At 44.2% G+C, this 138,870-nt stretch overlaps 20 protein-coding genes across 23 annotated transcripts; 11 read left to right on the plus strand and 9 right to left on the minus strand.

Annotated features, from left to right (window-relative positions):
• Window positions 1-417: 417 nt before the first annotated feature.
• LOC128720284 (60S ribosome subunit biogenesis protein NIP7 homolog) lies at window positions 418-1,117 on the minus strand. The gene is made up of 2 exons (XM_053813945.1): window positions 1,062-1,117; window positions 418-989 (listed from the first exon to the last, which is right to left on the minus strand). The coding sequence occupies exons 1-2, from the start codon at window positions 1,115-1,117 to the stop codon at window positions 503-505; spliced, it is 543 nt and encodes a 180-aa protein (XP_053669920.1). The 3' UTR covers window positions 418-502.
• Window positions 1,118-1,836: 719 nt separating this feature from the next.
• Window positions 1,837-7,410, minus strand: LOC128724133 (sodium-independent sulfate anion transporter). The gene is made up of 9 exons (XM_053817901.1): window positions 7,371-7,410; window positions 4,719-4,889; window positions 4,507-4,642; window positions 4,313-4,421; window positions 3,810-4,223; window positions 3,394-3,748; window positions 3,024-3,326; window positions 2,802-2,947; window positions 1,837-2,734 (listed from the first exon to the last, which is right to left on the minus strand). Exons 1-9 carry the CDS (start codon window positions 7,408-7,410, stop codon window positions 2,378-2,380), a joined length of 2,031 nt encoding a protein of 676 aa, XP_053673876.1. The 3' UTR covers window positions 1,837-2,377.
• An 8,738-nt stretch (window positions 7,411-16,148) lies between these two features.
• Window positions 16,149-16,769, plus strand: LOC128731739 (39S ribosomal protein L11, mitochondrial). Its single transcript, XM_053824872.1, has one exon. It carries the CDS (start codon window positions 16,149-16,151, stop codon window positions 16,737-16,739), a length of 591 nt encoding a protein of 196 aa, XP_053680847.1. The 3' UTR covers window positions 16,740-16,769.
• LOC128731738 (ribosomal RNA processing protein 36 homolog) lies at window positions 16,735-17,687 on the minus strand. Its single transcript, XM_053824871.1, has 2 exons — window positions 17,568-17,687; window positions 16,735-17,495 (listed from the first exon to the last, which is right to left on the minus strand). Exons 1-2 carry the CDS (start codon window positions 17,685-17,687, stop codon window positions 16,785-16,787), a joined length of 831 nt encoding a protein of 276 aa, XP_053680846.1. The 3' UTR covers window positions 16,735-16,784.
• Window positions 17,688-18,989: 1,302 nt separating this feature from the next.
• Window positions 18,990-30,308, plus strand: LOC128731780 (spastin). The gene is made up of 7 exons (XM_053824920.1): window positions 18,990-19,367; window positions 19,491-19,716; window positions 26,667-26,837; window positions 28,869-28,988; window positions 29,058-29,119; window positions 29,223-30,063; window positions 30,145-30,308. The coding sequence occupies exons 1-7, from the start codon at window positions 18,990-18,992 to the stop codon at window positions 30,306-30,308; spliced, it is 1,962 nt and encodes a 653-aa protein (XP_053680895.1).
• An 8,501-nt stretch (window positions 30,309-38,809) lies between these two features.
• On the minus strand, window positions 38,810-40,757 carry LOC128731199 (nucleolysin TIAR). The gene is made up of 4 exons (XM_053824303.1): window positions 40,205-40,757; window positions 39,533-40,089; window positions 39,362-39,461; window positions 38,810-38,976 (listed from the first exon to the last, which is right to left on the minus strand). Exons 1-4 carry the CDS (start codon window positions 40,755-40,757, stop codon window positions 38,810-38,812), a joined length of 1,377 nt encoding a protein of 458 aa, XP_053680278.1.
• Window positions 40,758-44,176: 3,419 nt separating this feature from the next.
• On the plus strand, window positions 44,177-46,513 carry LOC128721015 (DNA polymerase iota). The gene has a single exon (XM_053814718.1). It carries the CDS (start codon window positions 44,177-44,179, stop codon window positions 46,475-46,477), a length of 2,301 nt encoding a protein of 766 aa, XP_053670693.1. The 3' UTR covers window positions 46,478-46,513.
• Window positions 46,514-46,985: 472 nt separating this feature from the next.
• Window positions 46,986-50,206, minus strand: LOC128724144 (isoleucine--tRNA ligase, mitochondrial). Its single transcript, XM_053817912.1, has 4 exons — window positions 50,027-50,206; window positions 47,637-49,935; window positions 47,084-47,565; window positions 46,986-47,009 (listed from the first exon to the last, which is right to left on the minus strand). The coding sequence occupies exons 1-3, from the start codon at window positions 50,204-50,206 to the stop codon at window positions 47,126-47,128; spliced, it is 2,919 nt and encodes a 972-aa protein (XP_053673887.1). The 3' UTR covers window positions 46,986-47,009; window positions 47,084-47,125.
• Window positions 50,207-50,431: 225 nt separating this feature from the next.
• LOC128730243 (esterase AGAP003155) lies at window positions 50,432-51,275 on the plus strand. Its single transcript, XM_053823278.1, has 2 exons — window positions 50,432-50,963; window positions 51,028-51,275. Exons 1-2 carry the CDS (start codon window positions 50,432-50,434, stop codon window positions 51,273-51,275), a joined length of 780 nt encoding a protein of 259 aa, XP_053679253.1.
• Window positions 50,997-53,223, minus strand: LOC128730244 (elongin-B). 2 transcript variants are annotated; one of them, XM_053823279.1, is made up of 3 exons: window positions 53,100-53,223; window positions 52,686-52,942; window positions 50,997-52,244 (listed from the first exon to the last, which is right to left on the minus strand). In XM_053823279.1, the coding sequence occupies exons 2-3, from the start codon at window positions 52,686-52,688 to the stop codon at window positions 51,894-51,896; spliced, it is 354 nt and encodes a 117-aa protein (XP_053679254.1). In that variant the 5' UTR covers window positions 52,689-52,942; window positions 53,100-53,223; the 3' UTR covers window positions 50,997-51,893. The 2 variants fall into 2 exon arrangements, with proteins under 2 accessions (XP_053679254.1, XP_053679255.1); XM_053823280.1 differs by having other exon boundaries at window positions 53,063-53,117.
• An 8,420-nt stretch (window positions 53,224-61,643) lies between these two features.
• LOC128721506 (lethal(2) giant larvae protein) lies at window positions 61,644-72,223 on the plus strand. Of its 2 annotated transcripts, XM_053815262.1 has the most exons (8): window positions 61,650-61,702; window positions 64,203-64,209; window positions 66,833-68,681; window positions 68,767-69,242; window positions 69,326-69,780; window positions 69,875-70,353; window positions 70,420-70,528; window positions 70,659-72,223. In XM_053815262.1, exons 1-8 carry the CDS (start codon window positions 61,650-61,652, stop codon window positions 70,885-70,887), a joined length of 3,657 nt encoding a protein of 1,218 aa, XP_053671237.1. In that variant the 3' UTR covers window positions 70,888-72,223. The 2 variants fall into 2 exon arrangements, with proteins under 2 accessions (XP_053671238.1, XP_053671237.1); XM_053815263.1 differs by lacking the exon at window positions 64,203-64,209 and having other exon boundaries at window positions 61,644-61,733.
• Window positions 72,224-77,441: 5,218 nt separating this feature from the next.
• LOC128731257 (CDGSH iron-sulfur domain-containing protein 2 homolog) lies at window positions 77,442-78,920 on the plus strand. Its single transcript, XM_053824364.1, has 3 exons — window positions 77,442-77,593; window positions 78,122-78,333; window positions 78,413-78,920. Exons 1-3 carry the CDS (start codon window positions 77,497-77,499, stop codon window positions 78,500-78,502), a joined length of 399 nt encoding a protein of 132 aa, XP_053680339.1. The 5' UTR covers window positions 77,442-77,496; the 3' UTR covers window positions 78,503-78,920.
• A 1,102-nt stretch (window positions 78,921-80,022) lies between these two features.
• LOC128731836 (leucine-rich repeat protein soc-2 homolog) lies at window positions 80,023-81,789 on the minus strand. 2 transcript variants are annotated; one of them, XM_053824984.1, is made up of 2 exons: window positions 81,690-81,789; window positions 80,023-81,623 (listed from the first exon to the last, which is right to left on the minus strand). In XM_053824984.1, exons 1-2 carry the CDS (start codon window positions 81,787-81,789, stop codon window positions 80,023-80,025), a joined length of 1,701 nt encoding a protein of 566 aa, XP_053680959.1. The 2 variants fall into 2 exon arrangements, with proteins under 2 accessions (XP_053680959.1, XP_053680958.1); XM_053824983.1 differs by having other exon boundaries at window positions 80,023-81,789.
• Window positions 81,790-85,349: 3,560 nt separating this feature from the next.
• On the plus strand, window positions 85,350-89,367 carry LOC128720410 (adiponectin receptor protein). The gene is made up of 5 exons (XM_053814079.1): window positions 85,350-85,461; window positions 86,931-87,703; window positions 87,786-87,973; window positions 88,073-88,266; window positions 88,355-89,367. Exons 2-5 carry the CDS (start codon window positions 86,946-86,948, stop codon window positions 88,493-88,495), a joined length of 1,281 nt encoding a protein of 426 aa, XP_053670054.1. The 5' UTR covers window positions 85,350-85,461; window positions 86,931-86,945; the 3' UTR covers window positions 88,496-89,367.
• Window positions 89,368-89,909: 542 nt separating this feature from the next.
• LOC128724155 (sorting nexin-6) lies at window positions 89,910-92,844 on the minus strand. The gene is made up of 7 exons (XM_053817923.1): window positions 92,839-92,844; window positions 92,579-92,722; window positions 91,757-92,494; window positions 91,507-91,689; window positions 91,299-91,316; window positions 91,091-91,200; window positions 89,910-91,030 (listed from the first exon to the last, which is right to left on the minus strand). Exons 1-7 carry the CDS (start codon window positions 92,842-92,844, stop codon window positions 90,937-90,939), a joined length of 1,293 nt encoding a protein of 430 aa, XP_053673898.1. The 3' UTR covers window positions 89,910-90,936.
• Window positions 92,845-93,617: 773 nt separating this feature from the next.
• On the plus strand, window positions 93,618-95,579 carry LOC128724166 (actin-related protein 5). The gene has a single exon (XM_053817934.1). The coding sequence runs from the start codon at window positions 93,618-93,620 to the stop codon at window positions 95,577-95,579; it is 1,962 nt and encodes a 653-aa protein (XP_053673909.1).
• Window positions 95,580-97,360: 1,781 nt separating this feature from the next.
• Window positions 97,361-104,082, plus strand: LOC128731296 (acyl-CoA-binding domain-containing protein 5). The gene is made up of 4 exons (XM_053824404.1): window positions 97,361-97,421; window positions 101,851-101,962; window positions 102,026-102,107; window positions 102,185-104,082. The coding sequence occupies exons 1-4, from the start codon at window positions 97,361-97,363 to the stop codon at window positions 103,061-103,063; spliced, it is 1,134 nt and encodes a 377-aa protein (XP_053680379.1). The 3' UTR covers window positions 103,064-104,082.
• Window positions 104,083-104,564: 482 nt separating this feature from the next.
• On the plus strand, window positions 104,565-106,477 carry LOC128731798 (G patch domain-containing protein 4). Its single transcript, XM_053824939.1, has 3 exons — window positions 104,565-104,610; window positions 104,685-105,147; window positions 105,324-106,477. The coding sequence occupies exons 1-3, from the start codon at window positions 104,565-104,567 to the stop codon at window positions 106,291-106,293; spliced, it is 1,479 nt and encodes a 492-aa protein (XP_053680914.1). The 3' UTR covers window positions 106,294-106,477.
• Window positions 106,478-107,516: 1,039 nt separating this feature from the next.
• LOC128720464 (exonuclease 1) lies at window positions 107,517-110,046 on the plus strand. Its single transcript, XM_053814133.1, has 2 exons — window positions 107,517-109,934; window positions 110,020-110,046. Exons 1-2 carry the CDS (start codon window positions 107,517-107,519, stop codon window positions 110,044-110,046), a joined length of 2,445 nt encoding a protein of 814 aa, XP_053670108.1.
• A 418-nt stretch (window positions 110,047-110,464) lies between these two features.
• LOC128730881 (nucleolin) lies at window positions 110,465-112,135 on the minus strand. The gene is made up of 2 exons (XM_053823968.1): window positions 112,090-112,135; window positions 110,465-111,975 (listed from the first exon to the last, which is right to left on the minus strand). Exons 1-2 carry the CDS (start codon window positions 112,133-112,135, stop codon window positions 111,188-111,190), a joined length of 834 nt encoding a protein of 277 aa, XP_053679943.1. The 3' UTR covers window positions 110,465-111,187.
• Window positions 112,136-138,870: the final 26,735 nt, after the last annotated feature.

Raw genomic sequence — 138,870 nt, forward strand, 5'->3', positions numbered from 1 at the left:
TTATTACATATCGGAATTCATATCTACTATTTAACAAATTTCATGTTTCTGTTTTAAAAGAACTCATTAAACTTTACTCTTCATTTTAGAATTACACAAATCTACCGACCAAAACAAGCACAAACACACAAATTTACTTTCTCACAACATGTGTCACATTGACATCAACCATTTGTGTTTACATTTTTGCCTTTGACAATGGTTTGCCGTTACAAATAATGAAAACTTGTTCATTCATTTAAAATAATATTGCTTTATCTAAATAATCTCCCTCATCTTTGTGATATGTTAGATGGTTTATGAGTTTGTACAATATATCTGGATGATAGATCTGGTACAGACACGTACCAATTGACCCGATTAACGTGTATTATCTGGAGCTAATGATTCTTCGAACCGTCCGAGGATTTCGGTGGAGTATTCATGCCGAATGACCACAAACTTTCAGTATAATTTGCTTAGAAAAATGCAACCAATAGATTGATAGTTTTATTTTACGACCCTATATTAGATTATCTTCCGATCGAATATATTCGCCAATATCTGCTTGATGGAAACAAACGGTTACCAATGGATCGGCCAATTTGCAATCATTCGTTGATTTAGCCGTCACACCAAAACCGAGAGGAACATCGCTCATCGACATAACTACGACACCTTGGTACACGGGAGTATTTTCCGTGATTCGTCCCATGCCTGACTTTGCTACGTTGTTGCCGTATAAAAACTGCTGTTCCGCAGCTGGCTTCAGCCAGATCTTGTACTGTGCATATGGGGCGAGAAATGCGAGCGCCGTGATATGTAATATAAACTTGTTTCCCTTTGTGAACTTCCCGAAGCACGTTCCAATCGACACCATGTTTTCCTTTGGTACCGTTTCCGCCTGCTTCAGTATCTTCTCCGACATGTAATAGACTCGTGATTTCATTTCTCGAAAACAGTAGGTACCATCAGAGCGATCTATTAACAATTTTACGTTTGTTCCGATACTGCAAATGAACAGAAAATATACGCATGAAAACTGGCATGCCGGTAGTTACGCTAAGACTAAGGATACTCACTATTTTGATAGCTTTTCAAACAAAATTTTGGTCTGCAGATCTGATAGACGTTTCATTGTTAATCTGTGTACTGTTTGGCTGTTTGTTCTACCGTAAATAATCACGGTACTAGTTTAAAAAGTTAACAAGTAACTTGCTAAGAGGCACACACGAAGTCCGCACGTTGCACGTTGTTTACGACGGTGTCAATTTTGACATTTGGTCAAACAGTCAACCTTAAATGTGTGCGTGTTTACTGACTTTCTGATGATGAAGCGGCTACACTGCATCAGATTTGCTGCATGGTGACTCAAAGAATTACAAACCTTTACTTCAAGTAAATTTCAAATCTCTTCCTATACGATATAATGTGCATTTTGAATGTCATACTTGCTTCCCAGTAAAAGTTTCATGAGGGGTTCTACTAAGAAAACAAATATTCCGATTATTTCCGATGGGAAAGAAATATAACTTAACAAGAACCCAGTGAAACAAGTGTTTTTGCACCATTTATCTTTATTCATAGCAATCGAATAATTAGTCGTTATATGACACTTTTGCCACTATAGTTGGATATTTTTTATCTTTCACGTCGCATTTATTTCACGTTGAAATATATCATGAATGAAATATTTCATTTAAAAAACATAGCGTGGTTGGTTCGACACGTGCACTTCTTGCATTTCAACACGTGCTCCGCCATGATATTTTCCGTTTAGATAGTTTAACTTTTGTACAAAAACCAAGACACCAACAGCGAAGACAATTTGTTTCTAGTTTGTAATCGTATGTAACACATTTCGTTTTTATTCTTTTCCATTTGTTCCTTTTCGCTGGACGATACAAATAAAATTACTCGAAGTACTTATGCTCTTCAGACGCCGATTCTTCCTTATGTTAGTAGGCCATACTAAAACATGTGTGCCCTTATAATACTACACTCTAACCGATTTTGGAACGTGTTGTGACATTTAAATAATATTGATATAATCGATTTCATACGTCTAAACACCTGCTACTTTGCTGCTCGTTTGATGCAGTAAGTGTTTTCAGGCTAGCTGCAAAAATATTTTAAGATTCAAACAATACTTTTGAGTCTTTCAACAATTTGTTTGCTGTGTCAAATCGTCACACTCAATACAGCTCATTATCGCGACGGAACGTAGCTCACGGAATGTACATGAATGGTTAGGAATCGTACGGAATGATGCAATCCAGCGACTGACTGCTAATCTGGCACTTGCTATTGTTTCGTGTTCGCTTAATACTGTTCGCAATAGTTGACGATAAGGGATGTCACTGAATCCGCCGTTGTTTCCATGCCGTGACTCCCGGCATTAGACGCTAATGACTTCCTTTGGTTTGTAGGCACGCTGCCTCAGAAGATCATCCAAATGCTCCTCACGATAGTACACAACGAAATCGGCGGGAGACAGGCCCTCGAAAATAGCACACACGCTCGGTTTGAGATTGTAGAAGAACAGCGGCTGGTCACGTTTGGCAAAGTCTTGCGTTATGCTATCGATCACGGTAGCGGCAGTAAAATCGGCACCGTATACGTGTGAACAGTCGATTACTACCGGCAGTGACTGTCGAATGGATTGCTTCGTCACCAGATTGCGGACGTAATCAACGGACGGAAAGATCAGGCACCGATCGGGCGTAATGATCAAGTATTCCGTACCAGCCGGGCTCTGAAACAAATGATGGTTATGAAGAATGAGTACTTAAACTGAAGCGTAAAATGAGCTGAATGCTTACCGTCAACCGTTCGACTGAAATCTTTGGTCGAGCGGCGTGATAAAGAATAAACACCACATTCAACCCAACACCAAACAAGATGCCCATTTCCAGCGGAAGAGCTAAGCACGCGATGAACGTTCCTAGTCCGGGAATCAGGTCACTTTCTGCAACGTGCAAAAAGACGGGAATGTCAAGCGTTTTTGTCAGAACAGCCAAAGCTGGGCTTTAGGTTTTACTTACTTTTAGTCCTCCACATTGGCTTTACCACTTTCACCTCGACCATGAATACGACTGCGGCAATGATAACGGCAGCTAGGGATGCTTTCGGGATGTACGAAAAGTATGGCGTGAAGAAGAGCAACGACAGCACCACAAGAGCCATGGTGTACACGTTGCCCATGGGAGTTCGCACACCGGAAGCATTGTTAACCGCACTGCGACTCAGCGAGCCCGTTCCGGGAAAACCCTGCACGAACGAGTTAGCGATGTTGGCAAGACCGATGGCAATCAGTTCCTGTGTTGCGTCCACGGGTTTTCCGTTTGCTGTGGATAAAACACATGGCTCGTCAGTCGCGATCAGACGCTCATGATCGTGATCAGATATACTTACAGAACGCCTTACAGATGGCGATGTTTTCCATCAACGCGATCAGCGGAACAACGATCAACCCCGAGCCGAGACTGGAAACCATCTCCGAAAAGGACTCCTCATGACCGGTCATGCTTTCGTTGGCCGTGAGCGAAAACGGAGGAGCCTTAAACGATGGCAAACCCGGTGGAATATCACCGATCAGCTTGAAGGGCGCCGTCGCTGACGATTGGAACGTGTATCCGATGGCACCACACACCACGACAAGGATCGCATTTCGCGAAGTTCCCACCAACCACATAATTTTGTTGATGATCCGATGGTTCTTCGATTTTAGCTCATCGTCGGCGGGACCAACTTTGAGACCAGCGACAATCTGCGCGAAAGTACCAGTGTTTGTTCAGTATCTGCACTGTGTGGAAAATGTGCATGCTTACCCTCATAATCAGCAGCACAGCGATGCAGGTCAGCCCCAGGAAGGTGTCCCACACCTGCACGTTGTGGATGTCGTTGAAGATGTTGCGCCAAATTTCGATGAACGTTGTGCCCTTGGCGGAAATGCCGAGCACGTCCTTCACCTGCGAGGTGACGATGATCAACGAAACGGCTGAGGTGAATCCAGAGGACACCGGTCCGGAGACGAAATCGACCAAAAACCCGAGACCTAGAATTCCCATCAGCAGCTCCACGATGCCGGACAGGAAGCACAGCAAGATGGCTTTTCCCACGTTTCCTCCGGCCGTTTGGAACGTCAGCAACGACGCAATGGCGGTGGGACCCATTGGGACATCCTTGCAGCTGCCAAACACTATATACACAATGCAGCCTAGGAACGATCCGTACAGACCGTACTGGAGAGAGAGAGAGAGAGAACCAATTAGGTTGGGTGATTTTGAGCAGCTTCGCGTACACAATCGCCTGTCACAAATCGCATACTAACCGCGGCGGGAAGCCCAGCGATACCGGCATAAGCGAGTGCCTGTGGAATGACCGTCAATCCGACGGTTATTCCTGCCACCAAATCCCCGATCGCGTCCGTAGAGTTATACCTGCAAAAGGTAGTACGGTCATTAAAGATCCAGGTGCCGGTTCCACAGGACCGGTTCCGGTTGGGATTCACAACACCAGACTTACTGTGGTAACCATCGGAGAATGGGTAGCCGCTTTTTTATCATCTTCTCGGAAAATGCACTCTTCGCCTTGCGCTGCAGCCACAGGTTGATCTGTCCCGTTTGGTCATCGTTCGTCACCTTTTTCCCGCTCTCAGACACTGCACAAAGAACGTCGAGTGAGATTTCGCCGGTTCACTTAAGATCGGTTTCACAGCGCTCAAAAGGATCACTTACGGATGAACTCGTTCGAACCACGCAGACCACCGTGTGGTTCGCCATTGTGCGTCGAAATGTCGAGTGTCGAGCAGCTGAGTGCCTCGTTGTCGTACGAACCATCGCCCGGGACGCTGATCGTGTGGATTTGCGTCTTCATCCTTACCAGCCGGCAGTTGGTGCTGTCGTCACCTGCGAAACAAAAGACAGACGCCCGGCCGAGTGTTCGAGAGATGAGTTCTTCTGTCCAAGCAAACGATCGTTCGTACGCGTCCCAACGTGCCTAGACGAATGAAACGGTTGACGATCGACGACGCGGGTTTTATGGTGCCGATCGCTACGAGGATACGAATTCGTTACGCAAATCCCGACTACGGGTCGCTTTGAAAGCCCGGTTTCTTTTTTTTTCTTTATTGTCCCCCCAACCCCCCCCCCCCCCACCCACCCAAACCCACACCCACAGTAGGAGGCGTCAACATCGAACGAGTTTCGTGTGTTTGCGTCCCATTGTTCAGCAACACATTTCGCCTGCGATGGTTGACGCTGGGCGTATGATCGTGTTTTTTTCGTGTGGGTTTATTTTTTGCACACCCAATTCCGCCGTAAGGATGCACTGATAGGCCCATCACGATCTTACAGCCGCGCAAACAGTCCGATCTGTTGCAGATAAACATCGTCCTCCACCTGCTACATCGAGCGGCATTTTCACACCCCAAAAAAAAAAAACTCTCCCAATCCCGGTTGCGATATCATTAGCCACGGTTCGATGGAGCGTTTATCGGCCGACACGATCTTTGATAGAGACATCAAAAATGCTATCACCCGGTGGGAACAGCACCTCTCTCTCTCTCTCTCTCTTCTCACCGGTAAGTCCACAAAGCGATGTCACGCACAGTTTACTCGGTCAATTTTCGATTAACATCGCAAAACCCCATTATGGTTGTGTTTTTAGCGTCCACGCGCTAACACGTTAACTACACGCGTTACACACATGGTCGGGTATTCTCACCCAGCGTTTAACACCCTGAACGAATGATGAATGACGCACCTAGCATTCGGAACGGTGTGAGGTGGTTTGTCCAAATTCAATCACAAAGCGCCGCTGGAGCGGTAATTGGCAGGTTTGGACCACAAAATTACATTGATCCCGAGCAGGATCTCGGTGACGCAAATATGCACTGCACACGTGGTTGAGGAAAATTGATTTGCTCTCGACGTACCCACGTCGGCCCTGTTCGCAATGGCGGCGAAAATGCTTCTGAACGAAGCGATCGTTCCTGGCGGAGCTTAAATCAATGGCGGCCATGTTTGTTGTTGCGCTCGTTCCCCTAAAATCCCACTGATTCATTCCGGAGCGCTCGTCGCTCACTTACACACGTGTCACCGTCCCTATTGTCGGAGGTGGTTTGAGAACGTTTTTAAAAAATGAAAGTTTTCCGATCGTTTTCGACTGACGGAAGGCGTTTGTTTTTTCCTTTCCGGCTTTCTCTCGTTTACGAGCGATCGCTCAGAGGTTCAGAGAGAAGCGTTTCTTGAGCATGAGACAGCAAAATGTAACCCCCAAATGTGTTAAATGCGTTGTTATCTTCAACAAACACACCTGCTTGGTATACGCACGATATCGCGAAAAAAGGGGGCTCAATTGGATTTGCGCATAAATCTAATCGCTGGGAATGCCTCAACAAGCGAGGGAAAAAGGCGCCCTTCGGAGTTGATCGATCGCGATCGTTCCGTGAGATTGCCCGATAAAAGCTAATCCACATATTAGCTACCCAACCGCCTACACAGCGTGAAGCATATTGTGTTTTGATTTAGCGCGATTATACGCGGAAAGATTTGATCGAGCGAAATGCACGAATGCTGATTCAATTCAATTACGGCCCGTGTTTTCCCGCCCATAAAGGGAGGAAGAAAAAATTACTACACCCAGACAAGGCGCTCACGGAGCTTTTGAGCTTTAACCGCAATGATAAGGTTGCATAATGCAATCAGAGGTTCGATTGTTCTGGAAGCCGCCTTTTCCTTGAAACTTATTGCCTTTCTATTCTTTTGTCATTGCATTTTTTTTAAATTTCATTTCAATCTACGTGATTCCCACTGATTACACATAGTTGCAAGGTTATCTTAAACTAGAGTACTTTTAAAAAGTGGCAAACATTTACTTTTACAAAACACCAACTAACCCCCGACAGTCATCAGCTTCATTTGTAGCTACAAATGGATGAAAAAAAAATTGACTATAGCGGCCACAAAAGCCACGAAACGAAACGAAAAGAAAAAAAGGGAAACCGACAAATTAATCTTCACCAGGCGGCTCCATTAGTGACGTCACCCAAACCGGGAAGAAGGGTTAAAAACAACGTGCTGCAGCTGGGCTCAATTAAAATCTGTGTCGCAGATCGCCGTTTTGTTCGATGTTTTATCTAACCATTGTGCCCTTGAACGAAGAATCGCGTGTTTCTGTACTACCCTAACCTTGACGGCATCTCTTGGGCAGGTCATCAGCGACGTTTCATCCCTTGTTATTCTGAACGCGAGCCTGACCGAGCTGAACTAAATGGTGAGCAATAGTCGGGCTCGCTTTCTTGCCAACTCGCATCACCACCCACCGAAGACGAGTTTGTTCCGAAAAGTGTTGGAAAGATCCAGTTAATTCCGGTTCCCCTTCCCTACCGGGCAGTGCGATCGTTAAGCTATCACGCGACTTCTTCATGCTTCTTGCGGTCCTTTGCCCCTAACAACCGGTTTCGCACGCACTAACGCCACCACAAACAACTACGTGCGCTACATGCGATTTCTGCCACATTTCTAGACGATCGTGGGGCTCTTTGGTGCTGACCCAAACCCCTTTTAGGACGAAGTTTTTACCCGACACACACACGCAGGAATTTCCCGCCAGCAGTCGGACAACGGATTGCCACATTTATTGAGCACATTATTTGTCGCGTGCGCTTTTGCAAAAACCACCCACACCCGGGCTGGTTGATACACATTTTATGCAAATCGATTTTCAAACCGGACACGCTTCCATCACTCGGTCATGATCGTGACCGGACCTACGTTGAAGGGCCAGCCCTGCTGTCGACCACGATCGCGCCCATAAATCAATACCACACACACGGAGTGTTGATCGTGGGTGGTGGCGAAATAATCATTTGCATATCGCTCCCGCAGCCGGAACCACTCAACTCTGCGCTTTGTGGGTTTCCTCGTGGGAACGTTTGTTTTAAATTTCCCATTAGGCAAGGAGTGCGCTGAAATCCTGCACTCGATCCTGCGCCCAGAAACCCCACAGTCAAGCGTCAAGGGCAGGAATGTCCCCCGAGTGCCACTCCCAAGCGAGGGTTTCGCCACGGGATCGAGCCCTACACCCGTCGCTGCGGATAAAATTGATTATTAATGACTGCGAGCACGGAGCTGGGAACACTCTTTTTTTCCTGTTTTTTTTTTGCCCTTACTCTCCCACCCCCAACCCACTGGGACCAGTTAAACGGGACAAGGTAAACGTGTCGGTTTCCCCACACCTCGTGTGCTCGTGTGTCTATCAATACCGCATTGCTAATAAGTCACACGTGTGAACGTTGCCCCTGTACGCCAGCAACTCGGAAGTGAAACCTTCTGGAGCTGTTCTGTATCGCTAAAAGTGGCCACGGAATATTTCGCGAAGCAAAACAAAAAGAGGAGGACCCCAAACAACATTTTCGCAGGTTCCAAATTTATGCATTTATGCAAATGACCATCTAACGGAGCAAAACAAACGGTGAACCGAAGCTTGTCCACTTCCGGACACACACGAAACTCCTGTCGAAATAACGGGGAGCATAATGTGACACCGAAACTGGTTCCAAAACCTCGATCATTCTAGCGTCCAAAAGGCGATCTCTCTCGCCCCCTTGGTGAAGGATCTTCCGGGTCGATTTACGAGATCCTATCCGTGGCGAAAAAACGGGAAAGCGATAACGGATCCGATCGTACGGTTCGATCACGCTACAGTGACGGATGGCCTTTTCTCTGCACTCCTTGCGGAGGTCTCACGTGAGAGCGGAAGAAAAAAAAAAGGAGATGCTCCTGCGCGAGAATCGAAGCCGGTTTGGGCCGGTTTCGGAAGTGATCCATTTTGTCAGTCATTCCGATCGGCGTTAAGGAAGTGAAGGAAGTTAGCGATCGCGAAGCCCTTGCGCACGTTGTGTCGTGGAATGTGGCCATCTCGGAGTGGCCGGAACCGGAGCCATTGTACACGCGAAGGTTAGCTTTGCGCGAGATATACGCACCGGCACCAAGAAAGGGGAAAACGTGCAGTCGCAAAACGCATAATGCATCGTCGGATGTGTGTCTGGGATGTGCGCGATCGTTCGTGCGTGTTTAACAACAAAACATGTTGAGGTGGAGTGTGCGAGGTTTTTTTTTCAGCTGCTCTTGCTGCTGTTGCTGTTGTTTTTTGCACCCCACTTGACATTGTTGAGGTGCCCCAGACCACCTTCGGAGGTGGATGAACAGTTCACCTTTCAGCCTACCCCCGACTGACCTTTGGAAGGGCCGCGTAACGGCATTACCTCGGAAGGGTCTACTGAGCTAGGGTTTGTTGCTCGAGTGCGTGCAAAAAATGCAACTTTGGCGATGAATATAATTATGCTTAATGTGCGAATGTGCGCTCGATTTGGAAGTGGCCCGACGAAGGTGATCTGGTGTTCTGGGCCGTGATGATGCAACTCCATCTGATTCGATGCACCTGAGCCGCGATATCGATCGTGTTGTGATCGCATTTGAGCAGGCTTTGGATGAACGACGATCACAAGGAACGGAGCACATTTGGACGGTATCATTCCACGAGCAACGGATGAATCAGGGCTCTCAGTTAACGAGCCTCCACAGCGAGCAGCTCGACCCAATCTCGACAGTTTAACCCGACCAGAACGCATGACGCCAGTTGTCCCCCCAAAAAAGGCACATTTCGTGATGAGCACGGCTTGACGGAGCCTGACCGTGGAGTGACACGAGAACAGGTATTATTTTTTTTTTTGCACTATTCGATCCCCATCATCGCGAGATGTACCGCTGCACCGCACCGGTTGCAACTAGTTCCATCCGGGCAGATGGTAACGTAAAGAAGTAACAAAAAAAAAGGCCACTCACACGGCCACTCGGTCGACGGCCCGTTAATCCTTCGTTTTGAATGGGCTGCTTTAGAGAATGAAAACAAGACCTGAGAGCTGAAGCTGATCACGCCGTGGGTGGAGCACGAGTTTGCGCCCGTGGAAAAATGGGCAGGGAAGGTTCTAATTAATCGCTGTCCAAGCGCACCTTTTCCTTCCGGACGTGATTTGAGCTGGCGATGGCGTGGCTTACAGTAGTTGCACGGTAACGGTGATTAATTACCGGCTATCACTAATAGGCAGATCCGTCGATCGAACGTCGACTTCCCATCCATCAGGGCTAATGATCGCGATCAAGTTTGTCTCTGTCGCGGTGGGGATTTATCGAAACGCTTACGTGAGCGATCGCGTGCAGTGGTGCTGCTTTAAAGATGTGGTGCTGCTTTTTTTTGCAACATTCGGTCATTGGGGCATTAGGGGCTTTTCGAGTGCACTGCGAGCTTGTGCCAGGCGCTCTGGAATCACCATCTCCATCATTTCAGGTAGCACAAAGGGCGGCATTGTGTTGCAATGTTCACAAATTGGCGCCAACCACCTCCGGGAGTCGCTAAAACTTGCCGTCAAACGCGATTAGTGATCGTATCTCTGACACGGCATCGGCAACAAATTGCAAACATTCCGGTGGCATGAATCACGGGCAGTAAAGCGCACACCCTCCGGGAATGGTCACCACCTGTTTACCTTCGCCTGCTTGCGATTCTAATGCCACAAGCCACAGCAATCACTGTCAGGGTCATCCGACCTGCTTGGAGCTGTAAACCGCTTGCCTTGGCCTTGAAGTGAAGTTTCCCAAATCCACGGAAGCTTCAGGCGAAAAACCGTTCGGTTGTGGTCGGAAAAACCGGGACAGCCCACTAAGGTGGGGTTTTTTTTTCCCCCCCATCACACATTGCCGGTTTCATTTTACACTCCACCACGTTCACGGAATCCCCAATTGCGACCCCACGCCCCCAGTTCGTTAGGAGGATTAAAATCCGATCCTCGATTCTCGCTGGCCAAACGTTGGGAAACGCGCTGGAAACGGTGGGAAAACCCCAACACGCACGGGTGAAATGCCACGCATGTCGATCAGTCGATCGGTCGTCGAGTTGTTTACACTTTTCTGAACGCCAATCTCCGGTCGGAACCGGTGAAGACCGGTTGATCGGTGGTTCTTTTTTTTTATTTTGATTTTTTTTTTCACCTCTCCACGCAACAAAGCGACGGTAAAGGGGAAATTTGCGTATCCATAAACGGGCCCTCACAACGGGTCTATCATAAATCCCACCACCATTCACCACACGGCCCTGGCCACCAACGAGCGTGGGTTAGCGGTGGTCAACGAACCGATGCGCATCACCGAGCTGCGTATGGACTGGCGTAAAAGCACGTGGCGCAAGGGAATCCTTTGTGCTGGAATGGAGCCGTGCGTGGGGAATTTCGCGAACTTTCAGTTTTACAAGCCTTTCACGAGTGAGTGTGTGTGTTTTTTTTTTTTGCTATTTCTCTCCCCCATTTGGACGACTATTTTGCCGCGGGAACGATCGGAACGGAAAGGACACAAGCAAGGTTCTATTAATTGTTGCCCTCCACGCAGTGGCCCTCTAACGTGGGGAGTGGAGTGCCATTTTCAAAATGCTGTTGCAATACAACAAAATGGCCCCCCCACCCCGCACGGTGTGTGTGTGTGCTTTTTTTTTGTTCGAGGGCGAAATGGAACGCTTCATTAACGGACCGGTTGCACCAACTGCAGCGCATGTAGCCTTGCACGATCGCACAGTGCAGCTTCGCCTTCGGGGGGTTTTTACAAAAGTTTAAACATCATCAAACGCGCCCCGGGCTGACGAGACGCTCGTCTCATGCGAGAGACCAAGAGAGAGAGAGAGAGAGAGAGAGAGAGAGAGAGAGAGACAGCGAGCAAAGAGTTTGAGAAAGTAATTACGGTGCGTCGAAGGTCGGTCACATTACGGTTGCCTTTTGGGCGCCTTCGATCCGTCGATGATCGATCCATCATCAGTGCGTCAATGCGTTAATGCATCGATGCGTCAATTGCTCACCCTATGAGGCATCACCGAACCCCCAGCAGGGTGCATTTGGCAACACAAACTGAAGGGTGAAATGAACTTACACCCCGGCACGTGTCGCTGCTAGCCTCATTCGAAAGCAAGCATTTATTAAAATCACGCGAAGCAAAGCACACCTGGCTGCTCATCTCGAGCGATCATACTCCCCCGCCATTGGGAGTAATTATTCAATTCTATTGTGTTGTTCTCGCACGCCTTCACCAAGAATGCGAAGGGTGGCCTCATCGCCTAAACTCGACAAAATCGGCGAGAAAAGATGCCTTTTTGCAAACTGAAGGCCCACGCTTATCTCGCAACGGGCTGCTGACGAGGAAGCGCTTGGGGTGGGATTCCTGGTTCTGAGATTTGTTGCAGAAAATGCACCGCCAGCGATCGCGTTCGGTGTGATTGAAGGTGTCGTGTCGTGAATGAAACCGCATCCGAGCGCCGGGTCCGAAACCTGCAACCGATCATTTGATACGCCGTTCCGTCTGATCGCGAAACCAGTTTCGTTGCGGTGGGATTTCGGACGCGAAACTCCCTTTAAACCTGCCACCGAGAGGGCGGGAATTCCCCAGACAAACCATGGGTCACGGATTCGATGGCGTGCCAGGCCACGTGCCGAGTGGGTTTTGATTATTGACGATCGGGTTTAGATCGAATATTGAAATGAGCCCCTCGCGACACGCGTTGTTTGTGCTTACATCGCGGCTGTTCGCTGAAAATTAAATCACAAAAAAAAAGCCATAAGAGCCACATCGGGCTTCGCGAACAACGATGGATCAGGAAGATGATTCAACCGAAGGTCAAACGATCATCCGCGGTCTAACGGCAAATCAAGCCTAATGATGCAATTCGAGCTTGTTTGCACAAAAGCGAAACAAAAAAAAACAGCCCACAAAACAACAAACAACAGAAAAAAAAACCCACCTCACATTAACTCGCCCATTCTAGTGGCCCGCGGTACCAGCGAGGTTCCATTTACTGTACGAATTGAAGCCTCGGCGATTCGTGGAGTCCAGTCAAAGCCAGTTCAAGGCTGCGTATGGTCGTAATTTTATGGATTTATTTTTTTTTGTTCCTGGTGGCACAATTCATTATTACGCCATTCGCCGGAGGGGAGTTTGTAAAATGACTACGCTTGTCGATAGCACAGAAAAGGATATTGTGCTGAAATAAATTAGTACAGTTAGTAGTCGAACCAGTCCCCGTCCCGAGAGCGACCTCCACGATCAGTCGGTGTGTTCGATAACACATGCCAAAATTCGACGCACCCCCGTCGTGGGTGGCATACATTTTGCATCCCAAGGTGTTCTCTGCCTTTCATTCTGCCGACGGAATGGCATCCGCGATGACATGGTTTCGGAATTGTTCGTTAAGCAACACCAATCTCTCCCACGGTTCACTGCAGAATTGCGTACGTATGCGTGCAGTGGGCGGCGTGAAACGACACACAAAAAAACAACAAATTGATCCACGCCACCCACCGCCAAAGCAAAGTGGACCAAACAACGCGCGTTATGCTGACAATTTCCTGATGCCACAGTCGATCCGCTGGCCGGAATAACAAGAGGCGCGCTACACGCGAAAGGGTCAGGATGTGAGTTCGAGCCACCGAATTCCATGCTGCTGCAGCAAAACCAGCAGGAAGCACCTGTTGTGCTGTTTGCGCAGCAAACAAACGTGCTGCGGCACCACACACTCAAGGAAGCCTCGTGGTCTGCGCAACAACGTGTGATACGCGTGTGCGCGCGTGCCCACACGCGGAACGCCATTTCACTTTCGATTTCACGCGTGTTGCTGCATCAACTTTGCACTGCCAACCGAGACCTCCGCATCGCGCTATCCCGCCCGAAATCGATGACTAAGTCGATGATGATGATGATGATTCAACCTGCGGCTTCATCACGCGTGCCCATCTCGTGCACTCACTTCACTGGGATTCCACCGTTGGTGTCGCAGGTAGCGTTGTAGGTGCTTGTGTGTTTGTCTTTTTTTTCGGGCTTCTCTGCACTCTGCACTGCTTTGTGGCACTCTTCACGCGAGTCTAGGCTTCACGCGGAAACACAAACACTCTCTCGGCTGCGAGGCGAAAAAACAAACAATCTGCAGAAAAACCGATGCAACAATGCCCGCGCGGGCGGATTTTGCAAAGTCGCGTCGACGTTGTGAAAGCGCGCTGCGCGTTTTGCGTGCTGCTCTATCGCGATCTTCCAGACAAGTGAGCGTCCGTTCGTCCAAGGCGCGCTTGGTGCACCGTTTTCGCCTATGAATTTCCCGACCATGCACAACTACCAACTACCAGCGCTGTGTGTAGCAACGATCGACCGATCACTCACGCGGACTTCGTTTGCGCTCGGTCGGCGTTTGTGCTGCAGCCAGCCGATGGAGTCTGTGCCGGCGGTCACTTTGCAGCCGTTACATGACGTAAATAGTTCCAATGGTTTTTAAATTTTATCACCTTACCTTACGATGGCGTGCGTTCACGCAGCCGCTGCAAAGTGCGTTGGAGAGAGTGCCACGGGGACCGAAAGCAAGGAAAAAAAGGACTGCAGCCAATTGATGCCGAATGGCGCGTAAATATGCGCGTTCACGCACCGCAGGGGCGCGTAATTAAAAGCTCGTCTCGTGCCACGCAAAAAGTCCTCCGGAATGGCACGCAACGTGCTTTTGTGTGTACGCACGCGCGATCGTTTTGCTTAATGCGCTAGAAATTTGACCATAAGTGTGCCATGCTTCCGTACCGCGTCAGCATTTCGGAAGGCGCGTGCAATAAAGTTTGTCGCCGCAAAATGATCCCACTTTGGCGTGCATTCCAGTCCACCGGAAATTAGTCAGACCGCTCGGTTTGTGGTGGCGCTAGTAATGACCCGAAATGTGTCTCCGGCTTTCGGCGAATTTGGGCAGGAAGTAGAAGGAGTTTGCTGGCGCCATGTATTTTACACCTGGCCCGGGAGCGTCGTACGTGGATTTTTGGACGTAAATGAAATCGACCCCTTGTACACATACACACACGCACACGCACACACGAGTGCCCGGAGTCGATCATCCTGCACGTGCTTGTCTCGCTTTTGCTTGGCATGCGGCAAACACCTCGTATCAAGCTGCCAGTCGGTGGTAATGACCGTCTTAAATGCTTACCACACTCTGGTACTCCACCATTCCGTTTGGTGTTGCAATTTACTCACTCTAGAGCCCACTAATGGAGAGCCATCATCTGAGAGAATTAATCAAACACAGCGCATCCGATCAAATCGAATAAATAACGTAACTAGGCCGTGTTAGAATGGAAAGGCGGTTTAATTATCCGCGGTTCTGTTTCCGGTAGCCAATGGTGAAGGATGATGTGTAATGCGGTAGAGAAGGTACGCTTCATTTCCGGATTTTGAGATGTGGTTAGGTGATGAAACGTCACGTGATCGCCAACTGTATCCATTTCTGTTTCAATTTCCAGCACAATCTTATTTAAACAACATGTGTTAAAATTGTAAAGAGAAAGTAAGTATTTTATGAATATGAGGTGATATTATACGTTCTCAATATGATTATTAATTCTGGATCTACATTTACGTACATAAAACATACTCATGAAATTGGATATATGCCATTCCTGCGTCATACACAAAACGGTCAGAAGTTTTTAGATTTGGCTTAAATATGATTTTTATTTAATCAATTCCTCCCATAAACTATTCGTAAAGTGCTGTTCTTATTTCATTAGCTATTGTAAAGAAAGGAGTTTTACAAGCAAATAAAGTTTTTTTTAGCATATTGCATATTGCATATTCCTTGTATTTCAAATTCAACACTTAAAATACTTTGAAATGGAGACTTTAAAACGCTCATCGTTTTCAATAAATATAATAAAGTTAAAAATACATCCATGACACTGGATGCGACTGATCCTCAGGTGATCTTTCTCTTCTCATTACTCATTTAATACAAATTGCAACTTCAAATGATCTCAAAATTATGCTAACAAAAATTGTTGTTCTAAAACGTGTAGTAATTCGTCTCAACATCGAATAGGCATCGAATAGCTCATATCATGCTAGTTGACGTTTGATTGAATTTCCAATGTTTGTGTTGCACAACAATTTTGACAGTTTACGCTGCTCTTTCATAACACGCACGAACCGCTTAAATTTTACAGCTACTATTAATTGCATTTCTCTACAAAACCAAACGTAAGCTGTAATTTAAACCACTTGTTAGGTACGTGTTAATAGAGAAGGCTTTTGCTTGTTTTAGACAAAATGTCAAAGGCGGCAGGGAGACTGAAAACCATGAAGAAAACATTCGACAAAATCAACCATACCAGCAAGCTGCGTACAAACATCCCTGCCGGTATGGCAGTTGCGGGACCTCCTCTCGGTCCAATGCTGGGTCAGCGAGGTATCAACATAGCGGCGTTTTGCAAAGATTTCAACGAACGCACGAAAGACATCAAAGAAGGAATTCCATTGCCATGCCGTGTTGCAGTTACATCTGACCGCGCATATGAGTTGACGATACACTCGCCTCCGTCTACTTTTCTCTTAAAACAAGCCGCCGGCATCCAGCGGGGTGCAATGAATCCCGGAAAAGAAATTGCTGGCAAAATCACACGAAAGCATTTGTACGAAATAGCTAAAATTAAGCTGCAAGATCCTCCCAATGCCCTACTAACACTAGAGCATATGTGCAAAGCATTGGTGGGGGCAGCTCGTACCTGTGGAATAGAAATCGTGTCTGAACTGGACCCCGAGGAGTATAAGCAATTCCTCGAGGAACGACGACAAGTAGTCGAGGATCAACGCAAAGAGCTCCAAGAAAAGCGAGAGGCACGAATGCTACGCGTCGGATAGATTAGAAATTTATTGTATGCGATAGTATAATACACGACCGTGACGTTACGTAGCGAAATCCAGTTTTTTACGGTCTTTTGCAGATATCTTTTTCCTTCGTTTTTCGAGATGTCTATCGAGTTTTCCAGCTTCCTTGAGCTTGTCATACTGTTCAACCAGAGCTCGAGCCTGTTTAGTGCTTTTTCGTTCATAGAATGGTCGCTTTCCTTCTTGTATGGCTTCCCGAGCCGAGCGTTTGTTCCGTTGTTTTTCCTCGTCGAGCGCTCTTTGTTTAGCGTACTCACGCATTTGATTCTCGGTCCTCTGAATGACGAACTTAAGCTTCTGCGCATCTTCGGGATCGGTTGCCGCCTCTAGCTTATTTTTCAATTTATTCAGCTCCTTCTTCCGCAGATCATTTAAAAAGCTGAAGTTTTCACGAAACTGTCGTCCGCTGAAATAACCTTGACGAGGATCGAAACGAGGATCCCTTGGCCGTTGAATTGATGCTGCCTTACTTTGTTTGCCCATTCCTAGAGCTGGCACTTTTCTTTTGGACGAAACCTCTTCTGGACCGCTATCATCATCCGATTTATTCGCCGATATGCTGGTGGCTTTTTTCAACTTCTTGATTGATTTTTTAGGCTGAGTGGTTTGTTTTCTTTCGATCATTTTGCCAAAAATAGCCTCATTGTACATGCGAGATCCCAGTTTTTTCTTCAATCTAAGCAAATCTTCAAACGGCATATCTTTGTACTCGTCATCGGCTAGTTTAGGCTAAAAGAACAATCCACGGTACCACACAATTAACGCTGTACTACATTTAATCAGCTTCTAATTTCGGCTTACCACATCTTCGTCAGAAGATTCTTCCATCGACTCATTGCTACTCTCTTCTTCGGCAGACGAAGCGAAATCTTCGTTGCCTTCAGAACGTTCATTATCGGAATCAGTTTCTGATGAATTCATCTTACTTTCTCGCTAATCTATAGGATATTATATCAATGTTGTGCTCTGTAGAGCCACCGAAAACACGAAGTAAACAATTGCACGTTGAACATGTGTTGTGACGTTCGCGGGAACTGATTTCTTCATCTGACATTTCAGAACATCTCTAAAACAAACATTTCAAAAACATTGTAAAGGTAAAGAAACCAGCATTTATGGAAAGTATTAGCACCGACCGTTGGCTACCAATGACCCAGAACCATTTGTTCAATTTATTCATTTACACATCATCGTGAGGTTATCGGAGAAGAAATTGAATTCCCCTAAATGTTCGTTAGAAAAATCCCAATATTTGAATGTTACCTCATCATCTTGCACGCAAGACTCATTTGTTTGCTGCCTGCTTTTACCCAAATGTCAAGTACATTTTTTTGTACTTTTCTTTTCTTCAAATGTCAAAACGGTCTTTACGACACCTTCTCCCCGATCACTTTGTGTAGAGCATAGAAGTTATTATTTGTGTATTCCTGCAACCGCGAGTGCAATGCGCAGGCAGAAAGAAGCTTCGTGCATCAACAGCAACAAACGGGAACAGAAGTCCTCTCTTTGTTTCGGCCCGAGTCTGTCGCGCTGTAGGAAGATCCATTCGTATGTTCCCATGTAGGGCCAATTGTGTCATCGTTTTCGAGCATCCCCTGTGTGTCTTTTGAGTCGTTGAGACACACGTTGAAGCAGTGCCAAGGGATGCAGTGTAGTGATAGCTTATCGAAAGGCCCCTGGTAGTGTTTATGGTAGAAGTAAACGTAGCTGAAGTTAGTTGTCGAAGTAGTACTACTATCGTTACTCTGCCTTTCTTGGCCTTCCTCATCAACGCAGAGGGCGAGCGTACGTAATAGTGCGTATGGCGTTTAGCGTACATGCGTGTGTGTAGTGTATGGTGAATTGTTCTTCGGTTCAACGCCAACTTCCTTTCTCGGGCACGGATATCACAAGTAGAAAAAAAATCGCTTATTCGCTATGGTAACCATCCTCATCAGTGTCTGCCTTCGAGTTCACATTAAAGTACGTAGTGTGTAGTGATTTCTACGCGAATACGGAAGAAAACGGCCGTTCTATTTTCATGGATACCGAGCGAACAGTTTTGAATTCTGGTTTTTACGTCGTCGTCAGCAGCAGCAACATCAGATAGGATAGATAAAACCCTTCGTCACCTGCATCTGTTCATCAAAGAGCAATTGTCAGATCTCTCGTCGAGGATTGCGAAAATAGAACGAAAAGAAAATCAGCAAGTCGTGGTTCGAAATCAGCCTGCTTGTGTGACCGATGGTGCGAAATAAATACACGCTGACCACCGCTGGCAAATCGCCGAGTAAAAAATCCCGCACCGGCAGCATTAGCAAGCAGCACGACGCCAGCGACGACGGCGAGTCCAGCACTCTGGACGGAAACGGTAGTGGCGGTAGCGGCGGAACCGGTCCTGTAGGAGACGCAGCAGACAATTCGAGCGCCAAGCGATGTGACAGCGGCTCGGTGCACAAGCAAAACCTTTACATTATTTCATTTCCGGTTATCTTTGTGTTTAACGTTCTTCGTTCGCTGCTGTATCAGTTGTTTATAGTTTTTCGTTACGTGTACAACTTCACCACCAAGGTTGTGTACAAACCGGTGAAGAAAGAGTGCGGCCTCGAAATCGTCATCAACACCGATCACGGGCATCATCATCATCATCACCATCATCGCCACAGCAGCCACAGCATCCATTCGGCGACCACACATTACCCACAGCAACAGCAGCACCAGCAGTACAGCCTACTGCATCAGCAAGAGCAGCAGCAAAGTGGAGCAGAACCTCAGCAGCAAGCTCATCCGCTGCAATCATCGCACAGTGGCGTTTTAGTAAACGGAGAAGGCCGCGAAATGTCCATCCAGCGTTCGGCCAGCGGGAGCCAGGTAGGTCCTGGCGATCCGTTGCTGGCCAAGCAGAAGCATCACCACCGGCGCGCTTTTGAGTACATTTCCAAAGCACTCAAGATCGACGAGGACAACGAAGGTAACTTATCGCGTAACATATTTTAGAACACTTTGTCTTACGATAGTTGATAGTCATCTGGCGAATTTGTACAAGCTCGGTGCAGTTCAAACACTTTTCTCTTATAGGACTTACATTATAACATTTTGTGGAATTTCCATTCTAAAGCCTATAGCACCGGTAACGTTGAACATGGTTATGCAAATTCTTTTCTCGTTCTCTGGATCGTGTTTGTGTGTCCAAAATACCAGACTAGTCTTAAAATGCACGAACAATTTAAGGCTCCCTTTCTGAATACTCGAAGCATAAGGATGGCTGAGTAAGACTCGCATTGCTTCTTTCGGTCAACTTTGGAACTTGCCTGCTTGAGCAAGGTCTAGAGACGGCACGGGCCATCCGAGAACTTGAATTTAGCCTTACATGGCTTTCGTTCCAGACGGTGCCATTCGTTGCGATTCAGGTGTGTCAAAGTTATAAAATTTATTTTTATTATTTTCGCTTCAAATGTCACCCCAGTCGTCCGTCAGTGGCGAGTGAGGTATTCGCACACCGTAGACGAGCTGGGCACTTTGTGCTTTGTGCTGCCGAGCATGTTACCTTGGAACGAACTTGGCGGCAAAAGTCTCATTCGTTGGTCATCAAGCTTAAAAAAGAAAAGACAAAATGCTTTCCATTGAGTCTTAAAGGATGTGATTAATCTTGTTTCCATGTAGCTTTTTTTTCTCCTGCAACTTGCACTACGAACTTATTCTTCCTGAAAAGAAAACTGTTGGAGGAATGGTGCCTTTTGTCGTCTGGCTTTCCACAGCGAACGATTACAGGGACTGGTAGCGAGGATTTGGGATTCAACTTGCAAAGCACGTAGCTGCCAGGAAAATATGTGCCTTTCTTCGTTTTCCCCGGAATATCTGTGGTCGTGGTGGGTTGCTTCCATTGCACTTTTGCACGTTGATTAAAGTGCAAAGTGCAGCATAAAGAATTGGCTGCAGCAGCGACGCCTTATCCAACAATATGAAATGAAAGCTTTTTAGGTGCCCCACTGTCGCTGTGAAATGTTGTGCATAGTCTTCTGGGAACCACAAGTAAATGTCGAAAACTATGATTTCTTTTTTGTCGGTAAATTTCTCACCAAAACACTACTCTAACTGATGGACGTAAATCAACAACCACTTTGCCAAACGCTCCGTCGAGCTCTCAAGGTAAACTTGATCAGCAGTCCTTGTGTTCCACGCCCAGCCCAATCATCGGCTGGAGCTGAGGTCGTTCACTTTGAATACTTTTTTGGCCACCTTGCCATTTCGTCCTGAAAGCAACGATGACTCACGCAATGAAACGAATTTTTTCCCCAAGTTCACCTTGATTTTGCAAACCGGCAAAGCAAGAGCGTAAGTAAATGTCTTCTACAGCTACAGTAGTCCTTGAGTGAACAGCTCACGGGAAGGTTAAAGCGATTACTAAATGAGCCATAGTTGTGTCCTCGAAAAATTTCTAATCATTTTTGTTTCACGCAACGTCTCTCATACACGGTGTGTTGGTTATTATGATCACGAATGCCCATGAAAGTCCGATGGAACAGCATGCATATTCGCGCTGCATCGTGAGCACATAATATCGGGGTGGTAGCACATGCCTTGCTCTATCCCAACAATGACGAAAGACGGCTGTATGAATGAAATACTTTATGGGGAGAAATGACGGTTTAAATAGCACAGCAGGACAAAAAACAAGTGGGACATAAAAAAATCAATACCTCCAGACGCGCCCTGATGAAAAATTAATCTTGTTACTTGTAATAACATACTCATACCGTGCACTGTGTTTTCCGTGAGTTTGGTTTTATCTATTTATTTACTTTCTCACCCGAACGGAACGAAATATTTTTTAAATTTAAATTACAAACTTTCCTCATCTCGCTTTATGGGGTTTTATTTTTTGCAATATAAAAAAATTCAATGAGATCAGAAATCCTATGATTTATAATCGAAAAAAAAGGATTTCCTAAAACTGGCCATAACGTTGTTGAAATAAACAAGAGCAATCAATTCAATTGATCGTTCTATCAGCAACTAGTTCATGCTAGATCGTATCGTATTTTACGCCTCAACACGTTCGGCATCGATTTGTGCAATTTACGGAAGAAGCACATTGCGTTTACAACTGACGACGCCATGAGCATAAAGCCGATACTACTTCATGAATGTGCTATGTGCAGGTGTGTCTCGGCATGTATAACGTTCCGTCGATATAGGGGTTCGTTGCACCGTTGGACTTAGCAAAAAGCCCATAGATTCACGAACAACGATTGCGGAAATAACAGCAAAAACTACGGCACAGGGCGCTGCTTTGGAAGTGCTAATGAATCACGCTTCACTGCGCGATCGATTGCGTTGATCGAGTTTCAATTTATTTTTATTTTTCCTCCTTAACGGATGCACCGCTGTTAGGGCACTAGAACGCTGCATATATAATGCCACTGTGAACACGTTTATGTCCTCATGATATGTTAAGATAAAAAAAGTTTTCTTTGTGTGTAGAATGCCATGTATGATATTTCAATATTTTATTCTGAATATTCTAACTAGTAATCAAACCACAACTATCATTTGGTGAGTTTTTGATTCACATTTCCTCGGTATTTTCTGGGGTTTATGGGTTTCTGTATCAATTGTTGGTAGCCTTGGAAAGAAAGGAATACGCATGTAAATAGCTGGTTTTATTTACGCACATCATGCCGTCAGTCTAGATATCATTATGAACATGCCATTCAGGCGCTCCACGTGGCCCTTGCTCTAAGGGTACCGCAATCGATATCCTTTCAAACGCCACATTGTCCGGCGAATAGCATAGATTCGTTGCCGGTGCTGTACATTTTTCTTCAGCATTCACCTAACGAGCTTTGCAGCTACTGTTTTTGGTGGTATTTTTTATATTTTACTCAAAATGAAATTCAAAGAGAATTGAATAATGTTTCATTGAACATCGCCATCATCGAATACTATTCTAGTTTTGCTATTGTATTTTATTTAGTCTTGTTCTCATAACTGATCGTTTCGGTAAGATACGTTTAGTCCATAATAGTATATGAATCTATATAGGGTGTAAGCATATCAAAAATATTTGAAGCTATTAATTTTACTATCCATAGTATGAACATAACACTTAGATAATCGCCTACAGGGTAACATCAAAATGCTATATGGTATGTTTAATCAATTTTTATGCGCAGAATAGATTCGCTTTGCGCTTGTTCCTTTAGCTATCTATTCATTATTCAAGAGGAGCGTAAAGAACCAAACAGTTGAAACAAAGACGCACAAAACCATGGTTCGACCATTTTTCCTTCTCCCTCGGGGCAAAACGAACCATGGCGTTTGCGAGTGAAGCTAGACACTAGAACTAAGGAAAATTCTTCATGACCAAGTTGCCTTGGCGTGTGTGCCTCTAGGTGCAAAAACGATTTCACTCCAACATCATCCTGGTGGGGTTACGCTGTTTGTGCTATTTCATGCGACTCATTTTTTTGTGTCTCGAAGGAGTATGCTCTTGATGAAACATAGTGTGCCCTCTTCCTGGAAGCCTTTCATGCACTTTACTAGTCTGAGCCCCTCATGTCCCTACTTCACACGATGGCCAGCAAGTGGGGGGAAAGTTCATGAGGTCGACGTAGTGTCGCGACTATTTTAATGGGTCTGGAAAAATAGCACCCTGTGGGTGGTGGCACGCCACCAGCACCGCAAACAATCCTTTCAATAATGATGTACCAAGCAATGTGGCTGTTTGAATGTCCTGTGCTGTTTTTTTGTTTCTACCCACGGACCAATAATTTTCATAACCTCAAATGAGCCGTGCAATTGACCCGTTTTTAGCTCCCCTTGTCAAGGTTGGGCTGCGGCATAAAATCAAGTGCAACACGACAGTTTGATGCACACATCTGTAAGGTGTACGTTTCTAGCATAATGCATTCGCTGTACGGACGCTAATCACATTAAATAGCCTTGTTACCGTTATCCAGGTCCCAAGGCATCGTTCACCTGCTGATAATCTATTTATAACACTCCGCCATCCAATCCGCACTTCATTGACTTTGGCATGGTTAGGCTTTGCGCTTGTGAGAACAGGAATCAGATATAAAAAGGATATTCGTATGCTTATCATAACCGCAGAGCGTGAGCCCTTTTTCCCTGGCTATACATTTTTTTTTCATGGGTTAACCAACGTAATAACAAACAGCTTCAACTTTGTGGAGCCGCATGTCCTTTTTTCGTCATTGTCTTTATATCAGATTTGTCAACCTTTCGGGGTCTGTTCCGATGATCATTTTATATGCGATATTTATTCGAGGAGTATGCTGTGTGAGGGTTTCCCTCTAATCCTTGTCATGTGTTACTGGTGTAAAATACAGCATCGATTAATAACGTCAATCTAAGCATCTAGTATGTTCCATTTCTCTGTTGGAATTTTTTGACATGGTTGTTTTTTAGTAAACAATGTGATTTTTTTAATGTCATGTGTTTATTCATGAGGATATGTGGAAATATACCACTATGATATTTTTCACAACTGTTTTTCAGTATGTTTATAGAATTTGCCAACATTAACCGGATGTCGCAAAATAATACGAAAGGCTTTTCTCTCCCACTTGCCTAAGCACATGTACCGGAGTAAGAAACATATTCTCGATTCTGCGCATAATTCAGCCACCCTCACCGTATACTGCGTGGTTATAGCCAGCTCCCTGCAAATTCGACATATCCCACGCTGGTAATGGACTTGAATAAAAGGCAAACAGAAGCTTAAACGGAACCGTAGCAGGTTGTTAGGCAGGGTAGGAGCATCGTGGCGGTGTAATATTTGATTATTGATATTACGCAAGCAAACATGACGATGATGCTGCTAAAAGTTGCGGAATTCACACGACAAACTCTAAACGCCGATAAGTGGCAACTGAGGGAAGGAAAACTTACGAGTCCGGTGAAGCGTGAAGCGCGATGAATTTTGATTGGCGATGGAACATTCGTAGTCATTAGTTTGAAAATTCATTTACCATGGTCAATTTGGGAGCTGACAAAAAAAAGATAAATTTTAATTGATGAATTAATATGTAACGCGCTGTGCGCATACATGTTTTTTTTTGCTACAACTTACCGTACCTCCCACAGTTTGTACATCAAGAAAAAAGTTGACAAAATCATGCCTTTTTGTTCAGACATTGCACCATATCGTCTCAAAACCGATCAATCAATAAATATTCGATCCAACAGTGAATGACCGGGCCTTTTTTCAGCCAGCCAGCCGGTATAACAAGCAGCAATGCCGCAGTCGAACGAAATATCGAAACTTACACATTTCCTTCCGCACGCAAGCAGCCTCGTTAGGATGAATAACGGGGATTTACAACGCAGAACCAAAAAGGATTCAACTCTTGCTGTGCTCTGTAAGCTTGTAAGGCAAACATATTTATGAATGTGTTTAGGGTGGACAACTTTTTTCTGAAGTTCGTATTGGGGATGTTTGCTTTTTGATGCTTTATAGGAGGTTGTTTCACGTGGATAGACAAGAAGAAACATTTGTGGAGCTCTTGAATTATTTTGCTGTTATTTCAATATTTGTTTAACGGCTTATTGAAATATAACACACACGTTATATGTATCGTTAAGAGTCGCTAATAAATGCATGTTCTAGCGCTGCTGTTGATCATAGCCGACGAAGGTCTCCTTTAAATTTAAAATTCCCCCAGGGCTTTCGACTGGTTGCAGATTTTCTGGCATCGTGTATGCCCGCTGGTCTGTGAGGCTTGAGAAATGGTTTTGTGTGCAAAAATGACACATCATGCGCCTCTTTAGTTGCCGCCTCGTCTCCATTGTGTCGACAAATTGTCAGACACTCTTGCACTCGACAAACACGCTGACAGCACACATCTTGCCAACGGTAGCACATACACCACAGGTGTGATACTGAAAGGATGCTCGTATCTTTGCGACATCCTTGCGTATTCTTGCCTGTTAACGGATGAAACACTTGACACACTTTTGATGTGTTTAGTGAGCCATCCTGATAAGCAGCTACACGAATTTCTGGCATCTTCAAAACAATAAAACTTAAACTTAAGTTAAATTGATGTGCATCTTATCATTCGTGTGATTATCTAATTCTTCATTTCGTATTTAACTCACAATCGTTGGAGTTGTATGTAAAGCTTTTTATAAAAAAATTCCATTCAAAATGTTTCATTCATTGTTTTCAGCGCGATAATGAAATGCGGTCCTTGTGCTAGCGCCTGCTGCTAACGAAATGATAAACCAATATCCTCCCACAAGGCTGGAGGCCAAAAATTTTCATATGCATTTTTTTTCGCCACAAAATATTTGCTTCTCTTTGGGAAAACGAATGCGGCCTGAGCTATGAATTTCACGTTGGCATGCATGTTGTCGGCAAAGATTGGTTTCGTATCATGATGCGTATTCTTCCTTTTTTCAATTTCTCGATGTGTAAATAGATAAGAAATATGCCAAGTGCCGTATGTATTCTTTTGTCGTTATCTTATTTTTGTAACCTAGTCGTATTCTCGTCGGTATTTCGTTTCAACGAAATCACAAATTTATGCAACTTCTGGAGTAATAATGCTCTTATAATATCGAATTAAAGAGTTCAATAAATTTGAATATGAATTCAAGACACCATGACCATGACCATCGACTTTAGTGAATGTTGATCATATTCGAAGTTTATAAAGTTTATGGCGTGTTAAATAAAACGAATAATAAACTTGTCCACTTAACCTAAGTGCATTTTAGGTAGCTATAGTATATATTACAAAAAAAATCGATTCCAATTATAGTTGATTGAAATTATACATTATACGACATAATTATCGAAATTGTTTTTTTTTATTTACATCACTACAAAACGATTTTAAATGTTTTTTATCAAATCAGATCCTAACCCTTATTCTTATCTCCTCTTATTTGCAGATCAAAAGGAATTAGCCATCGAGCTCTATCGTAAAGGCATATTGGAATTGGAACGTGGCATTGCCGTCGAATGTTGGGGTGGCCGTGGAGAGGTTTGGGAGCGTGCACAGCGATTGCATGATAAAATGCAAACCAATCTTTCAATGGCACGCGATCGTTTGCAGTTCCTGGGTACGTATGAGCTCCAGTAAATAGGAAGGATGTGCATTAAAGCGCGCTCACTAGCACGTATGACCATGTATCTCGGTTTGTTTAATTTGTTATGGGTAATTCTTCACAGTAGGACCGAGAAAAAAAAGATAGTTAAGATTCGCACACGATTGTTCACACGTAGCAGCATTATGTGTAGTTCCATTTGACTGAGTTGTTAGTTACTTTTTCGCGCGCACTTATTATAACGACTTGACGATTTTATATGTTCACTTTATTTGTGTCTGTTGTTTTAAGTTATCCTCGGCTATGTGTCTTATTTTCGCTTCCCATTCCCTCTCCTGCTAGAACTTATGTTGGAAGCTAAAAGGCTTGAGTTGATCGAAAACAAACATAATGAAAAAAATCACAACCAATCACCATTACGACGCCAGAACACATTCACGCTAAGTACGGACGAACAGAGCGGCAACACCCCCACAACAACATCTGCCGTTTACAATGCATCAACTACCTCCTCTTCGTCCTCGCATTCCCCAAAAAGTGTAACCAGCACCAATGGTGGGCAAACATGTCACAAAAAGTTTAAACTGCCTATGTTCATCCCATCCTATCTGAGATCCACGGGCGATCTCACGAGTCCTGATGGAAGTGACAGTTCCTATCGGGAGCCCAAATCCAAGTTGTACAATACTGAGAACAAAATATTATCGTTGCATGAAAATAGCGTTTCTTCCCACCGCCCAGCTACGATGGCATCTTCGAAAGGCTCGGCACGAACGGCGATTGCATCGTCTGATGCACCAAACACGCCGACCATTAAACAGACGAACAACGAAGGTAAGCCCTCCCACAACACAACGACCGTCCATAGAGCAATAATCTGTGCGGGTATGTTCTGCGACCAACCGGTGTTATTCGTGCTCATCGACGGAAAATTTGCGGCGGTTCTTTTTGCCTCTTGTACACCGAGACAACAATGCAGAATATTATACACAAGAGTCTCTCGACACACTTTATCGTTTAAGACTTGGTAATAACACCTTAGCCGCTAAACATTCGCACCTATCGTAGAAAAGGCTCATATTAAGGAAACCAAAGGAAGAAGCATCGTATACAAATTGAAACAAAGGCTTGAGTTTTTATGACGAAACCATTTTTTGTTTGCAGTATTGCGATATAAACACTGGCTCGAGAAAAATCGAACAATATCATTCTATTTTTGATTTGTAATACGAAATATTATGTTCGTAAAGTCTTGTTTCTATTAATCATTTTAATCTGCTGTTAGGCAAAGTAATACGATATCACTGCCTTATGCATTTGTGTTTCTTTTAAGCGCTTGTAGGCCATAGATGTAACATCATTCTTACAACACCTTCATCCAATGTCAACACGTCGGAAGTTAATGGTTAAAGAAGTGGCCCCACTTTTTAATCCATGCTATTCTGGGGTGAAAAAAGGTTCCTTGTTGACAAACCTTTTAAACCGGCCGTTAAATGTTTTATCTATGGCTTCTTTCTATTGGGTTTAAGCTGACCAACTCCAAATCCTTTAACCGCATGCAGCTTGTTTTCTACGATTCTCATTATGTTTTTGTTTACTATACTTTGAACAAATCACTTTTTTTGTAAGCAAAACATCCCAAGCAACACGTATTTAAAGTAGATAATAGCAAGCTGAAGCATAAAAAGTATTAGTGGTCAGAAAATGTATTACTAATCAGTAGAAAGAGACGACAAAAGTATATTTTTTCACGCTTGGCAAACCCGTAGTCTTCCAATTAACAAACCGACCAAATACACGGAACATTTGATTTCCGTTTTAAAATGAATTTAAAATTGCACCCCTTTACCCTCACAGACTGATAAGTAATGGGTGTTCAAAGGAAAATTTTGACCCCAGTCTCAGAGCACCAAGTCTGTAATTTATCTCCCGAAATGCCCTCGTCTAACACATATCAACTTATCCCATCGTTGTGTTTCTCTTTTCCTTACTTTTCGGGACACCATTGGACATGAATCTATCGCCACTGGCGTAATGCATACATAGCATCCGGACGGAAATTAACAGTTGGCTACAAGCGTCCGGGTAATCTGGGGGTGATGAATAAATCGCAAACCCTGCCGCGAAGCATGGGCGGCACCAGGACAACTCCCACTGGCGTTGGCAGTGGCGGAATCGCCGGAGGGCTCGGTAATGGAACGGCATACGGAAGCAACACCGCTGGCGGTGGTGCAGGCATGCCAAAGATTGTGCCAAAACCGGCCGCAACGCCACCCGCCATCAGACGGCAGTTTTCCGTGAGTACTCGCAAATTTCTCCTGCGACTCTTCCGATAAATGACGCTTTTTTTGCTGCAATTCGTTTTTTTTACAGATTCCTGGAAGTTCGCCAATACGAAAGGCTAGCAACGGTTACGGTACCAAAAATACGCCACCACCACGTTCCAAAACTCCACTCGCCGGTCAGCAGCAACCGCAGCAGCAACAGCCACAAATCTCCGTAAAGGGAGTAGAACCGAAGCTGGTGCAGATCATTATGGACGAGATCGTGGAAGGAGGTGCTAAGGTGCAATGGCTGGACATCGCAGGGCAGGAAGTAGCGAAGCAGGCTCTCCAGGAAATGGTCATCCTGCCTTCCGTACGTCCTGAGCTCTTTACCGGGTTGCGGACACCCGCCAAAGGTTTGCTTCTGTTCGGTCCCCCGGGGAACGGGAAAACTCTGCTCGCTCGAGCAGTCGCCACGGAGTGTTCTGCCACGTTTTTCAGCATATCAGCAGCCACGCTGACGAGCAAGTACGTGGGCGATGGTGAGAAGCTAGTACGGGCCCTGTTTGCGGTCGCACGTGAGCTGCAGCCATCGATCATCTTTATCGACGAAGTCGATTCGGTGCTATCCGAGCGCAGTAGCAACGAACATGAAGCCACACGCCGGCTGAAGACGGAATTTCTCGTGCAGTTCGATGGTCTCCCGGCCAACTCTGAGGCAGACAAAATTGTCGTGATGGCTGCCACGAATCGGCCACAGGAGCTGGACGAGGCGGCTTTGCGTCGTTTTCCAAAGCGCGTTTACGTTACTTTGCCCGATCGCGATACTCGCGAGTTGCTGCTAAGGCGATTGCTTCAGAAACAAGGAAGCCCTTTGAGTGATGCGGATCTGTCCCGCTTGGCACTTCTCACCGAAGGATATTCCGGTTCCGACCTAACAGCACTCGCACGTGATGCTGCATTGGAACCAATAAGAGGTAGGAAGCTGACTGAACCGTAACAGCATATGTTTTTCATTGCACTCACCCAACACGATTTGGTGTTTTTTGTTTTTGCAGAACTAAACGTCGAGGAAGTGAAAAATATGGACCCAACAAAGCTTCGCAGCATTCGGGAGAGCGATTTTCACAACTCCCTCAAGCGCATCCGCCGCTCGGTTGCACCACAAAGTTTGGTTGCCTACGAGAAGTGGCTGCAGGATTTTGGTGACGTTACGCTGTAAACGGCACGGTAGATAATCAACTTCACATCATCGCCATCCATCAATACGCACAAACTGCTTTGGGGCCGTATTGCCGCTGTTTCCAGTAATTAGACATACGCCAGTACGGCACAGCGCAAATCGGATAACTGCACATATGAAGGTGGCTTCTAGCTAGCTGTGCGTTCCCTTCGTGGAGGACGTGTTAGATGCGTTGAATGCCAATTCCAACAAGGGAGTTCCGTTGTATACTTTCACATTCACACCACCCGCTAGGGGTTTATTTTTCAAGCTCTTTTGCATCAAAATTGAATTCCGCTTTACACAATGATTAGTTAATGCTCCTCGTCAAATCGATCCACCAGGGATCCAGAAATGAGCCGGACTCTAGCAGTATTTGTAATGTTTACTTTTGTTTGGTTGTGAATGAGACGGCTGCCTGGAAACGATGAAACGACGATGAGCGCCTGTGAAGACTAAAATAATTAGGTTACGCTACTAGGTGTGTATTATATTTGTTATGTATATGCCTCGAGACATGTTGCTTAACGTTTAGTTGTTGAATGTATATTTTGTGCTTGTATAATTAACGAACCTGAAAAACGAGTCTACTTTATTCGATGGGTCCCGATGGGAGACACGGGTAGCCACCGTAACCAGTTCTCAAGCAGAGAGAGTCTCGCATTGGTACGAGAGTAAGGAAAGCACCTCCACCGGGAGGATGTACATACTGTGAGTTGTACCGACACACAGACCTGCAGATACCTCTCTCGAAGGCTGCAGAGTAATGTAATCGTAACGATAGAATACACTCAGTGTTAAACAAAAACACGTAACCGACTCACATTCGAAGCAAAATGTCCCTTTTGTAGGCGAAAGGATCGAATCAAAATGCTGCTCAGATGCAACGCTAGCCAGTATCGGTTAGCGTTTTTTTTACGATGTAGAGAGGTTTGTGCTGCGGAAGAAAACGACTTGTATGCTAGCAGAGTGCGGGCAGATGTGAATAAGGATGGAAAAACAATTTTCCGAACGATTGTAAGCAAACCCGTCAGCAGCGACGGATTTTACCATTTATACATTATTCTTCGCAATGATGCACAACATACAATGTCGAGGGAGCAACGTAGCAAACGAGAGCGAGGGTGTTTTTTTGGTTGTTTTCCATTCATACCAATGGTTCACAATGGCGGTGGAGAGAAGAACATTGATTTCGCTTGCACCAGGTACAAACAAACGAAACATGATTAACAGACACATAGCGAACGGTTGAGTTTTAGCTCAGTTTTAGGTTGCGAACGATTTGCTTGTGTGCTCGGACAAATGTACCGTTTTTCGCTGTAACACAGATGCCTTGCCACAAAAGCTGAAGCTGTTTAGTAATTCGGGAAAATCAAAAATCAACATCAAATCAATCAAATCACATCGACCAAATCATCACGCATTACATTTTATCCTGAGCGCCTTACCGCAGGCGAAACGTTTGAAGCGCGAAACGAGCAGAGAGAACTCATAATTCCAAAACACGCCAAAGCAAATGCCTCAAGCAATCACACCGAATTGTCGATATTAGCAAGGGACTAGACTATTCTACATCGGACGAACCGGCCGGGCCGTAACGTAAGGTTTTAACTGCGTATTCATCGAATGCTTGGAAGTGGTTTATCAAGTTGAAACGCATAATCATCAACACTAGACTAGCGAGGCGTTGAACCAGTAGCAGTCAGATTGAGTTAACTTGCGGTCATACCTCGTAGCTTTCGCTAGATACGGTTGCTCTTGATTAGCTAACAAAAACGAACAAGTATTCTCCTAACCAATTTCAATGTGTCATAGCTTTCTTCGATAGGGCACGTGGATTTAACCAATCGTTCAGTTGCTAGTTATTCGGTAGATTTAATTCCGCTCATAGTTCATGCCGCGCACTTTTGCCGCTTAGCTGGTACATGTTTTTTTTTCGGCAATGACGAGACCTGTATTGTTCCAACCATGAGCGCGGGACATGGTTTTTCAGTACGCCAAAACATTAGGCCAGCTGTGTGGGATATTCAAAAGCCGAGCAGTAACGGAAATTAACGACAACTTTAAGCAATTTCATGGAAGTCAAATCGAGCCCACGGCGCGATGCACGTTTTGCAGCATTCGATTAACAAACGCCAACAAAACAGAACAAAACCACAAGGAGTGAGTTGCGAAAAGTAAAAGTAGCGAAAGCAAAACATAACATTTGCAACAAGTCATAAAAATTAGATTTGATAACATTATGGGATAAAACAACAAATAAACAATGAAAACGAAATAAATCCCCGTTGTATCAGTACCAAGGTGTGGCGGAGCACTTTACGGCCTCTTTCCTTTGCCACTTTCGGAACAATTGAAAAACGAAAACGACAATGTTTTATTTTATATCCACTTTTTTTTTCGTCACTCTGAATTCACCTTCTTCATCCCAGTTTTATTTTACTTTCGTTCAATCTGCTTATCTTCTGTTTTTTTTGTTTCATTTTTAAAATAACTATAATTGATTCGTCGTCATTCTTGCTTGCCTCTTTTTTTTGTTACGTTTTCGATTTAGGGTTTTCTTTTTTGTATATCACACATTTCTCTCATTTTTGCGCAAACCTGCCACATCTTCGCCTCTCTCTCTCTCTCTCTCTCTCTCTCTCTCAATCTATGTCCTACGAGCTTAATTACTGTCTTATCTACTCTCGCGTTCGGCTCTTTTCCTAGTGCATCACGGCATTTCAGGTGCGTCAGAGAAGGTAACATGACGGGACGGCAACAGCCTGCTTCTCTTACATAGCCTACTCCGTCCGTGTCGGCATGCGGTGTTCCGTTCATACACACACACACACACACGCTACCTCCGTGGCCTTCGGGTGTGACTATGTTTCTCCATCGTTCTACGAACTCTTCTGCTTCCTTCTGCTGCTAGGAAATACTACTTTTCAGGACAACGGCACCGTCCTTGCTTGTTCTACTGCCCTCTCAATCTGTGGTATCGTAACTGTCGGATCCACTTGAGTGGTGCGTGCCTCAAAATCACGAAGTGATGAGAAGGACTTTCCAACCTTACCCATTATTACCGTTTTCCACGGCCCTTTTGACTTGACCATTTGCCTTGCGTATGTCTTTTATACTTTCCTCTCACCACGCGGTCGCGATTCACACTATTTTTCTTTGCGCCTATCGTCCATTAGGTTTTTACTTCTTTTTGTTGCTCCAAAATTACACCTAATCTTCATCTTCCCCTCCCCCCCCCCCTCCCAGATCCCTCCCGATTAAAGTAACTTACGCTAAGTTTAATAGTAGTTCACTCGTTCCTCATTATGAATCTCGTTGCTTTGTGTTGTAGGGTGAGAGTTGCCGTGTTTGCTTTGCACAATTCTAGGTTTGTAATGTCGAATGTATATCTCGCCGCGTGTGGCCATACGTGTTTTGCGCGGTTCCCAGTTTCTTACACAGTTACACTAATGTAGTTACCGAAATAAAAAAAAAAGGAGAAACAAAAAAAAGAGTAATGCTTAAAGTATTAAACCAGTTCGCCAGTTATTCACTGCCTCATTGCTCAGCTATCGTGTGTCCGCCCGCCCGTCCTACTCTATTATTATATTGTTTGTCTTGCGTCTTGCGCTACATATCTTACTTGCTACGGTAGCGCTTAGTTGCTAGTGGGCTTACAGAACTAATCATCCCGTACCCTCGGAACATGGAATCCCCGCACGCACGCATGCACGCATCTCATCAATCCGTCCCATCCAATCTAAACACACACACCCGCACAAATCTCCGTAAAGGAACACTACCGGCCGAGTTGGCAAACGGAGACGTAGGACAACATTCGAATCACTACAGAAAGGAAACTCAATCACCAACGCAGGGTGGAGCTTCGCGGTGAAATTCTTTCGCCTGGTACATGCTCTCTTTGTACCTTTGCGATACAAACGAAAAAAAAACAACTTGTAGCACACGAGCCTTTCCGATGGGGGAAAAAATAGTCCCATTGCTATAGAGCGGACCAGCAAGCGAAAGAGCCAGGTCCACAAGCGTGCAAGCAACAACAAAAAATAAACCACGAAGGAATACCGGCCAACGTTCCTTTTCCATATCCGTCTTTTAGTTTCTTTTAGGAGCCGTTCCAAAGACAGCGGTAGCGTTTGGCTTTAATTAGTTTAATTGCTACATTCGCGTTCTCTCTCTCTCTTCTCGTACGTGGGCGTAAGTGACGAATTATAGATCTCTGATACTTGGAACATTTGGCCACAGCTGGTTTTCTGCTCATCCTCGCCTTGGGTGAGTTTGTTTGCTCTTGAAGGAACCGTAGGAGTATGGATAGGTGCATTCGTTGCGGTTTTCCCTAGTTAAGTTCACAAACCATGACCCTCACGCATTCGCGAAACATACACGCCTCATCATACATACATGCATACTTAAATAAACATACGCCCTCACTCACCACAACTGCGCCCTACCAAAGTGTCCCTTTTGCAGGAACGCTGGTTCTTTCTCTCGTCTGGCGTCAGCCGCATTCGGTTTCATCCTGTCGGTGCGAAGTGTCCGAATTTTGCTACAACCGCCATCATACCACACGCTCGCTAATATTACCGCAACTACGTTGCAGTAGAAAGGAATTCACAATGTTCCAAATATATTTAACGCCTTCTTGCTCCTTCCAGCTACACGTTTTGCATGAGTCTTTCGATGTACCGACGGAGCAGGCAGACAGTACCGTACGTCCAAGATCCTTTCTTTTGTCTCGTGCCTTCGCGCCTTAGCAAACCTCGTTCACACTCTGAACCATCGCTTCGCTTTCCTGCCGTTTTCTACCACCTTCCGTTGGCGGATGTCCTCTGGTCGAAACGAAAGACGCTGACGGGCAATACTAGACAGCAACACAGCGGAAACACTAGAACAAAATGCTCACTTGTCCCTTTCCTGAGATGCGTATGGTGATGATGATGGACAAATGACATTCAGTCCGTAGCTGGCCGACCGGTTTTTTCCCCCGTGCCGGACCGGTGTTTCCTAAGTTTCCTTGTGACTTTCGCTTCATTTTCTTACAACCTATTAGTTTACGCTTTCCTCATAATCATCTCAACGTTCTCGTTCTCATTTGCCAGCTACAATTGTCTTCCACTGGCTTCAGTGCAATTCTATTCGTTCCGTTTTTATCACCTTCCAGCATTCGCCACAAACTGTTCTCCTAATCAAACGAAAGCAGAAGATGTACTTCGTAGCAAACGGTCCCCCTTTGGTGACGACGATTTATTTTTGTTTCACATTCCCGAAAACAGACATTTTAAACGGTCCTGTAATTCTCTACCGCACTAACTCTTGTTCGCCATTTCTCGCGATCACGCTCTCGCACACACCTACCGCATGCGTAATCATTTTCGTGACTCATTCATACTTCTATATATATATATGTATATATTTACTAATAATCAGCCATTAATTTTTGCGTTCCTTGTACCTAGCATCTTCTCTTCACGGGCTACGATTATTTTACTATTCTCTTCTCCCACGTTGGGGAAATGGGAAGAATTTTCCCATCATTGTGCGTTAATCAATATAATATAATAAATATATCTTTTATTCCTGCGCCTTTATCACCTCAACTTCCTGCCTAATTTGATAAACTCTCAAAAATCGGCTGTATTCCTTGTCGTATCACGACATCTTATCGTTTAATGACGTGCGTCCTTGTGGTAGCAGCACCATTAAACAGAAGTAACGCAATTGTCGTTCATTTGGTTGCCATTTTCTTTTCTATGTCTCAACAATTAGTCATCATTTTCCGCCCTGTGAGGTGTAATACATTTTTATGCAATCGCTCTCTTGTTTTCGAATAGGATGAAAATATTAGTTTTAAGTGTTGCAGCATATAACAAAACGCTCTGCATACGCCTGATACATCGTTTGTTCGCACCGAAGAAAATAGCCACATACAGCAGTTTGTTTTGTCTTTTTTTTTCTTCGTGAAGCCTGATCCGTCTGTTCCTGTTTCCTTGCATATCGCCAAATATTCGCATACTATTTTTCCTACGCCAAAAAGGGGTGCACAAATAGAGGATCCTGCGTGCTTACAAATTTCCAGAAACTCAAACATAGATGCGCATCTTTTCGTGTTGCGCAGATTCCCCCTTTCATTGCTAAATCCGTTTTCTTCGCATCGAAATTATTCAACCGATGGGCGGGTGCAGCTGACAGCCCCTCTCACGGTGTTTCTCTTGTCGCTCTGCCATTCTACAGCCATGCCGATCGCATTCTCATAGGTCACATATAAAAAGGGGAAAACGGTACGTGGCTGTTTACGCCCCAGGGCAATGTGCAATTAAAGCTAGGGAGTCGCTTTTCAAATCGCCACTAACAAACTGGCCTTCTCTCGATTCTTCAGAGAAGCTGCAATCGGTCAGATAAACTTTTGTATTCTTTTCTTTTCTATATGAACCTTAGCTCTCCGATTTTCTGGATTACCAAGTGCAGAGGGGCCTTTTCATTTCGTTTGTTCAATGCACTCTTCCACCAAACTTCAAACCGGCCACAATTTTGCACTTCGAACCACTTGCGGGAATAAGCACAAATGGACAGATAATTGTGAAGGCAGAAACAGACTTATTCTCAGCGACTATACCAACACATCGCGGATACAACCAACAGTAAAGGAACAAAACGCAACGGAACGGTTTGTTATTTGTGCCGTGAATGGTGAACAAAAACCATTGTTTTGAACACAAACCAGCCCTACATATGGAGTATCTCCTCTGAATACGCCACTAAAATCCAAACGACACCATCTGAAAATCGAACTCAAATAAAGAAACAGGAATGATCGAAACCATTCATAAATAAATGTTATTTTTACTCCGCTCCGTAGGTGATGTTGATGGGCTTGATTCGGCGTTCGCACCGTTTCCTGTGCACATGACGATAGTGTCGGAAGATGCATCATTCGGTTTGTGCTGAACGTCTCCGCCTTTGCCGGTGATATCCATCACCGTCTCTGTCAACGGATGCATGATCGGTAATTCCGATAATCGTATTTTCGCAGCTGTAACCATCGACGGCTCGTGCTCGTCGTCGTCTTGATAGCTCAGTTTATGCTTTAGGATGTGTCGTTTACGGCATGCCCCACCGGCTTCGCAAGAGCCAATCTCTTCGCCGTCCTTTATTACCTTATCGGTTACCACTTGACCTAACATGAAGGATGGAGAATCAAGCCGAATAGATGGTTCTGTATCTACCACCATTGACTCTGCTACCGTCGTAACTACTTGCTGTACAACAGCCACGTTATTCATGCCACTCGAATTGGTAACCTCCCCGTCAGTACTTCCATTGCTGTTGATATAGAATTCATTGCTTTGCGTTTTAGTGATCATCGGCAACAAAAGCGTTGACGATGGCGATGCGTATCCACCACCCGCAGTTGACGATGATGAGGACGGAGACAGACCAACGGTGGCGATCCGATGGGAATGATTAATAGTGCTCAAGTTATCGTTGGCACCACCGTTACTACTACCGAAGGATGATGATGTCGACAACAACATGGCGGATGGTACGGGCGAGGCTAGAGTTGCAATTGTACTCGTTGCGCCCACAGTCGCAGCGATCGTACGCACAGTCGTTTCGCATTCGACCCCACCACCGGGTAAAGCTGAATTTGATGGAATGCTACTAGTGCCAAGATTGGACGTTATCGCGGTATTGCTCATGGCTGACAAAGATTGCTTACGTGCGGGTGGGGCTCTGTTTTCCCCTACAGTCTCTTGCAGCTTGCTTACGACCTGTGCCTTCGGTGTCTTGAAGCCGGTAACTTGCTGCTGACACGCTGTCGAAGTAGCTGCCGATGTCAACGCAAAAGAATGCTGGTGACGATAGTTAGCCGGCTGTTGTTGCTGAGCAACCGTCGCTGCCGCTGCTGCAACCGCTGCCGCTATAGCGGTTGCTGCTGTCACATGTGTCGATGGTGGTTGCTGCGATTGGAAGGTTGTCGAACTCAACGGATGTCGTTGATGTTGGCTACCTAAAAGAATGTTGCCACTTTTACCTCCACCTATGCCATTTGAATGTGCCATCAGGACCTGAGACGATTGGACCGCCGATGCTGTTGGGTGTCGCTGCATACTTTGCCCATTGAGACTTGCGGCAGCTGCAGCAGCTGCGGCCACTATCGCAGCAACCGTGGATGTATTCGTAGTGGAGCTACTTTTCGCAAGCAACAATGATCCTACACTATTCGAAGTGCCTGCTGGTGTTGTTGACAGGCTGTCGATGACGGTAGAAGACAACAAACTCCCAGGAACGGGAGGTGCAGGCGGATTTGGCATCAAGCAAAAATTGCTGTTGGTACTATTGCTAGCAATTGCAGAGGATGGCGGAGAAACGATGTTTATGAGACTATTGTTATAAATTTTCGTATTATTGTTGCTGGTGTGAGTGTTATTATTGTTTCGGGCATTAGACTTCACGCAGGTGTTGATGATGCTGCTGCTGGTCGGATAGTTTTTCAATAGTTCTCATTGCGTTTGGAATTGAGGCATCGTTGCATACATCACTGGCTGTTGGGATGATGCAGCAGCCGCTGCGGCCGCCGCTGCCGCAGCTGCACCATTGGTTGCTACTGTCGGTACTGTTTGCATACCCCAGCCCGTTGCTGCCATATTTGGTTGCATCATTCGATAGCCTGAAATGAGCGGAGAAAAAAATCTTATATTATTGCATTTGATCACATCAGATCACAAAATATCGTATTATTTTTTAAAACGTTGATGTTTCTTTTAGATAAAAAAAGGAATTGTAGTTCGACGATTATTTTGTATCTCCACTTTATAGTTACGCATGTTGGTATAGACTTCAAAAATGTATACTATATCTGCTAATATCATAAAAACATAGATAAAATTATAAACACTTACAAATTACAAAAGCAGCAACAGAAACAGGATATGGATGTTTTATAAATGTGAGCATACGATTTGAAATAAAAATTCACAACTTTTCCGGATTTGGTCAACAAAATTTTTAGGGGACAAACACCCAATAAACGTACCAACTGGAAGCTTACATACCTGCAGTGCTAGATTGTTGCGGAGCCGCAGGAGCATATGCCGTAGGATAGGTGTAATATCCTTGCTGCATGTATTGAGTCTGTATCTGAGGATATCCTCCCTACAAAAAACAACAACAGAAAATCATCAAAACTATCAATGGATTCAGATGCTCGACAAATTAACACCTACCGGAAACCAATATGCCATCTGCCCGTAAGCTGCTGCCGAGTAAGGATACTGGGCTCCGGCTGCAGCCGCTGCGGCTGTGGCTTGCGTGAGCTGTGGATTGGCACTGTGCTGCTGTGCAACGGCAGCAGCGGCCGCCGCAGCAGCCGCTGCATTCGGTTGCATTGGCTGCATCGGGCTGACGATGCCATTCATATTCATGCCGATCATACCGGACGCAGCCGCGGCAGCGATGGCGGACGCATTGATGCCGTTGCTGTTCACGTCTCCACCGTTCTCCTTGCCCCAGTGACACTTGACCGCATGTCCCTGCACGGCACTGCTGTTTGTGCCTTCGATGGCACGTGCCGCTGACTCTTTACTCGCGAACCGGATAAACGCGAAGCCCTTATCCTTGAACACTCGCGTATCGTGTATGTGTCCAAACTGCACGAAATGCTTCTGAATCAGTTCATCCGTAATTGTATTCGGCGGGAATCCTCCGCAGTAAACCGTCGTGTTAGTGGGGCTGGCATTGTTATAGATCTCCTCAAAACCAGGGGTTTTCCCATTTTTTATTCCTAAAAGAGCGACGAGTAGAAATGTAACGCGTACGTTTAAATGACTCAACAATATTAGAAGCTACATTTGACCATGCAATATTGTTACAAACCAGGAAACCCTATCCTATCCTACCTTTCGAATTTTCTCTTGGTGCCGGTGGCTTCCGAGTCGACCAGTTTGTGCGTATTGAGCGGGAACCTAGCCATTGACCATTCATCATAGCAATGGCATTTTCTGCTTCAGCTTTCTTCACGAATGACACAAACGCGTATCCCCTGGACTTGAGCGTCTGTGGATCGCGCACGATGCGACAGTTAGAAATTTCGCCGAACGGCGCGAATGCCTCCCGTAGCGTCTCCGTGTCGATTTCGGGACTAAGATCGCCCACGAAAATGTGATGATGCTGACTGGTGTCCGTTTTGGGCTGGTTGCCCGGGCTCGTCGCCCAATTGACCTTGATTTCCTTCTTCAGGAACAATCGCTTGTTCATAGCAGCCAGAGCCGTCTGGGCAGACTGATGGCTGGCGTACTCGATGAACGCGTACGGATCGTTAGTAGACTCGCGGATGATTTTGCAGCTCTTCACTGTGCCCATTTGACTAAACAGTGTGCACAGCAACTCCTCCGTGACCGAAGGGTCCAAACTACCCACGTACAGCGTTTTCGGGTTCGATTCTTCTGTCATTTTGCTAGACTTTTTGCGCTACACAGCCAACTTAGATTGAGCGGACAAAAATCAAGCTTAGAAGCGACTTGTAGGATACTTTTCCCTGCCGATATCAAATACACTTGTCGCTACTTGCAGACGGGTTTGTCGATGGAAGAACTTTAAAGACGCGCAGTTGGAGCTTGACGGTGCTCACTGGTGCATACACTTAAAAAAATGTTAAACTGGCTGTCTAATTTTCAAACAAAAAAAAAGAAGCTTTTCTTATCTTTGTGGTGCACCCGGCCAATCAACCACAAACACTACGCTCGCAAAACCCACACAGGTCGTTCGCATTCCACGCACCAGTGCACGCACACTCCGCTGCACCGCACCGTACAAGGAGCAAGCCCGGGTAGTTTGGCTACGGTTTTGGTTAGCTGGGTGACTGCTCTGCTAACACACCGCGTTGTCTGCCTTTCAATTTTTTCTCCACGACCCGAGCGCCGTGTGGAGTTTACTTCTCCCTTGGCTTCAAACAGAAGCAACACTTTCAGCGAACCGGGAAATCTATGTTTCTCTTTCACTCACTCCAACCTCTGAGTTTCCGCGCTATGATGAAGTGCTTGATCCGGTCAGCGTTCGCGAAGCCTTTTTCTTTCCCTCTAACAGCACTCACACACACGCACACACTTTTCAATATTTTTTTTCTAATACAAGCTCGATACTACCGGTCACAGACGACGGTTGGCTCTGGGCGCCGTGTTTTTTTTTGGAGTATCGCTCGTTTCTTACTTTTAGTTAACACTGCCGATAAAAAAAAACATTCATGTACATGAATCTTTGGATTAGTTTGTTGTTCCCGTTCCGTAGACTCCCTGAGAAAAAAACAACGCGCCAGCTCCGGTACAGGATCCAACAGCGACGATTTACACTTTCGAAACAGGATAGCTGCTACGTTCTCGTTTCATGCGTTTTCACTTTCGTTTAGCACCAACACTACTATAAACGCTGAAAATATGTAAAAACAAACCCGCTATAAACGCCATTCAAACGGTATCATAGTCACTCTATCCGTCAAATCCTCGCTCATATACAGTCCATTCTATCATCTGTTTCCTTCTCTCTTGCACCCATTCGCGCGCGCGCTCATACGCACCCATACACACGCGCGCGCTTTCGCTATTCCCTGCCGCCGCTAGACCCCGCAGACAACACATTCGCTCTTTCATACACACATACACATGAGAAAACTTTTACCTTTCCTTGTTTAATCTGCATCACTCTTTTATTCTTCCGTACGCTTTCGCTCAAGCTCAAACATAACCACCAGCAATCAACAATCCCCACAACTACCACCACCACCGATACCGAACAGCTACACACACTTTACAGATTACAGAAAGCCCTTTATGCTCCTATTTCCTTGCAAATCAAATTTATATCACTTGCTCCAAATCCAATCGTCATACGGTAGCTACAGTACGTGTCCTATGCTCAGAGATGAGGGATTAAAAAAAATCCTCATCGTTCCGCGGCAGAAATTCTATTGCGAACTCAAACGCTATGTCTGGACTTGCTCGTTCTCCTTTGGCTACGATCCGGTCCCCGCCACCAACCAGCCCTTGCTCTCGTTACTACCACTAGCCCACTACACAGTCGTTCAACTACTTTTCTTTCTTTCTTTTTCCGCATCAATGATGGAAAAGTCCAAACACGTACCACAAACCAATATCAGGAGATCCAACGCTTGTCGCGGAAAACGCTTCGTACACTTTACTAGTGTACTTTGTCGACGGTTAATGGCTACGATTCCCGTGACCAAATACACAGGCTTTTTCGCAACACGGAAAAATGAACGATTCGCTTTAACCGAACTGCCGTTCTCGTTTTCCCTTGGTCTTCTTTCTTTCTACTCTACCTTTTCTTTCGCTGCTGCTCAAGATTAAAAATTTCAACGTTGAGTATGCTAATGTTGGTACCACTGTAAAATCACCACCCCGGTGCAAAATAAAACGAATTTCCTAGCTCCCTTGTAGTATTAATTCTATATATGTTTTTCACTGGGGTACTCGAGTACTCTCTCACTAGGGATGTGCGTACATACATAGTTTATGAGTTTTAAAAATATTTGATACTCTGTGTGAAAATTGTTCAACTTGGACAAACAAAACATGAAGGAAAACCGCGAATTATATCGCCTCTCACCAGCAAGCGCCAAAAAACATTAAAGAAAAACACTATCGAATATAATACAGAATTGAAGCGGTAGTGTGAATAACCCTTTCTCACGGTAGCCATTTTGAAACTTAGTTTGACGTTTCTATTTCCATTTGTTTGCACATATTACCCACTAATATCTCGACCGCTTGCAAGAAGAATACGTGCTAAACATTTCATTCTATAAAAAAATGGATAATAGTAACCAAAACTTTTTGTAAGATTCTCGTCTACCAAAACAACGAACACAATACCACGTCAATAACAAATGGAAGGCGATTGCCAGATGTCGTTCGTGTGATGAAACGTCAAATCATTCTGAACGAACTTACCTCCTCTCTACTCACTTTGGTGTTAGTTAGTCACCAAACGGTAAACTTTATTTTGGCATTTATTAATCAACAAAAAGTTAATTTTTACGAAATTATTCATCTACTCAGTAACTGTTCGTCGGTTGTTGATCGTTGAATCTATTCAATCCTATACAGTAGAACGAATATGTTGTAGCGGGATCAAGTGTGTCGCAGATTGTTGAGTGCCCGTTTTACTACGAAGTCGTGAATTGTTGTGTTAAGTTAGCTTATATGCCATATCATACCATAGGGAAAGCTAAAATTGTGACAAACGTACGCTTTTCCCCTCGGGGAACTATTTCCCCATCGTGAGAAGAAAGTTCCCTCGTTCCCGGATCGTACTCGACAGTGAACAACTTTCCCAAAAACAAGGAACGCACACTATTACTGCTACGAAAACAGTGCAAGAAGTAAGAAGCAAATACCAAGAGTGCAGTTGTCACAGCCGGGAAGGAGTGAGCGAAGTAAAATGTGTTTGGTAACGTTGTTGATAGCGTGCAAGTGAGACGGCTGTAGATTCTAACGGTGTCACGCTGCGTTTGCCAAACGGTAAACAAACGCTTTGTGCATTGGAAAGCAACCAGCATAAGAATACCCAGCTATTCTTACATCTCGGCATCGCTCGAGCCGTAGTTTTGGCGTGGGTACGAATCTTTCGATGCTAGGAGTGCAGTAATAGCGGTTCCATTCACTGCCCAGCTGCATATGGCTGCTGTCTATGATTCCGAATATCATTGGCCGATGAAACGGCCATCATCGCATCCATCAACGTCTGGTTCAAACTCGGAACACGGACGAACGTAAATTAAACTGGTGCAAAGATTCATATCCTTAGATATCATTGGGCCGGCACAGAACCAAACCTGCACGGCGGTAAACACTACCATGGATGGGCCAAAGGATTCCGACGACGAAGATCGGGTACACCCGCGCGTAGTTATCCACATCGATATGGACTATTTTTACGCTCAAGTAGAAGAAGTGTTAAATCCCTCCCTGAAGGATAAGCCGTTCGCGGTGAAGCAACGGTTTTGCGTTGTAACCTCGAACTACATCGCGCGTCAGTATGGCATAAAAAAGCTCCAGCCAGTTAAGGATGCTCTCGTCCTGTGCCCTGAGCTAGTGCTGGTCAATGGAGAGGACTTAACGAAGTACAAGGAAATGTCGGTGCGTATAAACGAAATCATGCACCGATTTACGCCGCACGTCGAGAAATTGGGTCTCGACGAAAACTACCTCGACGTCACTGAACTCGTGAGCGAAAGGCTTGAGCAGCTAGAAACTAATTCTGGTGGCCGTGATCTCAAGGAGCTGAACTATGTTGAGGGTCTAATCCATCCTCCACCCGAAAGAGATGCATCGCAGATGGCCTCGCCCCCGGAAACCGATCGCGACGTTTTCCTTCGATGTTGCTGTTGTGGCTGTGAACGAAGACTGATACTGGCAACACATTTAGCAAAAGAGATACGAGATTGCATATTTAACGAGCTGGGGCTACGTTGTTGTGCCGGAATCGCCCACAACAAGTTGTTGGCAAAGCTAGTCGGAGCGGTCAACAAGCAAAATAAACAAACAGTTCTGCTACCGACGATGGGAAGCACCTTCGTAGCATCGCTTGGTTCGGTGCGCAGCCTGACTGGGATTGGAGAAAAAACCGCCCAAACGCTGGCCGACTGTTGTGGTATTAGCACCGTGACGGACCTGCAGAACGTCGAGCTGGACCGGTTAGCGAAACATCTCGGGCATGAGCAGGCAGTACGGTTGAAGCAGCTCGCGCTGGGCAAGGACAATACCCCCGTAAAGCAGACAGGCAAACCCAAATCTGTCGGTCTCGAGGATTCCTGCCCGTCGATATCGGTGCGCGCGGACGCGGAAGAAAAATTTCGCCATTTGCTCGTGCGGCTTGTGAAAAATATTGCCGAGGACGGTCGAGTTCCTATCGCAATAAAGGTGACAGTGCGGAAATTCGACATGGCCAAGCGAACAACGCATCGAGAATCGAAGCAGGATAAATTGTTGCCTTCCATGTTCCGGCACGCCAACGGACGGCTGGGTTTAGCAGACGGGTCGCAGGAGAAAATTCTCGCCATCGTCATGAAAGTGTTCGAGCGAATGGTCGATCTTCGTCAGCCGTTCAACATCACGCTGCTTGGCTTGTCGTTTTTCAAATTTCAAGAGCGACGAATCGGCAGCAAATCCATCGCTAATTTCCTGATTAAAAAGTCGGACATCGAGGTGCAGTCGATCACTAATCTGAGCAACGAATCGATCACCCTTAGCGACATCAGCTTCTGCTCGAACAAATCCACACTGTCGGCTATGGAGTGCGAACCGTGCTGTTCCTCGGATGCTGGCTCGCTAGCTTCCCTCTCAGGTTCCGAGTCGGATGTGGAACCGTCGCCTAAAAAGTCCCGCCGGTTGGTTTTCTTGTCGCGTCGTCACGAATCTGCGCCGGAACGGCGAGTCGAAAACATGGAACCAGAAGAAACAACACTCAGCAAGTTGCGTGTGGCCGATCTGCGATTGAATTCCAAAGAATACGATCACGAGCATCCTTTCACCGCAGGGACCGCAGTAGGCTCACCTATGGATGTTTCCACTCAAAGCGGTCCACCTAAGATGTCTTTCTTTAAAGAGCGTCTGGCAACACCCATCGATACCGTCCGGGACTATGCAGATCGCAAAGCAACATCCAGCAACGCAAGTCTAGCCAATGCGAACATCACCACCGGATGCACTAGAATGGAGGTGAATGTTTCACCGCCGACAAATAGTGCATCTACCAACAGCACTTTTTGCATTGCCAAGGATCAATCGGTAAACCATATTCATAGCAAAAGTACAAGCAACCTCCCTCCAAACGTCGATCCGGAAGTATTCCATGCACTGCCGGATGATGTCCAGCAAGAGCTACTTAGCAATTGGGCAAGCGCAGCCAGTGCTTCGATGGACACCCACAGCACGAGCACCGGAGCCGGAACGAGTAGTACCGTGATTAGTAGTGTGAGCGTTAGATCTGGCAGTGTTAGCCCAAACACTGCCCACAATCTCTCGAATACCACTGTAAGCAGTAGTAGCAGTAATAGTAGTAATAGTAACGCCGTAGTAGCCCCTTCAAACGCTGCCACAACGAGTAAGGGTAGCGCTAAAAACACTTTACATCGCTACTTCGTTAAAAACACGTAGCATTGTTATCTCGTTGTATCGATCAAACCTCATAGTACAGCATTTTTTGTGGATTCGTGATTGAACAAAAGAGATCCCGGATGGTGCGGTACCGACGGTCCGATTTCAGTAATGCGCTCTCTATGTTATCTATCAAACACCGTTCTACTTATAAATGAATAGGTTCAGGGTTCGCAGCGTACTACTTGCTGACATCGTCGTTTGTTTTACACTCATTTCTGCGTGTGGTGTTTTTTTTTGTGTTTCGTTTAAACCTGCATTCAAATTGTAGTTTAATTTTGTTGAGTTTTGTTTACGATCTTTCACATCCATTAGGTCCAGCATAACAAATTCCCTAAGAGAAAAGTGATCGCATAGAATATATTCTCTGGACAGTTCCTGTATAGCTCAATTTTTTGTTTTTTCATTTTGCAAAATTCATTTGCTGTTGTTGTACATACTTACTGTTTCAAGCGTTTCAACTTTTATTGGCTAATACTACCTATCATTTGCTATTTTTATCATTTCGGTTTTTTACGAGAATCATTCCCGACTGTGAAAGAAACAAGAAAAACATATTTAATAATAAAACATAGGCTAAGCAACGATCTATATTCCAAACCTCACCCGTTAGCCCGTTATTATTCACATCCGAACACTCGATCGAATTCATTGCCCTGGTTGCTTGTTAAGAATTGCATTGCAACGTGCACATGTGGGGCCAGCACAATCACCGTCAAGATTTACGAGCAAGAATCTTCGGCATCGCTGACAAAGCGGTTGATCAGATTTGGTGACCGTTATAGCGAAGCGGTTATTACTCGACGAACCTTCGCGGAGAACCACGGAACCGACCTGCAACATTTCGCAGAGTTCCGTTTCACACTCGCGCTGGTCCAGTTTCGGATGCAGCAAAGTCAACAGTGCGAGATCACTTCCGGTACATTCTACTGCAAGCTCCAAAAGCCAGGTGTTGACGTTTAGTTGCGCTTGCTGATAAACGGCGTGCCGAAGATCGAGTGCACACTCAATGGCAGTCACTGTTTGCGCCGCAGGAACTTGCGTTGTGTTTGAAATGTGGTGAGCGGATTTGTAAAATTGATCACGATCTGCAACAATCAATAAATTAAGGGTTTCAAAGTACTGGCTAAACTTGTAACATTAAAACAGATCTATTTACCATAGTACGTCCAGCTTTCTTCCACCAAGAATGGAATAATTGGCCATAGAACTTTCGAAACAACACGGTACGTCCGGTCGAGAATTGCTCTTAAATTGTTATGCTCTTCCTTGGAGCCACAGTACAGTCTATCCTTGATCACGTGCAGATACAGCCCAGATAGTGTCGATATACAGAAGTTAAGAATCACAGCCGTTGCTCTGTTGTGCTGGTACGATTCGTACAGCTCAAACACTTGCCGATGGAACTCTTCCAATTGTCCCAAATAATACCGATCTACGTGGCACAACAAACTCTTCTCTATCGTGTTTGTCTTGACGCTGTCGGCTCCATCCGGTGCTACGATGCCCAGCAGAAATTTTAAAATTCCGCGCAACTTTTGAACGCTCTCTGCCGACGATCCAAGCAGCTTATGGCTGACGGGGATGGACGTATTTTGTATGGCATGGCAACAAACCCACCAACGCAGCGCATCGCAACCGTACCGTTGGACGATTTGCTTGGGACATATCACGTTACCAAGGGATTTGGACATTTTCATGCCGTTTTCATCTACGGCAAATCCGTGTACGAAAATGGCATTGTAGGGTGCCTTACCGCGAGCCGCTACACTGGTCAGCAACGACGATTGGAACCACCCGGTAAACTGATCGACACCCTCCAAGTACAGGTCGGCCACCCGATCTTTTCCCAGTACCGTCAACCATGACACCCCGGAATCGAACCAGATATCGAGTATGTCTTGTCCTTTCTCTAGCTTGTCGTAGCTGGTACCAAGCTGGTTTAACATTTCAGCGGAGACTAGTTCTTCCAAAGGAGCTGTCCACCAGAAATCCATGGTCGATTCTTTCAGCAGACGTTCTTCGATCGCATCCAGCAAAAGTTTGTGTACGATCGGTTGCTTGGTCACGGTATCATACAGCACCGGTATCGGTACGCCCCATGCACGCTGACGAGAAATGCACCAGTAGGGACGTTTTCGAAGCTGCCCTTCCAACACTTTCTTGCTCACCTCGGATGAAGTTCGTGGATAAATTTCCACTGTTTTAACTGCATCCAAAGCTTCCTGTTTAAGCGTGTTTGTGTTGATGAACCACTGATTGCTGGCACGCAACATGACCGGTTGCTTTGTACGCCAATCGATTGGGTACGAATGTTCTATCGTACTCAGCTTCAAGGTTGCGTTCGCCAACTTCTTCGTTACCATCTCGTTTCCCTCAGTTAGTGCATACTTTCTGACCAAGAATTGGGGAGCATCTTCGTTGTAAAGCCCGTGTTCGTCGATGAGACTCTTCACGGGTATCTGTTGTTCCAAGCAAACCAAAAAGTCTTCTGGCCCATGGGCCGGAGCGGTGTGTACAAGTCCCGTACCTTTTTCTGCTTTAACGTGTGCGGCAGGCAAAAAAGGCAATAGTTCCGCCGGTTGCAAAGGGTGATGATATCTTAACGAGTGCAGCTCAGTCCCTGGAATCGTCTGCAGTACGGATAATGTCGTTTCTAGCTGTTGTGCTAGGTAATCTGTGAGATCCTTTCCTATGAGTAAAACGTCACCTGATGACGACCGCACTAAGCTGTATTCCAAAGCAGGATTGTAACAAATTGCCTGATTTGCAGGTAAGGTCCAGGGAGTTGTAGTCCATACCACGGCATATACATCAGATCCATTTAGCCGCAGTTGCTCGATAGCAGCGCAACGGGAGCCACTGTTTTCAAGCGTAAGTTTTAAATATAGGGATGGGCTTTTATGGGCTTCATCGTATTCCAGCTCCGCTTCAGCAAGTGCTGATTGAGACGAGGGCGACCAATACACTGGTTTCAGATCGCGATAGATCAGCTTCCGCTGATATAGTTCATGAAACAAACGCAACTGACTGCGTATGTACGAGGGATCCAGTGTACGATAATACCCTTGGACTGAATCGTTCCACGCGCCAGTGATTCCCCAGGATTCGAATGCGCTTTTCTGTTTAGTGATGGTGTCAAGAGCAAATCGCCTGGCAGTTTCGCGGATGTGAAAAACCGAATTCTGGTCTTTTTCCGATGTTTTGGATTTTTTTCGATTAAACGCTTCCAGTGCTTTCAATTCTATTGGCAACCCGTGACAATCCCAACCGGGCACATAATGGACCCTAGTGCCGCTGATGATTTTGTGTTTCAATATAAGATCCTTTAAAATTTTGTTGACCGCATGGCCCATATGCAGATCCCCGTTGGCGTACGGCGGGCCGTCATGTAATGTAAATTCTCTTTCCGCCGGTAGAGCACCCCGGTTCCAGCAGTATAATTCATTGAGGCAATTCTTTAAGAAAGGAAATTAAGTACCCGTTATGTTGTTGCCATCACAGGCCCGAGTCTTTACCGCAACTTTGTTGCTATTACACTTATGGTACCTTACGCAGTTGTCCCTCGACTTCGGCTCGTTTTTCCGCACTTAACCGAGCGGCGAATTTGGTTTTCGGTAGGTAAATAGTGCTGGTATACTTGATTTCATTTTTCGGTGCACTTTTTGTCGTCAACCGTCGTACCGTCGCACGAATTCCGACACTCCACCCGGATCTCTGCCGTAACATGTTGCGCACCAAGATGCACTCAGCGTGCACTACGTGTGATGATATTGGAGCATCTTCCTCGTGGGCCGCAGCCTTGGAAGCGGGGTGGTTTGTTTTGATATTCTAATGTCATCAATGGCCCCGCTCGAACTGTCAAAACACGACGAGTGCGGTTAAAGACGAGCCGATACCTGAAACAAAACATACATAGGCTCTTCCAAAAATCGCAACCATTCGAACAATACCATGTCTAAGGAAACAGCAGTGGTCAGTGACGGAAAGCTAAAGGTACTAGCGTTGCATGGTTATCGCCAAAATGCTGATTCGTTTAAAGCTAAACTAGGATCGCTACGCAAGTTCTTAAGCAAGTATGTTGAGTTCGTGTTTGTGACGGCACCGCATATAGCGGCTCCGCTCGAAGCCGACGGTAAACCAGATCCAAACCAACGAAGTTGGTGGTTCAATAAAGATGATCGTACATTCAAGGGCACCAACCGTGGAGGCCCAGCGTACGGGTTCGATGAAAGTCTGAAACTGATAGAACATACATGGCAGACCGAGGGTTGCCATGGGTTGTTAGGATTTTCACAAGGCGCATGCTTTGTGGGGCTACTTTGTGATCTCAGCGCTCGAGGCATGACGACTGTTAAGCCAGAATTTGCTGTTGTTGCCGCTGGATTCCGATCGGGAAGTTTGGTACATTTGAATTATTACGAAAGCAAGATTCAAGCACCATCGTTGCATATTTTTGGCGAAACAGATGAAATAATAACGAAAGGTACAGATACAGTAATTAAATTATTTCGCTTTGTATTCATAAATTTCTTCCATTATATTTTCAGATATGAGTGAAGCTCTAACAGAAACGTTTCTTGATCCTGATATCATAATCCATCCTGGCGGGCATTTTTTCCCCGCGCAAGCCTCATTGAAGGAAAAATACATTGGTTTTTTCCGAGACCAACTGCAACTGCATCTCGAAACCAAAGAACTGCAAAATGCAACAGAAGAAAACAGCTTCAATATCGATGAACCAACGGCCATCGACGAAAGTCCAGAGCATAATGAAAGCGATTCAGATTCGGATTAATAAAACACAAACTATGCTGGGGTTAAAAGATTGACTTCAGTAAGATGCATAAAATGCCTCCTAACTTCATTGATACATTTCCATAATTTAATTACTCAAAACCATACGAATATATTTACCCAAAAGAAAAGGGAAAAGGGCGAAAAACAGACTATTCCTGTGTGATGCAGTGACATCCAGATTGGAAACACTCGTTTCCTGCAGTGTTGAAATCCAAACTTCTCTCAATGTTCGCTTCTTTTTGTAGACCAGGAGGCTTGCGCAAAACTAGGGAGCGCTGTTTTGTGATTTATCATTGTATTACACGCTTTTATCGTTTTTGTTACTCTAGCATACACACCACTAGTCTAATCTTGCTCAGTCTGCTTCACAACTTGATAGTAAACACAAAAAGAAGTTTATGTGTGAATGAGAGTAGATGTCACCGGCTGTTTTTTTTTGGCGTGCAAGTGAAATATAAATGTAATTGTGACCCGAGAACGAGAACAACAATCGTGTATTAGTTAACCGCTAGCACGATACCGAACCTACAGTAAACTATTACCAGAAGGATAGGGAAATAATAAGAGACGTAGCGCGAATAAATGGAAAATAAACGCAATTTCAAACTTGGCCTCCTTAGGCCAGTTGATCTTGGCCGTTTGCTGTGTCCTGGTTTTTCATCACGTCCGGTAGATCCGGTGGTAGAGAGTATGGCGTCAGCTCAAGCGATTCAAAATCTCCATTTTCACGTACGGCCAAGCCAAGCTGTGCTGGACATTGTGCTTTCGCCGTAACTACCATAATCCCACAGTCCTGCAATGTTTTTTCGTCCTCCATTAGCATGTTGTCTTTGTTGTAAAGCCGTTGGTCACGGGGAGGCACTTTAAGTATTCCTTCAATCATCTTTTTCAGCTCGTACACCAGTGTTGTTTCTTTGGCATCGGTAAAAATCGTCGTCTTCTTTCTTCTGATCATCATAAAAACATCCTGCGAAGGAAATGCAATCGTTACTCGCAGAAGTAATGCTTGATAATCCTCCTTCGTGCTGCTCCCGATAAGTGAACGGCGTATATGCGTGTGTGTTTGTATTGTGGGAAACCTTCCGCCGGCGCCAGTGTACAGCAATGTGCTCACATACGAAAACGGTGACGAACAAATCGACCAAAGTTCACTAATTTGCCCCTTTTATGATGCATACTGTGCACGACTTGCTGGTGGCTCCGTCTTACATGGATTACATAGCGATCTTATCACCCTTAGTCGAGGTTTCCCAAACATCCACGACAGTCCTCATCGGACGCATAGCCAACTTGCTAGCGGCGAGAAAGCACCTTACTGTTTTACTTCGCTTGTATAACCTCAAACCCGAGTAAGGTACGCAAGCATGAATAATCACAATATAGAAAAGACAATCCTTATGACACTTACCATTTTGTCAAAGCAATTTCAGTACAATTTCTGAGGAAAAGATTCTTCTATATCTTTCCTTTTCTCACATAAACACTTCCAAGTCTCTTAATGGCCACACGAACTAGATCCACTTTTGCTGTGAATCTTTGTATAGAATAACTTCACAACGCAAATGTAATACGTTTGTTTTTGCTCCTTTCCGGCGAACTTCCTCCAAACTAGTCTATTGATGGCTGGTGTTCCTGCTGATTAGCGCTCAAGAAACAGAATGGACCCTGAAACAAAACGTCACACAAGTTGCTGATGAGATGATTACCAGATCATTAACTGCATAATGTCAACAAACAACACATTCGAGATGAATAAATAAGGGATCGTACAAATGTAGTGCAAACCTGGCATTCGAATTCACATAAAATAGATTCGATTTACCTGCCGGAGATACCGTCGGTCTATCGAGTCTTCTGACTGTGTGCTTCTTTCATTTTTCTTTTCTCAATCTTCTCTATTTCTCTTTCTATCTCTCTTTCTCGCTCTTCTGCACCTCTTCTTCCACCTGCTGACAGTACTCTGACATTGATCCGAAGAAGTTGATGTGTCATCCTCGTGAAAAATATACTACAATGCTACAGAAAACTTGAGTTACTTGTAAATAAACGTCACAAATCCTATTGTGCATGTTCAATTGCATTACCAGTAACCACAGATCTGTCCTATCGTTCATGTTACTTAGTTTCTTCTTCTATGCTGAAAAGACAAAAAGTCGAACGCTAGTTGTCGGTCCGTTTTATATCTCGGTGTTAGATAGTGCCACGTTTCCTTCCTATTTTCTTCCTATAAATATATTAATCAAAGCAAGAGAACAAATTCTATAGATCTTGTATAAATTGAAATTCACGTACGTGATGGATCAACAGGAATCGTTTTGCGAAAATGATGAAATGGCAATTTCTAACCAAGTACCTACAAATCATACTGAAAGACTCCCGTTTGAGGTTAGTAAAGCTTATCAATGTACAATTGTTCGGCTAGTAAAGAATTTACGTCTATTTGGTACATAATATCTGAGGATATCGGAATTCTAACCGCACTTCTTTGCAGATGCTGTGTAAAATATTCGACCAGCTTAACGTTAATGATGTCAAACATTGTTCTTTAACGTGCCGACGTTGGAATGCAGTTATCTTTTCGGATGATTACATCGCTAGATTTAAACATAGCGTAAATCTTAATTATTGTGACTCGTTGATTCGTGGTATGGCGAAACAAAGGGAAGCTGTTGTGCAGAAATCAACTAGACTGTACCGGAACGTGGATATAAAATTTGCACAAGACCTAATCTATAACAAAAAGGAAATGTTCAACATATTATACAACGTTCTGTGCTATCCAAAGCTTGAACAATATGTTGAGTTGAAAGTTCGGATTGAAGACGATGACCTATATTATTATGGTATGATAATTGATGCTCTGCCGCACATGAAGTCGCTAAAAAATCTGGAAATTAAATCGAGTGCAGTCTTCCAATCGATTGACGGCATCCAGAATGATACGGTACATCACCTTATGTTGCATAACATCGTGCCGTATTCGATAAACATGCCAAACATTAGGTCTCTGAATATATGCTTGGCTTCAGAAAAGTCAGGCTATTTATATAAAAAAATGGCACTTGCAAATAACTTTGAATCATTGAAGAAGCTCCAATTATACCACCCGACAACATACAAGACAAAAACAATTTCATACGTCGCTTTTAAAATCCGTTTCTTTCAATGTATGACTAATCTTGATACATTGATTCTGACTGGAGAAAGTATCACAGGATATATATTTGAAGCAATCTGTGAAAACTGTACCAATCTATCGGAATTGTCTATATCATCAATGAAAATGTTCGATGTTCATAAAATACGTTATCTTACGAAACTTACAAAGTTACGCCATCTAACACTTTCCAAAATCTTAAGCCTGAATCCGGTTTCGTTTCGGAACGTCAATTTACTTCACTTGGAATATCTTGAACTAGGCCGATTTTATATGATACACGACACGTTAGAAGTATTTGAGCCTGTAAAGACACTTGCATTGAACAACGTATACAATCCTCAAGAGTTAATTGCTACCATAGCTGTGAAAATGCCGAACCTTAAGGAAATAAGGCTGAAAACGAAATATATAGAAATGGTTCCGTTTATAGATCGCATAACTCAGGCCAATCGACTCGTAATAGAACCCATTATGGATATATTCTTTCTCCGTCTTCCTTACATGCCCAATATTACAGAGCTTCATTTAATATCGATGGAAAAATGGATTGGTGGCTCTATCAAATCATATGAATCAACTTTAAAAAGAAAAATCCCTAATTTAAAGTTAATCAAATATGCATAATGATATCAAATAAACGGATTTTGTTTTATAAATTTAAGTTCGTAGCCCTTTGAATGAAATGTGTTATTTTGTTCAAGATAAAATATCAATTAAAACGTATTCTTGAAGCTAGAATATTAAATTTTTGTTTTTCGCATACCAAAAGCTGCGGTAGTTTTAATTTTTTTCCGATTTTTTCTGCATATTACTGATTCTTACATGGTTTCTTTAGCGACATGGTCTTGTTCTACATATTTACTATATTGTCTGTTTACTATATTGCTCTAGTCTACTCTACCCGATCTCCGACAGGTTCTACTTCACCAGTTTCAGCTAATGTGGATCGACAAGTTTGTAGTGAAAGAGCTTCCAGGTAGCCTGTGAGCACCGCATCCTCACAAAATTGTTTTTTCTTTCTCCTCCATATACCATGCTCGAATACCATGCCAAATATTATCCAAAGAAAGTGTCTAGAACGATTGTATCCTCGAAATGACTACCGGATCGATGCAGACCCTCAAACCTTGGCAATATAAGCCGAATTAGCTTCTCAGGAAAGCGGTCCTGCTGCAAGATCTTCCATAGAGCGTTAAATTAAGAGAAAAAATATAATACTCCAGCAGAGGTGGAGTGATGGCATTGGTGCATCAGACAAAAAGGCGGGATTGTTTTTTGCAGAAGACGTAACTCGACCGCGAGCTGTTCCGGTTTCTCCTGAAACCGCTAAGCGATTGTTGCATCTGATTAGTATGTTAAGTACTGCAAGGGCGACTGTATTTGATTTTGCCATGTTTTTATATAAATAGTATGGTTTCTTATTTATTTATAATTATCTAAACATCTGTTTAGTTTACTGGATAAAATGCATGTAGGTAAATGCATTTTATCCAGTAAACTAAACTGATGTTTAGATAGTGGTAAATAAATTAGTAATCATGTTCATCTATGTTCGGATTGACCCAAACGTTAACAACGCTTGAATAGTTGAATGTTTCATAAACTCCCTCTCTTTTACTATCCTTTCTTTTATGAGCATAATTGAGAAATAAAGCTCATCGATAATTTCATGAAATCCATGAAACAATTTGACAACATAATTATTGTAAATAATTATAGTATCAAAATTGTTTTGAAGAAACAAATGTCAACATCAATACTGTACAATTGTCAATTCATTTCAATTGAGCTAACCTGAATTTTGATAAATTTTTACCAAACCACCGCTTGGCCAATGCTTCTACTGCACCAACACTACATTTTGTAATAGAATTTCCTGGAGCATTGTAACGAGCAAAGCAACGGAACGGTGATAGTGGTTATAGATGAAATCCTGTTAAACCGGGTGTTTTGCGGTACATTAGCTTCCTTTCTCATTCGCTCTCAGTGTCTAGTTTCTAGTTATCAATACAATATTTCGTTTTTCTGGTGACTCCTATTTTGCCGAAATTTCATAGAAGACTTCACTTTCCATGGGCAGTGACGCGCTAGCTGCAAAATGTGTACCACTATTGGCCGATGATCCCATAAAAATACAAAGTGTCATGTATCGAAACACCGCAAAAGGCGCATTAATGCCTGGTTTGTGAACGATTCGGTGTAGTAACATTGGCATCGTAAGTGACTCAACGGGGTCGGGGTGGGGTGCTGTTGGAACGTGCGCAATTATGATGATATTCACCAGTTGCATCTTCTCCAATCTAGTGTTTGGAATACGCGGGCTGTTCTTAAACTGATGTGAATGTTCGAAATAATGCTAGCATTTGCAACAATTAGCATATAATATCTGTGTGTATGGCATTGGTGTTCTTTGGCCGTTCTGCGTACATTGTTGTGCATATGGTATTTGTGCTTCGCGGTCTGATTGTATCTCGCCCTCCTTTGCCCGTTCTTACCCACCCGTACCCCTTCCTAGAACCGCTCTACTAACCCGTTGGGTGGGGTCTCTTTAGTGATGTTCGACACATCGCCGCCACGGTGAACATGAACGACCAGAGATGTAGAAACAACCAGCAGCATGAAACCGATCAAATAAAAGATAGCAAAGAAAAACCGGGCGCGTCCAATGATTTCTCGCCGCCTTCTTCGACGTGGGAAGCACGCTGCTCTTACGTGCGCGTTCGGGTTCGGTAAACCCTCTCTCAGTAGGCAGAAAAGCCAACGCGTGCGGCTTCGTTTGCCTGCGTTGCGAGGTGTGCATCTGAAGGTACGTGCGCGTGTGTATACGTACGCGCGCGCGTGTGTGAGTCGACTGCATACGAAAGCACGGCAGAACGCGAACGTGTTGTGTTGGAAGGGTTTTCCCGGTGGTGGTCCTATCGGCGGCGGATGTTGTGAATGTTTATAGTTTTCCGTGTGCTTTTTGCATTCCCATTGAACCCGCGCAACGTTCCAACGCCGGAAATTATGAACCGTGACCGGAAAGAACAGAGACCTTCTGGTGGCCGTTCTATGCAGAAACCGGATTGTAGCGCATCGGTGTTGTTATATGGTACTTAACTCGTGTGCATTGTGTTTATCAAATTTTCAGGTCATTTTGTTCCAATAAGTTGTGTTTTAGTAGTGTCAATTTAACCACCGCTGTCTCATTTTCTCACCATCCTTGAGCGTCGACGAGCTACATTATGGCTAGTTTGGTGTAGGGAAAGGTAAGTGTTGCTATATCATACCATGTCCTCAGGACACCTGTTGCCATCAAGGACTCCGCCAGTCCTGACGATAGGGAAATACGTAAATCCCGCACCAACACGGACAGATCGGATTATAAATCACTTCTAGAAAGCCAGAAACCAAAGTAACAAAAATTGCCTATCTCCCGTGGTGTGGGTGCAAAAGGTGCTCGTTCTGGAAGACTCGTTTATTAGCAGGCCGAACAATTGTTGTGGCGTGTAGGTGAGATGTATTGCAATGTTTTTTTTTTGTAAAAATGTGTCTAAACTCCGTATAAGAGTTTAAAAGCTTTGCATACAGTTCAACGTGATGATTTATGGCATATGGCGGTTAAGGCTCGTTTATGAATTTTAACTCATTGGTGAGGAAACACTTGTTTATGCTTAGCGCCAACTCGCGAGCCCTACAGTAGTAGCCCGTTGAGATATTAGGCAATGAGCGAGATGAGCAAAAAAAGCTCCCAAGCATACTTTTTTCTTAACTGAAAAATTCTCGGTTTTTTTTCTTCCATTTACTGATCCTCAGTCTACCACAGATGGATGTTGTAACTCATTCGAACAAGACTCTTGAATTTGACTCATTTTACTGAAAGCACCTGCTTCATGTTGGCTTAATTACGAGTCTATTTTGGCTTGATTCTCTGTACGTAGTCTTCGTTTCGTTTCACACCACAATGTGGTATCTTTCATGAGAGTGAGAGTACGTGATAAGATACTGCCATCGAAGCTACGTGAACAGTCGCGTTTGAAATGTGTCTTGTTATCAGCACTCCTAAATGTTAACCACTGTTAACGTGATGTTAGCAGTTAACAGCAGGGCATTTCATATAATTTAAACTCCACTGTCTTCCTCAAGAAGCCTTACGATTCTGACCGGCTAATATAGTATTCCTGTGGTACGCGTGATTCCGTTGCTTATTCGCATTTCTTGTAGTGCATTTTGCATGGTGTACACCAACCCTAATGTAAGGATAAAATTGTCCAAATACTTGTTTTACTTGAATTGATTTCAAACCAATGCAAACCTCAAGTCCACCGTCATGTCAAAAAGGGCTTGCAAGTAACAGGAAATTATGTTGTAAGATAACAGCAAAAATGCCCATTCGATGAAAAAGCACCATTGTTAGATTTTAGAGTCAAATAAATTCCCTACGATGGACTTATAGCATGGGTTTCCTATGGTTGGATTGATGATCTATTTCCTTAAAGCCAGTTGCCATCGTACCAGCATTGCGAATAGAGGTTTATTAAGCTACGGGTATTTGATCGCTCCTCGCTAGACGGATGCGGATTTTACCACGGAAATGAGCTGGAAAGCTAGATAGCTCGTATTACTGTAGCTACTGCACTTTTATGGATTTACGTTAGTAAAGATTTCGTAACGCGCCTACAAACACTTTCCCAAGGGATTCTCTCTCGTATCATTTTAAATTGACGTTCGATGCGTTTAAAACCGCTGTCCTGCATTCACATAGCCGGAATCTGAACGATGCTTATTGAATTAGTCTCCCCGTATAGTCTCGTCACGTGGGGTCGGAGCACTCTCTCGTTGAGGTTATTTACCACGCACACGATTATTCGAATGTCACATAAATATGTTGCTAATGAAATAGGCAAAGTGCACGGTTCAAACATTTGGTTGGTTGCTAATCTCATAAGCATCAATGATCTGCTTTGTTTGATTTTTACTTTTAGCGCGTGTTTTGCTGCTCGTGCAGAGTGCTCACCCTAATGATCCGGACACGATAATATTGTTTTATGTTGCGAAGACCCTCCCCCAAACGTCGCTCCAACATTTTTCTGCTCGCCTCATTTCCCGCCAGGCGCCTTTGCAGGTTTATTCTTTTCTCGTCGTCCTGTGCCCTTTTGGGGGTGCTGCTGCCGGGTGGGGTATAGTGGTTGTACACCGTCCCACCACCATCATCATCATCATCATCATCATCATGGTGGCGTGGCATGGACGACGACAACGACTGGCGTCCACAATGATGTCATACCTTTCTTTGTACCAAATTACTAAACCCAGCACACCGCCGCGCGAACACGACGATTCTCGTATTCTCTTTCTCTCTGCCACCCCCAACTCGCTATCTGGAAAACTCACGCTCTCTCACGCGCGGTTTCGTCGTAGTTAACGATGCTAATTTCCTGTCACCAGCAGCACCACCTTATGGCTGCATCCCGCATTTGCGAGACACTTGACTCGTCGAAACGCAAGAGAGATACCGCCGAATACGCGGCACCCCCACGGGGTTAGTTGGGGTTTTATTGCTTACGTCTGTCCATTGTTGAGGGGTCCCTGTTTTTGAACTCGAAGCCCGGTAAAAACTGCTCAAATTCAGCTAACCAACACCACGAACCGTCGAGTGCATATTTTCACTTATGCACGCGGGGCTCAACCGTGCTCGAACGGGGTTGGTGATCATTCTTTTTCCACCACCTACGCTCGCGAAGAATCAAGATCATTCAACAGCGCCTTACGCCGTCGGGATGGGATGGAGGGGTTAGCAAGAAAAGTCGCCTTTAAAAATAGAAAACAAATCAAACTGGTATCACTCGTAGGTGCGACTGGCGACAAGAGACATCCCATCTCTCTCTCTCTCTCTCTCTCTTTCTCTCTCGAGATCATGCCACCGCCCCAAAGAGCCAAAAGCAAGTCAGCCGGCGTGTATCGAAGGGCTGTTACGGTGGGAGTGTGTCGGGAGCACCCACCAGCGTGTCGGTTCGTTAGGTTCTTTTTTTTTCGGCTTCATCCAACTCTCCTTCGAGGAGGAAGTGTTTATTTTCTAAACAAATTATGTACCGCAATTGTGTATCGGAACATGAGCAGCTGGAGCGAGCGCGGGGCCACTTGTGCAAAGGGGATGGAAGGGAGGATGGAAAATGGAATCGCGGGGGTGAGGCGTTTTTTGATGAAAATGATCTTCGATGGACGGGTGGATGGAACGAATAACCGGTTTTTTTTTGGGAGACGAGACGAGATTTTGTTGTTGGTAAGAGCCGAGAGCCAGAATTCTACACCACGCCGGTCTTCTCAAATGTACGTTTGGTTGTTTAATGCGGCAGTTTTTATTTTGGTTTCAAATGTTTTGGGGTGAGAACATGGAAAATTTTGAAAATTAAACCAATGACCGAATGAATGAACGGGACTTTTTTTACGGAAGAAACCGATCGATCATGGTGTAATCGTACGATCGATCATTGAAATCTATTAATGATCGTTTTGTGCCTGATGATGGCTGTGTCATCGGAACGAACTAATGTGTTTTTTCTTTCTCTCTCTCTCTTTTTTTCAAACAGATAACGTTTTCATTGGACTGAAGCATTTGCGACCAGACAGCGGACGACGACGCGTTGGCTCGAAAGAAATCAACGAACATATTCTTCTCCACCGCAGTGTGCCTTTTCAACATTGTTTGTGTGTTCGTGCTACTGTTGTAGGGACTCCACGCTTTTCCATCGAGTAGTTCAGGAGTATATTTAGGGATATATTGGCGAGTTGCAGAAAAGAGTGTAGTGTCATCGTGCACAAAGTGCAGCTGGATCGTGAATGCTTGGTAGCGAAAAATTTGTGATTGTTACACTTTTGATGTAAAAAGAGCCTCCGATAGTGCCGTGATCGTAACGTCCAAAATCAAGTTTGCCTCCGTCAATTTTCCCCAGAGCTGTTTGGCCTGGTCTCGTGCACAAGAAAGAGGTCAAAGAAACACCCGTGCCCCCGGTCGCGTAGAAAGAGACTCCGAGAAGTGATCCGATCGTGGTGAGGAGAAGCCCTGTGAGGATCGAATCTGCTCTACGGATCAGGAGAAAAGCTCTAACCAACGAATATAGCCAACGAAAAAAAAAGTGGTGGTGTAGAAATTGCTGGCGTTTCATTTCGAAGCTCTAGCCGAGCATCATAGCCAATTCGCTTCTAAACCGACACCACACCAGCGGCAGAACAATGCTGAAGTTTATACGTGGAAAAGGCCAACAACCTTCGACGGAGCGGCAGAAGCTGCAGAAGGAGCTGTTTGCATTTCGTCGGGTAAGTTGAGCTTCGCTTAGATTTTGCTCTATTGCGCCCCATTCGCGGTACCGTTTGCTGTTAAAGGCAGGCTTATGTGGCTTTTCCGGTTTCTTGCAACTTCGGTTAGCATATACTCCTGGTTTCATTCGTCACGGCATAAACGGGGAGGGAACGCGAAAACGGCCAAGTAAAAAGTTTCTATCCTGCAAGCAGCACGTCTATGTTAGAACAAAAATCAAACCTTGAACACCTTGGGCCGGGGCTGAGAAGGAGATGCCCCTGCCTTCAGGTGATGGCTGTGACCTCATGCTTGGCTGGCAAATTTAACACGTAGCTAAGAAGTTATCTCACTCTTATTTTGCTGTTTTGAATATAACTCACTAGCTGGAATTTGCGTTTTTACTGTCCTGTGGTATCTTTTGCAACCCTAACTCAGGGCAATAGGGGATTTTTTTTATTGTTAATTCATATTTTATTATCATGGTTATGAAATAAACAGAAAACCTCTAAAGGAAATGAATTGAGTAGGCACAATGATATAATTAATGCTATTGCTGGTTTCTAAGCATGATCAACGCATGAACGTGAGGGAAAAAGTTGTTGCAGTTCAAACCTTTTTCGTCCTGACTTAGCATATTAATTTGTTTCGCGTCATTTTGGCTAAATAAGCACAACATGCGAAGCTTTGAAATCTCTAAACTTTTCCGATTCGATTCGGTTCAGACTCCGCGATTGAGTCATCTGATTGAGACTACCGCAAACTGTTCACGATGAGTCATGTGTTCGATGATGAGTCGCTTGTTGTGGTATTGGATCGCACATTGTACGATATAGTAGAGAGATATGGTCTTTAGAGTATTGTTTCCAAATCAGTAAAGGAGGAACGAACGAAATAAATATTTAATTACTGTTGTGCTGGGAAGTCTGTGAAATCTCAATTGGCTCACACGCATTTTACTAATGCTTGTGCACGGATCGTGTTTATTAGATTTTGAATTAAAAAAAATTAAAGCCTGTCCATCTATATGCTACCTCAACCTGCTATACATTTATAGCTACTTCCCATACCAGGTTGCATGCAATGTACATTTTTTTTCTGTTCGTTTTTTTTGTTGACATGAGAACACGAAACGTCGTTCGTGCAACAAAAAGCAAGGCGGGAAATGATTAATTAGAATCTACTTAAACTGTGGGGTCGAGAACATATGTGCACATGAAAATAATCATAAAAAGCTGTGAGTGTGAGTAAAATTGTAAAATCGGTCGGCGAGATATTGTCTTTTCCCACTACGTTCACATAGTATAAGTGTTTCTTGGGTGTTGCGTCAGGAAGCTCCGTAGAACTCGGTTTTCTCGTTGCTGCACTATTCACTGCATGAGTGCATGGACGTTTAGAAGATAAAAAAAACCCCTCTGGAACGTTGTGATACACCGTCCTTGGTGGACAGGTGGGACACACATTGGCATTGTTTAAAAATGGTTTTATTGTGCGATTTTGATCGCGTGAATACGAGAGGTCATTTCTTACGAAATCACAAACACCGACTGTTGTGGACTTAATGACACTGCCTGCGTTGAGTGCGATGCAGTTTTTTTCCCATTTTCAATCAACCACCTAGTTAGGAAAATGCTCTAGAATGGAAAAAGAATTGTAGAGTTGTGTTTGCGTAATCCACAACTCAAAGGTTTTTCCAGGACAACAGCACACGCTTCCCCCAGATCGTTGACATTTTCTGTGCTTATGCGAGGGACCGAAACTGATCATTTATTTAAACGTGACCTGGAATAGGAGGGAGACCTGCTCTACCGGGAAAGGAAACATTTGAACCCACAAAAGCTGCTCCCCGACATCGTGCGAAGGTGTGTGCATCATCTTAACCGAGATAGTTTCTTTTTCTCCTCTTGATTTGCTTCTTGCTTCGCTGCCTACACGAAGGCCAATATAACGTACTGCTGGTGAGGTTCATTCGCGCCCACCACCATTTCCTTCCATCCAAAGCGTGAGCCATCGTCGTCATGAAAAATCAAAGCTGCACGAAAAACAAGAAAAAGAAGAGACCGAGAAACAAATAAAAAAGGAACCAAACCAACCTTTGCCCGCCTGCCGCTGTCTGACCACTTTCCATCTTTCTTTCGCTCGTACGACGCCTTCTTCTGCTTCAAATGTCCACGGAGTTCTGGGACGAGGCCGCACACCACGGTGTATGGAGGGCTAACTACAACCTGGAATCTGGAACGAACCGCGAAATCACCCGGCTCTGGCGTTGTCGTGCACCTTTCTGACTGTGCTGGAAAGCCAAGCCCCCCTTCAGTAGACGCAATATAATAAACTAACGGTGTATTCGTCCCCTTTCCAGCAGCTTCCTGGCTCAGTTGAAGGAAGTGTTTGGACGCTTTTTAAACCCAGCGCTAGTTAAATTACCCAAGACCTCGAGAATGCCCCGCTTGGGGAAAGGGAGTCGCGCTTTTCCTTCCCGCCGATCATAGATACACCGTTTCGTTTTGGTGTGCGAGAGATGAAAGTTCACCAGAACGAACCTACGGATGGGCTTGATGGAGAAAAAACGCTCACAAAGAGAGCGCTAGAGTGCTAGATTTTGCCTCCCCGAAAAGCCAGAGGAACAAAGTCAAAAAGAGGCGACGGAATGAATTGAAAAAAGTCTAGAAAAAAGGGGAAAACGACGACGATCTCTGCCGCTGGAGCACCGAGTGGCTAGATCTCTTACCAACCACCAGCAAGGCGAGTTTCATAATTGCGACATTAAGCCATTGAATGTCACGATTGCGCAGCTTGGACGATCCAAACGCAGTGAAGAACAATTTATGCACTACTCGAGAACACACACTGCTGTTGGTGACCGCGAGAGGAAAGTCCCGTTAGGCTGGAATATCGGTTCAATCACGGCCACGGCATAGCGGCAGGAAAAACATCTTCCCAAGGCTTTCCCGGGAGAGAAGAGGGTACGTTCCGGCCACACCTAGCCTTGCTAGATGGGGGTTGAGTTGGAAAAGAAAACTTTTGCATCGAAGAACTGGTCCGCCTTCGAATGTGGTGTGATAGTAGATAGACACCAGGGTGTGCCCTTTGTGTCGAGGCAAATCGATAAGGAAAATTACAACCCCAGTGTTTGGCGGTTGGGTGTCGCGTAAATTATTGCACGCAATCGAAACCACCCTGGCCAGAAGAATTGAAATAGAGTTTTGCGAACGGGAAGGCAATATTTTTCTGTTTAAATCTCACCTTCGACGCGGCGGCGGGGCGATAACACGAACAGGATAGTGAAAAAGCGTTTCATCGTATGTATGTATGTTTGGCCGCTCGACGAGCTGCTTGGTGATATCATATTTAACCTCGTTATTCCACTTCAGCCAATATTTACTCGAGATAACGAGTGTGTCCCTCGAATCAAGGTGTACCAAGGCAGGTGCACCCATGTCTTCCTGCTTTCAATCGGTTGTTATCAAAAAGTCTTTAATTGCTGTATGGGCTGTACACGACGCTCCTCGCGCTTGGTCACACGATATGTGTCGATATTTTGAAGGTTTTTGTTTAGTAACAAATGCTTAAATATCACACGCCTTGTGCGCAAGCTGCCGATCAGATCCGGTTGTTAGGAAAATGGTGTGAATATCCGTTTGCTTGCAGCAGCAGATACTCTGTCCTTCCATCTGTCTTTCCATTGTTCGACCGAGGTACTTATGAGGGAAAACCTTCCTCTGCCAATCGATTGCAACATAACCCCACCGGATGCTTATCTACAGCGTTGAGTCGCGGAACACGGATGCTATCAACGACGAGGAGCCCTAATGATTCCGCTGTTCCTGTACACAGGCTTAATCATCGGTTTCAACGCCGCGTGGTGTCGGGTTGGACGCTATTTACAGAGGGCCAGCTTCCTCCCTTTTCCTACTCGATCGGTGTGTCATATCAGATTGCCGATGTGTTATCGCTCGATTCACCTGTTTTCCTTTTTTTATTTACACTGCGATTAACCCTTGCCTACGCCCTGTTTTTTTATCAGTGGGGTTTTTCGTTTGCCACACTCGTTTGCCTAAAATACCGCAACGTTTTGTATGTGTCGGCGATACTACTTTGGGAGCAAGCAAAGCGTACACTCTTTGGAAGCCGTTTTGAAGGACCGGAAACAAGGAATTGGCAGCGACTGGGCGTATGCTCTGATCCCTAGTGCGTGATAAGCGAAACAAGAAACTCCTGGCTTTTTAGATAAGTTTTCGACGGGTGACCGTGAAGCAATCACCTTTCGAAGGCTTTTGGGTTGACTCGTGTTCCTGCTAGCTATGTCAAGATGTACTCAAAAAAGCGCTTCGATTTGAATTAAAATGTATACAAAAACGATGTAACACTACTTGGTTAAAGATGAAGCTATTCCAGTTACACGTTCACGCACAGTCAATGTTTAAACTTAAAAAAAAACGGTACACTCAATGTCGAAACTACGGTAAACAAAAACAAGCCTTAGCCCAGCTGCAATAAAAAATTAAGTGTGAAGAAATAAATACTAGCTGAAATTGCTGAAACAAACCACCACAGCTGCACCTAGATAATTAAGATATCATTTATGATCTCACTACACTCTTGGGGGACCATATGGTAGGCTGCAAAGGTCATCTTTCCTAGTGTTGTGCTTCGGTTCTCAATTAGATGCATGTTCCGTTCTTCCAAATTCGTTCATTAAATTCCTCCCTCATAAGTTTCTCTTTATCTACTGTTGATCGGAAATGTTTTTTTTTTTGCAAACGAAATGAAAGGCCCCTGGCCTGACGTGCACAAAAATACTTCCAGATGTTATCAGCTTTTGAAACACATAACGTTACGTTTGGGGGTATTAAATACTTAGACAAAACCTGTTCACTGCAATGCGTTCGGTTAAAATGAACACAAGTGTGTGCATGAATCATGCCCAGAGGGGTTCCAAATATGGAACTGTAACCGAGCGACTTAAATGCTTGTGTGAATCCGTAAAAAATCTCTCCCATCAAGAAAGTGGACAACAACAACCGACGACAGCGTCAACGGAGTCGTGTGTATATCATTTACGTTATTGTTCTCATTTTCATTTCCGTTCGGGTTTGTTTCCTTCACTTGTTTTTTCCAGACGGCTCAACATGGCTTCCCGCACAAACCATCGGCTCTGGCGTACGATCCGAAAAGCAAGCTGATGGCCATCGGCACGAACAGTGGTGTCATCAAAGTCTTCGGTCGTCCGGGTGTGGAGTTCTACGGGCAGCATACCTCTCCCGGCAACAATCCGGCTGAACTGATTGTACAGATGCTGGAATGGATTCCGGGCACCGGCCGACTACTATCGTTGACCGCCTCAAACCAGCTGATCCTGTGGGAACCCGCCGGAACGATGCTGGTTGCCATCAAGAACCTGGCGTTCGATGGAAAGTTGAAGAAAATTTCCTCTCTCTGCTGCTCGTACATGAAGGACACGGTGTGGATTGGCACCGAGGGTGGCAACGTGTACCAGTTCGATGTGCGCAAGTTTAGCGTGAAGGAATCGGTCATCTACCACGACGTTGTGCTGGAGCAGCTTCCAACGTCGTACCGGCTCAATCCGGGAGCGATAGAATCGGTTAAGCAGCTGCCCAACAATCATAACCTGCTGCTGATCGCGTACAACCGTGGGCTGGCCGTGCTTTGGGACTTGGAGTCGGCTAGTGTGAAGCAGTCGTTCATATCACCCGGCCATGGGCAGAGTGTGGGGTTGTTCATTGCGCAAGATGCAACGCAGTTCACGTGGTACCATGCGGATGGATCATTCGCCACCTGGGACCTGGACAGTCCGATTCCACCGGAAAACCAGAAGTACGTTCCGTACGGTCCCGACCCATGCAAGGCGATTGATCGGCTGATCCGAGGCCATCGGGGCCGGTGCGAGTTGGTTGTCTTCTCGGGTGGAATGCCTCGTTCGGCTTACGGCGAACATCAATGCGTTTCGGTGCACTGCAAGGACGGCACGAAGGTGGCCTTTGATTTCACTTCCAAAGTAATCGACTTTTTCGTGACGTTCAACGACGTGCGACCGGAACAGGCGGAAGTGTTGGTCGTCCTGTTAGAGGAAGAGCTGGTCGCGTACGATCTGACCGATGAAACGTTGCCGCAGATCAACGCACCCTATCTGCATTCGCTGCATGCGTCGGCCGTCACTTGCAACCATCTTGTGTCGCAAGTGTCTCCGGATGTGTACTCCAAGATCAGGCTGGCCGGAGAGCTGCAGATGGCTGATTATAGCTGCAAAATCTGGCCGATTACTGGGGGTTTTGTGCCAAACGAAGCCGCGGATGATGAAGAGCAGGGCATGGAACGAGATGTGCTAATTACCGGACACGAGGATGGTTCGGTGAAGTTCTGGGACTGTTCAGACGTTTGTCTAACTCCGCTGTTGCACGTTAAGACGGCGCCATTGTTTAACAACAGTGATGACTTCGAGAGCAACCTTAATGCCTCCACCGAGCAGTTGGAAGATGGTGAACCGCCGTTCCGCAAGGCCGGCCAGTTCGATCCGTACTCGGACGATCCTCGGTTGGCGGTGAAAAAGGTGCAGCTGTGCCCGCAAACGGGAACGCTAGTTATAGCCGGTACGGCAGGCAACGTGGTGATGGCCAACTTTAATGCTCTTACACATGCACCGGAAGAAACGGAATCGCTCGGACCGTTAAAGGTAACAACGATGAACTTGGTGAGCGATCGCGATGGGTTTGTCTGGAAGGGACACGATCAGCTGAAGGTGAAGCGGCAGTTGCTGGATGAAAATGTACCCATCATCGAGGGGGTGAACTTCCTTGGCGTGCTCCAGGTGTTGCCACCGGCAGCCGTAACCTGTATCGCGATGCAAAGCAAGTGGTCACTGGTCGCCGCAGGAACTGCTCACGGACTCGTTCTGTTCGATTACCAGAACCAAACACCGGTGCTACATAAATGCACGCTAAATCCCAACGGTAAGATTGCGGAGAAATGTGGAAACAAACAAGCAATGCGCCTTCCACAATGCTAACCACACGTTTTGACATTTTCGTTTTACAGATCTCACTGGTGCCGGTGAAACACTTTCCCGTCGAAAGTCGTTCAAAAAGACGTTGCGTGAATCGTTCCGGCGCCTACGCAAAGGTCGCTCAACGCGAAACAATCCCAATGCTGCCGGTGCTGGTGGTCAGCATCAACAGTCGGCTGCAGAAACGCGCCCGATTGAGCGCCAAATCGAGGCTCGCCCAGTGGACGACGGCATGGGTTCAATGGTGCGCTGTTTGACGTTCGCCCAAACGTTCATCACCAATCAAAACGTGTACATTCCAACACTCTGGGCCGGCACCAATTCCAGCTGTGTGTCGGTATTCGTGTTGCACCTTCCGCCGAAGGCACCGGCAGCCGCGTCGGGAGAAAATGGGTCTGATGAGACGACTGCGGCGGCGGTAGTTACACCACCGGTTACTGGGAAACTGGCCAAGGAGATCCAGATGAAGCATCGTGCTCCGATCATTGGCATTGCGGTTGTGGATAATGTGAGTAATCGGGGGATAAAAATAAAAGAAAATCATGTGTCAGATTAATCTAATTTCAATGTATCCATCCTGCCCCGTTTCAGAATGGCGTTCCATTGGAGCTTCAGAACGTACCAGGTCCAGCACCGCATCGTGTGCTAATTGCTTCCGAGGAGCAGTTTAAGGTGTTTTCGCTACCACAGTTGAAGCCGGTAAACAAGTACAAGCTAACCGCACACGAAGGAGCCCGCGTACGGCGTATCGCGTTCGCCACATTCATGTGCACCGTTCCAACCTCCAGCGTAGTACATTCGAGCCCGCCAAAAGCCGTACACAAAGCAGCCCCAGCAACGGCTGCATCATCTCCGCAGGCAGCAGATTCTACGTCACCGGCCGATAATAATACCAGCGTAAATGAAAATAACGCTGCGTCGGATATAACGACGCATTACGAGATAAGTTTACTATGCTTGACCAATCTGGGAGATTGTCTGGTGCTGACCGTTCCGGAGCTTCGCCGTCAATTAAATTCGGCTGCGGTGCGCCGTGAAGATATTAAGTAAGTAGAGAAAATTAGTTTTTTGATTTAATTCTACTTTTGATTCGTTTGAATTATCGAATGTAACATGTTTGATTTTTTGTTTGTTTGCTAGTGGTATATCATCACTTTGTTTCACAAACCATGGTGAAGCGCTCTACATGATGTCATCTTCGGAAGTACAACGAATCAGCCTGTCGGCCACAAAGATTGTGGCTCCGAATGGTATGATTGATGTAGAAGATTGGACGCCACCAGGTGATGACGTACCGGTAGAAGAAGATAACGACCCAGAACCGCAGCCGCAGGATAAGAGCGAAGTTACATCTGAACGGGAGGTTGATGATGCGCCAGCTGCGAAAGTCGAACCGAGCTTGGCCACTGAAAAGCTCACAGCAAGCACAACGCTTTTGACGAATGGCACCTCAAATCCGCGACTTAGCAATGGTATGGCCAGCGCAGATGACGCTTCCCCGAATAAAGCGAACGAAACGATCACGAGCTCCATCGGGGATATAACGATCGATTCCGTTCGGGATCATTTGAACTCGACCACGACCACTCTCTGTTCTACCACGACCGAGGAAATAGTCGGTAAGCATCGTCGGTAGCTCGTCGCTTCCACTGTTTCCGGTACTGATGCGATTCATTTTTCTCCAGGTCGATTATCGGTGTTGAGCACTCACACGTCCCAGTCATCTTCAACGGCCAAGAACAGTGAAATATTGAGCCTGAATTCATCTAACATCGGGAACCTCAAAGGAATCGGGTAAGTACCATTTTTGTTTCTCGTAATTACGAATCCATTTGAAGCTATTGCTTGAAATTTGCATGTGCATGCAGATTGCAAATATGTACTCGATGCTCATACTCAGTTCTGTTTAACGCTGTTTTCGCAGGGATACAACGGAAAAATCATCCAACACGGCTATTATAAAATCCATCATCACAACGGTCAAACATGGCTCGAACGTCACGAACGGAGATTCGAAGGAAACAAACAGGACCTCCGCAACGACAACCACTACGACAAGCACAACAGTTAACGGCACCGATGCAGTTCCGCCACCCTTACCATCTACGGCGCCACCGTTGATAACGGTACTGCGAAAGGAGAGCCAATTCTAGGGGCTTTCCGTAATCGATTACCCATTCCCATCCGACCTTCACTGCTAGAGCCGGTTGTAAGTCGAAATTCCTGAATATCGCCAATCGTGCCGACGTCGTGAAGGAAGATACACAGGCACTAATGCGCTAGTATTGCGATGCGGCTGTTATAATGAAAAAAAAAAAAGAAATGACGGTACGAGTAGCTAAACACGACAAAAGTATTAGAGTAACTACTTTAAAACCACGCAGCTGAAACTAAGAGACGAATTTTATAAGCATGCACGAACACGACAGCCCCAATAAACCGACCGTCACCAATTATGCCTTTCCTCGCCTGAGTGGGTTACAGAGTATAAAATAAAACATTACATACTATCGACAACGACGACGATTAATCCCATCATATTCCGACAAGCAGTTTGTGGCTCAGATGAAAAATGAACAAATCTATGGAATGTACAATTTTCGAATCGAACCCTTTTGGAACGGATTCAATAAGTGATCAACTCAATGGAGGACAAAACTATACAGATTAGGTTCCGCCAACAGTTCCCCAAGGCAACGAGGTACATTTTTACAGCTGTACGGTAACTTTAAGGTTAAGTTTTTTTTACCATAAGGCTGGGCATTTGTCGGTCTGCTGCACTGTTAGCAATTAAGCGAATGTTAAGGCACCTTAACGTTGTTGCAGTTGCACAGGAGTGTGCTGAGGGCCAACATTATTTCAAAATTGTTCTTTACAAAAAAGCGGCGCGCAGTTCTTTCTGCGGTAACGACCTTTTTCTGGCGCGAACATCGAACGACGGTATTTTGTGGTAGATTCAAACGAACGACAGAAAGGCCTTAGAAGATTGCGCGAAAATGATAGATTTCTTAACAGTAGTATTAAGCAAAGGTTTCTTAACATTTTTAGTGGTATCTTTCCTCCATGCCAACCGGTACGAGTACTGGAAAAAATTAACGGAATTTTACAACCGTTGTGCTCTATTGATGATGTTGCATACCTGCGCGTTTGGAGCATGCTACGTAGAAATAACACGAAAAACCATGGCTCCAAACCGATGCATGCTATTATTGCATACAAAACAAGACAGTCCATATACGAAACAAGACCCTATTGGACGGGTGGATGAATTTTTAACGCGAGAATTGTTTACAAAATCGACAAAACGATCACATAAGAAAGAAAATTACAAGAGAGAAAGTGAGCGAGAGAGAAAAAAAAGGAAGACAGCTTTTTATATCGTAAAGTTGGTTGATTTTTATATTTTAAACTAAAAATATATGAAAAATTGATTTATGTATGAAGCTTTTTTCTAGTTTTAAGCGAAACATGTCTTCGAACAGAATTATAAATGTCTATTTAATCGCATGGATTAAACCCATGCGTTCCGAAGCTTGGACTCTGTTTGCATTTAATTGTACTTAACCGATCCGAAAATTGCCTTAGTTTTTGTTTTTTTAAGTTAAAAAAGAATTTGCCTGGTGCATTACGAAGCGCAGGGTATTGAATACGTTACAAACGAACCGGCTGCACTTGCGCAGGTTGAGCTCTAATGTAAACGATACAGCGCTAACTTACGATCATCGGCGTCGTGTATGCGTTTGCAGAAGGGTAAGTGCAATCTAGATTGTTGTTCCGAAAAGAAGAAACCAAACGAATCCTATAGATAGATGGATAGATATAGATCGAATGAAGGATGAATGAATATGAGACTTTGGTTGGGAAAAAATTGTTACAGGAATTAGAAGGATTGATCAAATGGTGGTCAAAAGTGTAATGCAAAAGAATAAAAATGGGTGTACTATAATGAGAAAAAATAAATAATAGTTCAGTGTACTAACAATAATCGACAAAATAGTCTAGGTTAGAAGTAAACGAATGGAAGATGGAAGGAATTTGAAAAGCGAGATAAAACGAAGCATCGCTGTTATCATTGCAATACGAAGTATGTTACACTGATATGATTATATTGTTATCCGAAGAAATGAGCTAATAACGAACAGGCCGATGCGAAGAAATTCAAACACTGCTTTTCCTCCACGTGGTAAACGACTAGATATTTTTTCGCACACTGCTGGTATGTTAAGCCGTCTACTAACGATGATACAGATGTCGAGCTCACGGAAATGAAAAGTTGAGAAGGAAGCAGATTATTATCCAAAACAAACGCATATACGTTGTGGCAGATACTGCCATAATCATACTAGTTTATAGTAACTGTGGTAAACCATGCTATAAAACTTGCTTCACGACCATTTCATAGTGCCCCCACGTTACAACCCACGAATGATTGATATCAGCGCCTACTGCCATTGCTATTCGAAGGCATTCTTTCAATCTACGCTCAAGTAAACGCTACATACAACGGTACATTTTTACATGTATAAACATTTATTTACGAAATTTTGTCTTCGTCTTCCAATGTTTTGTCCATCATTTAGCACATGCGTTCAAACATCAACCAAACCTAGTGTTTGCGAGCACGTGCTCTGAATGCACGCTGCTGTAAATAATGACAAAGTTATGGTACTCGATGCACCAGCGGCTTGGCGCGCTTGTGTTCGAGACCGCTGGCTGGTAATGTTGCTTTCACGCGTACGATCGTGAATGCTTCTGCTGATTTGAACATCCCTTGCGCTGTAATTCTGTGCGTCATTTTACTACGGGAACAACAACGGATGCGGGAAAAAAACTGATTTCTATTGCGTAAAGCAGTCCACATACGCCACAGTGCCGAGGATTGTCTCCTTTTCTGCAACTAAACTTACATGTCTATGTGTCGGGTTTTTGTTTTGCTTTGTACGGTTCATTCCATTAAGGTATTTCTAGTAAATCATCATTTGGCACTCAGGAACTATAATGCAAAATTGTCCGTGCAAACAAACTTTTTGCGGGAAACACGCGGCAATCTTTGCCTGCGTCTGGAAAATGTAGCTTTGGATTTTAAAAGCGCTAAAGACACCCATCTGATGACGAAATGGATTGGGAACGGAACCAGACGAACCAGAAAGCAACATACGCATACGCAATTCGGTTGGCTATTTTGATCCTTTCTTCATTCTACCACGTGGCTTCAAACGTGTTATGTCCACACCATTTATTTTCCCTTCATCTATGCACCCTATTCCAGATTTTAAAACATTGCAGATATTTTACTTCTCTCACTACGTCTTGCCTGCACAACCTCCCAGTGTCATACGTTGATGCAAACAAACAGCCACGTGACGTTCTTCGCTCTAAGCAGCAGAGTAACAACCAACAAATGTTTTTTTTTCTTTAGAGAAATATGCTCGATGATGCCGTACTACAGCGTACAGCGGGAAAATAACGCTTCCATTACAGCAGCGTCCGTCGGTGGACACTCCAACAAATCTGCTCCCTATAAATACCCTTTCTCTTGAGGCAGTTTTACATCCAACAAACTGCACCCTGCTACGTGGCATAGAGAAAGAAAAATGTAGTAGCCCAAAAGTAACAGAACAATCCATGTACTACCGTTTAATATAGTTTGTGCGCGTGTGTTCGCTTTTCTTATGTTTCAATTATGCAACCATGTTTCGCTGTATTTTTGTTTTTCATTTGTATCATACCATATTATTCGTTTACCAGATACGGCATAGCTACCAACTATTTACTATGGGTACTTGTTATTTGTTACAATAGTTTATCTTCGCTCCGGAGGACGCCATCCCTGTGGGTGGAGAGGCGCCTCTTATCTCATTTTATAAGGGTTTTTTTTTGTATTATACACTGCCCTTTCGCCGTCGCCTTATGTTTCACACGGCAACGTTGAGCAAGCCACACCGCATTTTACTTATGTCCCATTATTTAACTCACACCGCTCTAGTAACAACACTAATTCGTTTTCTCCGTACCATTTTTTTGTGTCCCGCCCGAAACTCACACGATTATGGTTCGCGTGCGTCCAACCATACCGCTGCTTACACTAAACACTATCTGAATACATTACGTGTGTGCGGATTTGCAGTTCACGTTTTCATTTCCGCAGTCCCACAACTGTTACTCCCGTACCGGTAGTGTGCTTAGTACGATGCATGATCTATACTCTTCGTGTCATGTACGACGCGTATTACATATGCCTTAAATTACATACAAATTTAAATATTGTTTGCTGCTCCTAGCATCGTCATACATATAATGCTTCGTTTCACGGGCTACACTTCGGGGGATTATCTGTGATTTTTCTTCCTTTTTTGTTTTGAGTTGTTTATGCTACGTACACCATCATTTGCAGATGGTCTCCTGTATCAACGTTAAAATATACTGTAGTAGCTCGTGTCTACATGGGGTGGATTTAGGTTTTGTTGCAGCTGTTCCAAAACCTTACTTGATTTTCATTTCGTTTTTGTTCTGGCATTAGTTGTATCGATTATACACAACTGTATGAACAAAATTAAAACGCAAAGTTTTCTGTTTTCTTGCGAACAATAAGCAATCAGATGGCTCATGCCCGTTTTGAAATCTACGATAAGGTTTGCTTTGCTTTCGTTTGTAACTTTTTTCTATGGCACTGGTAATCAAACTTCCGTCCAACTATTACAACCAGTTTCATTGTAATGGAAGTAAGGAAAACCGTTTGAAAAGGAATACATAATTTGCTAAAAACTATCGAACAACACAAAAAAAACTCCCATTTAGTTCGATCCAAATGCAAATCGTGCAAATCGACGAAATCCCAGACATTATGAACAATATCTCAAATATATGTTTATCGCTTTCGATTTATTCATTAAAATCGGAATGAATATCGCGTTATTTATATTAATCTGGCTAAAATGTTCAATTCCCTTTTTCTGTTAAATTCGATCTTTATCGAATGCTCTCGATTTAGCTATGCCATCCGATCAATGCCGATTATATCGAAGCGATCTGATCTATAATGATCTGCGAGAAATAACTGGGTATTTCAACAAACGCATATCCTTTTTAAATTTGCTTAACCCACCGTGCTCTCTACCGTTTCCATTATATCTACGAAAATCGAGAACCGTGGGGTGGCAGAGGATTTTCCATCATCTTCTTCTACCAATCTTCTTCCAATTTTCAACCATCCAGTTGATATTCTCTGATCCACATGATCTATTATTTTACCTTTGTATTTATTAATGCTAGAGCTAGATATCTTTTTTCCCCCATCCTACCGTCCAAGTGTAGATTTTGTATGCTCATATTTTCTCTACATTTATTAGTTAGGCCATTTACGCTTCGAATCTGAATTACTTCAACAAGTAGTGCTTGGTTTACGGGACTGGTTTAACTGATTTATCCGTTCTTCTATCCGGTTTAGAACGTTAGCTGACAATACGGTTGTACGCATTCTATAGTATGTTTCTAGTTCACCACAATACTGACAACTGACGTTAATAAACCTTGTAAAATTTTGACTAGATTATCTGTTGAAATGATTGCCTCGGTAAAATCAAAGATCAAGTAAATTCAAGTGATCTCATGAATTTGCAAAAAGCACAAAAACATGTTTTACAAACTATATCCCATAACACATTGTTAACCAAATACGATCATTGGATTTGAATTTGATTTTCTTGGCATGTCCTCGAATTCCAAACAGGAACTGTTCTTTACTCTTCGTCTACCTTCCATTTTCATACACTTGTTCTCTAAAAGCTATAAATTCGTTGCAATTCGTTATTTTATGTTGAATGTACGTACAATACGCGGTTTAATTGCCAGATGATATCGTTTGAACATAAACAAACCGTTTCAACCCTAGTCGAGTTATGATGCACTTAAATGTTAACAAATCAAAAGTAGACAATTAAAATATTTACGTATTTTTGTGCTATATCATAACAATTATCAATAAATGATTAAAATGGTCTTACTCAATCTTTCAAATGCTTAACTTAATTACTTACGCTTTGTTTAGCGCGTGGGTATATGCGAGCTTATGTCGCAAAATAAATCGCAAACAAAATCAATGGAAAGGTGATGTGGAGATCATAAGACATTGAACGTGATAAACATAATTGCATACTGAGTACCCTGTTTGTAAATATCCTAGGGACACGTCACGGCTGTGAACGTAGGAGAAACTCTGATGAAGAATAGCATTTCCTAGGCGTTGATGGAATATCCGCTACGAATGAAGCTAATGTTGAACCTTGAAACGTATCAAGTAGTCTGAAATTAAAAAAGAAGAAATTACCAACATCACATTACATTTGAAACTGATTATTTTACTGATCAAAATTTATAACTGATCCTCTGCTTCAAAATTCTTAATTCCTAATTAAATTTGAAACAAAACAATTGGATATGAAGCAAAAAATAAAAACTCAACTGAATAATAAGAATTTAAACAATTCATTTTAAATTTTTTGATTTGATTACATTACAATTTTTAGATTGTATTACAAAAATCATAGAGAAGAATCATCCACTCCCATCCGTCATGCTGGATCGGAGCAAACCACACGCTCCGGAGTAGTTGCTCCGAAACCGCATCGCACACCACTACTCAATTACCAGTCGGTTTATGCCTGATATATTTTCGACTAATTAACAACACGACGTGTGCTCTCAGTCCTGCAAAGGGATAAATTTGGCAAAAAGGTTTTGTGCAATAAATTGTATCCATCATCATGCAACTGCTGTCGGGTCTCGTGAAAACAACCGTTCCAAATTATCTCTCTGGATTACCAATTCCGGATTCCTTCGGAGGATGGTTTCGGTTAGGATGTAAGTATTTCGGTGCAATTTGTTAATATAGGACTCGTCGCCGATTTGCGACAGCTTTCTTTTGCGGATTGGTGTGGTTCGCTTCTCGATCCAAGTCATTCGTTCGTTCATGCGTAACATTTTTACAGTACCAAGTGCACTGCAGGATAGAGCGAGGGAAAGGCAAAAAGAGTACAGCGGATAAAATCTTAAAATGGGTTCTTCTTTTACCGAGTCTCCATTTTTGTAACATGCCGTCACACATTTGTGTTATCAAAAGTAGGCTCAATCTTCTAATCTTGCCCTGTATGTTTGTGGCATTATGTAAGATTTGTTTGTATGACAGTTGCAACAGTAATTGTCGCAAGACGCTCTACAAAAAGTGTCACCCCCCTAACGTATCTCCATTTGGCTCAAGCAGATTTGCTGATTTTTTTTTTTTTAACGTTTGGACCCCTCATTTTGCTACCCATGATTAATCGACCGAACTATATTGGTGCACTGATTTATGCAATGGCTCATGCTTGTCTACTCTTCTAACAACTTCAGTCAAGGACTGGCTGTCGCTGGTGCCACCGACAGCAGCCGTTGCCGGAGTAGTGTACATGTCCTACTTAGCGTTCTGCCCAGAAGCTCGCCCAAAACCATCCAAGAGAGCGAACAGCAAGATTCGGCTGGAGGAGGCAAAAGTAGTTGACATGATCGATATTGAGGACATCGCGGAAAAGGCTGCCTTTTGCCGATGCTGGAAATCGAAAAATGTGAGTTTGAACTAATCTCAAAAACAAGAAATTAAATGATGCGCTAACGTTTGTTCCATTTGCCTTTCACTCTAAACAGTGGCCTTACTGCGATGGATCACATGGTGCGCACAATAAGGAATGCGGTGATAACCTCGGACCGGTTGTTGTTCAACGAAAGAAGAACTAATTCTAGTTGAATCCGTTCAGTGTTGTTTATAGTATACTACTCCCAGTGATGCAGCATAGACGAATAATTTTCATTCTAAATTCATGGAATAAGTCTCCAATGCTTTGAGTCGTGCAGTGTTCAGTGCGTTTGCTCCGCGAACGCCTGTGCATGTTAAAGGTGCATTTGGGTAGTATCGTGATCGAAGCATGTTCGCCTGGAGAAAAGATTGATGCAATCTATCAATTGTGAAGCTAAGCTTAGCTTACTTCAACAAACGTTTTCTATGCTTGCAAAACATAGTATAATCGAAAAAACACACAGAATTAGGGTGCCGGGTAATTCTAAACTCATTTTTTATATTCCAATGTTCCGTCTATTCATTTCCTTTTTCCATCCGTCAATAAATATGTTTTACTATCCTTTTCAGTAGCAAATTGGAAACGCATTCGCATTTGCATTTCATCCGAAGTTATAGTCAATACCGAACTAGAAACAGCACACACGCACTCCGATAGAGGCATATATTAAAAATAAGTATAATTGTTCTTCACCTGCTAGAAATTAATAAATTCAAGCAGATTTTTAAATAAAAATTCTATAACTCTCGAAAGTAGCCTAACAGTTATTTTCGATTTAACGACGGAAAATATGAAAACCATTGGTATCGGGGTTTGGTTTTTACTTACCAATTTCACAACAACTTGCAGCATTCCATGTTTCAGTTGACGATCACATTATCATAAGTAGATGATTTGGTTTGTCTTCCTTTGAACAAATTATCACTTTTTCCAACACAACGTTAATCGATGTTCAATGACCAAATAAACGTTTGATTACACAATTTCCGAACAAGACTTCCAGCGGTAGGTAACCACTATTGTCACAATATGTTTTCTACATTGTACTGTTACACAGCGTAAACGATTTGTGGTATTTGCAGTAAACGAGTAAACAGGAGATCAGCTTGGGAGTAGTTTTGACACACCTTATTGCCATATCCGGTATTTTCTTCAATTTTGTCACACTATGTTCATGAAACAACACTGATTATTTCGATTGTTTCCTAGTTCGATATTGACCGATATCATTCATTCCAGTTGGTATCATTTGTTTTGTCTGCATCGTGCTCTAATTTGACGTCCATGCAGTCATGTTTATGTTTTTTTTTGTTTCGTTTAATAAGCAATAATATTAAAGCTTTATTTTAATCACATTGATTCAATTTGTTTTTTCTTCTATGCGTTACTTCCATTGCGCATTATGCATGTTTGATGTGATTTCCCTCGGTGTCCAACCAATTTTACTTATATTGTTGAATTAGATGCATCGATGTACGACTAACATCGTGCTCTGTTTAATCATCAATCCTTAATGTAAATCTGTGCACTGTGGCCATCGCCCCCGCAGACACCAGAAATCAACAAAACACCAATAATCAATTTGAAAAAACACGGCGATCATGACGACGCACATACGACGTGTACATACAGAAGAGAAACGACTCGATCGCAGCTGATCGCGGATTATTCGCCAGCAAATCACATCTGTCGATAGGGCGAGTGGAGTTTTAGGTACTGTATGACGAGGCTCGGACCGCCACTAACAACCTCGGGCGGTAACGCCGACAGGGGACAATTTTCGATGCTCATGATGGCTAGATTCTGGCAGAGTGCCAGCTCGTATGGTAACTTTATTAGCGAAGGGTTATCGTTGATGTACAACGATTCCAGGTTTTCCAGCGTGCCGATCTCCTCCGGCAGGAACTGTAGATTGTTCTCCCCAACCGACAGGTACGTCAAGTTTGTCAGGTGACCGATTGTGCGCGGAAGCGCGCTCAGCTGGTTGGACTGTAAGATCAGCTTCTGCAGATCGTGCAGCAATCCGATCTCGGACGGCAACGATTCAAGCCGATTTTCCTCCAAATCCAGCACGCGAAGTTTCTTCAGGCTGCCAATCGTGTTAGGTATTCGTTTCAGAAGGTTGTTGGAAAGAATGAGAATCTCTAAATTTTGCAGGCAGTGTATGTCATCTGGCAGCTTGGTCAGCGAGTTCGTGCCAAAGTTGAGCTCGACCATTTGCGTCCAAGTGCCGATGTCGAGTGGCAGCGAAGTTAACGCATTTTCCTTCATGTTAAGCTTGGTCAGGCCTTTAGCGCGAGAAAAAATCCCATACTGGATCTTGTCAATCTGGTTGTGCTCCAGGTTGATGCTCGTGACGTTCGTGAACTGAGCTGGCCCACCCGATGGATAGCTGTGGAACGCGTTTCGCGAAAGCGTGATCGTGGTGAGGTTACTCAAACTGGCCAGCAGCCCATCGGGCAACTGGCTGATTCCATTTCCCTCCACGTTGAACTCGTCCATGTGCGTACAATTCCTCAGGGATACAGGAATTGACGACAGCTGGTTGTAGCGCAACCCGAGGCGCATCAGATTCGACAGGTTGCCTATCGATTCCGGTATGTCTAGCAGATCGTTGTGCTGCAGATCCAGTGCGGTCAAATTCACGCAGGTTCCGATTTCCTCGGGCAGGTGCTTTAGGTGATTGTGCGAGAGATCCAGCGTAGTCAGATTAACCAAATGGCCGATGGCCGCTGGCAGCTCGTGAATCTTATTCTCCCGTAAGCTCAGCATCGTCAGGTTGCTAAGATTTTTCAAATTGTCCCCTACCACGCGGATCCTATTGAAGCGCAGATAAAGCGTCGTGAGTGTATGAAGTTTGTAAATCACTTCCGGTATGTCGGATAGCTTGTTGTGTCGTAGATCGAGCACTTTCAGCTGCTTTAGGTTTTGCAACGAATCGGGCAGCGATGTGAGCGAATTTTCGTTCAACGCTAGCGTTTTAAGATTTGCCAGGCACCCGATCTCCGGCGGTAACGACGAGATCTTGTTTCCGTACAGATAAAACTCTACCAAGCTCGTGCAGTCCTTCACCGAAGCCGGAATGACCGTGATGGAGGATTTGCTCAGATCAAGCCGCTGAATATTTTCCTCTTTGCACCGCTGGAACTCCTTGATGACATCAACGTCCGCCTGGATCGCTTTGCCTTTTTTGGTGGTCGGCTTCGGTTTGTTTGATTCGGGGTGCTTCACCGTCACAACCTTTGGGCGTATTATTTCTGCAGGCATCTCACTACCGGAACCTCCCCCACCACCGTATCCTATACCGCCTACCGCTGCGCTGATATTGGCACTACTTGCACTCCCACTTCCGGCACCACCACCGACAGTCGATCCTCCACTGCCACCACTGCCTGAAGTGTTCGATGAGGTGCCGGTTCCGCCTCCACCGGAACTACCCAAATTCATGCCGTGTGCTCCAGTTAGTGAGACAATCCAATATGTTCCTGTTGCGTGTTGATTTAGGATGTTAACGTAAATGGTACTGTTTCTGCAAACGTGCTGCGGCTACGCCAGCCGATATGATGCTGTTGATTTGCTTTTCGTCTTGCGTTCAGTTCAGATGGTCTATGCAAACAGTAATAGTCTAGAATCCCGCCAGCAGCACCTGTGGATACAACAACAGGACAGAGAAAATTCAATTTAGTTTACGTTGCATCAAACTTATGTTATCCACTTGTAATGAGCTGTGAGGCGACAGAACGCTAGCAGATTACAGGGCCTAGAAGAGCGTGCCACCCAACTGTGACCGGTTCTCACACCCACTACCCCTTAGGACACTAGAGGCCGGGGTTAGAGGACGACCATGGTCAGCTTTATATTTATACCGGACGTTAACGTATCCCGCATTCCTTCCCACTCGCATGAAAATCCTTGATTGTTTCTTAAAAGTGGCTCGCGAAAAATGCAACTACTAGAGCGTAGGAGAGATTGGGAGAGTGAAGAAGAACCCAGGCAAGAGATACTTTCGAGGACCCGTCGAGCAAATAGGAGTTATAATTTTAAATGCATCATATGAAGGTGTGTACGATGAGAGCAAGGCTATTTAGTACACACGAAAAAATGCAGGAAAGAGAAACGGCTAGTAATAGTGAGAGAATGCAGAGAGAGCGAGGGAGAGAGAGCACAAGTAAAGCACGAGAGCTAGAGAGTAGGTACTACATCTATAACAAAATGATACAACAAAAGGACAACCCTCACGGATGGAGGTGCAAGTAATTGAACGATTAATACAAGGACGGCAGACGCGCCACATTCAGCTAAAAATCAGAAACGTCCCATCTTTAACCACAAGCACTGCAAGGTACCATTGTGATTTACCAATTTCCGGGAAAGGAAAAAGGCCTGACTCACCGATACCTATCGCAAAAGGCCTACTTTGCCGTCAGCTATTACTCATTGTTTATTCACTTGAAATTTCAAAGGAAAAATATATCCAAGGCCACCCGTATCAGATCGTTAGCTGCTTCTCGTGCCAAAAGATTAAGGGTGGGGGGATAGGGCACCATGTAATTTGATAACCACGGGTATGTGGCGGATTTTCGTTGCTGCCCTTACTCAGACCTCTACGTCACATTATGAAAATACTGTTTTTAATATATCACTCGTTGCGGGTACCGTGCGGGTTCGGTGTTACGATGCTAAAACGGGTTGTAAAATGATCCTATATTTCATCAAAGGATACTGTCCTGCACCACGGTGTACCCGCCCATGATCACCCAGCTACAATCTGTGGACAGGATCGAGTTGCGGAAGGTGCACCTGTATTGTACACCTGTGGCGAGCTAACATAACAAAAATCTGCCTTTTATGCCAATGTTTCGTACGAGAAACATAAATCCAGAAGAGCGTGTTTCTCGCACAGCTTTCCTGCAGCTGCAAACGAATCCCCGTTCCTGGTTTTGATTTCTCTCCCCGCTGATATTTGTCAACAGCGTTAAAAAGTGCACAGCAGTGTACGTGACATTGGACCTTGGCCCATACACGGGTAGAGTGCCAAAAAAAAATAGCCTGGCGTTTTGTTTGAACCTCGAGGAAAACGAAGCCCCATCACATCCTTGGGTATCTCATCACAATAGCATAGGTAGACAGAACAACTTCGCGAACTAAACGCACCATTTCATCGAATTTGAAACTGAACTACAAACTCTGAAACATGAAATCTCCCTGCACTGGGCACGTATATTGACGCACAGCAATCGATTAGCTACCGTGTAAAAATATTTTAGTCAAGGCACACTTTGCACACGCAATTTGTTCTCAGGCTGCGACACTGTTACGATAGGCGTAGTTGCGAAAATGTAGCACTGTCCATCAATCGTAAAAAAAACTAGTAAAGTAACCAATAATCACCACCACTCCTTCGAACAGGACTCCCGTTTGATGTGGGTGTAACTCGAAGGCCTTTTTCCGATTCAATGTTACCGCAATCGGGCGCGCAAACTGTCCTCTATCGGTGGCACTCACATTGGCGACAATGATTAGGGATGATTAGCCACTCCAACAGAACGCAGTAGGCATCGAATATCGTAGCGGCAGATGCGGATGAAGTCGAAACACGAATTTTTCACTGCGATACGCGCTCGTCACTTTTTCGCTGCTGCTGATGATGCTCCTGTACGTTTTGAAAATTCGACGTGCTGTCAAAGGAGAATCTTCTCACTAGGCTCGCGCCATCGGACGCTCTCGCTCGGGCTAGTGAACCCGTTGCATTATGCCGAGAGCTATTCCTCTCCCTCATGCAGAACACGTTTGTTTGAGCTGTGGGAGAGATTCTCCCTTTACGCGAGATCCTCTCGTTGATTTCGTCCGTAGTAAAAAAAGACGCATACATATGCACATCGCAAAGCAGCAGGCAGGAGCGGGGGAAAATTAAGCGTGTAAAATTACGAAGCTGGATGAGAAAATGATACAGGTTTGAACAGCAGGCGGAGAGAATTACAACGCTCGAGATTAAGTGATAGGATTTGTTGAAGAGAAAAATCAGCTAAATTTCAAGAGAGCACAAGAGCGATTTAGCTTGCAAAAATAATCCTCAATTATGTGACCCTGAAAGTAAAATGCAAACATATTTTAGTACTACAAATAGTACAAAATCATAATGGTCTGTAGATTATTTCTCATTTACGCAGATCAGCAAAGAAAAACTTACCTGCACAGTGTAGGACATGAATGAAAATGATTGCATAAAGTGTGGTTTTAAAGAAATTTCGGTTAGGCATAATGTTAATATTGTGTTTATCGAATCTCCGTTTTTGAATCCATCATGAGAATCATCCAAAACGCGACCCATGAAAAACACAATGGGTATGGTTCGTGTCTCAGGAAAACGATCAGGTAAAGACACTATACCAAACAATTCAATATACGTAGCGTATATTTGCTTTATACATTCCTAATGCATCTTTCATTCCATATGCTCTACCTTGTAGTGCAATTGGACTGTTTCACGATCTCGAGTAATTATGTATGGACATATGGCCTTTAGTTGCCGGTCCTAGTTACTACTAAGGTTGAGTGGAGTCAGAACACGGATTAATACAGGAGGACCCAGGTAGCTGGACTTCTGCATCGTACCGTGTTAAAACCTAAGTAAAGAAGAAGAAGAAGAGTAATTATGTGGAACATTGCTCTAATGAAATTGTATGAATCAAATAGTAAACGTGATTCAAGTTGAAATTATAATGCTCACACTTATGCAATAGATCATGTTTGGTAATGATATGCAAAGTAAGTGAAACAGAAAATCATCCAGAGAAAACGATCTCCTGGCAGGCAAATATCACACATAAATACACAAATTTTAAACCAAATGCCAAATGAGCTGCTGTCAAGAATGTTGTCACGATCGAATGTCAAAAAGCACTCGTTCGCTCGGTACGGTTCGTTGCATCTGACACATAAATATCTCCGACTAGTCCCTTCTGTAATAGCTTCAACTAGCCCTCTCTTTTAAGTGCAGTAACCAGCAACGCAGCACTACTTCCCTTTTACCGCCCATCCAAGGGCTTATTTGCTGAGGGAAAGGGGTAGTTCTTTGTGAAATCTATTGCATACGAACGACGTTAAACTACTGTTTTGGTAATTTACATCTAATGTTATGGCTGATTAAATGCATTACGGAAGTGTTTCTCTGTGCCCGATAGCTTTCAGTGGCTTTTTCCCTCGGTGGAGTGCGGGAGTGTGATTTTTTTCCAAACCCGAAGGGGGCTAATTGTTAATACCCCATCGCTTGTTATGTAGTTCAAAACTCAATATAGAGAACAGCTATCGAAAATTGCCACTGATTGAGTGGAGGAATCTTCGACGAGGGTAGTTTTACGACCAACTTAGAGAGGATTTTACGAGTGACCCAAACTACATTCCTAATGTTTGTGTAATCTATCGTTTTCACTACGTGTTTCCCTACGAATTTCCGCTCAAAGTCGACCGTCGCTAACAATCGAATGTGGATTACGTGTGGTTCATTTTACAAGAAGTGTGTAAAACTAGGCTAAACGGAAGGCGACACTAATCCATATAAAAAGAAAACAAAGCATTCGACGTGATATTTTTATCGGTGGAACAAACTAGCTGCTATATAGTCTTTTGGCCCGTACTAAAAAACACACACTCGACTTGTTGTGCAATCACATGATTTCTTAGTGATACGAAAAGATAGGTGATTAAACGTGTTTGCAGCCTGATGGACTAAATTTTTTATCGATAAAACGCTGGATAAATTAGCATTAAAAGGAACCTACATTCGACATTTGCACAGCACAGCATTTGTTTCAACGAAAATGCGAGCAACGAAGATTATTGATTTTTCTTAAGCGCCATCATTAGCCCGCTCCAGCGTGATTTGAGTGCAGTGTGCAATTTTTTGTGAATGTTTTGTAATAGACAGTTAAACTGCTGGTGTATTAGAAACTGTAGCTACGAATGGCATTTGTTCCAAGTGATTGAACATATACCGCTTCGATTGCCTTTATCTGCTCTAGTTGCTAGTTTAGGTGTGATAAGGAAGCGGGTAAAGCTCGCATTGGGTTTAATTCAAGGTGATCTCGTTTGTGGTTATGGAAAATATGTGCGGGGAGCGATAGTCTAACTACACATATATCTATCGAATGTCGTTATCTGAACATGTTACTCTCTTTCTAACTAACTGGAAGGAAATTAGAAAGCATCTATTAAAAATGTATGCAAAGCAGATCAGTAACTATTTAAATATTGCTCATACTTCTCATGTGTTACATGTTACAACGTAATCAGGATTAGTTATCACGTTTTGGTTTCTCACAAAGTCAAAAGATTCACATTGAAGCTGTGAAAAAGCACTGCGCCATTGAAGTACGGATGTGCAAACTTCACACAAATCACAACATGTGCATATTTCAATCGACGTTTAGCTTGGGGTTATATGCTTCCGCCGCCTGCTTTGTTATCTTGTTGATTTTTATAGTTACACGTGGTATGGTGCAGTCGGAAGTTTTATTTTCTTTTTTATATGGGTATTTTTGTAACTGGCGCTGTAATCAACTGGTCTGATAGTTGTGTATACTTTTTAGAATAAACTCTGCGCTATGTCGTCGCTGCATTACGGAACAGACGATGTCCTCGAGGATGGCACGCAGCATCAAACAGCAACTTCACGCATCAGCCACAAATCGGTGCTGAATGCCGCTCCTGGTGACGATCTGTTCAACAATATGATGGGAGCCGAATCCAGTATAAGAAAACGTCACGTATGGGCGCCGGAAGAAGTTTCGCTGGCCTCTGAAGACATCGATCTGCTGGATGACGACGACGACCTAGAGGAAGAGGAAGACGATGGAGTCGGTTGTCCGTTACCTTCGACACCCGAAGACAACCAGCTACTGGAAGCGGAAATGACGGAAGTTCTTAAGGCGGGAGTTCTGTCAGATGAAATCGATCTTGGTGCGCTGGCCCATAACGCGGCTGAGCAGGCCGAAGAGTTCGTGCGTAAGGTGTGGGAAGCCTCATGGAAGGTGTGCCACTTTAAGAACTTACCGGCATGGCTCCAGGATAACGACTTCTTGCATAAAGGACACCGGCCACCGTTGCCTTCGTTCAGCGCTTGCTTTAAATCGATCTTTCGCATTCACACCGAAACTGGCAACATCTGGACTCATCTGCTAGGCTGCGTGATGTTCATCGGTGTTGCCGCCTACTTCTTGACGCGGCCTTCCTTCGAAATTCAACTACAGGAGAAGCTAATTTTCCTAACGTTTTTCATTGGCGCAATCATATGTCTAGGATTTTCGTTTGCGTTCCACACTCTGTGCTGTCACTCGGAAATGGTTGGCAAGTTGTTTTCAAAGTAAGCCAACAAGTTCGCTAAGGGCTTATGTAAGACGGATATAATGTTTCGTTCTTGTCTATTTTCATGTCTCGATTTATAGGCTTGATTACTGCGGCATTGCTCTACTTATCATGGGCTCATTCGTTCCCTGGCTGTACTATGGTTTCTATTGCCACTATAAACACAAATTGATCTACCTGACTGTTGTCATCGTGCTCGGCATCACTTCGATCATTACCTCGCTCTGGGATAAATTTTCTCAGCCCAATCTGAGACCGCTTCGTGCCGGTAAGTTGCGAAGACTTCATCAGCATGCTCAGAGAATACAACCCGAACTAAGGGCAGTGTTAAGAAATGCATTATGTTTAATTTGTCTGCCTTTTGCAGGAGTTTTCATGAGCTTTGGTCTGTCTGGTATTATCCCAGCGATCCATTACGTGCTTATGGAAGGCTGGTTTAGTAAAATTTCCCAGGCAAGCTTGGGCTGGTTGATTCTGATGGGATTGCTATACATCCTCGGTGCCCTATTCTATGCTCTGCGCGTTCCTGAGCGATGGTTTCCCGGCAAGTGTGATATTTGGGTGAGTTTTTTTGTTTGTTATTATCCATACTACTTTTACACATATTTTTTATCGCATTTATAACACGTCTTGTTTGTTCTTCTATCAGTTTCAATCGCATCAAATCTTCCATGTGCTGGTATTAGTTGCCGCCTTTGTCCATTATCATGGCATCAGCGAAATGGCTATGTACCGGGTAACGGTCGGAGAATGCGACATCCCTCATCAGCATCCAGCTATTAGCTTCTAAATGATCATGTTATGTATCATGAGCTACAACATGCCCTCGTGTCGATTTTGAACAGCTGGTAAACACGTTTTACATCATAAAAATACGAGATGCACATTATAACATCTCAGTGAAACAAACGGACTCACAGTGTGAAGAATCGGATTCATAGGAATATTCCTAACAAATACAAAAGCGTAGTTTGTTTAACTTATTAGGACGATGTTCTGGGCTTTTGTTTTTAACAAATTGACGTTTTTCTTCAAAATTTTTTTCATGTTACCCTCGTTTTCGTATTTTTTTGCAAGCGTTTTTATTGCTAAAGTATGCGTTTTGTTCTTCTTAGATATATGAGTCCTCCCGTACGGAAGTGCTTTTCATTCATTCCCACGTTCGCTATTGTTAGTGTGAGGCTGAAATAGTTCGAATCATTAACCATCCTTCATGGATGTGCAAATGTAACCAATAAGGAAGAAATCACACATATAAAATGCATGGTAACAGAAATAAGTATGGTTAGCCCGTCTTTGCCGATCGATTCGTATTAAAAAATTTACATAACTAAGATTATTTGCACACAACATGGTAGAGCAAGTGGCAAAACCACTTTATCAGCTTTTTATAATTGATGCAGGGGAGTAACCGACAAAATGCATCCGTTGAATTGAGCGTCAGCCTTTTTCTGCACCGTCAGAGTATTACGTTAGACTTCCGTTCATGCATCTGCAAAGTATCAACAAAATTTCATGGAATAAATTGGGCAATATTCCAGTACGAGACATCTGCATGGTGTATTCCTGGTTTTAATTCCCAGACGCTATTATTACGCATAGAAAAAATAAGCAAAGGTGTGCTATCGAAAAAAAAACATACAAAAAGTAGAAAATCATATACAGACACGGAACTCAAAAACGCAATCTAGAATACAACAACGAGAAGCCAAATAAAATATGAGAGCAAGCAGCGCGAAAGAATCAGACAGTTTTTCCATTGCCAACATCACATGAAAGAGACATTTTCAGTTGTTGTATTCGTTGTTTGGGTACAAAGTGGAATTAACAAAAAAAGGATAACAATAAAAAGCATGGGAATGTGCGCACTACGAATGGGATAGAGGAACAAGTAAATGTTTAACCATTAGGTAAGACTAACATAATTATTATCACATACACACACTCTCTTTCACACACAAACACACCCTGAATGGTGGCACGGCAAAATGTACGAGCTATGGGAAAACGTTAAATACAATTAATGTGTACCAAAATTACATACAGATGTCTTATATGTTTTGCAAGATGACCTAAATATTGTAAGAGAGGAAGATCAACCGTCACATGCACCGTCATACAGCAAATTGCATAAATCTACTACAATTTTATCGCAACTCGACGTTATAATCATTATTAAAATTAAACAACACTTTTTATATTACATGTTGTTTTATTAATATCATCAATATTTCAGACAAGTAACTAATTACCGACTTGTGTATGCTTTTCTATAGATCATTCAGGCTTCAGTACGAGCTCATGCTGTTTGCGTTTATCTGAATCGTCTTTTCCTCGATTAGAGTCAGAAAAAAAAGACTAACAGCAGGTGTATAAAGAGTACAGTAGAAAAAATAAAGTCCCAATAAGTTCTCCTACCTTCACGCTGCGTTTGTACAAGCTGTTCGGGTTTTGGTTTTCACTTCAAATCCATTTTTAATTCTTTTTTTGTGATACAATAAAAATGCACTAAAAATACCTGATTCCTCTTACTGTACGCTCAGAAACGCACAATTGTAATAATAAACGCGTATATTCTCACTTACGTTTCTTTTACTTTTTTTCTTTGCTTCCGCTAGCAAATGTTCAATGGAAGATAAATGAATTGCAATACATAATTCCGATTATTTAGATATAATTCGAGTGAATAAATTCTACAACTTCTAACAAAGGAATATATGGTCAAAATTGATTTAATTTAACTGATGCTAACACAATTGCATCGAGCAAAAGAAAGCATCTATCTCTCACGTCAACATTTTCACGTTTTCCTTATCTAAACAGCCAACAGTAGAATGTAAAAATGTGAACTAAGATAATGGCTTCAAACGTATTTTTGTAGAACCCGCTGTTCAAATAGTACCCTCGTTGTTGCAAATAACAAAAAATTGGTGAGCTAAATGAAGATGCCCTGATATGAACGATTTAGTTAGTTCATCATCAATTACAATGTTTTGCTTGTTGTTTTAACTACGAAACATTCTCATGGTGGCTCCTATTACAGCTTTCAGTCGTTCACAAATGCAAACATTGTTTACGGTATATGCAGATTTCGGTCCGCCGTTGACTATGGACTCTTCCGCAAAGGTAAAAAAGTGTATTGTTCCACATAGACGGCTACGTTCGTCGGATTACTCTGCAATAATCCTTAAATGATTTTTGCTGAAATGTTGCTTGGTTTATACATCGTGTCTAAGCCAGTTCTTGTAACGAGAGTAACGATTGGCGCAGAAATTCGTACTGTCCTTTAGCGTGTTTTATCTCCAACTCTGCCAATTCCGTTAAGCTTAAAGCAAGAAAAAGGGCGTAAAACTTGTGCTAAACCCGTGGTATTGAATATATTTACCTTTTCTTGAAGGCAGCTACACGACGCAATCTAAAGCTGACGAGTTCTTCCTTGCCCCGGGCTGACATGGATTCAAACTTTTCACATGCTTGCGTTTGGGCATTTTCAGCCTGTAATGACAGAAAGAGTTGTTTAAAATGTGCTATTTAAATGCCACGGAACACATTCACAAAAGCATGCGGGTATAGGAGAATAAAATCATTCCCACCTCCTGCACTTCCAACGGCTACACCGCCATCGTGGAAGGAAGCATAAAAAGAGAGAAAGCAGTCAGCAAATTGATGGTTAATATTAAATGGAAAAAGAACAACCAGGAAATAATGTTATGAAGGTACACAGACTTTGGAAGCCAAAGCGCAATAAGTATGTACACTAGTGTTATGCTCGACTTTAATTGAACAAAACAAAACACTTACGGCATGCACGTCCTTGTTCTTTGCCCGTGCCTTTTCCAAGTTACGGTTTGCTGTCTCATACGCGGCCAAACAGCGTAAACGACGAATGAGAAGTGCTTTGGCGGCATAGCTATCCCGTTGGTAGTACCTCAAAGTGTCGCCCAGTTTCAGATCTTGGTCACTAGCCACGCGCCCTTCCAAATTCTGAGGAAAGAAACAAAAAAGGGTCCGTGAAGATGATAGTTCGATCGATGGCACAGTTCTGAATTACCCTAATTTTTTCGAAAATGTCCGATGTTTTAGCCAAAAATTTTTCCATTGAACCATGCTCCGCCGTGGACAGTCCGAGCAATTGCATCGAGATGCGTACGTGCGAGTCAGCCACGTCCTTATGTTTGTTGGTCATTTTCTCAGTACGTATAGCGGCTTCCTTCAGGTGTGAGTGATATTCGGTCAAAAAATGCACTTCGTGCTCGAAAAAATCGTTTACATCTTTTACTGTAGCTCCAAGGTAGATCTCGTCCGTCGTTTTACCGATGCTCTTTACCAGTCCTCCGAAGATGTCGATTTTTTTCTTTATTTTCGCACACAAATCCTGATCGTACACGAGGAACACCTTCAGGTGCGAATCTTCTCGAAACACTGGATGTGAAGCAAGGCGTGTCAGAAATACTTCATGCATGGCGACAGTTTTCTTGAATGTGGCCAAATATTCCGCCTCCAGTTCCTGTTTCATTTTTTTGAATTCTTCCTTTGTCATGTTTCCCTCGCCCTCACCCAGTCTTTGCAGTTTTTCGCGCGATGCATCGAAATCTGGTCGCGGAGGACATGGTGGAATAATGTACCCAGCATATTCCTCGTTTTCTTCAAAGCGATCGTGCAGCCAGACAAACTCTTCGTGTTGGCGAACGACCAGGAAATCGGATTTATCGAACCCTTGCAGATTAGTGCGTGTATGGACGGTAAATTTAACACGTTCTTTTTCGCTCAAAGCATCGGAAATATCAACCTGAAAGCGTGACAAAGAAAGATGTACCAAACGATAACGCGAACTATTCTTCCACAACAACAACAAAAAACGCCCATGACTCACCAGAAGCGAGTTATCTGGAAGCGTTGTCGTAGATCCTGCCGTCGATCCACCCTCAACGGATGCTTGACGCGAACCAACCATTTCTGGTGCAGTTGCATTAGGACTGGTGGCTTGCTTTGGCGATCCGTTTTCTTCAATGCCGTCCTATAAAGAAAAAATGATATTCATGCAAAGCCGCCCACATACATATCCCTTGCCTTATCACCGGTGGTGGCGCCAGCACATTGCGATCGGCTTATCAATCTCCCACACTCACTTACCATCATCTTGATAGAATTTCAAATGAATTGATACTTCCGGTCGGGTCCCAAGTCGTATCAATTTGTTTTATGCGTCTACAAGGGTTGATGATTTGACGGCACTATAGCTGAAAAAGTATGGTGGGCAATATAGCTGGAAAAGTATTTTGCCGCCGCGATACCCTCTTCCAGTAGTGATAAAACCAATGACTCAATGAAACTAATTAGCGGAATCAGAATACGGAACCAACAGAACGAGACCTGCTGTACAAACTTAATAACTGAAAGATCCAACGATTTTGCTTCACACCCTCTTTCTCATGAGGAACGCCGCAACTGTACAACAATTTTCTTTCTGCTGTTGTTAGACAGAGCAATAGACTTCGTCAGCACAATATTGTAAACTTCAACTTTCGACAGATACGCGTAAACGAAGAGAATCGAATTGATTATGTTTGCGCTTGTGTGCGTGTGTTGTGTTGGGTGTTTGGATCGTAAATGCCAACGATTTACGTTTAGATCTACGGTTTCGGAAGCTGCATGAACAATTTTATGAAATATCAATGCAAAATCATAGTAAATGAATTTACTTTCCCTTTGAAATAATGTTTTATGAATATTTAAATTTATCATTCATTGAATCCGAGCTAAACAATGTTTGTGCAATTAATATTCTCAGTAGATTGCTTTACAACCGATAGATGCTTGTTTTGAGGTGGTTGTCAGTCATAAACAACACTCTATTATTTGCAGATCGCCTTCTTCGGGTTTGAGAAGATTTGTTTTGCCATTGAATGGAAATGGAAATTTCACCGATAGAAGATTTGAAAATAATCCCTGATATAGTGCAACCATACCCCGATCCCTCGGTTGGCCGCGAGGCAGTCATAGTTATCGACAATGGTTCATTCAACTGCCGAGCCGGTTGGATGTTGAAAGAGAAGCCGGCGCTCGTTTTCCGCAACCTATTGGCCAAACCTCGAAAGGATCGCAATAAAAAGGATGTCGATGTGGTTGCCGTACCCGTTACCCAAATCGGTAACGACATTGTAAATATTGAGGCGATGCGCCTTCAACTACGGACCCAGTTTGACCGGAATGTTGTTACACATTATAATGTACAGGAGCAGATTTTCGATTACATCTTCACCAAACTAGGTATCAACTCAGAAAACGGCGTACCACACAAGGTTATGATAACGGAATGCCTATTCAATCCAAACTACTGCCGAAGTCTGATGTCGGAGCTGCTGTTCGAGTGCTATGATATACCCGGTCTTTCGTATGGTGTTGATTGTCTTTTTAGTTTATATTCAAATCAACGAGCCAAGAATGGGCTGGTCATCGCTACGGGTTATCACACGACGCACGTAGTTCCGGTGATGGATGGGCACATAGTCGTGGATAAGATACGTCGTATAAACATCGGAGGATCGAATATGATTGCATTCTTGCACCGATGCTTGCAGCTTAAGTATACATTCCACATGAATGCAATCACATTAAGCCGATCTGAGGTATTGTTGCACAAGTACGGAGAGTACGCGTACGATTACATGCAATCGCTCCGTGACTGGTCATCCGTAGAGTACTACGAGGAAAACGTGAAGAAAATTCAATTGCCCTATAACCAAACGGTGGCAGCCCCAACCTTAACCAATGAGCAGAAGGTTGAGAAAAAGAAGGAGCTGTCCAGGCGTTTAGCCGAAATCAACGCAAGGCGCCGCGAAGAACGTTTGGCACAGGACGAGGAACTACTCGCACAATTACAACAGCTGGAAGAATCAGCGGAAGACGGAGATGACTTTCGCGACGGTCTTGCAGAGCACAGTCTGAAGGATGCCGGAGAGTTAAAACGAATGATAAGCACCGTCAATTCACGAATTGATAAAACTCGCCTGAAGATAAATACCCCTATGGTAAATGGTCCTCAAGTACAAGCCGACTCAGAGAAGCTTCTGCAACCTCCTCCAAATATGACTATCGTTGAGTGGGTGGAGGAAACTCGGCGCAAACGTGACGCTATCATTGACAAGCGACATGCCCGCAGGCAACGCAAGCAGGATCTAGCAAAACGACGAACGGCGGCTGCACAGGAGCGAATGCGTATTATATCGCATTTGGCGCGAAAGGAGAAAGGCAGTGACGATTTTGGGATGCGAGACGAGGATTGGGATGTGTACAAGCAGATCAGTCGAGACGATGATAGCGACAATGAGAATGACAACGAGCGTTTGCTGGAGTGTGAAATTATTTTAAAACAATACGATGCAACCTATGAGGATCCGCTGCTGATGATGTCCGGAAGCGCCGCGGAGCTGTATCAGCTACATGTCGGCGTGGAACGCATCCGTGCACCGGAAATTTTGTTTCAACCAAGTATCATTGGAAGTTACGAAGCGGGACTTGCTGAAACGATCGATTTTGTACTAAAACTCTTTCCGGCTGAGCAAAGAAGCTGCTTGGTGGAAAACATATTTCTAACGGGAGGATGTGCGAAAATTCGTGGTCTCAAAGAGCGACTTACTCGGGAAATGAGAGAGATGCTTCCTTATGAATCACGTTTCGACATAGAAGTAGCTCGTGATCCAGCGCTAGATGGGTGGAATGGGGCTAGTAAGTTTTGTTTAACCGAAACCTTTCGGCAATCGCTAATAACTAGGCAACAGTATGAAGAGTGCGGTGGAGAATACATCAAAGAGCATGTTAATGGGAATGTTTATTTTCCTACTCCTAAACATACTGACAATGAAGACATGTAATGGAGAAAAGTTGGTGAAATTTGAAAAATAAATATAACATTCAGCATGTGGATACAATTTTTTTTCATAAATTCGAGATGGTACGGTGCTGGTGATGCATACTTTAAAAAAATGCTTTCATTTCGTATTTCCGTACTCTGATTCGTAATCGTCATCGTAGCCGTTATGTAGTATGTAATAATGAGCTTGCACAACGTGGAAACATTTATTAGACTACTCATGGGAAATTATTTACTTACTATGATTATCGAGAGCCAATTTTGTATCGTATTGAAGATTTAAATCAAATGTATAATAAATAAATGTAGCGAGAAATACTGCTTTTCTAGCAATTATTATTCTAGCATAAATTATAAGCCGTTTGAACAGCAGTAACTGTCTTGTTAAATTTAATTATTCTTTACTGCGTGAATCATTTTATCTATATTGAAAATGTTAAACCTGTATTGCATGGGTAGACCTGGCCTGGGGTATTTTTGCAAAAACAACCGATTCAAATAACGTGACAATATGTTTGACACACCTGCTTTAAAGCAATGACGTTGTCAGCACGACGAAAAAGTGCCTCGCGAGAAACTGACTCAAAATACCAGCTGAACCAAAGAAAGTGTTTACAAGTGTTGCGATCGCTGTTTGCAGCAGTGGCCGGTGGCGTATATATGTCGTATCAATTCGAAGCAATTTTCGATGTGATTTATTTTGCAAACTCGTTTAAAATGTACTAGTTCTATGCCGTTAATCGTGCTCTCAGTGGTGGTAATGTTTTGGAAACAGTGTGTAAAATGTAATGCAAACCGTAGTGAAGATTACGGAATATCGCACTAGGGGCAAAGTGCAACTCAGGGCGATGTGATAGGCTGGAAGCGGATAGTCAGTGGCTGGTGTTGATGGTTAATTGTGACACGGAGCTCAGGTAATTTGCAGTTTTATGATCGCATAGCTGGTCGTTACACGCACTGTCGCATTTTTCGCCCTCACTGGTGTCCCAATCCAATCAATAGGAAAGTGCACGCGCTTGAGCAAGTAAAAAAAGTGAACCTATGCCACGGTGCACTCAAAATAGTAGGTTGGTGACAAAGGAAGATGTGCGTAAAACCACACACATAATAGTGGAAACGAGCTAACTAAGAAAATAAAGGGAATGAATCCCAATGACGGTGTTGTAATCAGTAATTTCGGAGAGAGTGAAAGAAAAGGATGAATCGATACATCAAAGGCGTGCGCGAGAAAAAGTGAGAGCGAATGTGCGTTGCGTGTGGTGTGTTTTCTGCAGTGGGGTTTTTGGAGCAAGACCGCGGGACGCAGGGGATCAATCGTGGAAATGTCAATGATGTGAGACAACGGGCTTCGTTGTTACCGTCAAAGGCCAAAATTTACTGTTAAAAATTACGCTGCTCATCTGGGGGAGGTTTGCACAGGTTTGGTTACGTGTTGGGAATAATTCGCAAACTCGCAACCAACATCATTTGTTCGATCAGGGTTTCGATTAATTTGAGACGCATTGTGCAAGCCACACATGTTATACCAGTACCGTACAAAGTGATGGAAAGCGAGCGCATCGAACTCCATTCCACAAGGTATCATTTGAATGCACCTAAACTACCAATTAGTATTCCCTTTATGTAACATAAAACGTATGAAAGTGAATTCTTCAACGAACTGCGTCGTAGTACACACTTAAAGTGTTTCAGTTGTTTTATCGCCCGTCGCAGTGCATCTATGACCACTTACGTTTAGTCCCGATCTCCTGCATGATAAGCGGGTTCCATTCAAACAGCAAGATGTCGATCGAAGAACGTTTTAATGCGGCGGTTAACGTCATCCGAGGCCTGCCGAAGAATGGTAAGTATATTGGCTTTTAACAATCGGAAGCATCATTTATTGATCATGATTTTTTTTACTTTTGTATCGATTATCGATTTTGCTTAGCTAATAATGCTGTTCCTCATTGATTTCAAGTAGAAAAAGAAGCTTATCGATGTTCGCCTTTCAAGTGCAAAAGACTTATCGTGGTCACTCAGATAAGATTATTTTCGATAATATTCGTTGTACGTCATTTATGAGGGATTTAAAAAAAATCATTTTCATGTTTCAGTTGATCGAAGCAGGCGGGGATGTAAATTTACAGAAATGATACTAGTGAAATTAATTTGTTTATTCGGTAGTAGTAATGAAATTGCTTGTTGGCCAATGAAATACAAATGTAATCGGAATAAAACGCAATTCCAGCTCTAGCCCATTGTGTAGAAGTCGATTATTTTTATTGTTCTAATCGATTGAAGACACGAAAGCTGATAGAATCATGCTCATAGGTACAAATTAAGACCAATGCTTCAACCAATTGTAGTTGATATAATGTGATTGCATTCTGAAGATTTTAAAAGCTCATTTATATTTTTCAAAAGTACTTTTTGTACATAACGATTTGGTTATTTTTAATGAGTTTGTTTTGGAATGTAATCTTTCAGCAGCATTTAAAGAATTTTTACCACTGAGAACAGTTATTTGAATAATTCTGGTCATATTGAACCATAATGAGTGCATCATGAAGTAGAGTCTCTTTTTATTTTAATCGCTAAAACGTAACGTGTTAGTTTATCCTCAAGGCAACATTTAACCGTTTCTTCCATTGTTCACCACGACCACACTGTTGCTCCTCACGGGGCGTAGAATTATAATACAAAAAGAGGTAACCTTCGGGGAAGGCTTGAAGAATGAAATGGCGCAAAACAGGTGACTTGCAAGTTGCCAACAATTCAACGGCTTACCGGCGCTTTTGACACTCAGCAGGAGCAAAGCGAGACTGATCGAGAGTCGCTGGTAAAACCTTGCAGTCAACCGCGGTCGCATAACTAACAAGGTCAAACGAAAAGTTTGAAGAAGCACTATTGCGTGGCGCAACTGAATCGACATCGATGGGCAGTCATTGAAACTGGAAACATTTTGTGTACTTACAATGAAGTTAATGGTACAGGTTCATATACTCCACTTAATGGTTGCCAAATGGGCTACGTTAATATTTTGTGATATTATTTTAAAAGCTAGTCATTAATCTATTGATATTTATCCTTGGTTTAATGTAAAACTGACTAAAAGTTTTTTTTAATAATAATAAGTTCAATTTGTATTTATACTGTACTAGCCAACCTTTACAATAACAATCTGGTTTAAAAAAACAATCTGGCATTCGTCAACAACACATCAGAAAAATGTAATAATTATTTAATATTTAATTAAAATAAAAAATCACTCGTGAACATTTTGCAATGCTCATTGTCATCTTATAGTTCAACTACAAGTTGATTTCATAACTTGTTGTACTAATCATTTCCTACAATTGGAGATTTTCGCTACGCATGTTGGTTTTCTCATTAGTTATATATCTGCTTTGCTTTCGATGGATTTAATAAGCGAGGTTGCAAATCCGATGCAAACTGCATGCGATCGTTCCCTGCATGCTACTGTAAATTACTTGCTTTGCACATTGTTTCAGATTTTTGTTATCAACCAAATTTGCTACAAACATTTGGAATCAAGTATAAAAATTGGTCATCAAAGTTTTTAATAAATCTTTCTGTTCTTGAAACACGACAAATGGCCAATGAAACCATAATCGAAGCTATAGCTCATAAATGTCCTATAACAGCTTAGTAAATTTGATCAAAATATAAAAAAATTTGATAATTTTTTTATACTGTCATAGCGAATTTTGCTTCTTCAGGTTTGCTGGTTTGCTTCTTCAGGTTTGTGGAGGTTCTGTCTTTGAAAGGCTTTACATGTTTTATCAATACTCTATTGCACAAACGTCTGCCCCGCTGGTGCGCTAATAAAACCTCGTTTAGGTCTATGGAGAACTGATGATTGAGCTTATTCGCGTTTGCAATCGCATCGATCGTTATCGAAAAATGACCAAATTTGGTAAATAACCGGACATCAAAGATTTGAATTAAAGATAAAATTTGGGGTTTGAATTTTTAAAAAATTATAGAAGAAATAGTACACTGGTATCAGGTATCTCATGATTGTAATTAGAAATCAAGTTGGTTGTTTAAATTGTTTCATGATATTCTGAACTTGTGTTTTAAAAGTAACAATAGTTTGTTGTTCAAACCAATTAAGTTAATAAATCAGTTTATTTACTAATTCATCCATCAAATTAGTTATCTTGAACTCGCTGTAGCCAAGATAGGTTATACAAGGTAGACGATGATGATGTTTATAGATCGACAGATTAATTTTTTGTCTTTCAAATCGATTCTCGATCAGTTCATCTTTTGTTCCATTCCATTAGAATCGTATATAGACTTACTCTATGCTAGGAAGCATCATCTGCTGGTGGAGCTTCTAGCTGCTCGTTGAGCTGATTTTTAATTTCTTACTTACCTATCAGGCAAATTAGCAATGTTTGGTTCCGCTTAGAGAGAATGGTTCCGTCGTTGACGACTAATCATTAATCCAGACCGTGTAGACAGATGTGCTAATGTCATCATTCCATCTGAATATGGGACTACCACTCTTTCTCTGTTCATGCGGTTGGGTTAAAAGGATTTCATTATGTGTCCAGATTTCCGAAGCTTCGTGGATAAATAGTGGTATTTTACGGGGGCTCGATAGCCGCGTGTCAGCGTGCGACACAAATGCACAATGGTTTTTGATTTCAAATCTCGACTGAGCTTCCTCCGAACGAAGGACTTGAATTTTCGGCTACGTGAAAAATTGTATAGAAAGCCTTAGCCTTAAAAAGGCAGACCTTTACCATACAACGGTTTTTGAGCCTTTTAAGAAGAAGAGGCTAACGAAAGTGTGTTTGCAGCAGTAAACCAGTTTATTGTTGTTGCTATGTTGATGCTCACGAATGTTGTTTATGAAAGTGAGGGTTAAACTATGGCGTTTTAGGTTTAGAATGTTTCTATCGCACTCAGCTGTTATTTTGCGGCGTAGAGAAGATATTATTTTATACATTTAGTTATAACGGCTCATCTACTATCATTCCACATATACCAGGCCAAACATGCTGGAAATTTTCCTCTCGATCGGGGCCAAAAAGGTTGTGTCAGATTTAAGCAATGTCCATTTCATAAGCCTTCGCCACAAGTGCTTTGCAAGGAGAAGATTATTTATGTCCTAGCTTTTCCGATTTGGCTTCTAGTAGCCTCTAGCGCATATTTAAACCTAAATATTACTGCGCTACAGCTACGTACATTTGTATTTGGATTTTTCAACAAACTCGATATTGGGGCTTCCATTGTTTTCATTCTTGCCATGCGGATTTCCAAGCGAAGGATTCCCGTTTACCTTCTGCTAAATCTTCTTGAAAAGCTTTTAATAACTAAAAGAAAGAATAGATCCTGAGCTAGTTACCACGTTGGCCTGTCCGGAGTCATGTTTAATTGGTGCTTGGAGGGTGGTCTCTATAACATACAACCTGTAGAACTCGAATGATCTTCTTGGCTGCACTTCCCATGCGCGCATAATTCCGAAATAAGGTAGTCTACCGACTTCGAGTAAGAGTTCCTTGCTGCTGCGTTTGTCATCAGGGTAGTTAAGCGATCTCTAATTCTTTATGCTATGTTACGAACGGGCTCTAAATGTCCTGTCTGTAGCTGCTTGCATCAAAGGTTGTACTTATTCTAGCTTCTTCATCTTATTGCAGTAAAGATAGGCGTTTTTGCTGTTCAATTGAAGTAAAATAACATCTTATTAGTCTACTGTTAGCCAGTCTACACCGAAAGTCCATAAGACCAATGAGCCAGCCTAGTGATTAGGCTCGGTGTTGATTTTGTGCGGAGTTTATTGAGTTGTTGGTAGTAGAGACTCTCCAAGAACCTCGAATATCAGTTGTTAATGACGAGTGCGAATTTCGCGAAGTGACCGTAAACAGGTTCTTCGCTACTTACTCTTTGTCTTCCGTTGGTTTGTGGTCTGTGATGAGACTAATCGTTAGGTTAAGCCTAAGATCGTAATCGACTCAAGCTTCGCGTAAAATGCGTACGTGTCAGGATCCGAGGGCGAAGGGTAAACTTCCACAGAGATTCAAGTTGTTTGCCTAATTGTGCCTAAATCCTCGCAAGAGATTGGGAATAGTCCGTCTGTTCAATCTTCAATATACGATGTTAGAGGGGATTCTTATGCCATTAAATGGCTTTGAATTATAGTCTACTTACTCTCCTGCGTTAGAACGCTATTTTTTCTTTTGTTATTTTTAGAAATCCAAATTTTTAAATAACTTTTGATAAAAGTTTTGATACTCTACTTTTGGGTTTTTCATTAGGGCCGTATCAACCAAGTAATGATATGCTGCTACGATTCTATTCGTTCTTCAAACAAGCAAAGAAGGGAAAGTGTTGCGAACGCAAGCCGGCCTTTTGGGATGTCGTCAATCGGTAAGCATACGAAAATTAGTTATTTCAACTACTACATCCAACCTAAACTCACACCTTTTGCAGTGCTAAATGGGATGCGTGGAACCGGTTAGGAGATATGCCGAAGGAGGTGGCTATGCAGAAATATGTCGATGAATTGAAAAAGGTACTGCTGGCTATCGATGAATGAGAAAAAAAAGATTGCAAAATAATTAACGCATCTTGAATTTTGTGCCGTTTTAGATAGTCGAAACGATGTCTTACACCGATAACGTGGCCAACTTCATGGAGTACAGTATGAGCGATTTGGACAACGTGAGCCTCACTGATTTAGAGATGGTGGCACCGGAAGCGATTAAAAAAGTACGCTCACGTCCAAACTCGCCGTTTGCATCGCGTGAAGCTAGTCCGACGAGACTCTCTCCGGTCACACCTTCACCACCGCCAATGATGCCCTCTGCAGCCGCTCCCCTGGTGAATGGGCACGTGCATAAACCCACGGCAATCAACGGATACAACCATAATAACCACACGCATCAAAATGGCGCGAATCACGTGCACAATCAGCATCATCTAACGAATGGAATCGTGTCGTCGACGATGAGCAACGGTGCTAGCTCAGGACCGTCGGAGTTAAGCGACGATGAGTACATTGACACGTACGACGATGATTTTGAGAGCGAAACAACTGCCGCATTCCGTCCTATCGAGGCTGTTAATCATGCACATTTCTACCAAAGCAGCATATCGGGTTCGGCTGCTGGTGGCGCGCCGCTGGTCAACGGCGTTGGTGGTCCGTTCTCGCACGGGTTTGAAGGTGCCGGATACCCGAGAACCGACGTGGCCGCTCAGATCGCACGGACAATCGAACGGCTAAATACAAGCGTGCAGCATTTAAGCGGTCGCGTTAGCGTGATAGAGCAGTCGGTGGCTGAGCTGCGGGAACAACAGCTGCAGCAACAGCATAAATTAGCAAAACTCGGTGCTTCCACAGCTCGCCCTTCGCGACCCACCTGGTGGCCTTTTGCAGAGATATCCCCGGCTGCGGTAGCATTCATTATTCTTTGGCCCCTGGTGATAAACCGGATTACCGGGAGCTGGGCTCAAAGGAAAAATCGTTGAAATTGCACCCCAAACCTAACATGAAATAGCATTTTGCTGCGAGTGTGCTCCAGAATTGCGTGTCGCGTGTCAATCGCGTTGCTGGAGCAGTAGAACAAATACATGGAGTTGTGAATAGTAATAGTTATTTCGCTACGTATTGCGGGCGGTTTTTTGCTTAGGATGTAGCGTCTCAAGGGATTATACTCACGTTAACTGGGCTTCGACTAAAAAAAAAATCGTTTGGTGTTTGCCTTTTTTGTATGGCTGAAATTCAAGGTTCTGCATTCACATTCAATTTTTGCAACACCCACAACGGATCACCAAAAAATAACCTACAACCTACAAACCTAACCGTCAACGTTGTGCCGCGTTGATTGAAGGCAATAGATACTCGTAGCGAGGAGAAAACACTTTTGCATTCCATATTCCATACCTACCCTGACACGTGAAGTAATAGCAAACGTTACCTTAACATTGGGCATTGCCGATTAGGGAAGGTACAGTAATGACAAACGCGTATTGAGATTACTCAATTCTCTTGTTGCCAATGTCGCATTAACCAGGGGTACTAGCGACATGCTGCTATTGTGTTGATGATAAAACACATCTCTTTCAATTGTTAACCCGTGGATGTGGTGGTTTTATAGGTCGATATTTAGACAATTTTTAATGGTGCGGAACTTTTTTTGGTTTTTGTTGTTAAATCTATCTATGACTATAAATTATTATTCTTTGCATTGTTTCTACTGTTGATAATGTTTCATTTTATGTAAGGTATGGTTTTTGTTCGTACATTGGTTTGGTTGAAGTGTAGCTAAAAGTTGAGGGCAAAATAAAATTTTAGTCATTAATAAATTTAGAGATGCGGATAACGGGAACGAAAAAAAAAATAATATCTCCATTCGTCTATGCGATAGTGAATAATATCTTTAAAGGCAGCAAGCAGGCTTTTTGCAATTTGTAAAGTGCTATTGGTGAAATCCACACTCAGTAAAACTACAATCGTTTATAGGATTCAAATAAAGGCAATAAAAATATGCAGCAAAAGAAAATCAATGCCTTTGTCTATTTTGTTCCGCTAAATTCAATAATTTTCATGTTCCGCTAAAGGACCAATAATTAGTATTTCTGTTGATTGTTGAACAATAAGTAACGTTTTTATTTTTACTATGAGTATGCTAAACTATGATCTGAAAGAAAAATGAGAAAAGCTTGAAGGTATGTATTTTTATACATTGGTATATCTTGCAAATAAAACCTTAAAACACTTAAAACGGTATCCACCTTTGATTTCGTTGAACATTTAGCTTTGAACGGATGAGAAGTATTTACAGATAGTACTGAAATATTAACGTTTCTTACTAAGAACCCATAGTCCTTTTTGGGCCCAGTATTCCGGTAAAATTTAGCTCAATTTTCTGGCGCCATGCTCAATTCAAAATTGACAGCAGGTTGTATCATCTGTCATATTAGTTGACATATTTGTGGTGAGCTCAACGTGCTGCTTTGTTCAGGCACAATGGATTTTGCGAAAAATATATTGAATAAATACGGCTGGAAAGAAGGTAACGGTTGCGATTTTGCTCAACATCACTGAATGGATAATCGTACAACTATTCCCTTTTTTCCGGCACGCTAGGTGAAGGACTTGGAAGGAATAATAATGGTATAAAAGCACCGATCAAAGCTAACTTGAAATTCAATACCGCTGGATTTGGTGCCAATCAATCGGCCGATGTAACAAACACTTGGTGGAAACGAGTTTACGATGATGCAGCAAGCAATATCGAGGTACAGGGAGAGAAAGAAAAGGATGCATCCACCAGCCCGGTCAAAATTCGTCAAGTGGACACGGATGCTGTGGAGATAACAACAAATGGCTACTCGTTAAACAAACTGAAACGTAAAGAACAGGCAGGGAATGCGGTGCAATCGTCTCGCTACGGCAATGTGTTCATCAAAGCGTCCACGTTGTTGGGGGGTACAGGGCGCGAAATAGATGTTCCTAATCATGTCAGCACCGAGGACATTGAATTCAAACCCGTGAAAACTATGACTGACGAGCAGTTATTTGCGGCATGCGGAGGGCGTACAGCTCATAAGTGAGTACGATTCTTATGATTATTTGTCAAAGTTTTATCACAATACGATACTACGGGCTCAGTCTCCTGGGCTCATCTGTGTCAATCCATGATTTGTATAAACTATTGATCGTATGGTCTAGTGAGCTAAATCGTGAATGCTTTATGTCTAATCTAATGTCACTCATTTACCGCAGGGGTGCACGCCACGGCCTTAACTTAACTGGTAAGTTGGCGCGAATTGAAGAACAGAACAATAAGCTTTTGCAAGAGCTAGAAAGCAAATCGTTTGAGGCTGTGATAAAATCCAACGACTGGCAGCGGCAGCTTTCTGGCAATAGTCGAAAGAAGTCGAAAAAACAGAAACGCAACGAGCAGCGGTGGCTAGAGCATAGCTCCTCAACGGGCGTAGGTGATGAAGAAGTGAAGGATATGGTGCATCATGCAGACTATGTAGTGGCTAAGAACAAGAAGAAGAACAAAGTCCACCAGCAAACGGATGCAGATCTTGCCACAACCATGGCTGCAATGTATTCTGATCTACCCGTTGACGAGGGGTTAGGAGATGAAACGACAGAAGAAGCACCGAAAACGAAAAAGAAATCGGCGAAGAAAAAGAAATCCAGTCTCGACGAAGAATTAGATCAGTTAAGTGAAAAAATTCGCAAGCTTGACCACAGTTCGGTAACGATAAAGAAACGGGATAAGAAGAAAAAGAAAATCACGGGAGGTAGCGACAATGACGGCAATAGTCCTGTGTTGGATCCTGCTGCCAAGTATCGGAAAGATTATCGTAGGGATTTGAAGGATAACAATCGCAAAATAAAATCGCTTGTGTCACATGAAGTTCCGCAGCTGGAGACCACCATCAAGCCCGTGTCCTTGCTGAAGTCTGATTCTAGTGACGCAGAAGAGGAGGACGTAGTGCAACGGATAAATGAGGAACAAAACCGGTACTGGAAGCAGATGCGCGCCACTGTGCCAAAGATAAATATTATCGAACCGACGGAAGACGACTGCTTATCTCTCGGTCAGAGTTTAAAGGAACAGCACAAGAACGAAGTGAAGAGAGTGGGAAGACGTACGGCAAGTGGTAATCGTAAAAAGAATAAGAAAAAACACCGGGTTGTAGCCCAGCTGGCGGACTCTTTGTCCAAAAATCTGTAAACGGAAAGCAATATAATCTTGTATACACCATGTTCCAGAGGTGTAACATGCCTTCTATATGAAAATGAAGCTTGTAAAAATTTTCATTTTTTTTATAGCAGTCAGTTGAGCCACATTTGCTTATACGATGGATTATGTTGCGTAGTCGAACATGAGTATGAAACAGAAACACCTACCCTGCGGGTTTAATGTAAATAAGGAATAAAAATGAAGATTTTTTAACAGCAAAACTATTATGGACAGTTAACATACATTCCGATGATATAAAATATAATATTTATTTTTCAAAATACTTCATTCGAAAAGACTTCATATGAGTAAGTCAATCTTATTTAGTCATCGTACTGCTCACATCATATTAGTACAGCATATGATGAGTTTTAATATTCATATTCCCGGCTTGATTACGTTGGAATTTATGACCAATTGAACGCACCATTTTCACGATTGTCCGTGATCGAGTGACGATCGAAAGGCAGTATAAATTCATTTACTACTCTTAGTAAATTGGTCAATTTTTAACTCAGTATAATATAAAAACTACAAGAATAAAGTTCTGATTCACTTAGATACTTAAAAAAACAAAACCTTCAATTTAAGACTACTCAAGCAGAGTTAATATCTGCATATAAAATATTATATCACTAATCAGTTAATGACATAAGATAAGTGATATACAATTAAATGCATTTTTTATAATAGATTGCCAGAAAGGGCGCAATTATAAAAATAAAATGCAACATAAAATATTAAACGAGTTTTTCAAACTGCTACGAAAACAGGCGTTAGCCACGCTAAATATAGATGAGATATGCTTTACTATACGGGTAGAACAAACACAAGCGAGTAATATCAAAACGATGGAATTATGATTACTGTTTCCTGTTTATGGGTGTTTTAAGTAAAAAGGAGTATCATTCAGGGTTTTAGAGAGAGTCAGAAAACTAATCGTTGGCTTGATATTAATATTATTGAAGAATTTTATTACTTTTTTATATGTACATACTTTGGTGCCGTTCGAATCACATTTTTGACGTTTCATTTTGCTGTTCGTTGGCGGGAATTAGAACGAGAACATAAACAACAAACTATCATGTGGACCTGAGGCCTTCTAGGCACAAGTTTGATACTCGGAATGCTAGAATAGTTTTGCTTTAGAATAGTTGCGAAAAAAGTGAACAAGAGCAGCGGTGGTAGGTTTGCCTTCCAATGTAGGATAAGCGATGGGTATTACAGGCTTGTTAAACTTCCTGGAGAAAGCGAGCAGTGCGTGTCATTTGCGTGATCTTCGAGGTAAATGTGTGGCCATCGACAGCTACTGCTGGCTACATCGCGGTGCATTTGGGTGTGCAGATCGGCTGGCACGCGGCGAGTCAACCGATGCCCATATTCAATACTGCCTGAAGTTTGTTCAATTGCTTCTATCGCACAACATCAAGCCGATTCTAGTTTTTGATGGACAACACCTGCCTGCAAAAGCCGCCACGGAGGCGAAACGGCGTGAAACGCGTGAAAATGCAAGAAAGCGAGGCGCGGAACTGTTGCGCCAAGGGCGAATTGATGAAGCTAGAAGCTTTTTGAGACGATGCGTTGATATTACGCACGAGATGGCCCTGCAACTAATACAAGAGTGTCGAAAGCGTGGCGTCGATTGCATAGTAGCACCATACGAAGCCGATGCACAGCTGGCGTATCTCAATCGAATGGACATTGCCCAGTACGTCATTACGGAAGACTCCGATTTGGTGCTGTTCGGGTGCAATCGAATCCTGTTCAAGCTTGACCTGACTGGCAATGCGCGTTTAGTGGATGCCAGCAAGCTACACCTGGCCATGGGATGCCGGGAGGAAAAGTATAACTTCGCTCGGTTCCGTCATATGTGCATTTTATCGGGTTGCGACTATCTGGACTCGCTGCCCGGAATCGGGCTCGGAAAAGCTTGCCGTTTCATGCTGAAAACAGAAGATCCCGATATACGACGGGCGTTGGCAAAAATACCGTCCTATCTGAACATGAGGCAGCTCACAGTGCCGGAGGAGTACAAAGACGAGTTTCTGAAGGCGGACGCTACCTTTAAGCACATGGTGGTGTACGATCCCGTTCAGCGGAAACAGACCAGGCTAGTGAGCATGGAGGAGGAAGGCACTGCCGAGGAATACTGCTGCAATGCGGGCACATTCTCTGATGAAAAGATCGCCTTGGAACTAGCGATGGGGAACTTGAATCCGTTTTCGCTGCAACAAATGGACGACTGGCATCCGGATGCGATAAATACAGAAGAACTGTCCGCCGTCGTAAGCAAACGGCTCCAGCAGAGCATCTGGCGAAAGGATTACTACGAGCTGAAGGAAACCCAAGTGACCAGAAGCGAGAGTGTTCCTTCGTTGTTAAAATCGTTTGTTAAACGTCCGCCTCCAAACGTCGATTTTGCTGAACTTGGAACCAAGGACACGATTGGCGATATTCTGCAGGCGTACGGCATCGAGGAGAACAATTGCGAACCGCCATTGAAACGGCTGTGTTCCGTCGAATCTCCAAAGCCGCCCGCTATGTCCACCGTTGCCATCGAGTATAACGATCTGGAGGTGCTGGAATCGATGGCAACGCTCGAACAACCGAAAACACCCAAACGCAATCGAAACCCGTTCGTAGTTTCCTCGGCTGGCCAACCGCTGAATGGCGATCGACGTAGCGAAATTCTATCGCCAACCAAAATTACGCCCGAAAATCGATCGCTCTTGCAAAATGTTAGCCCCGTGCGACGAATCGAGTACAGCCAGCACCGTAGTCAAGCGTTCGAAACAACGACACACTGTACGAGTCGGTTGAATCGCAATAAACCTGCCACGGGCAAGAGCACGGGTGGTGGTTCCGGAGCACAGCGGGTGATAAGTAGATTTTTCTGCTCCCAAACCACGGCACAAGCTAGCGCCACTAGCAACAGTAGCCCCGAAGGCAAAGAAGCACCGGTTGCATTCACGGCCCAATCTCCCACTGCCATCGTGAAGGAAATTAAAGACATGCGGAACGCGAATGCACTCATGGCAACGAGCCTGTATCTTAGTTCACCCGAAGCCCAACCACAGAATCGTGGAGAGCGTACACCAGAAAAAAGGCAGTTGCTCGAGCCGGAACCGTGTAAAAGTGCCACCATCGCTCGGTTCGACAGCGGAATCGCAATGAGCGAGGAAGACAAGCGCGAGGACGAATCTGAAACGAGCTCTTCACAGAAGGAAAACGATGATACTTTAGTTTTTGGGGTTGATAAAGTCGATTCGAACCCAAAGCTAAGAACCGCTCGTTTGGCATTGTTTGAGCGAAAGCCCGCGAAAAGCATCATGCAAACGAGAGATTGTGCTGCTGAAGAGCTGGCCATTGTACTCGACGATGACGACGATGATGAGGATGATGAAAAGAAACATATCGGAGATGCGATAGGAGAGGGAATTAAGTCTGCAGAAAATTTATCTGAAACTAATCCAGTGCGATGTAACGCACCGGGAAGCGCACCTAAGGTACAGTTGCAATCTTCCGGCAGGCGACTTGGTATGGCGGTCGGGCGGAAGAAACCATCATCTAAAACGCAGAACTCCTGCGGCTTAACCCAAAGCCGACTGTCTATGTTTGGTTTTCAAAAAAAGGTACGTTAGATTGCGTGAGAATATGGAAAGCTAAGGGAAAACAATCTAATGGCCATGTGGACTTTTTGTTTTGCGTTCATTTCAGCCCTCGATGCAGATGGAGAAGCGATAGTGTAAACGTTTTAGAGTGATAAGAGACGGAAACGTGCGCATTTCAGTGATACCTTTTAGTGTTCGATTGGCCGGCTTACATGTGTAACTGTTAAAGCGGAATTTGTTAATTCAATAGCACCGATAAAAAGGAAACTCTTCTGAAAGTGACCAATGATAATGATAATAAATTTGATTTCCTTCTGTATACTCATCATCACAAAAATCGGCTCTGAATTGGTGGCACGTTGTACAAATGTTCAGAGGCTGCTTCAGTCTTGAATTCAGGCGCATCCATACTATATAAATGCGAAAGCGACGACAAATGTGGTGATCTTAACCCATGGTTTGTGAGGCTTTAAATAAACGCTACTAGAACAGTTAAGACCTAATGAAGATTAAAAATGAAGGTTAAATCGAGCAAAAATGTCTTCCCAGTCTGTAGAATTTTATTTAGATAGTGATTATTTCTCTTATTGTACGTGCTATTTAGTCTTGCATATTTACTGCGAATTGATCCGTGCTGCACACATTGTTTGTTATCGCAACTGGGCCATCGGATTTCACTAAAAAAGGGTTAAAGGTAGACGGGCGGAACTACTTCGCTCGACCGGGTCGAATTCTGACTGATCGGCGTTGCTCTGTCTTGAAATTAATGTTCCGTGTGAATAGACAACTCCCGCTTTTTGTTTTCTACTACATTCCATGCAATCATGGAAACTTTTTTCAATATTTGAAGGCTATTATATACTCTGAAATTCACTCCTCGTTTTACTTCCACTAATATTTTTGTCAATCCTCTTTCGTTTCTATTGTAGAAATTGTCTACAAATAAACTCAGCTGAATGTATCAATCGTGCGTAAATATATTACCTCCTAATACTAATTGCACATAATATGCGAGTGTAAATTTCAGTAAGTTTTAAAGAATTGTGTTACGAATGAATTAGATTTGGTAATCGTTCTGTTGTATTAAAAAAACGACACACAAAGTTACGACATGCCCTTCCGATCGAAGGGGCGTTATTTCGTTGAAATGACAAACTAATAGTAATTTTTAAAAAATCCCACAGTCGGCTCTCTCTTAGTTTCAGTTGGACATTACTTATGTAAGATAATCCTTACTACATTTGTTATGCATTTAAACTGCTGCCTGCCGCAACCTAATCTATGAAATGTGGTTTTAAATACTTGAGCATACCGAATGTGCGGAATCGCTTGATACCGATCACTTTCAGCAGATCTGCATCGCAAATGGCGAACTGTTTGTTTTTGGGATCGTACAGATTACGCTCCTTGATGATGGACCAGATTTTTTTGACCACTTCATGCCGCGGAAGTGACTCCGCGCCGCACAGTGCCGCCAAATCAGCCGACAGTGTGTAGGGCCGTGTGTACCCGTTACCCCTGGCGCCAGGTTTTTTGGCCCCAGCTGCCTTTTTCTTGGCCGGCTTGCCGTCCGAATCCGAGTCGGACGCGTTCTTCGCCTTCCTGCCCCTCTTGCCAGCACCTTTGGCAGGCTTCTGTGGCTTGTAGTCTTCGTCACTGCCTTCCTCCTCGTCGTCGCTGTCCGAAGACGCTTTCTTCTTCTTCCTCGGTGGTCCACGCTTGGCCGGGGGTCCTCGTTTGCCGGCGCTCTTGCGCCCCTTGGGAGCTTCCTCCTCCGAAAAGTCCTCATCGTCATCGTCGTCGTCGTCTTCCTCCTCTTCATCGTCATAGTCGCTGTTTGCCTTGGCTTTACTTCTTCTCGTAGCCTTACCGTTGTCCTCGTCCTCATCTTCTTCTTCTTCTTCATCTTCCCCACCGGAGGAAGCCTGCGAGTTCACGTACTCCATTACCAGATCATCCACCTCCTTCTTGCGGGAGGAGAGGTTACACTTCAAGTTCTGCTCCAGTTGCAAACGCACCTTTTTGGCTGCTGTTTCTTCAAGGTTAGCATTCTTCAGAATTTCTAATGAAAAACAAAAAAAACGTTGGTTATAAGCAGGAACATATTAGTGAATCTATTACCGTACGATAACGATAAAACACAGAGTCCATGCCGCTTCCATGTTTGTCAACTCACTCTGAATTTCCGCTTGAAGCTCTCGCTTTGTCGGGGTTTTAGACATTTTCACTAGTGTGAACCAAACTAACCAGCTATCCGGCGGCCGAGAATGTGCACAATTATAATACAATACAAGTATTACCAAATGCTGACACGTTTCTATCACTATTCCGGTGCAGTTGTTGATTTCGGGTGCTTAATTGCAGTCGTTTTTCGAATTACTTTTGCTGAAGCAAAAAAGTGTACGCTTGCCGGAACGAGAGGCAGATAGCAGCAAATTTGATGTTCGAGGCCGGGACGCAGCTTGCAGCGCTGCCAGCGGACTTTAACACAATCACGTTGACAGTGTCACCTCGATGTCGGTGAAACATCCCGTCATTTGACGGGGGCCATGGGTAATTATTTAAATAACCCGTTGCGATCAATCAAGGTTATTATTTTGGCGCGGTTTTTTAGCATATTACCATCGTGATAAAACAGAAAAAAAATAAAAACATGTAATTTTATCACCGAACATATAACTGTTGCGGGTTTTTGGAGGATACGATATTGTAGATCATGTGTAATATGTTAATCCAAATATTATAATGATCCCGTGTTGGTGAAGAGATGATAATGGATATGGCACACACGATTCCTAGCTATATTTAGTGCGCGGACATAATAAACCAAACATCCATTCGAATTGTACTTAATTTGAGAATTGCTTCATGGGCATTGTTTGAGATACCTAACATTTTACCAGTCCTACAGTTATTTTATTCTGTTTCATTATATTATCAGTATTATATCATAATAATATCATTATATCTGACGCATCCATCATTTATTTGGGCATCATTTTATTGTTTCCATTGTAAGTAACTATATTCTAGCGCACCCGAGTAGTTTTCTTAAGCAAAATGTTTACACAAAGCTAACGTAAAATTTATTGCTGAAGCATCAACATGCACGAAGTTGTTCCATATTATATCGTGAAGTTCGGATATTCTTTAATAATCATTCATTTATTATTGATCATAGTACTCCATAATATTTTTCAAATGTTGAGTAACATTGTAGTTGTAATTTATTATCCATTTTATATTGAGTCTTATTGGATATATGATTTCATTTCTTAAATATTTTTTATCAACACTATAGAGTTTATTACAAAACTATTAAATTAAAACACTAGTACTCGTAGTGCTCAGTAAAATTGTGCTTAATTTACCTAAAGCTTTGGTATCGTTTATTTGCTTGCGCGTGGTATTGGACTTCATGTTATATTGTAGTTACCGTATTTCATCGAGTATAGTGCGCACATTTGTTCTTCAATAAAAGTGCTGATAAAGTACTACCTGCGCACTATATTCGAAAATCACCAAATCAGCATGTAAGTTTAGATGAAGAATTTTGTGCAAAGAAAAATTTACCGGGTGAAATAGCACATGGAAAGATAAGCTGGTTAATACTATTGGTTTGGTTTTCTTTACCACGATCTCTACAAAGATTCAGCCCTTGAAGATGTAGCTGATCTGAAACTTGATGAGACCGACAGCGATGTTGAAGAATTCAAACGACTTTATGATGATCAAACTTACACATTTTAAATTTTTGTTAGTATTTTTTTTTTGAAAAGATTTTCTTCCCAAAAATTGGTTTGTAAAATGTGAGCGCGCACTGCACTTGATGAAATACGGTATATAACTACACAAACAACACAACGCAACGCAACATATATGAAGATCGACATTTTTGTTTTATTTTAATATGATTGTTTGGTTTTTGTTTATTTGTATTTTTTTTATTTTTTTGTGTAAAAGAAGAAAGATGATAACTATTTGTGTCGATTGAATCGATTTGGTTAGCACAGCATAGACACAGGATAAGGAATACAAAAAGAGTTGTTGTAGCTGATCCAATTTAAACGTGATGCGTGCCATTGCTGCTGAAAAAAACAATCATGGTAAAAGGAATCAGGAAATATCTTGCTGCAACATCTTCATTGTTGATTCTTATTGCAAGACAGTTTCTTGAGAACTCAGTTCTGGGTTGATTATGGTACAATGTTTAAAAATTACTCTTTGCGCGGCTAATTACATGCGTAAGAAAAACAATAAAGCTGTTAGGTTTGTTACAATCTTTTAATGGTAGTCACGAACCCCGATACCCGATCGTACATATGGGGCATATATATATTTATTTGATGCAGACAATTTATTATTTTTCCTCATCAAAGCATGTATTGCGTGCAGATTAGATATACCGGTTATCGATGTACTGTGTGCTGTTGTTGATGGTGTATTAATTGACGATGCAACCAGCAGCCTCCGAGAAGAAACTCTCGAGCGGTGTGTGTGTGTTCGAGCCGTGTTGCACGCGGTCGTTTGATTTCTAAGAATCAAGCTCATAATTACTGCCATGTTGTGGTGAGGGTGAATGCTATGCAAAAATTGTGTTCTCGTTTCATCAAATGCTCTCCCTTCGGTTGATTTACCTGGCAGTTCTTTCGACTAGCAATAGTCTAGTGGCCCCCTAACGAACCTACCTTTGCACCTTTGACGAGGTTAAACTATGACTAGCAACAGACCCATACGGAAACGTTCACCAGCGCTGCATCGAACAATGTTGGATTGGGCGAGAAGTTTTATGACACAGTTAGTCTTGTCTACGAATGAATAAAAAAATGGGTATCACGTAGATTGAATTCCAAACCGCGCATTAGACGACTCCCATCGGTGCAGCTCGTGCACGATCATTAGCGAGCACCCACCGAATTGGGCCAACGTTGGTTCCTTGCGCCTTGCAGCAGTCCTTGAAGGTGGCATTCTTTACCGTCACCGTGACACAATAATCCAACCATCGCCGGTCGATCGCCGGTAGCACACCGCGGTTGCTGTATGCTACCGAGCATGTGCTTAAAGCCCCTTAATGGGTTCATAATAACAGAAAAAAAATATAATAAAATACATGCAGTGTGGTGCAGGCGACTGCAGCGAAGTGCAACAGGTGTGCATTCGAGATGCACGGGAGTCATTTAATTGGTAGCTCGGGTAGCTGATTTTTTGGTTGCAACGTGTTGATTCAGCCTCATGAAAATGAGACGGGTGCTGTTACGGTTGAGTTGACGTTTGAATAAGTCTCCCCACGGTTTTTTTGTATGCCTAATGCCGCGGTCAGCAGTGCCATTTCGGATGACTGGCGATGACTGTGACCCGTAGGCACAAAAGTTTTGTTTACTGTAATTCGAATAGTGGCACGGGTTTTGAATAACTTCGCTTATACCGTTACCGAATCATTCACACGTTGCGGATATTCCACTTGGATTAGAGAAGCGGCGCAACAAGCGCAACGTTAAATACACTTTACATTCCAACCGACGTGGGTCCAGATGGTTTACGTTCCTGCCGTTTGGGTCGTATGTGCCGCCTTTGGAGCCCAACGCAATGGTACGGGTTTTTATAAGCACCTTCACCCGTAAAAGATGCCGCATTCGAATCTGGTTGATTGTGGTATTTCGGGATGCCAGAGGTTCCAAGCGCTGGGAACCTTTCGAGAAGAACCGTTGGATGCTCGTTCGGACAAGATTGTATTGTGGCCCAAAACATTACTGTTGCTGGAATGTTTCTCATTCTTTTGCGGGTCTTTGGTGAGATATTTTATGGATGCTTTTAAAATGAGCTGTACTAGAATTAAACACGGCAAATAGTTTTGTTAGCTTTCATCGCTGTACTGTTTTTTTATCTATGAATTGTACCACAGACTATAGTTTTTGAGTCAATTTTGCTTTTTTTCAAACTGCGAAATAAACGTTAAACATCCCCTACATAGTGCTGTCACTTGATGTTCGATCGAGCTATTTATCAGCAAAGTTAATGCGATCGTAGTCTTTTTGAATGATTCAGATGATGTCGCTTGACTTCGAACATGATTATGTCATTTATGTGAGCTTTGTAATCTTTTGCATGGAGCGTTAACGAGTTTAAAAAATTTAGCTCTGAAGCTTATGAAACATTAACAGGATTTTGAAATTAAAATACGTTGAAGATGATAGACGAAAAAACACCATTAAACCACCCTGTATTATGCAAATGTAAAAGCTTTACTAAAAACGCTCTTCAATCTCAGATCCTTTCACATTGAGCCACCGTAAGACCATAAGACGTATGCTACATCTCTAAGACGTCGTTGGCTGGGAGCGGAAATACCCTCAAAGCAACGACCGGAAGATGGTTGCGAACGCGAAAGAGAGTGAACGAGAGAAAGGCAACGAAAATTGCCACTTTTTCAGCTTCCGTTCGGCATCGCTCAGCCCAAGCTGGATCGCGTTTCCTGTCGCGCCTACCGCAATTCGATAGCGATTGGGCTGAACGAACCGCGAGTCTCTCGTGTAGGTCAGTTCGGACGGTAGCCGCCGGGTGCAGTTGCAGTTTGCACCGTTGTCATCGATGCAGGGTCCATTACTCGCAGGAGCGCGCCTTTTTTTGCTTGCTGCTGCTATCTGCGCCTTCATTTAGCTACCCCTTTCATTTCCTTTATTCTCCGCGATCCGGCAATGGCTGCTTAGATGTGCTTTCGACCAAGGTGTATATGTACGCGGTGTGTTTTTTTTGCTTCTCGCGTTTTTTTTGCTGCTATCGTACCGTTTGGGCTCTTCTGTAGTCCCGCTGCTGCATCTTGAGCAATGAGTGTATCTTCACGGCGATACCTGAGCAGCCACGAGACGGCGGCTAACGGCTGGAGCTGGAGGGGCGAATCGTGGCGAATAAATTTCCTGCAACTGTCCGCAATTGATTGCTTAAATTAAGGCTTTGGCAAAACGCACAGGAAATGCACTTCGGTTGCACTGGGCATCGAACACCCGGTTGCCTTTTTTCTCCTCCTCCTTCTTCTTCTTCTTCTTCTTCTTCTTCCTGCTCTCCGTGCCCTTGGTGGCGCTAGATGTGTCTGTCTATTGTGAGAAAAACAGGCCCTTGCAACCTGGCCGTGGTTCAGGTGTAGCGCCATGCACTGAAACGGAAACTGTAATTATGAAGCAGAGCAATGTCGATCGAAATATTTGCTAATTCAGCTGGGTACGCGGGAGAACAGGTTTTCAACGCACCGGATGCATTGTAAATGGACTTGAACCAAACTACACACTTACGAATGATCAGCAACTATTTGATCAGTTGTAAGCAACAAACCATGCATTCAAATATTAGTTTAACGGCCAACGGTTCAATTGTGCATCAGTTCATGTTCGTAAACTGCTTATAGAAATTTTATTCTTCTCATACTGCATCCTATTCGTTCCTTTTCCCATAACATATCAAGGAGTCGTATTAGCTTGTTTGGTTAAATAAATATCAGACTATCGGCAGGTGAATAAACTCAAATAACTCTTGATGATAGATGGCCATTGGTGGCCGGTGGTGGCCATTGCGAAGGTGAACAAATCGCCGAACAAGATGGAGTAAAAAAAAAACAAGAGACTCAAAAGAAAACGAGAATATCAAATAATATGCGATGGTGCACGTTTCCCAGCACAGCAGGGTTTGGTCAGGGTCTGTGGGAAATACTCGACACAACCGAAAGCAAGTGCAGCAAGCCGGTGCGAAAGCGTAGGAAAAAGAAGGAAACAGCAAAATAGAACAACCAAGGGGGTTGAAGAATTGGGCGCAAAAAGGAAACCGGGAAAAAGGCGATGCCCGCCAGGCATTAGGTTGCTAAGATTTAGTTTGTTTTTTTTGTGTGTGTGTGTTGTTGTTGTTGGTTTCGTTTCGTTGATTGCTACCGATCGTTTCGTTGCCAGGGCGATGGGTCTTTTCGGTTCATTTCGTTTCAAGATGGCGGCCACTGCACTAGAGCCCTCATCTACGAGCCCAGGGAGGCCATCATTGTGTACAGGTGTTGCGAATGGGGAGGGAAGCAAATGGACAAAAAGGAGGCAAAAAAAAAACTTAACGACTTGCATTAGATTGATCTCGAAGCATGGCGCGCTCGAACCGGCTGATGGTAGCATTTTGGTAGTGAATTACTCCAGCGGGCAACCGTCAATCATCATTTGGTACGCCCTTTGTTGTTTGATCTAGCTCTCTCTTTCTCTCTCTCTCTTTCTTTTTGTTCCTGCCATCTCGCTCGTTTTCTCTATTTCTTGACTAGCACACTTTTTCGATTTTTTGTTTCTTCTGTCCCTTCGGTTCACCCGTAGAGGTGGTACGCACCACGTGCATCTACGCTGGAAATAAAAAAGGTAGGCTGCATCGCCATCATGATGGGCTTGACAATTTTGTCGTTCTTCACACAACCGTTCTTAACAGTGGAGCGATCGCGAGCGGTGTTTTTCCTTTTCCCCGAAGGGGGCGGCATGCAATTCTAGTAGCACTGTGGAGAATCACCATCATTACCGCTAGGTTTTGATAAAATACGAAACGAGCCCTTCGGTCGTGCGAACGTCGAGCAAAAAAGGGCGAGCTGAAAAGGGTGAATATGACGCACTCTTTCCCGCTTCCCGGCGGAAGTCGGGAAAACTAAATAGTGCGCACAAAATGTCCGTCATTAAAACATTGTACGGAATGCTTGCATTCAGTAAGTTAGTAAAAAGAAAAACTTCCCAATATGAATAATCAGTTCACGATCAGCTGCAAGATTGTAATCATTAAGGCGTTCAATAATGATAAGAATTTGAGATGGAACAGGAAACAGGAGGAGATTGAGTGGACATGTATTTTTATGCGTTAGCTCTTGTGAAAAATGTTTCCTCAAGAAAACTAAACAAAAATGCATTAAACATATAATCATTTCTGATTTTTTATTGCCATTTTAAGAAACCAGCCTCGATAACCAGCGCTTTCCAGGACGCGAAATGTTAAAGATTGTTAAAAATAGTGATTAAAAACCTTCCACCAGCTTATCATAAAGTTAACTTTTTGCACCTTAGGCCGTTGACCTCTTTTAGCTCCTTTTCGTCGAGTTTCTTTCGCGGGTTTCGGTGCTACTTTTCCTCCTGCAAATCAGGGAAGTTGTCTATTTTTTGTTGTTGGTGCAGTTCCAATTGATGCCATTATTTCGCTCTATCTCTCCATAGTTGTTTGCGTTAAAATACGCGAGTTTTTTTTCCTCCCAACCAACCCCCACCCTCCCCTCCCCTCACCCCTTCCAACAGACCAATGCAGGCTTATCTCCTGCAGGTCCAAAAGCTGCTGTTTAAAACTGGTGTAATTTTATATAATGGATTCCTAGCCCCTAGCCGATGGCGACCGTTTGCTTCAGTTCTTGTTTTTGCCTTTTTTTGTGTTTACCAGCCAGCCCTTTTTGCGATGCAGTTTCCGTCCGGTTTGCGGCCCTTTTTTTTTAAGCCTCATTTTCTTCGCTGTCATCTTTTGGGCAAGGGCCTGGCAGTGGCTGTACGTGTGCTTTTTCTCCCTGTTTTAAGCCCTCGCTTCCTTCTGCCTTTTTTTTTTCATTCTTTTCGATCCATCGTAAATGGTGCACACTTTTTTTGCCACCCCATCTGGCAGCGCTAACAAATAAGTGCCCCGGTCTGCGCGCGCGGTTTCGTTTCGCGGCACTACAATGCACTTGCACAACGGCCATCCGGGGGCCAGAAGCTATGCTTCTTGTTTTTTCTCTTGTTTTTTTTTCTTTCAATTCCCATCTTCCTTTCCTGTTCTGGCCGTGCTCCTGGTTCCTGCTGGCCAAAGGGTAGCAGCGGATTGAGCAAACGAACCACGAACCATCTTGGGGCGGGACGCGCTGGGCAGTTCTGGTTCGCGTCCGCGCTATTTTAATTGTTACGAAATACTATCACGTAATTTGATGGAATCAGGGTCGGTTCGTTTGGTGGTCGGTGGCTTCGAGCTTCGAGTTTTCGCACCGTTGCCCGCTTATCGATCGAATCTATATTTTGCTCTCCCTATATACATATATAAATAATTCTTCTGGGGCTGTTATGTCAAATCATTTGCAACTGCTATAACTTTTCTGTTTTTCGACATCAAATCAAGTATTGTTCTGGTCATTTCAAGCCTGACCTGCGTTCATCGCTGATTTTTGAGACTTTTTACGTTTTTAGTTGAAAATTGAACAGCTTAGTTATGAATAACGAACGATGACATTATTGATTTAATTTTAAATGAACGAAATACATTATTGATATAATTTTGTTATAATTTTGCAGATAATTTGCACTACACCTGATTTAAGCGATTGCCCAACTGACGTTTATTACTGTTGCGATCATTTTTCCTTTTTTGCTTTTGGGAAATCAAACTGAAAAAGGTTACGGATCAACTCCAAACCAAAGATCAACCTTACGCAAACGTAACGTAAGTAAAGTTAAACACATCGAGCACAACAAAAAAACACCAACCGATTAGATACCAAACTCGTGGAAGCCTGCGAGTGAACGAGAGAAGAAAACCAATGCCGGTTTGTCGCTTCTGGCCCTGACCTAGCTTAAGACGTTTTCGCTTGTGGCTTCACCGGCATGTCGTTCGTTTCATTCTGCGGTTTTCCATCCATCGGTCGACGCGAAGAATCACGCGCACGGAAACTGCGTACGGACGTTGGCGTAATGTCATAGACCACCCCGAGTCCTGGTTTTCCCATCCCTGGGTGTATGTGGTGGTTGCAATCTTTTATTTTTTTTTTTTGGGCCAACTCGCCTTTCAGACGAGCGCATCTCCACAAAAAACCAGTTTGGGGTCTCGTCGCTTGATTTGGTTCGTTTCGTTTCGCAGCGAGAGCACAAAACGAACGGCTTTATGGTGAGGCGGCGATAATAAAAACCGTCCACCAGACCGTCGTTGTTTATTTCAATATTGTTTCGCCTTTTGCGTGTTTCGTGGTTCGAGTTGCGATCCGGAAAAGGGCTACACTGGTGGGGTGTGTGTGTGTGTGTGTGTGTGTTGGAATGCCGTACTTGGTATCTTGGTTTGATTCTTCGATCAAACGCATGCAGATGAAAAACACATCCATCGCAAGATTATGAAGCAAATGGCTGACTGTTCCACATGTGCCACTGTTTTGTACCACACTGTACCATCGTCGGGTGGACCGTGTATGAGAAATTTACTTTACTCTTATAAATTTATATTTTGTTTCGTTTCAAACCGCCTTTGAATCTTTGACTCTCTGCTCCTCGGTTTCTCCTTCTATGCTTCTCCCTTTTCGCTGTTTCCGATGCTTGTATGTTTTTTTTTCTTTTAATTTTTTTTTTCGTTGGCTTCGCCACACGATAAGACGAGCGCGGGTAATTTAAAACCAATTCCAAAACGCAAAGCTGCAGCCCTTCGCGGGAGTGCGTTGTGCCCCCTTCCTTCCCACAGCCCTTGCTCCACACCACCCCCACCCACCCACCCAGGCCAGTCATCATTCATTTCCCAGCCGAAGTGTTCCTGACACCCCGCATTCCCTGGATTCGCGGCCAGATTCCGCGATCGGATCGGAGGATCGGACGCTCGATGGTGCATCATTTTTTTTGTGTGTGTGCACAGTGTATGTGTATGTGTGTGTGTGTGTGTGTGCACGTATCATTGTGTAGTTGGTCCGTTGCTTTTGGATCTTTCGTCCGTTCGTCGTTTTACGGTTCGTCTCTTCCCGTTCGCGAATGGATGTTTTTTTTTGTTGTTGCTGCAATACGATGCGTTGCGTTGCATTGCGTTTATACGGCCGGGTTGGTGAGTTTTCGACCCGTTTCGAGGTTGATTCTCTTCTGACCCTCCCCCCGACGACCCGGTTGTCGGTTTTATTTTCGTCCGAGCTGTTATTTTTTATTGTCCCCCTTCCTTCCTCTCTTTCTCTCTCTCGCTCTCTCTGTTCCCCGTTTCCTGTCGGATTTGGCGAAATGCCTGCCCTGATGGGTGTTGTGAGGCCGACGGGAAGAGAGGTCTTAAACTTGTTTTCCGTCCGATTTGGTTGCTTACTTTTTGCAGATTCAACCGCAAAATTGGCGAGAATTGCCCTTGGGACGGTGGTGGAACGAAGCCAAGCAGAGGCAAGCGGTGGAGTTATTTTACGACGTCTGGTGCATTGCCGCCTCGGTTCTTTGGTTCCACGTTGCGGAAGGTTAAGGTTGCGAAAACGCGCGCGCAAAGCAAATAGGAACGGTTAGCCTGGATGGTGATGCTGATTTAGGTAGAAGTCTTATTGGAGAGTTTTACACAAAAATTCGATGCTTTAAATTTGAAGCGATTCGATTCGAAAACATTGCTCACTTTTAGCTGTTAAGGCTGAAATAAAACCTCACACACACACATACACCTACCGGCCATCGATGGCGAACATTCCAAAAAGATTAAAACAGTGCAATGAACCGAAAGGAAACCGATTAAATCTTCTCAACTGTCTGTCGGCTTGGCGGGCTGAATTTCCCCGGTCTGGATGCGCCTTCCGTGGGCTTTGTGTCAAAGGGCTTTTTTTTTCTCTTCTCCTTTAGAACTCACGACACCCGTAGACATCGGCTTGGTGGAAGAATTTCGTCCTAGCCAGTGGCCGGGAGCCAGTGGCCTAATCCCTTTCTCATGCCCCGTAAGTGATCTGCCGTCGGCTGTCATTTGCCAGCGGGTGAGTTTTATGAAGTTTAAAGGAACATCCGGCCCCACGCTAAGGGCCGCCCAATTCGGTACTCCCGGCAGTGCTAATTAATCAATTTTACCAACCTGCCCTTGGCGGGAGGGCTGTAATCGAACGTGTGTACCGTTACTTTTCCATTAACAGCTCTCTCGGTGCGCCCTTCGCGTTGCCTTCCACAGACGTTAGATGCGTCTCATCGCGAAAATGAAGAAGAAGAAAAAAAAAGCTTTCCCCCGAGACCAACCATCCAAGGATGCCGTGGCGAATAATAATCGCCATCAACGCCATCATCACCATCATCGCCATCATCATCATCATCGGCCTGCTTCGGAGGCTGCTTCTCTGACGGTCGAAATGCATCCGATGCATCGCGTTGCATGCGTTCGGTGCGTTTTGGATGGACGACGGCGAAAAGAAAGAAGACACCGAACCGATGACCAAACGCTTCGTTCGCTGAAATGTGCGAATTCCACCACCGAATGCCACCCCCCAAAGAGGGGGCAGTTGGTTTTTCCTTCTCGTACTTGGTTGGGTTCTCGTACTCCTGCGATGGTGGCAACTTCAAATCAACCGCACTATTGTGCCCATCGTGTGTGCGTGTGTGTATGTGTGTGGAGGAGGGAACTTGAGATGGAACTTGAGGGAACGAGAGCGAGATGGTCGAGAGAAGGGGCCTTTGCGGCGACCAACGACCAACGAAAACAGGAAATCTTGGCAAAATAACTGCAAAACTGACAGGCGAAGGTTACGGTTGGGCCATGGCAAAAGAAGAAAAAAAACGACACACACACACACACACTCACACAAAGCCGCACAAACGAACCTCCGACGAAGGGCACATGATGATGATGCTCCGGCGTGATTGACGAGATCGGTGCTCCCTTTCGATCCGCCTGGTCCCTTTTTGCGGCCCCACCAACGGCGCGGAATCAGTTTTCACTCAAAAGTAATAAAATAATTTATAACATGTGAACTTGATAGATAGCTCCTCGAGTGGGTGGATGGATGGGGGTGGTTCGAAGGGTTCCCACCCGTGTCCCTTGTCCCTTGTCGGTTTGTGGCTCGAGTGTTGGCTTCGTCCGCTTTGGGGCAGGATTTAAGCATTGAAGCCTGGCACTAAACGGGGCAACATGCAACAGCGTGGAAAACGGCACTCGTTGTGCTGTTGTTTGTTAACGGGCAAAACATGACACATGCAAATTGGCGTTTATTAGTTTCGTTTTGCGGGGTTTTGGAAGCGAAAGAAAAAATAACACTTTGGAGCGTTTTGTGGTTCACTTACGAAGCGTTAACTTATGTTGGATGTGAAGATTTCTTAATGAAGTTTTCATACTATTTTTTTTGTAAGCCTTGCTTAATTTAAATCTCTTTCTTTCATTCACGACTTTGCTTCTCCATTTTATGCATATAAGTTACTGTATTGAGCTGCATTTAAATGCCATAGTAGCATATTGAAACCAAAAAAGCAATGATGCAAGCAATGATGTTTGCACAATCATTAAACACTATGGTCGCCGCTTGGGCAATCTCCTCGACAAGGCTGATAACCGCTATCGATCACTCGCAAGTGTGGCTTTTAGTTAGCAAGAAAATGATAACACACACGTTTTTTCATACTCCACTAAGAAGTGCAATTTCAAACTGGTGTATTAAATTCGAAAAAAGGGATATACGCGTGTGTGTGTGTGTGCATTTCCCTGACCCCATTTTTCCACAATTGCCCTTTTCGCTTTTTTTTTGTCTCCATTTCGGTCGTTTCTGCGGTGGATCAGTCTTCAATTTTCCTCCCATTCGAGTGCAACCAGCCCCGTAAAGGGCTGTCCCTGGGTGGGTCCTCCGAACCCAGCGGGTGGTATACCCCACGGTCCCACGAGAACTGTGTGTGTGTGTGTACAAAAGGGAATAATTGCTGGACATTGACATCAATCTGATGCGGGGCGTTTTACTCTCCGTTGTCGTTCCCTCGTCCCTGTGGTTCCGTTTTTTTTTATTTCCCATCTCCCCTTTGGTTCTTTGGTTCTGCATTTTTGCGCATCCATCCCCCCTTGGTCCCACTCCCCCCCAACCGACCGGATGGTTTGTTCTTTTTCGCGTACCGCACACTTCAGAAGAGTCTGACGTTTTCTGACTCCTGCGTCTTCTCGGGTTTGTGGCCACAGGTCGGTTGCGCCTTGCTTGGGAAGCGATGGGTTTTTATTCTCCGGGTTTCATCTCCGGGTATTTTTTTTTCAGTCGCCATCCCTCTCTCTCTCTCTCTCTCTCTCTCGCTCTCCCTTTTCCAAGCTCCGTGATCTCGTTTCCGCGTTCCGTCAGTCCGAAGTTTCTGATTACGCAGCATCTCTCTGCTCGGTTCTCGGTTGGCGTACGTTGATTATTTTTGAAGCTTACGCCAAAGCTCACGATGGTGGTGGAGAAAGATGACGAGCGATGGATGGGTTGGTTGGAAATAAAAAAAAATGAAATCTAAGCGCAAGAACGAACCGAGACCAAACAGAAGGAGCAGTAAATGGAGCCTGGTGGTGCAAATGAGATCATGCCGCAAAGTGGAAGCATGGATGAAATGTTGCAAAAAAAAAGAAAAGTGAACATAAAAAATGTACCGTTTCTTTCCCTTCTAGGAGCATTATGTAATGTCTGCGTGGAAGCGAAAGGCTTTCATTATTTGCATGCGTGAGGGCGCTTTTGGATGGAGCCAACGCCAACGCATACGATAGAATGCATATAAATGCGGCCAAATTCATCACCCGATTGGTGGTTGAATGAGGTATTAGACTATCCCATTATTAGCATCCCTCGAAGCAATGACTCTTTCCCTTCGATGGGGGTGTCTCGATGGTCAATGAACATGGAGCGGGTTGCATTCTGTTCCTGTTGTTCGCCCAAAGCCTTGCTACGTGGGGAAATTGAGCAGCAGAGAACCCCTGAAGTTCATTTTCTGAAAGCATCCTCACGGCTTCCCGGCCAATGGGGCGGTAGGGACAATAAAGTCGATCACTTACCGGCCATATGCGTATGAGGCCACAGCTCGTGTTTTGGGCAATTTATCTCCACGTTTTCAGAGAGACCAAAATGAAATAAATGTTAGCAGCATTTGTCGCAACAGCAATATCACATCTGCGCCTGTCGTCACCCAAGTTGCTCGAGGATTTTTCTCACCGCACCATCATCGATCATCGTGGGAATTATAAATGACGGAACCAGTTCGGGGTTTTCGATGAAACGAAATAAACGACATTTTGTGGTCGATCTTTGGGTTATATCATTGTCCAAGCGGTACGAAACTTCACCCAAATGCCCGTGGTTTCAATCATCGACCCTTTGAGTCGGACCTCTGATAAAAGGGCTTTGCGATTGCTAAAATCGATACAAGGGCCCGTTGCCCGGCCGTTCCCTTGCGTTTTGGTGGCGCGCTATCACCGACGATCGACGCCCGATAAAGCACTATTGTGGCACCGAAAGGGCCTTAAGCTTAAACCAGTCCCAGTCCATTAGGCGGCGAGAGTGATAAAGTGTGTACACAACGGTCGGGCGCACCTCGAATACACGCGGTGTTTTCACTTTGCATGCGCTCTGACCTACCCGAAAACAAAAATAGCGAAAAAATAAACACCAAAGTCCAAAAGCCAGAACCAGAAAAAAGGCCAAGGGTGCGGCCAACTTAACATGCAATCGATTCCATTTGCGGCGTTCGGTTGTGTGTGTATTTTTTGCTTTATTTTTCCGTTTTTTCCTTCCATCTGGTTTGGTCGTTTGGCGTTCCACCCATCGGGTGCAGTTCAAAGGCTTGTCCGTGGTCAGGAACGGCTCGAAATGCAACCAAACCGATCCGAACCAATTCGATGCGACGTCACTCTGTCCAAGGGGTGAGTGGGTGGAAAAGGGCTCCGGCACAACGGCCGGACTCGGGCACATCGTATTTAGTCTTGACGGATGGCCATTTACCATGCCCCCTCATCGGTGTCGGTTCGCACTCGAGCCCAGGGAAGCCGACTTTCGTGTCCATTTCGTTCTATTTCGCACATGAAAAGATCCGCAAAAGAAAGCTGACGGACGGGGAAGACCTGCTGGCGAAGGATGTAAGATAAATGAGTGTGTATGTGTGTGTGACCGTGTGTGTGTGTGTGTGTGTGAAAGCATGGGGTGAGAAAGATGGTGGAACGCGATCGGGGTAGAGGCGGATCGGTTTCGTTCTTTGGACAACGATTTTCGTCCTCGTCATCGTCGTCATCATCGGCGTCTTTGTCATCGTGTTCTTGTCGCCATCATCAATTCTGCCCTGTCTGTCCTTTCTGCCGTACCTCGCCACGAGCCGTAATGGACAAACCACAAAACCGACCCCAACCAAACCGAACAGGGTCGTTGACCAAATCTACTCGAGCTTCATCCCTGCTGCCATCTTGCCATCGCCTGGCCATCGAGTTCCGGTGATGTTTACTCAGCGAGCACATGTGTGTGTGTGTGTTGTTGCGTGCGTGTTTACGAGAGGAAAAGAACTCGATATCCAGCGTGCTTGGATGGTGATGACGACGATGATGATGATGATGATGTTGGCCAATCGGTGTCACTTCACCAGAGGCATTTTCTCGAGTGCTCGAGGGTGGGGTACAAACAAAAAAGTAAACTGCTGCTCTGGCCACAGTTTGGTGCAATTTTTCGCATCCTCCACACGGTTCGCGAACGTCGCGAACACAACGCACAACGCACAACGCACGGATAACGACTTCTTTCCGAGGCGAGAGCTCGCGCGCGAGAAACGATGATTTATCATGATCGATGGCCGAAAGCCGCCCGAAGACCTTGAGGTAGGTCAGTGAGCGCGTCCGACACTGGATCGCTCTTTTGTGCGGATTCGGTAGCGTGTTGGTGTTTATTCCACCACCAGCAACCCTAAAAGGGGGTTGAAACACCCGGACCCGGACCCGGACGCAGGGATGGAAGCGTTCCTCGTGCGATAATGGTGTGGCTTTTACGCAGACGGGGTCACGGTTATTGTCGATCCACTTCATTGGAGTGCTGAATCACCGGGTATATATGTGGTACGAATTTTGATGGAAGAAAGCTACGAAAAACCAAAACGCACACTGATGCGCACCGGCTTGCTGCGAGTAGTGCGACTGCGAGTAGTGTGGACGAGAGGTGTTAATTAAATGTAAAACTTGTGCTTCTTCCGCCGAGCCAAGCTGGGCCAGAAAGATGGGTGGTCAAAGTTTTCTGGCCCCAACAGCTTCATCCCACACGCGTCTCAAGGTTGGTGCTTAGAAACGAGAAATGTTTGTCTTGTTCTGCAAGCTGCGAGGCATGAAGCGTTTGCTCAATCGTAGTAGCCCGGTTCGGTTGTTTATTAATTTGTATTTGCGAGAACTTTAAGGATGTTAACGGGACAAGAAATCCGAACAATGATGCACTTCCTGATTGTTAGTGTATTTCATTTTGTTGATTTAGTGTAAATGTCGTGTCGTTTTTCTGTATCCCGTTTTTCTAGGTTCTATCTACATCTGTCTAAACTATCCTATGACATTAAGAGCACTAGCTATTTTTTGAGGAAATTTTGCGTAAGACGGAGCTCAATTTGAAATCTGAGACACAAAAAGCGATCATTCCTTTTTAAACTATCGATAAAATAGAGCCTATCGTTCAAGAGAAACAATAACAGAAAACCATCCGGTAACTGTTTATGCTTTAACTTGTTTTCTCTTTAATATTTTGTATCCCTTTAATGTTCTCCTTTCTCACCCAACTAGCCGATCAGGTCGAACCTATCGAACATATAACATTTAACGGCATGTTTTCGCAAGAAATTGTATACTTGAAAGACTACAAATATTACTAGACTCGTGGCATCTTGTTTGCATAAGATATGTTAAGAAAATAAAGAAGTAGAATTTAAAATTTCCAAATAAATTAGATTATACGTTATAACGTTATTAGATTAATTAGATAATACGTTATAACAATGCTTAAAACTTTATGGTTTGAAACACAATGCAGAATCTTAGACTGACAATCGGAGTGACTATGAGAAGCTTGTATCGAATAAAGCTCCATCGGCATATTTTAAGTGTATTAAGTGATACGTTAATAAATAGTAAAATACCGTTATCTGTGCGAAATAACATCAAGCAGTATTAATTTCCTAGGTAGTGTGTTACTATCAGCGCACTCGCACAAATGCAGCTGTGCATCATAATGGTCCGTTGCACATGCACCATACACACGTGCACTACCATCACGAAGGTCCTGCGCGAGATCCTCCATTTTCGTTCGTTCTGCTTCCCGATATTTTGTGCCACGCAACGCGTCACACTAGCGTACAGCCCTCAGAATAGTCCTCCGCCTCAGATTATGATTAAACGTTGTCAACCAAACACAGTGACGGGTTGCTTATCAAGAGCAATTTGCTTGCAAAGGAACCGGTGGGCTTGCGGACGAAGACGTGCACCCTTCAGCCCTTTTCATCGACAGCTGGGAGTCATTGGCGGGAGCCGGTTTACCGTCGACTTCCGGTGACCCGATCCGTCGTCGGTGCAGCGATGTATTTTTCAATCTCATGCCATCGTTGTCTCATGCTCCGTGCGCTGGTGGAGTCTTCTTGGAAGGGCGATCAGACTTTTTTAGTTTCGCGTCCACCGCATGTATCCGTATCCCGCCACCCGCTCAAAAACTCCCATGGAGCGCAAAATAAGCACAGGAAGTAGAAAAATAGAAACATTGACGATGGCGTGTGGCAGTGACGATGAACCGGGCCCGGCCACCCGATCCGAACCGGTTAAATGGCGAAAAATGGAATGAAAAACAAAATGCTGGGGTGGGAAAAAATGTAATAAAGTAAAGATCAATCAAGGGTACGGCGCTTCTTCGGTCCCACCGACCCGTCGGAAGTGTCCTGGGTGGGTGGACGAAAGAAGGGAGGAGGTCCTAAGTCCACGGGCGGTCCCCGGTCTGAGTCCCGAACGAACCCCGAAAGCAATAAACGATCAATCAATTTTCATAAAACGCAACCGAGCCGAGGCAGCCAGGCGCAGGAAGGCCAGACGTAATAAAAATAAATTACAACTTAATCTAAATTTTATTGAGCCAGGTCAGTGTCAGTTGGCGAGGGATGAGTTTGGCAATTTATGCACAGCGCGACGGGAAGCGAGATAGCGAGAAGGACGGAACCCCAACCAAGCGCTGTTACTGGCAGAATGGTTGAAGGACATGCTTTGTTGCGAAACTACCGAATGAAACGCGAGAGTTGCGAAAATACCTAACACAAGATGAGAGAACTCTGGTGCGAAGGAGCAATTGCTCTAGGAAGTAGGCTATGGGCTTATAAACCAAGCTCCAAATGATGCGGGCAATGGAGAAGTGGACGTGGGCGTATAAACGAACGCAAGGCGCGATTCGCGATCACAATCGAAGTCAAAGGTAAGGATTCCGGATCCAGTGATAAGGTTTTTGGTCGCTTCGAGGTAAAAAGCAATAAAAAAGAGACTATGCAATGTAAATAACGTTAATGTATAGTAACCTTGAGAAATAATTTTTGCTTCAATGACTTTTACTCGCTCACAATTTCAGCAACATTGAATAACTATTCATCAACTGCACAAAGAAGAAGCCCAGCTACCCTTATTCGCGATCTGCCCTTTTCTCATGCCTTTCACCACTTGAGCCGCGCTGCAGGCCCGCGCATTTATGCGCCTTCCTCCGTATGTAGAACTTTCATCCCCCACCTCGGCCGTTTCGTTCCCGTTTTGGTTCGTTCGATATGGTTTCGGTCGCGGAATCTCTCACACTGGAGTCATTTATGGCCACCGAGGCAACCATCCAGCCAGCCAGCCAGCTTGGACAGATGCGGTTCGCTTCCGTCGCCACTGGCCACCTCTGCAACCCTCGCGAAATGTGCCGCAGAAAAGAAAGAAAGAACGTCATTGTCTCAGCTCGCGTTCGGCGGTCAGTTTGTTCCGCCCGTCAAGCCAAAGGGGGGTCGGGAATTTCTACTGAATCTAGCATTAATTTTCGTTCCCTTGAAGTGGCCCCGGGGCAAATGGCGTGACGAGGTAAACGACCAGCAGCACTTCGGTTGAACCGAATCTGCTTCTGTCCACCCTGGGGTTCACGGTTGGCATCAGCCGTGAAAAAAAAAAGAAAAACGTCCCAAAGAATGGTCAAGATTGTGCTAATGGTGACGATCGCACTCAACACGTGTGCGTGTGTACGTTGACGTGTGAGTGAGAAAGCACATGCGTGTGTGTGTGAGAGAGAGAGAGAGAGCGAGAGACAGCATCGAGGGAGATGAACATGATGATGATGATGATGATGATGGTGCCGTTTGGCAATGAGGCCGTGGAAAGGAGCAAAAACCCTTGGACCTCCGGTTCTGAGGGTGCACTTGTGCGGCGTATCTTCCCCACAGCATCGCGCGCGTGGAACATCTGCGTTGGCTATCAAAATACGTTTCGCATTGGCGTAGGTCAGTAACATCCGCGGCAGCACGAAATTGCACTTCCCTCGTCGACGCGCGAGCGACGTGAATTGATTAACGAGGTTATGTTCGACAGATGACTGTGCTTTTTCTTCATGAATTGTTAATTTACGGCATGGCGTGGCGTGGTGGGGGCTTTTCGAATCCATCGTCGCTCGGTGTCGAAGGGTAAGGCGAAAAAAAATGGGTCCAGTTCAACCGCCATTTGAGAGGAAACCGCTCGATTGCTTTGATTGCATGTTTGTCGTGTTTTGTGGTTACGATTTTCTCGCCATCTCTCTCTCGCTCTCACTCTCTCTCTATTTCACTGAGATCACTAGCGAGGGGTTTTTCATCTGCTTTGGAAGAGAACGAAAAGTTCGCAATTTCGAAAACGCGAGTATGCGAAATATGGCGAAGATTTCTTTATGCGCGTGTCAACCAAAGCAGCTCATTGGGGTGGCAGCTCTACCCTTTTATTTGCACCCTCGGGAGGAGACACGCTTGCTTGAGGAAATTGTTCTAAGGATCGTTCCAATTGGGGAGAGGCCATTACAACAAGGGCTCTCAAAGCTTCCACCTGTTGCTGGATGCTGTGGGGAAGCACACACTTATTATTCTGTAACGTGCACACAGGCACACCAGCAAAATATAATCGACACCACAGGCTTTAATCATGCCGCAAGATTCGACAGGCGCCTTGGTAGCTCCTCAGCCGCATTCCCAATTTGACACGATCCGATGATTGAATAAACGCACAAAACGCACATCAACTGGGCAACAAAAATTTGCTGCATCAATCTGACGTGGTGTTGTTGCCTTTTCTTTGGCGCTATTGCTGAAGCGCATAAACATGTGCCGCATGTTTACAGCACGCATGAGGGGATCCATTTTTTTTGTCGCATCCTGCTTCCGGTGTCGAGCATGGATGTCGATTCGAGTTTAGCGTGGCACACATGGTTGCGATTTGGTTCACATGAGAGCATGAAACGGGGCTGCAGCTGCAAATTATGGTGTATTGCAAAAGCGGCGCAAAATCGGTCATAAAACGTGCTCGGCTCGGCGGAGAATGGTGATGACGAATTCGTCCGGTTTTGCGACACCGACACCCTGCTAGTGCTGGCATGGGTTTGGGAATGGAGATACGAATGCGAAGCCAGAAGCTGGAGCATAACGACAACAACAGCAAAAAAAAAACCCATCACACTCGCGAACAGTAAGAGCACATTCCATCCATCCATCCATCCATCTTCATGGGTTTCATTTGCGTTTGGGTTGGAGATTTCCTTTCCAAGGTTCCAGCGAATCCATCGCAAGGCTTCGTCCTAGGTGACACCCTTGACGGTGCCCAGTTCCCACGGATCCGAGCGAGAATACCGGGTCTCCAGGGAGTGAGAGAGAGAGAGCGAGAGAGAGAGAGATCGAGAAGGGCGGGAAGTTATGATTTATACAATTTATAAATTTTTATCTCAATCCAATGCAATCGAAACCGCGCAAGATCGGGTGTAGGGAGGGAGTGGAAAAACGAAAGAAAAACGCCTTGAAACGAGCGTACAAGTAACGCTCGCTCGTGCAATCAATCAAAGGCGCGATTGTTTGCAATTTGCGAAATTCAATATTGTGTCTGTGTCTTGTGTCGCGCAACCACGCGGATTCGAATCCGTTTTGCAGCTGGAGTTGGAGATGCATCGTCGGATCGATTCGAACGCGCCAAGGGCGTTTGACGACGAAGGGTGCTCTCGAGATCGAGCTTTCCGGGCGCACAAACCGAAGGCGAAGGACGCAAAAAGAGCGAGATTGATTTAGGGAAAATCGGTCCCCCTCCCGCCCCGAACGTAGCAAAAAGGGCATTAGATCGATGATGGGAGAAAATTAAATCAAATACACCCGATGGATTGCTCGCTACGACAGTCGGGAGTTCAAGCGGTGTTGGACCAACTTTTCCTAACTTGGCCACAGCAGGCCATGCAAACTGGGTCAGTCTTTGGAAACTGTCATCGTTTAGCTGTCAATTCGATAGAGAGAGTGAGAAAGCGATAGAGATGAGCGGATATTGAGACAACCCTGAAGGCAGCAGGGCACTGTCCCCGAAACAAAGAACTTCCAAGGTGTCCACAACCCCCGCCAGCTCCCCCCACCTCCCAAAAAGGGAGAGAGGTGTTGGATGGATGTTTTTTTTTCTTCTGCCGGTTGTGAAAATACATCCCCATCGTCCGGTGGCGTATTTGAACGAAGAGCTGCAGGAAACACGGAGCTGTCCGGTGGCTAAGCTGCCGGTCTGCCGGTTCGATGCATCCGTTCAACTTCCGACCGAACACCCCCTCTCCTACCCCCATTACACTAGGCACCCGCGACTGCTCGTCGATGCGCGAGGAAAAAGTATATTGTAAAAGGTATTGGCAAATATTTGCCAGCCAACAAACAAACGTGTTGCATGTGCCATTTTTCTAACGCTCGTCTCACCCACTAGTGCCCTGGCCTCGTTCCCTGGTCTCCCTCGTAGAAGTTGACAGGGCTGTGTCTGTGTGGGCTCGTCTCTCGGGAGAGAAGATATCTGCTTTTTTTTACTTTTGTGCGATTGTACCGGACAGTTTACATATTTGACAGGAAATATGTGAAAAGTTTTCGAAAGGCACACCGTGCAGGGCTGTTGGAATGTTGTTACCTTTCGGAGTTGGGAATTTGACCCCATTCCGGATGCTCCCGAGGAGGTTGGAAACTTAGAGAAACTTTGTAGATATTTGAATCATTATCGGCTGATTAGTGCAGCTCCGTAAATACTCCGCTGCGGGCTAAATTTGAATATGGAATAATAGAAAAACAAACCATTTCCATCAAACCTGAATATATATTTGTTTTGTGTTGGTATGCTTTCAAAATATGTCTTGCATTTAACAACTTTCGCATTCAATTTTTACCTGTTTACCTAACGAATAAAACGCGCCACTCGGGTATGCAACAGGGTTCACTTTACGTGTGCTTTTCTGTGTTGAATTTTTTTCGTGCCCTTTCCGAACCCGTTTCGAGCCATTCCTGCCCATTTCACCAACCCGGTGTTAGATGTAGCAAAGTTTTAACTCGCATGCGGCAAAAAAAACACACACACACACACCAACTCTCACAACACAATCGAGAGGTGTAAAATTCGCAAACAAACCCGAAACAATCGCCTGACTAGGACGATCGGTTCCGTCCTAACGAACGAACGTCCTTAACGCCTTACAGTTTGCACGCCGGAGGAGTATTGTGTTGTTTTTTTTTTATTTCGTCGTTGCTATTTTTCAACCCAACCAGCTTGTGTGTAGGTGTGGGTAGTGTTTTGTTTGCCATCGTTGCCACGTTTGGGTTTTGCACCCACGCGCGGTCCAGGAACAGTGGAACATGAACAAACGATCCCGACAGCAGGACACCGGTTGCGAAATGAAAATGACAGCTCACCGATTAGGGAATGCCGCGAATGGTGTGTCCCCCAGGGCGGTTCCCGGCACCGGTGAGTGGGTGGGTGGGTGGGGAGTAAAAATAGTTGAGAGACAGGACACGGTTTCAGAGGGCTGGATGTCCTCCCGCGAACTGACGTTCATTAACTCAATTGAGCAAGCGCGAGCAACGGTACGACGGTTCAGGGCTGCTTTCGAGGCTTCGTTCGTTGGAGCTGCACGCTGTGGAGTGGGTGGCAGTTACATTGAAAAATTCACTAATGTCCTCATTTTTGCCTCCCACTTCCGGTGGTGACGACACACTACGGCTAGCCAGCCAAGCAGCCAGCTAGACGGCATGACGGAGTGGATGCCTTGAATAATTACAAGTGATGTATCATCGTAATTTTAATAAAGTTTTCCTCGACAACAATTTTGCATTCCGGTGGCCGTTTCGCGCAGCCTGACGTGGTTACGAGGTGAAGCGCGCTGAGATGGATGATCAGGACAAACCCATCCTGGGGTGGAAATTCCCGTTCCCTTGCTGCCAGTTCCAGTTGCAACTGACGCTTTCTCGATAGTTTGCGTTTAATTTCTGCACATCGAAACATACCTAGAGAGCTGGCGAAGTTCGCATGTGATCTGGGCACTTGTTTTCGGAATAATCAGGCGTTTCAACCGCATGGAGAAGTTAGGCTGCTACAGGGAAAACCCACTAAAACCCGTGGTCGAACGCCAATTCCAGATCTTTTTTTGTTTGAATGAACGCACCAACACGTTATACTAGCTTTTCTATTCTAATAAAATGACTAGCATTTTGTTGCATTGATTTGGCAAAAAAACCCACACTCAGCCAGAGGGGTTTTTTCCACCCGGATGCCTAATTGGATGAGCCTTCGTATGTCAATACTTGCAATAGGGTAAATACTTTCACTGCCGGACACTCGAACAAACCGTTGAGTGTGTGGGAGTTGCGTAAATCTTGTAGGAAGTGAATAGAAAATTCACCATAAGAGGCTTATTTTAGAGCCCGTGTTGCCGATGGTTCCCATACCCGATGTTTGCAGTGATTTGAAGTAATTTGTCATCGCAAAATAATGGCACCCGTCACGATCGGACGTGCGAGTGTGATTTTCTCACGCCAAAAAAATCAATCCCCCGGATCGCTGCATGGGCCGTTTGTCGTTGAAAAATGTACGATGTTCAATTTGACGTTACAGAGAGCCTAAACGTGCGTCTTGGGACTGGCACGCTGGCACGATGTTCGATAAATCAATCAACGGGTCACATGCAGGTGTGTGGACTTTGAACCAAGCGGCGTTGTTTGTGTGGTCCAGCCTGAAAGGTCCAGAGGGTGTACATATAATTTATACATTTGTGAGTGTCGCTAATGGTGGGTTGGTTTGATTTTGGTTCGTAACCATCGGCCCTCGGACTGCGGTGGAAAGTTTGCAATTTCGCGTGTGGAACCATATCGCCATGAAATTGCGCACAAAAAGCACCATCAAAAGATGTATTTGATTGAAATTGATTATCCGTAGTTGTGCCTCATAAAAAGGGCATATTTTCGAAAGCTCAACCAACAGCAGAAATGAAAGTTTATGTTCGCTGTAAAGGTAATCTATCAAATACATCGGCTATGATGTGAATGTTTTGAAAATTTTGTTTGTCAACAACTCCTGTTAGTGTTCAATTGTTTTGGGTGAATTAGGGCCTCATTTGACAGATGTCAATTGCTGTTTCGCTTAGGTGGTGTGAATCATAAACAAATTTTCCAATTTTCGATAAGTAAAGGTCCTGCTGTGGAACCATCGAAACGGCCAGCTGTTTGTCACTTTCACTTGCAGAAAACCCACCGGACGTGATGATGCAACACGGTTCTACTTAAGCACCCTTTGCCTAGCGTTGGCGTCGGCACGGCCCATACCCTTGGGGCTGGATGTGTGATGGAGCCACCGAAAGTCGTAAAATGTGTCGAAGTCCGATGACTAACGGCTAGAACGGTCCGCCAGTCAACGGGGCAGATGATGAGGACCAGGAAGCTATCGAGAAAAGAAGCCTGGATGGTCGGCCAGGCTAGTTGGTCAGTGGGTTCAGTGATTCAACTGTCAACTGCCAGCTGCAGCCGTACTTTACGCCTTTTGCAACTTGTGTTGCTGCTTGTCTGACTGCCATCCACGCACACCACCAGGACCGTTAGAATAGTAGTCCTCGCGTAGTCCGAGCTAGCTGCAACTGCGCCCATATTGGGATGCACCCCCGGTGACGTCTTGCCGGTGCGTCACGTAACACATTAATGGGTTATAATAAATACAACTTCATTGCCAACGCAATCATTGACGACGAGCGTGCTGCGGTCTGGAGTCCTCTCTCGCTCTCCGTGGGACTGTCGGTGTGTCAACACACCGTCAAATGAAACCGAGAGTGATTTATGCCATGGTCCGAGTGGCGGAAATGGCCGGGAACGTGGCGACATCTCACTTTCACACTCCTACGAGTCGGACACGGGGCTTGCAGATGCATAATCAGCACCCGGAATGACGCCACTTTACGCGATGGAATCGATGGCGTTTTGTGTGGGTGTTTTTTGCGTGCTTCAAAATTTCTACCAAAGCATAGTGGATGTAAAAATGATTGGAAAATCATCCCATTCGCTTGCAAATAAGGGCAAGGTGAAAACAATGGGAAACACAACGAAATGGAAGCAACGACCTTTTCGACTCGAAAACGTTCAGGCTACCAACCGGTTTGGGACGCCCGGCATCGTCCCGAGTCGCCGGATGATAAATATTTAATTTTTCGTTATAATTCAATAATCGTCCATTTCCTTAACAAATAGCGACAACGTGCATCACCGTGTAGGCCAGCCTTCCGGGCATTGAACGGGCCGATAATGCGGGCTGCCAGTTGCCGATCGACATGAATGAAATCAGCAGGCTCACGGTCACTTCCTTCGGCCTGGCAGGGCTGCATAATCGCGGCCCTATGATCGCGAAGAAGACAGCAAAAAGAGGGTGAACTCGGGAAGGGAAATTGCGCCACAGAGAACGTGCCACCGCGAAACCGAACGATCGCACCGATGCGATCGATGCGCCCGGACGCTGCGTAGTGTTCCGTTAATAAATAGTTTAGTGGTCATTTTTGCATTGTAATTTGTCTCCCTTCTCAGCTCAGGCTCAGGGGCGTGCTGGAGCGACAAGTTTTGTAGAACGCACCATCCGGACCATCCGGGAGCCTGGTCTAGCGTGAAGCACCAAATTGAGAGCACGCCAGGGCCGCAATTGAGCCCTTCCCGATGATGGACTACTGGCCGATGGGGTCTGGTCTCGCGGACCATGTTTTGCGCTGATCAAAACCTGACCCTAGCCCTCGCTCCTGGGGATGATGCACGCCCGCGGGAGAGAAGGAAAAGCGCGCAGAATGGGAACGCGCAAAAATGCAGCCGCTTTTGCTTGCTTTTTCGACGTCGCCACTGTCCGCTGTCGTCATCGAAGTCGGTTGGCGCTCGGGGCTCAACCGCGGCACGGCACGGGCAGCTATTAATGGTAGAATACTTAAAAATAATTGGCCAACCAGAGGGGGATAAAATTACTACTTTTTTCGCCTGTTTCGCGTAGCGCGTCTTGAACGTCGTCGTCGTCGTCGTCGTCGGCGTCGTCATCGCCGTCGTCCGCTTTATCGTTGTTGCCACTCCTTCCGCAGGTGGCAGTTTAATTAAGAACACGCTTGTTGGACCCTTCCCGAAGGGGGGTGTTGGGCACCATCCTGTGTCTGGCGGGGTTGTGTTCGTCTAGGCTCTTGTTTTTTTTTATTTTACTTCACCCAGCCCTCGCTATCGAGAATCGATGATGATGGTTGCTGACGATTGTGCTGATGAAAGCCCCGGGAGTGATGTGGTGGCAGTTTAGGGTGGAAAAAAAGCTGCGGTTTTTAATTTGAGCCACCGCAATCCACGCAAGTAGCCCGCGCACATGCGTACGGTATTTTTATTCATTAATATTCCACGAATCCTGGAAACCGGGAGAGCTTCCATTTTCCACGAGAACCGACACCATCGAGTAAGGTAAGAGATCGCGAGGGCGCGATAAACTGAGATGGAGATGGTGTGTGTGTGAGAGAGAGAGAGATTGCGATCGTGGATCCGTGTTGCCCGGTGCTCCATCCGGTGGCCGTGGCCATGAACGATGGAGTGTGTTATTTGGAGCAATTGGCGTGATTGGCAGCCTTTTCGCCGGTGGCCAAAGCCCGGTACGAAACAACAGGTGTCCGGTTCTGTGGAATCTGCTGCAAGGGCTTCATCATACGCGCGAGATTGGGATTGCCTCCAATTGGTCTTCCCTTGAGCAGGTTTTTCCGTGCTCGAACCGTGCTGCTGTTGTCGAGGGATGGAAAGATGCGTTT

Source organism: Anopheles nili, chromosome 2, assembly GCF_943737925.1.
Source record: "Anopheles nili chromosome 2, idAnoNiliSN_F5_01, whole genome shotgun sequence".
In the NCBI taxonomy this organism is placed as follows: Eukaryota; Metazoa; Arthropoda; class Insecta; order Diptera; family Culicidae; genus Anopheles; species Anopheles nili.

Bases quoted from the DNA above. Each gene is read 5' to 3' on its own strand.
- LOC128720410 (XM_053814079.1), top strand. From the start codon at position 86,946: ATGTCGTCGCTGCATTACGGAACAGACGATGTCCTCGAGGATGGCACG. The intron at 87,974-88,072 runs GTAAGTTGCGAA...TGCCTTTTGCAG, and splicing joins TCTGAGACCGCTTCGTGCCG to GAGTTTTCATGAGCTTTGGT. The intron at 88,267-88,354 runs GTGAGTTTTTTT...TTCTTCTATCAG, and splicing joins CCGGCAAGTGTGATATTTGG to TTTCAATCGCATCAAATCTT.
- LOC128721506 (XM_053815263.1), top strand. From the start codon at position 61,650: ATGCTGAAGTTTATACGTGGAAAAGGCCAACAACCTTCGACGGAGCGG. The intron at 69,781-69,874 runs GTAAGTAGAGAA...TTTGTTTGCTAG, and splicing joins GTGCGCCGTGAAGATATTAA to TGGTATATCATCACTTTGTT. The intron at 70,354-70,419 runs GTAAGCATCGTC...ATTTTTCTCCAG, and splicing joins CACGACCGAGGAAATAGTCG to GTCGATTATCGGTGTTGAGC.
- LOC128731257 (XM_053824364.1), top strand. From the start codon at position 77,497: ATGCAACTGCTGTCGGGTCTCGTGAAAACAACCGTTCCAAATTATCTC. The intron at 77,594-78,121 runs GTAAGTATTTCG...TAACAACTTCAG, and splicing joins AGGATGGTTTCGGTTAGGAT to TCAAGGACTGGCTGTCGCTG. The intron at 78,334-78,412 runs GTGAGTTTGAAC...CACTCTAAACAG, and splicing joins GATGCTGGAAATCGAAAAAT to TGGCCTTACTGCGATGGATC.
- LOC128731296 (XM_053824404.1), top strand. From the start codon at position 97,361: ATGTCGATCGAAGAACGTTTTAATGCGGCGGTTAACGTCATCCGAGGC. The intron at 97,422-101,850 runs GTAAGTATATTG...GTTTTTCATTAG, and splicing joins CCGAGGCCTGCCGAAGAATG to GGCCGTATCAACCAAGTAAT. The intron at 102,108-102,184 runs GTACTGCTGGCT...GTGCCGTTTTAG, and splicing joins ATGTCGATGAATTGAAAAAG to ATAGTCGAAACGATGTCTTA.
- LOC128731836 (XM_053824983.1), bottom strand. From the start codon at position 81,789: ATGAATTTGGGTAGTTCCGGTGGAGGCGGAACCGGCACCTCATCGAAC.
- LOC128724166 (XM_053817934.1), top strand. From the start codon at position 93,618: ATGGAAATTTCACCGATAGAAGATTTGAAAATAATCCCTGATATAGTG.
- LOC128730881 (XM_053823968.1), bottom strand. From the start codon at position 112,135: ATGTCTAAAACCCCGACAAAGCGAGAGCTTCAAGCGGAAATTCAGA. The intron at 111,976-112,089 runs GTGAGTTGACAA...GTTTTTCATTAG, and splicing joins GCTTCAAGCGGAAATTCAGA to AAATTCTGAAGAATGCTAAC.
- LOC128731738 (XM_053824871.1), bottom strand. From the start codon at position 17,687: ATGAATTCATCAGAAACTGATTCCGATAATGAACGTTCTGAAGGCAAC. The intron at 17,496-17,567 runs GTAAGCCGAAAT...TTGTTCTTTTAG, and splicing joins AATCTTCTGACGAAGATGTG to CCTAAACTAGCCGATGACGA.
- LOC128724133 (XM_053817901.1), bottom strand. From the start codon at position 7,410: ATGAAGAAGTCGCGTGATAGCTTAACGATCGCACTGCCCG. The intron at 4,643-4,718 runs GTAAGTGATCCT...TTCTTTGTGCAG, and splicing joins TGGTTCGAACGAGTTCATCC to TGTCTGAGAGCGGGAAAAAG. The intron at 4,224-4,312 runs GTTAGTATGCGA...CTCTCTCTCCAG, and splicing joins TCGCTGGGCTTCCCGCCGCG to TACGGTCTGTACGGATCGTT.
- LOC128731739 (XM_053824872.1), top strand. From the start codon at position 16,149: ATGTCAAAGGCGGCAGGGAGACTGAAAACCATGAAGAAAACATTCGAC.
- LOC128720464 (XM_053814133.1), top strand. From the start codon at position 107,517: ATGGGTATTACAGGCTTGTTAAACTTCCTGGAGAAAGCGAGCAGTGCG. The intron at 109,935-110,019 runs GTACGTTAGATT...CGTTCATTTCAG, and splicing joins TGTTTGGTTTTCAAAAAAAG to CCCTCGATGCAGATGGAGAA.
- LOC128730243 (XM_053823278.1), top strand. From the start codon at position 50,432: ATGTCTAAGGAAACAGCAGTGGTCAGTGACGGAAAGCTAAAGGTACTA. The intron at 50,964-51,027 runs GTACAGATACAG...TTATATTTTCAG, and splicing joins AGATGAAATAATAACGAAAG to ATATGAGTGAAGCTCTAACA.
- LOC128731199 (XM_053824303.1), bottom strand. From the start codon at position 40,757: ATGACAGAAGAATCGAACCCGAAAACGCTGTACGTGGGTAGTTTGGAC. The intron at 40,090-40,204 runs GTAGGATAGGAT...TCGCTCTTTTAG, and splicing joins ACCAAGAGAAAATTCGAAAG to GAATAAAAAATGGGAAAACC. The intron at 38,977-39,361 runs GTATGTAAGCTT...CGCTCATTTCAG, and splicing joins GCAACAATCTAGCACTGCAG to GCTATCGAATGATGCAACCA.
- LOC128724144 (XM_053817912.1), bottom strand. From the start codon at position 50,206: ATGTTACGGCAGAGATCCGGGTGGAGTGTCGGAATTCGTGCGACGGTA. The intron at 49,936-50,026 runs GTACCATAAGTG...CCTTTCTTAAAG, and splicing joins TCGAGGGACAACTGCGTAAG to AATTGCCTCAATGAATTATA. The intron at 47,566-47,636 runs GTAAATAGATCT...TGATTGTTGCAG, and splicing joins AGAAAGCTGGACGTACTATG to ATCGTGATCAATTTTACAAA.
- LOC128721015 (XM_053814718.1), top strand. From the start codon at position 44,177: ATGGATGGGCCAAAGGATTCCGACGACGAAGATCGGGTACACCCGCGC.
- LOC128731798 (XM_053824939.1), top strand. From the start codon at position 104,565: ATGGATTTTGCGAAAAATATATTGAATAAATACGGCTGGAAAGAAG. The intron at 104,611-104,684 runs GTAACGGTTGCG...CCGGCACGCTAG, and splicing joins TAAATACGGCTGGAAAGAAG to GTGAAGGACTTGGAAGGAAT. The intron at 105,148-105,323 runs GTGAGTACGATT...CATTTACCGCAG, and splicing joins GGAGGGCGTACAGCTCATAA to GGGTGCACGCCACGGCCTTA.
- LOC128724155 (XM_053817923.1), bottom strand. The intron at 92,495-92,578 runs GTGAGTCATGGG...TCACGCTTTCAG, and splicing joins TTCCAGATAACTCGCTTCTG to GTTGATATTTCCGATGCTTT. The intron at 91,690-91,756 runs GTAATTCAGAAC...TTCTTTCCTCAG, and splicing joins ACATTTTCGAAAAAATTAGG to AATTTGGAAGGGCGCGTGGC.
- LOC128731780 (XM_053824920.1), top strand. From the start codon at position 18,990: ATGGTGCGAAATAAATACACGCTGACCACCGCTGGCAAATCGCCGAGT. The intron at 29,120-29,222 runs GTGAGTACTCGC...CCAATACGAAAG, and splicing joins CCATCAGACGGCAGTTTTCC to GCTAGCAACGGTTACGGTAC. The intron at 30,064-30,144 runs GTAGGAAGCTGA...TTGTTTTTGCAG, and splicing joins TGCATTGGAACCAATAAGAG to AACTAAACGTCGAGGAAGTG.
- LOC128720284 (XM_053813945.1), bottom strand. From the start codon at position 1,117: ATGAAACGTCTATCAGATCTGCAGACCAAAATTTTGTTTGAAAAGCTA. The intron at 990-1,061 runs GTGAGTATCCTT...GTTCATTTGCAG, and splicing joins TTTGAAAAGCTATCAAAATA to TATCGGAACAAACGTAAAAT.